The sequence below is a fragment of the Serinus canaria genome, chromosome 4 (genome assembly GCF_022539315.1).
Source record: "Serinus canaria isolate serCan28SL12 chromosome 4, serCan2020, whole genome shotgun sequence".
Taxonomy (NCBI): Eukaryota; Metazoa; Chordata; class Aves; order Passeriformes; family Fringillidae; genus Serinus; species Serinus canaria.
The window spans coordinates 66032816-66175316 of record NC_066317.1 but is presented as its reverse complement, the minus strand read 5'-3'; the positions used below and the strand labels follow the sequence as shown (position 1 = coordinate 66175316).

The following is a 142501-nucleotide window of genomic DNA, read 5'->3' as shown; positions in this document are numbered from 1 at the left end:
CAATGTAGCATTTCAGAGAGGGGCTGCTAGGGGACAGAGAGGGTATTTGGGAGATGCCATTGGGTGGTGGAGTTACTGCTGAGGGTTCAGAATCAAATCAGATCAAACTTCAAAATCAGATACGGGGGCAGCTGAAAGACTGGCACAGGTGAAGCAGACAGGCTAAAACTGCCCATTCAGATGAATATCCTACTTGAGCTTCCAGCCTGAAGGATACTACTGGAATTATAGAAGTTGCACACTTGACATGGCAACTAAAAAAAAGAGATCTATGAACTGACTAGTCTCATGAAGTACAACTCATGAAAAGAAGCATTTCCCCTCTCCCTCCAAAAAAAAAGAAACCACAAAGAAATAAACAAAAAAGCTTAATGGTTGAAAGGAGAGCATCAGAAAGGCAAATAAAAAATTAAAAAATTTTAAAAAATGAATTCAAAAGACTGGTGCATTGTCTGGTAGCCACTGATGAATAGCAGGGCAGAAGAAGAGGAAAAATTGACCCCAAAGCATCTGTGAGAATGCACCCAGTGAGACTGAGGTGCTGCTTACAAATGAGCTGCACTTTAAGGCTCATAACTGCACTGCACAAAGCAGATCCAGGGGGGAATATTCATCCACCTCATCTCCCCATCCTCACGGGCTGAGCCTTGTCACTCCTCTGTCCATGAGGTGTGAGCAAGGCCATGGACAAGAGGCAAAGCCAGGGCTGCTGGGTCCCTCTTCCTCCCAGCACCCTGTGACCCTTCTTTGCTTCTGCCAAAGTTGGGATTAAATCTCGAGACAATATTTCTTGTTTGGACTCAGATGTTTATCAGTTCTTATCTATGTTAGCTTTATCTATTAGTTCCTATCATGGTTCTTATCTATATCACATGTGATGCTGTGGTGTTTGTATGTCTGAGACTCAGCACAGGCCAGACCCCTGCTGTTCATAAGCCCAACAGCTGATGGTTTACTGTGGGATTCACATTCTCTGAACCCGAGAGAAGCAGTGAGGGAAGCTTGTGGTATTTTCAGGGTGCCCCGTGGCAGGAAGGAAATGATGAATCTGACTCCATGTTCTTAGAAGGCTAATTTATTATTTTATGATCTTATATTATATTAAGGAGTACTATACTAAATTATAATAAAGAATAGGGAAAGGATAACTACAGAAGTTTTAACAAGATACTTATTAAAAACTCGTGACTCTTTCCTCAGAGTCTGACACAGCCTGACTGTGACTGGTCATTAAGTTAAAACAATTCACATGTTGGATAAACAACCTCCAAACCACATTCCAAAGCAGCAAAACACAGGAGAAGCAAATCAGATAATTATTGTTTTCCTTTTTCCATGAGGCTTCTCAACTTCCCGGGAGAGAAATCCTGGCAAAGGGATTTTTTAACTTAATGACCAAGCATGGACAGGCTGTGTCAGGACTCTGGAAGGAGTTAGGAGTTTTCATTACCATTCTTTGCAGCCTTCTGTCTGTATCCTTTCTCTATTCTTTAGTACAGTTTTAGTATAGCATTCTTTAATATAATATAAGTACATAAAATAATAAACTAGCCTTCTAAGAACATGGAGTCAGATTCATTCCTTCCTGCTTCGTCCTGGGGACCCAGCAAACACCACACTCATCTCCATGGTGAACACTTTTAACCAGCTGTGCTCAAGATGATTTACAGGTTTCCAAGAGCCAAAGTCAAATCACATCACTGGGTTATTTTTGGATTATTATTCATGAAGCTCATTCAAAGGGCATCTGTACACAGTTGGGGAAGAGCTGGCACCCCCACTATAATAAATGAGTAATTTCTCAGTGGAGAAGGAAAAACTTACCATGTCAGCAGGAAGAATGCACATGGCAGAGCCTTGAGAGAAAAATAAAACGGGGTTAAGGGAATGGAAATACAAGGAAATCTTAGGGGAAACTGAGAGGGCAGAATATACAAGTGGAAAGAGAGTCAGGTGGAGTCATGTAAGAAAAGAATGAGAGAAAATAATTCAGTTTGTAAAACTCCTTTTCACCCCCCTTCCCACCCAGCTTTCTTCTCAAACTGGGTGTCCAGGTGCAGAAGAGGTGCTGCAAGGATTCCCAGAGGGAATCAGCCCCTAAAGACATTGATCCATGAATAAACTTACCAAGTCAGGGCATGATTTTCCAGGATGTGCTTGGCTGAGAGCAGAGTGGATGGCAGGTGAAGGCCAGTTCAACCAGGCTACTACCATTGTTCTCCAAGGAGAGAGCAAGCATCCAGGTAGGAGCATCCGCAGTACAAGGGAAAGCAGACAGAACATTTTCATACTCTTCCTGCACTGTCCATAACAAACTTTTGGTACTTAAGGACAAAATTTTCTCTTGCACTGGGCAATATCAGCCTTTCCTGAGCCATCTGGAACTTCTGCCAGATGTTTTTGTTAGAAAAGTACAAAGTGGCCTTAACTTTGTGTGAGCTGAACCAGAGCTGGGCTGCATCAGTGTCTCTGCAGGGGAATTCAGGGGAGTTTCTGCTCTACAGGGGCTGCCAAATCAGAGCCAGTCCTGACAGCTCCAAGGATGAAGGCTGGTAACCTGCACAGCTGGTTAATTCTCACACAAGGAAAGATTTCTTCCCAGAACAGACCAAATCTTCCTAACCCAGATGCCAAAGGTTCATCTGCCTCTCAGGCAGGGCTCAGCTTCAGGTGGTTCAGTTTCATTAAAATAAAAAAGTGTTAAAACCTCCAAGCCTGTTAGAAATATTTTTGGGCTGACCTGTGTCAACCTTTGCAGCTGCCTCCTTCCCCTCCAGCTGTCCCCAGCCCAGGTGACTCTGCCACCCCTTCCCATGTGATGAGCATACTCTTGGTGAAAGTGTCAGTTCTTTTAATTCACTATGCCTTTCTCCAGAAAATCTCCTGCTGATTTTTCCCCAGGTACTTCTGTGTTTGCTCTGAGGGATTTGCTATTGTCACTTTAAAATGAGTTTCATTAGGAGGCTCCTTGCTCTAGCGTGGCTGGAAAAACCTAAATGATAGATTCACCTCTTGCAGCATCATTTGTATTCATTTCTTTCACCAGTTTTGTGGGGCTGATTCTTTTAATTTGCCTTCCCTGAGCTCTTTTTATTGATGAGTCTTCCACAGAGCTGCCAAAACTACAAAAAAAAAAAAAAAGACCCTGTGCTTTTCCCCTGCAGGGTGTCTGATGCTGCAAAGTCCATCACTCCACGTGGGAAGCAGGAATGTTCCTATCTGGAGCAGGGAGCCCCATGGATCAGCACCTGGCTCCACAAATGAAGCCGTTTTGAATTTAACACTCAGCTCTTTTGCCATGATCATGGTTCTAATCCCTCACAATTACCTCCAAGGGCACTTGCCCCCATTCAAATGAATAATCTCCTGCAGGGACTGCCAGGAACACGTGGAGGGAGGGGGAGAAAATGAGGGATAATGAGAAGGATATAACTAAAAGGAAAGAGAATGCAACAGAACTTCTTCTTTGCCTCCCTCCTTCCCTTAGTGGAAAACTAAGGGAAGAATTATGGCTTAAAAAGTGCAGGTTGTTTACAGAAAATGCTGAAATTGTTGCACCAAGGTGGTGAGGGATGCCAGGAAATGGAGCATGGGATTGCTCCTGTGCTCATGTGATCCCTGTGGATCCCTTCCAGTTCAGGATATTCCAGGAGTGAGGGACCCTTCAGTGCCATGAAGCTGTGGTTCAGGCTACCTTCAACATCAAACTGTTTTGATTTCTTGTCCCTTCTTAAATCTTAATGCCAAACTGGTCTGAAGCCTTTAAATATCTCACTAGTATCTTCCTGAGGTGGGTAGATAAATGGGAAGCCAAAAAATAAAAACAAAATGGAAGCCAAGAAATTCATTGGATGTATTTTCCCACTTTCAGAGTGTTTAGGAAGCAAAACTGATTGTGAAGCAGAAGCACAGCTCTCTTATTAACCATGACAGGCAAGAGCAGTAGGAGTCCTTGCCGTTCCTTTCTTTGGACGGGCCGGGCGGACGGGCCGGGCGGTCCGTGCCTGCCTGGCATGGGGAAGCGTCAGGGACGGGCCTGGAAGGGAAGGCGTTGGCCGGGCTGGACTTTCCTTGGTCCTGTCTGGACTCTTGTCCCTTTCCTTTCCTTCCTTTCCTTTCCTTTCCTTTCTTTCCTTTGCTTTCCTTTCCTTTCCTTTCCTTTCCTTTCCTGTCCTTTCCTTTCCACACAGCTTGAGGATGAGTCACCCCACCTCTAGACCAGGCAATGAGTTTGAAGAAACCAAGCCCAACCACAGTAAATAACTGAAGTGTCCATGTGGACAAAGGGTTTAAAATACCCAGACTCTGCTGGGGTGTTGTAGAATCAGGCTGCAAACAGGAAACTGAAGTGTGGGACTACAGCAGGGACACAAACAAAGAGCAGCTTCACGTTCAAACAGCAAATTTCTGAGAAAATATGCAATTGCCTGCCTTTGTTTGCTGCAGTGACCTCACTGCTGAGCCAGAGGCTTCCTCAGGTCCCTTCCCCATTGCATTATCCTGTGATCCCCCCAGGCTCTCACCTCCTGCCACCTTGGTTGTGAACTTAGCTGGAGTTTCCCCGAGGTGAAGTGTTCAAAGGCTTTGGTCAAAGCCCTTGCAGAACAGCAATCCAGGGGACAAATCACTGTTCTGAATGTTTTGCAGGCACACACCAAACCAAGCAGACATTAGGAGAGAGCCTTGGGATGATCCAACAAGCTCTGCAGGATAGAAATGATTTAACAGGTGCTGGAAGCCAGAGAAACCATCCTGACCATTGAGTGTGACCTCCTGAACACACAGACAAAAGCATTTTAGGCAGTGTTCTGCACCAAACACTTCTTTGCCATGACCACCTTGCCCATAAAAGCAGAAGCATTGCAAACACCTTCAGAACTGAGATACCTGAAGGTCTTAATCCCTTAAGAGGGTGGGAAAGAGGCACTGTAACCCTTTTGCTGGAGCAGGAGCTTATTTATTGACCACAGAAGGAAAGAGGAACCCCCAGCAACAATTTAGGACCTCAGAGAAAAACCTCTTCTTGTCCAGCCATCCTGGTTCCCCCTGCAGGGCTCACAACCTGTGGTCAAAGCTGGGTCTGAAATTCACATCAGACTGAAAATGGGTGCAAGACTCACCCAGGCTCAAATAATATTTTATATATCATCTCTTAAATCTCTTGGTGGTGAAGAGTGACACAACAGACCCTGTAAGTCACAGGCTCAGGAGAAACTTGAAAAGGCTTCCAACACTTTGCCAGTTGAACAGATGAATTAATAGCTGAACCCTTGGACCCATATCACAAAGGACAGACTGCTCTGCCAGCACAGACCTCCTCAACAGCCTCAGAGCACAGAAACACAGATGCTGGTCAGTTTGGACAGACAGGCAGCCTGACAGACACACAAAGAAGGAAGTCAGTTAATGAACATGGAATTTTTCATGTCAAAATTCACACACATCCCTTTTTTTTTTTTTTTTTTTGAGTAATATTAAAATTAAAAACAAGACACATTTTGGCACCCAAATACAGGAACTGGCTGGTTCTCTGAGTCCCAGTGGAGATCACAGGGGCAGGTTGGCAAGCAGCTGATGTCTGTTTGGATGTCTCAGGCTGCCCTCCCTGACATCCATCTGCTCTCCTTTAGCCCATGAATCTTCCACAGGTGCTGTATTGTATTCACAAGCCCCACGTGGAAAATTTGCCAATTTGGCATCTCCATGGGGAAAGTTGAATCCTGTTGGAATGCTGGGTGCTGAGAATTTTAAACTTTCTGTGCTGAAAGGCACAGACCCACAAGAGAGCACTGCATTTGACCTGAGGCTGTGGAGAAGGTTTCCAAAATTGATTGATAGCACTGGGATTACGGGTGTGGAGTTGGTTAGAAGTGTGTAATATCACAGGGTGGAAAACTTAGAGTTTGGGGTTTAGAACATAGAAATAAATCTGAAGCAAAATGGAGGTTTTAGGGTGGAGGCTGGTTGTTCTTCTCTACTGTCTTCTTCCTTCTTCTTCATGGTTTTGGGTGATGTTTTGTAACTGGGCAGAAAAGTCTGCACTGTGGGCTTCCAGGGATCAGTCATTGGGTTAAAAGGGAAAATAATCCAGGTGTCAGTTCTTAATTGGATAGTTTAGTCTCAAAAACCCTTGTACCAAGAGATTGTTGGCCATTTTGTGCCTTCTAATGAAAGGCTGCAGAACTCATGGTTGTGAGGCTGTTTCACTGATAAGAAATAATGAACACCTGAACTACTGTACCTGAACATGAACTACCATCTCAAGTGCTTTCAATCCCGACCTCAAGAATCCACAGAATCCCACTTCTTCATTTGTCAAAACTGAATTTAGGCACCTGAACCTGGAGCTGAACAAAACTATTCTCTTCCCCTTCTGTGCCAGCTGTTCACACCATCACATCTCTCCCCATCTGCTCCATCTCACAGTCTCATAAACCCCCTCTAAGGGATCATTTGCTGGTTTGTAAAGTTTCTAAAGAGGTTTTAGGGTCTTAAGGGAAAAAAAAAATCAATCATTTGATAAGTCATTAATAACTGGGATATCAATATCCTTATTCCTGATGAGCAGGATTTAAACTGTCCCATCTGTGGAAGCAGTGGTTTAATTACAGGTGTGCTTATTTCATATTTTGCATGAGGGGGCCTTGCAGGCCATAGGAAAGAGAGCAGGAGTGGTTTGATGCAGACAGTAGATGCACCAGAGGTCACTGGTGGCTCAAATAATTAATAAAATTTTGTGGCCTCCTGCCATTGCAGAACACTCTGCTACCTGGGATAATTGGCATTTACTAGCTCCTCTTTAGTGCTGCATCTGTGGAGAACAAAATATTCAAATCCTAAGGAATTCACTTGTCCTGTCAGAAAAAATACACACAAAACAAACAAGCGAATAGGATAGAAACATTTCCACATGGAATGCCAGCAATCTGCTACTCCCACCCTCTCTCTAGTCACCTGGCTCATTTAGTGTCATCAAACTGTCTCCCTGGGCAGTGTCCAGGCTGTGCAGCTCTTGAAAAAGCTCCACAAAGCTGAATTCTTGGGCTACTCAGAGCTGGATATTTCAGCCACATGGGAGCAGGGTGTTTTACCCTAGAGTCATGGAATGGTTTGGGTTGAGACATTAAAGATCACCTAATTTCAACCCTCCTGCCATGGGCAAGGACACCTCCCACAAGACCAGGTGACTTCAGGTCTCATCCAGCCTTTTGGTAGGACTTGAGGATCCAGCTGATCTTTAAGGTCCCTTGCAATCCAAACCATTCTCTGGTTCTGTGAGCCAGCTGGAAACCATCTATTGCCACCTTGCAGCCCCCAGACTTGGGGAAGCTCTCTCACATCCACTGCAGAGGTGTGGTCAGGAACAAAACTTCTCCATTTCTTCCTTGTTCAGAACCTCCCTGGAAGCTTTGGCCACGTTGCTTTACAGCTTCAAAGGTGGGAACCTGCTGCCAGGTAGGAAGGGTCCTCAGAATTCCAGCTCTTGAACCTTCTAAAGAATCGTCTCCATGCTGATGCCCTTGCAAAGGTGTCTTGGTTTGAAAAGACAGGTGTGTGCTAAGGAAGGCAGGAGCCTCCACTAAAATGGAAAATGTAAACCCCCTCCCTCCAAATTATTATAATTTTAAAATTAAGGGGCTCTAAGGCAAAGATATGGGAGTAGGAATAACAATTCTTTACCATCAAAATTAAAACTACAAATGCAATAATACAAAAAAATCCCCACTGGAGGATTCAGAGCAGGCCCTGACCCCCTATGTGTCAGGGTGGTGGCACAGTCCCATCCCAGGGGGGCTCAGGGTGGTGGCACAGTCCCATCCCAGGGGGGCTCAGGGTGGTGGCACAGTCCCATCCCAGGGGGGCTCAGGGTGGTGGCACAGTCCCATCCCAGGGGGGCTCAGGGTGGTGGCACAGTCCCATCCCAGGGGGGCTCAGCCCTCCTGCAGTGCCAGCTGTGGCTCTGCTGGAGCAGGGATCCTGCACAAGGGGGGAGTTTTCCTCTGGAGCTCCAGGGCTGCTGGAGATGGGCCTGCTCTCCCTCTGGGAATGCAGGGCAGCAGAAAGCTGCTCCTCTGGGAATGCAGTGGGCAGAGGCTGCTGTGCTGTTCCAAACCTCAGATTGTATCCAGGCAGGAATGCTTGGCTCCTCCCCTGGGCGGAGCATCTCCCCATGGGATGATGGAATTTGATCAGCCATGCAGGGACACTCACTGGCCATGGACAGAAGATAATTAATAATTAATGGCTCATGAACAGCAGAGATCTCCTGGAGGGAGGATTGGCTGTGGAAGAGATAAAGAAAACTGCCCAATGAACAGCAGATAACTGCCCCACCTCTGTCAGATGGCGATAGAATACACAACCCCAGCTACATTTTGTAACCTAAGACAAATGGAAATCCTTCAAAAAGCCTTTATGGCTGCTCTGTCTCCAGAGGATGCAGAGTTCCCCTCATTTCCATTCCTGAGCTCTCAGGCTGCAGGCAGGTCAGGTTTTTCTGCTTTTCTCCACAGCCTTGGGGTACAAGTTCCCAAAGTGTCCCTCCAAATGGAGACACAGCCACTGCCATGGGCTGGCAGCCCCACAGGGACACTTCTGGATTCCAGCCCCTGCAGCTGGGCACCAAAGGAGCAGAATTAAATTACAAGGCACGCAACAAGAACTTGAGAGTTGGCAGCAGGGCTTTTGGTCTAAACTTTAAGATGAGTTCCTCTAATCCAAACCATATTCAGGCTTCTGCATGCCTGGCGTCCAGGAGAGCCTTATAGTCAAGGGGAATGAAACAAACCCCAGCTCATTACAACTATCCCTGGAAAAAAGAAACATAGTTTGAAGCTGTAAATCCCAGCACTCTAACAACATAAAAACAATCTATCCAGCAGAAGATGTTCTCCCCATCCTGCAAGCATTATTCACACATTAAATCAGAACTGACAACGCAATCTTTTCAGCTGAGCTGTTCTCATCCTTCTTTTTTTATCATGATGAAATAATTCCCCTTTTTAACGACTTCCAAATGTTCCCAGGGATGCGTTATTGAAGTGACAATGCAGACTCCGAGAGGATGTGGTTGGGGTTTTTTCAAAGCTCTGAATAGACAGGATGTTAATGAATTGGAGAAGTATTAAAAATTTGTTTTGCAAAAAGAAATGTCTTTAACTCTATAAACTGCGGCAACAACTATTGATTGTATTTCCACCACAACAAGGCAGGCAGGCAGGGGCTGATTTATGACAGCAGCCCACCCTAACTATCTAACCAGATTTAATACAGTTGCCATCCCATGACACAATGATGTATACTTTGGTGGCAATCTAGAAAATAATTTGCAAGGAGTAACAGCTCGTTCTTCAGGCATCAGCCATAAAGCTGTCACGGGAGGGTCCCCAGCCCTGTCTGTGGGACAGTGATGTAGTGAGGATGATTGCAAAGCCTCATGGGCTGCAGGGAGAGTGGAGGATCTCAGATTTATGGATAGGAGCATTTTCAAGAGACTGTGTTTGTTACTGGGTTTATTTAACCATAAACAAAGGTAACAACGTCTCTAGAAGAATATGCAGTGTTTGCCAAAGTCTCACTTTTCACTGTCTGACAAAAAATTCAAATGGGCCCTTACTGTGTCAGCTCACAGTGTGGTGTTTGGTCTGGAGAGAGCTGGAAACAGCTTTCCATCTGGGAAACCAGACAAGGTTAAGGAGAGAAGAGGAGGGTGGAGCTCCTCAAGGAAGAGCTGCTGGGACACCAAACATTGTGCAGGAGATGTCCTGAGATACCTCCATAGCTTTGCAGGTCCAGCCACCTCCCTCACTCTTGGCTGGCAGGGTTAGAAAGAAGCTCCAAATAGATTGGAAACTGGGAAAAATTTCTTCACAGAAAAGGGTGGTCAGGTTAGAACAGGCTGCCCAGGGCAGTGGTGGAATCAGCATCCCTGGAAGTGCTCAGAAGCCTTGTAGATGGGGTGCCTAGGGACATGGCTTAGTGGGGACCTGGCAGTGCTGCGATAACAGCTGGAGTTGATCTTGGAGGCCTTTTCCATCTGTAATGATTCTGTGATTCCCACTGGAGGAGAAGCTTGTTTTCTCATTAAGTGCTTCACACAAGATAATTTCTACCATTTGTCATAAGCAGAGCTAATAAATACCTTGAGAAGCAATTTCTTTTGTGCACTTCAGTGCAGGTTAAATGGTTGAGCAGTAAATACAAAGAAGCCCTTTCCCCTCCATCATTCCCCTGCTGCCTGCTCTCTTCTGCCTCTTGCCTTCCAGCATTCCCATTTGTAGGGTCTGAGGTAATTACTTTCATTTTTGCCATTGCTATATCACCCCCATTTAGGATAGACTGGCTTCCCCTCCAAATCTCAGAATCTGATCCTCAGGATCACTGATACCCCCAGAGGTGCTCCAAGAAAACTTCAAGGTGGAAAGCAAAGAGGACAGGAGGACTGCAGGTGCTTCAGGCTGAGTGACTAGCACCACAGCAGGTTTTCCTAGGAAAATATCCACATTTTAAGCCTCTAAGGATGCCTTATTTGCCAGCAGCAAATTAAAAAAAAAACAAAAAACAAACAACAAAAACCCCTAAAGTTAACCACTGAAGACAGCCCCTGCTGGAAACAAGCTGAGCCTATTTTCTTTAGTTGACTAATTTTTGTTTATTCTTTGAAGGCTGACACTATAAAACAGACAATCCAATTACAATTTCCAGGCTGAAGGGATGGCTTCTAATTATGTTGTTTTCCATCATTGCATGAAAGAGTGGATTACTGCTGTATGATTTCATTCCCTGTACAAAATCAGATCTTGGTGTTCTCAAGTGTTTTATAAAAGACGCATTAAATAAATTATTAACTGTGTTTTTGCAACAGAAATGGGCTGTACCATAAATAGGACAAATTGAAATAAGGATCTGCTGCTGTTTCAATGCATCAGGAATGAGGATGACACGGTGCATACTGAGTAAAATGGCACCAATTTAAAATTGGAAGGAAAGCTCAGGTGACTTTTTGAGGTGTGGGAATGGCAGCTGTACTCCCAACATGACTTTGGGAAAGTCACTGGGCCAAGGGGAGGGAGATTGCAGCTCCAGGCAGAGCCAGCCAAGCTGTCCTGCAAGCAGGTGAGGGTGTCCAGGTTTCTGCTCTGACCAGGAGAGGTCAGTGATCAAACATGCCTGAAACGTCCCCATTTCAGAGGTTCTGCTGTCTTTGCCTCATTTCTTACATGTTCCCCAAGCACTGGATTCTACCACATGTTCAACCTTTGGGATGTGGATATGGATCTTGCCCCAGATTTCATGTTTCAGGGCAGGGCTGAGCCGCAGTCTAGGCTGGCATCTGTGAGCTTGGGTTGGATTTACATCCAAGTCATCTATACTCTGGGGGAGAAAAAATGTAGTGCCTGTCTTGAACAAACATAACAGTTGCCTACAGAAAGATAAATAAAATACACTCTGTTAAATGACTGAAATGATTGGAGGCTCAATCTCCTGCCTATTGCTTCTCCTCCTTGCAGCCAGGGCTCCAGGCAGTAATTGGACTTGCAGTCTGAAAGCAGAAGAGGGAGGAGAGGGTGACCTTGAGCAAGGCACCATCCCTCAGGGTACAAATCCTTCACAGACACTTGTACTTGCACACAGCTGGCTCCATACACACAGCAGCTGTTCCCAGACACAGCTCCTGGCCCACAAGAGCCCTGGCAGCCTCTTCCATGCAAGGGCTGCCACTTCAGACCTCGAATCAGGGAATCACAGAATGGTTTGGGTGTGGTATTTTCAGGGTCCCCCATCATTGAGAGGAATGATGAATCTGACTCCATGTTCTTAAAAAATAATAATTTATTATTTTATTATCTATATTGTATTAAAGAATGCTATACTAAAACTGTACTAAACTATACTAAAGAATAGAGAAAGGATACAGACAGAGGTTTAAAAGATAATAATGAAAACTCGTAACTTCTTCCAAAGTCCTGACAAAGCCTGACTATGGTTGGTCATTAAGTCAAAACAATTCACATGAAACCAATCAGACATCCACCTGTTGGATAAACAATCTCCAAACCACATTCCAAAGCAGTAAACACAGGAGAACCAAATGAGGTAATATTGTTTTCCTTTTTCTCTGAGGCTTCTCAGCTTCCCAGGAGAAAAATCCTGGGCAAGGGGATTTTTGAGAAAATATGACAGTGACAGTTTGGGTTGGAAGGGACCTCAGAAGATCATCCAGTTTCACCCCCATGCCATGGGCAGGGACACCTCCCAGCAGACTGGGTTGGTTCCAACTAAACCCAGCTGGCCCTGAGAGGAGCAGGACAGGTCCCAGCCCTGAGGGCACAGCTGAAACTTTGCCCTGGAGGTTACACAGCCTGGTGGACACAGCAGCACGGAGGATGCTTCTCTTCCAAGGAGCAAACAAGTGAATAAAAGGAAAAAAAGTCAAGTCAGAGTTGGTGAACCCTTGAAGAAACAGTCTGAGCCATTTCTTGCCTGTTTCAAAATGAAGGCAGGTATTTCTCTAAGGCAGGCCCCATTTGACTGCCAGAGCCACACAGTTCAGACAATGTACAGCAAGAAAAACAAGAAGACATTTCCACATCACGACCATTGTGAGAACACCATGAGGAAACCAGGCAGGTTCTTAACACCTCTCTCCAACTCATACAAACAGATATGATCGTAAATCAATCTAACACAGAGAAAGAATAAAGCAGCAATGGTTTGCTTCCATCTTTTATTTCTCCAGCACACTTTCAGCTGAGTTCAGAGCAGGAGCCAAACCCATATTTTGGAGACAAAACCTGCCACCTAGAGAGCAAAACAGCAAATGGAAAGGAGCAGGCTGGGAGGCTGGTGGGGTTTTTTACAGCATCTCATAACGTTACAGATGTGCTGGAAACTATAAATTTGCTGTGCTGCCTTTTACAGCAGCAAAACAGGTTTTAAGAGACCCTCAATTATGTATCTGCACAGCACAGGCATGGTTACAGGATACTGCTCCTGCTCCCAGCACCAACACTGCTCTGTGCTTGCTCATTACAGCACAGAAACACAGGTTTACTCCCAGACCTAGAAACTGATGAGGTTTTGTAAACAGAGAGTCATCTCTTGTCTTTTCTTTTGAGATCATGTAACTGCTGCAGAAATAAAGTCAGATTTATTAAGAGTTTTTGGATGTTCTGAGTGGCAGAGAATTGTCTGGGTCTGAGTCCTGTGAGTGAGCTATGGATGGTCAGCAGGTCCAACAAATGTCATGGGGGACCTGGAACTATCAACACCCCCCCCAAAAAAAAACAAAACAAAACCAAACCAAAAGCATTAAAACCAGCCAAACAAAAAAAAAAAAAAAAAAAAAAAAAAAAAAAAAAAAACACCACCAAAATCCCAAACAAATAAAACAACAAACCAACAAAAAAAACAAACAACAAAAACCCATGTAACAAAAATCCAAACAACACACCACACACAAAAACAAACAAACAAACAAACAAGCAAAACACAACCTTGGTGCATGCAACTCTGAGCAAGTTCCCTGAGGTTTCTAACTTGAGCAAAACTCTTAGATTCCACTTCTAGGGAAATATCATGTTTGTACCTCAAGTTCAAGTGGGACAAGCTGAGAAATTCCTTTAGAAAATTGAAAGAGTTTCAGCATTTCTGTGTCAAGAAAATTTCCAAAACTGCTGCCATTGATTTCAGGTCAATTCAACACGAAACCAAACTCAGAGAGCTACAAGGAGAGGGGACATCCTGAAGTAAGCTCTCCCTAACAATGGTGCAGGTTTTAATTCCTGTATCATAGAATTACTTCCATCACACATTCAGTCACTGGGCTCTGTGGTTCATCATACAGCCCAGGCAGGAAAGGAGGAAGGGGCAGATAATTTCAGGATTGTGCATTATTTATTTACTCTGCATTGTGAAATACCTTACCCCCACCACTCACCTCAGCCAGCCTCTGTGAAGGGTCCTCAGAGCCTTGGGCTGCACAGAGCAAATGTTGGATGCAAATCAAAGAGCAATTCCCAAATATGCTCTTGCCTGTAGCCTTAATTTCAGACTGACTGCACCAGCCCATGCTGGGTATAATCTCTGATTGAGAAATACAGCTTTAACCCCTTATTCAATAATTCAGGAAAAACAATTATTTAACAATATGGCAAATAGCATAAACCTAATTTAATTGCTACTAGAGTGCTGCAAATTGATGGCCAAGAGACTTTTTGGGGGTTTTTTGGTGTAAAAATTTCCATGGAAAGCATCAAACCTGGACTCTTCCCTTGTCACCAGCTATTTCTAGTCATCCCAAAGCTAGAGGCTGTCTCAGCACTCCCAGTCCTGCACAGATGCTCCAGGAGGAGCAGCCCACTGTGAACAACACCCAGAACCTGCTGCTGCCAGGTATCCACAGCAGCACAGCTCCTTCTGCCACCCTCCAAAATCACCTGCAGGCTCCTGTCCTGTATCAGACAGTCCTTCCCAGGAACAGCTGTCATCTAATCCTGACAAGCAGCAGGCAGGGGGAGAGGGAAGGCAAAGGTAAACTGAGCAAATAGTTATGTTGGAGCACAAGATTTAATTCCACACTTTCTGCAAAATTAAGGCTTAGGATACCACAAGTTGGGCATTGCTTTGAAACCACCAGCACAGAAAGCAGTCTGAAGTTCTTATTGAAGTGTATTTCTCATGGCTCAGACCCTGGCATTTTCTGGCCAGTTTGCATTGACACTTGACTGCTACCAGGGAATCCAACCACTAGAAAATGTTAGGGATCATCCAGAACCAAGTATTGTCCAGTAAGAGGAAAAAAAACCCAAGGGGCTTTACATCCTTCTCTCTTTGTTGAAGAAAATCAGGGTGGCAATAAATTTCCCTGACCAAAATGAACTTCCAGAATTCATCTCTCAGAAGTGAAAGTGATTTATGGATTGACATCACTGTCAAGTGTAGATCAAGAAACACAAAAATAACTATTCCACAAAATATGGAAACACCAACATTGGCAGCATTTCTCTTGCACATAAAAACTCCCTGGGTTATACCAGGTTATAGTTATATAGGTTAACTACTAGGTTATAAAGTAGCAACAGCTTTAAGGCTCAACACTAATTTAAGTTTTGCCTTTAAAAAAAGAATAAATAAACAATTTTCCAGATCAGATTACTCAAAATATTTATCCACAAGAACATATGGTACTAAACAGATGTGAACATTTTCCAAAGAGATGCTGTCATTAATTAGCTGATATTTGTCAAGTGCATATTTTTAGGCAGCAAGAAAAAACTGTGCAAACCAAACCTTTCCATCAAAGGTCAGGGTCCTTCTCCATGCTGAGGTGACATCAGTGCCAGGTTAGCACAAACTGCTGCACAGGCTGGAGGAGATCCAGGGTGCTGAGGCACAGCCCTGGACACTGCTGCAGACCTCAGAACCAGGGGTGAATTCCTAAACCCAGCCTCAGATCTCAAGGCAGAAGGAAACACTTTCTCAGGATGCAGCAATCACTGGAGTTAAAAGCTGTCTTCTAAAATAGCTGGTGCCTCTAAAGGAGCTTCCAAGGAGCAATCCCTAGCAGGAAGCTCCCTCCACCTCAGCTGTTAGAGGGATGAAATTCAGGCAGTTCATGACAGAGCACTGCCCATCCCAAAGGGCACCAGCACAGCACTGCCATGAGTTACTCTGCTTACCAGGCTCATAGGAAGATTGGCTGCAGTTCCCTGACACTCACTGCTGAGGAATTGCACTCTTGCACAGACTGAGACAATTTAGCAGTGCTGTCTCTAAAGGGCTCCCATCTTTTTGCTCCAGATTAAAACACCACCACCAGAAAACTGAGCAGATCTGGTAAAAAACCCCTTCTCTGCTGTCACAGGCTTTATCAAATGATTTACTGCTCAATGCTGCCTTCAGCTGTCCAGTGACAGGGTGTCAGGCTCATTTCAGTAAATCATGCCAAGGTGAACAATGCAGCACCTGGTCTCTGTGTCCCAAGGCTGGAGCACCTGGCTGGTGCCAGACCATCCATCAAGTGCATGAACACACCTTTAGCGTGCAGAGATGTGACCTGCCCCTTATGCACTTCATCAGGGCTTAGCTCTAGGAGCTGCAAATGTCAGTAGTGACACACCTGCTTGCTTCAGGAAGAGAAATTCCACAGGGATTTATTTGAGTAGGAAAACCAAGAACAGTTTTAAATAAATGAAGACACAGGTTTTTGTAACAGCACCTTTATGGGACACAAGGTTAGCTTTAAACAAGTGCCAGGTTACATGAACTTTCAGTCCTCTACATAAAGCAATCCGGGGTTTAACCCACCCTGATGAAACTTGCAACATTTATAGGCACAATACTTGGGCTATATCCACAGTAAACAAAAGAGAGGGGTATCCATTACAGTTCTTGGAGTGGTTAACCAGAAAGGTATCTATTATGTTCTTTTCTAGAGAATAATAATTGTTCTCCACTATGTCCCATTGTTCCTTGGATTTCAGAATACAAGCAGTGCAATGCTAGTTAAGATAAAGTGGAAATCAGGGTAAAGTCAGCTAAAGACCAAATCATCTTCATAGTTACAGACAATTTTGAATATATATTTTGCATGTGAAATTATATTAATTTTTATCAGTAGCAATTCCATTTTACACACAACAAACAGAACTCCTTGCCAGTAGAGGACTGCACTGTGCATGGCTAATCAGCCTTGAAGAGAAAGTCTGGACCTCAGGCATATCCAGCTACGTGGATCAACACCAATCCCTCCAGATCCAACAGCTTTGGTTTAATGGACGGAAACTTTGGCCTATTGTTCAAAGGTACTGGCCAGCAACCAACGAGCAGGACTGGACTTCTTAAAAATAAACCAAAGTGTGGTATGTGCATAAAGTCAGTGCCTTGATCCTTAAAAGCAGCTCTACAAGCAGCTTCACCTTAAAAAGGGGCAGTGCTTAAGTTACAAAAGATTTTGTTTATGATGACCGAAGAAACGGCTCTGCCTCAGGAATTCAAAGGATGGATCAGATTTAGTAGTAGATTTATTAATTTGCTGTGATTTACAACAGGGTGACAACGTCTGAAACAAGGAGACACCAAAACAGGTTTAGCCAGGAGGTTTATGGCTTCCCAGTCAAATTCATTGACCAATGTCAAGACATTGGGGCAACTGAAGATTAGCAGACAAAAGAAAAGCGGAGGCCGGGTGCTGCACTGGTGTTTTGGAGAAAGTATTCCAAAGTGTCTTCTCTTACAGCAATTTCCTTTTCTCAAACTCCTGCAAAGAGCACACAGATGTTACCAGCAGGGAAAACAGAAAATGCTTCTATTATTCTTCTGTTCCAAATTACTTTGTATGTATCTTAGGAAATCTGATGTTAAGGATTAAAAATTGGTATTAAAAAATTAAAATATAAAAAGCATGAAGTGTGCAAGTTAGGGGGAAAGGAAACTGAGCATTCTCCCACCTCACATTAACAAGCCAGCTCTGGAAAGCCAGACTGTAGTCACTGCCAGACTGTAATGCTGTCAAGGAACCATTTGCTCCCAGAAACAGCCTAATGGGCTTGAAAAACACCAATTCTGTATCAGAACTGCAGTAGAATCCTTACAGTGAAGGACTCGAGCCAGGGAAGCAACAAAATCAAGATTTTCATTTCAGTAAAGAAAAAGCCCAACAAAAGAAGGGAAGAATCCCACAGCAGCCTGTGGAGATGCTGTACTATACAGTCACCACAGGAAACAAAAAATACCTAACAGAGCTGAATTATGCATCTCCTCTAGCTGTGAAGCAATCCCCTTTTCTGGATATGAATTAAGTAAAATGCAAATAATCCCATTCCACACCTCAGTTTTTCAGCAGCATATATTCAACCATAAATCTGAATTATATGCCAAGGCTCTCCTTCCTCAAATACCCTATTTAGAAATAATGTTCTCATATTTTACATTAATTCAGGCTCTTTGCATCCAGAAAACAATTTCAACAAGTAGCTACACTTGAAACAGAATGTAATCCCTTCTCTATTTTGCTACATTTACTTTTCTATAAAACAATATTAAATAAAACTGTGTGCACATATCTTTCATGTAGTAATTTCAGCTTGTCCAGCCAATAGTTTTTATGTTTAAGCAAGTTCAGGGCAGCAGAGTCTTTGGGTAAGAGATGGACTCCCAGCTCACATTCCCTCACAAGTGGCTTCTTGCTCTAGATGAGCCAATGCCTGAGGAACCAACCTTGTAGATGGTGCTGCCCAGCTGAGCAGGGGACATGCTGACCACAACCCCTGCACTCTGGAGGGCTGCAATCTTCTCCTTGGCTCCCCCCTTTCCCCCAGCAATGATGGCTCCGGCGTGGCCCATCCGCCGGCCAGGAGGAGCTGTCAGGCCAGCTATGAAGGACACCACTGGCTTGGCATTGGGGCCCTGGAAGAGATAAATGTGTTATGTGGAGGAGGGTGAGAGGAAAGGCAGTTCCAGGTGGCAAACTGCTCATTTTGTTCATCTTTATTCTGTTCATTTTTTATTTAAATTGTTCATTTTTTGTTTAAATATCAACTCGCCAGGCAAAGTTATTTAACAGCTCACACAGCACAAAGAAGTGTGGAGTACTTCCTCTCCTGATAATCATCATAAACCAGAAGCAAACAAACTTTAAATCTTTCTACAGACCATGCATACTACAAAAAAAAAAAAAATCACTACAAATATTGTTACAGGAATAAAATTCTAAAGTTGACAATGCTCTCCCCTTCACAGAACCACAGAACATGACTGGAAAGACCTCTAAGATCATCAAGTCCAACCTCGACAACACTCTTAATTTCAACTCTTTTTTTCTTTAAAAAATCCATGACTGTTTGTGGTTTTTGTAAATAGAGATGAGAGACTGAAATGAGTTTTCCTTGATGTGGCAAAAGAAGATGGCTAACTATGAAAGTGTCTGGAAGCAAGGTGTTTTAAGACTTACGGAATTATTTTCTTTCAAAAATGCTGCTGCATCTTCTTCAGCATTTCCTCCAATCTCCCCAATCAATATGATCCCCTCAGTACGAGGATCCTTCAGGAAGACATCAAGGCAGTCAATAAAATTAGTTCCATTGAAGGGATCACCTCCAATACCTACAAAAAATATTAAAACCACAAAAAAAGAGTAATTTAGAATAAAGATATTGCACTTACAATACAAGTTTAGAAGTAAAATTCAGCATGAGGAGTATTCCCACAGGCTCATAAGACAGGCAGCTCTGAAGGCTCTACCCAAGTCAGAGCATGTCAAATTCCTGCTCCAAATACCTCCCCCACAATTGACACAAAGCTTTGATATCTGAGTGTTCACCTTTCAAACCATAAACAAAATGTTATGAACACAGCAGCACCAAGATGCCAGCTCCAGAATTTTGGTGTAAGAAAACTGAATTTACCTAACACACCCAATTAAATGCCTAAGAATGCCCTCATCCTTTATAACTAAATTTCTTGGGACAGTGTGTTTTCAAATTGACATCATATTTGCTGGCAGTTCTCTGTTCAGAGCTGGTTTTAAGGCTTTTATTAACCTGATGTGGAAATGATAACAGAGAAGAGCTGTACTCTTCACAGCACACAGGGATCCCACTTGTTAACACAAATGCCATTCAGCAAATTCTACACTTGCCAAAAGAAATTATTTTGGATTTACACTTGTGAAGGAAAAGCAGATTAGTCTAGGTCCAAGAGGCTGATTCAGAGGGCACCTACCAACACAAAAAGACTGCCCCAACCCAACTTGTGTTGTCTGATGAACAGCTTCGTACGTCAGGGTTCCAGATCTTGACACAATACCTTGAGGAAAGAAAAGAAGATAAACTTACCACTAACACAGCACATAACTAGAGGCAGCTGTTTTTATAGTAATGAAAATCACCTCAGTAAACAACATGAGATTCCAGGTTTTCCAGCTGTCCTTGCCAAAACACTCTGTAAGATTCTTTCTGTACCATTTCTTGGTTTTCATCTTTTTACACTTCACTGTCAATGGACTAAAGCTGCCCAGAAAGTCAGTAATGCTTTTGTCATGCTAAAGCCTTACCGGAAAAGAAAACTGAAAAGCAAATAAAAGAACATACTTCTTATCTTGTATGTGAGTAGCTGATGCTGGACTTGAAACACAGCTGCAGCTCAACAGTTAACAAAAGAATTCTGTGTTAATCACATCCCCAGTATGGCCAGGCACACAAGAGATCTTCCAGAACAGGAAAATGCTGCACAAATGCAAGTTATCACTATTAAGGTATTTGTTGCTTCTCTACAGAACACACCTGGCATTTACATTACAATATCACAAGAGACCCAGTTTTAAATTCAGGACGGAAGGTAGCACAGTGCTTTGAGCAGGGGCAAAATATTTGCCTGGCTTTTTGTTCATTTTTTTCAAGTCGAGTCTTCTGTTAGTACTACAAAAGAAAAGGTTTTCAGGAAAAACAGACACCATCTTCCATTTACTTCAAGTCATGTAACAAGGAATGTAACACATACATTGCATGAACAGATGAGAAAATACACCACTAGACTAAGAACCTTAGTTTTATCAACTATACTGTTGGCCAGCTCAGATGGGTTCTAGCACAGGGCTTTTTCCTTGCTATGTTTGAAAGGGCCTCCCTGTTTACCACTAAGATCAGATTGCCTCAGAGAAGCTACAGATGAAAGTCCAAAGACTGTGGCTATTTTTATACCTTGCATCACAGTATATTCAGATGATTATTGGATGTCTCACAGTAATAGAAAGCTGAAGAGCACATCACCAAAGGTCACACGTTAGCTGAAACTGGGAGGGTGGCAAATCCACATTTTTATTCCTTGATTCTTGGATTACCAATGAAAACATTTCCAGCAAAGGCAGAGCTACTGGATTCAAGATGCTAAATATTCTTTTGCACTTGATGTGCCTTGCATTCAGATTCTAATAACTTGTGGCTCCAACACATTTCTTGTAAATATTTAAAAAATCAGAACAGAACTTGGATTCAGAAGGGAGCTCAGAGCAACACTGGTTGATGTTCCCTTTTACAGTCATAGAGCAATGTCTCAGTGGTTTTTATAAAGGGCATAATTGCAGCCATTTCATTTTTCAATTCCAGGTTTATGGGTACTTGTGAAAGCTGGAGGTGGAACACAAGTGCTAACACATCTTCTTCCAGCATTCCTTCGGTGCAGTCTAGTCTCAAGCCAGAAGTGGTTACATAGCAGAGGGAGCTCCTCATGCTAAAAAAATGCACTGAGTCCCTGTAGTTCAACAGCACTGAACAGGCTTTCCCACTATAAACACATTTTCCATCAAAAAAAAAAGGTAATGCTGCAAAGGGTACCACTGTGCTCAAGTGAAACTGGTTACCTTGCTGACAGGCAATGGCAGCATGAGCTGTTTACAGCAATATTTATGAAGCTCTACCTAAGTACAAGTGGACATTTCAGAGTAAATTTCTCTACAGCTCCTGAACTGCATTATTTGAAAATAAAAAAAATCAAGTTGTTATTTCTATAGTTTACAACAAGGAGCTGACAGAAGTCAGGACAAGAGACTTGCATGTCACAGGGTGTATAGCTCATTACACACAGGGAGTGTGATTAACAGTGAACAAGTCACTGCCTTCCTGCCCTTTACCACACTGCCTGAAAATTGGGTATTTTTGTCTTCCACTTGTGATGGTTTCATAGCTGTCTAAATTATGTTATAAACGTCTCTGCAGTTTCTTCTCTTTGCTGTAGTACTGAGATCACTTGAAGAGTAGGATCCCGGCCCCAAGCAGCCCAGCTGTTGGCAGGAATGGTGTTGGAGAGCTTAGTGCTCTCAAATCCCAAGAAAAATGGAAGTTTCCTCAAAGCTCTCCTTTGAGGATAGCAAGTCAATCACATTACCTACAGGAATTCCCAATTGCTTTGTCTCTACCATCAGCACCCAGTGTCTACTGTGGAAGAATTCCTGATTTGGGCCTTCAGGATTGATAATGCTAAAATTCATGTACAAACTGAGGACAGACAAGCTGTCCCACAGTGTTATCAACTCTCTCCAGGGCAGGATGTGCTTTGCCTCAAGAGGAAAAACACTAGAGCACCAAATTTGTGTTTTAGATGACGCATAAATATTCAAAAACTCACCAATTCTTCCTTTCTTGTGAATGTGACCAGGCATGATACCAATTTTACATTCTCCAGGCTAAGGAAAGAGTGGGAGAAGTCAGATGGAACATTCAAAGCAGCACTAGGAACAGTTCAGCCTTGGAGCAAAGGCAGAGGTCACTTACATTGATGACCCCAGGGCAGTTGGGGCCCACCAGGCGGGTCTTGTTCTGCCGCAGCAGCCGGTGTTTGACGCGCACCATGTCCTGCTGGGGGATGCCCTCGGTGATGCACACCACCAGGGGCATCTCTGCATCGATGGCCTCGTTGATGGCAGCAGCAGCAAACGGGGGAGGGACGTAGATGACAGTGGCTGAAGCACCCGTTTGTTCTTTGGCCTGCAAGGGACGTGAGAAAAAACACATCGCGCGTTTAGCGGGACTGAAGAGAAACTGACAACAAGGCATTTAAAATACATCCATTCTCAGGCATGAATTGAGTATATGTATAAATCAATTCTAATCTAAGCAAGTGTTAAATTCCCTGAAGATGGGGCACAACCAGGGAGCTGAGAACTGACCACTGTCTGGGAAGGATCTCCCCCGTATATTTATGATCCCCATCATAAATACTTTTACATAACGGTTTGCTAAAAATTCATTGTGCACAGCAGAATCAATCAGAAACCAGCTGCATTCATAAAGCAAGTGTACCCAGGCTCTGTGAACTTCACAGTGGAAGCCAAACTGATGCCTGAGCACCCTGAATGCTCCCTCTTTTACAAGGCTTCTGTTTCACTCTGTGCCCAGTGACATCCACAGCTCAAATATTGTGAGCAATGAAATAAGGAGCCCTTCAGCTTTAAACTCTGTGCCCTCCAGTCACTGCTGCAAATTACCTCCTTCACAGAATTAAACACAGGCAGACCTAGATGAGTTTTTCCCCCTTTCCCTGGAGAAATTCCTCCAACTAGATTGGTGCCATAGTCCAATGCCTGCTGGCTGTGAAAGGTGCCCTATGAGAGAGAAAATAAGTAAAGTTAGAAGCTATGTAATAGCAAATAAACTTAACCAAAAAGATTGATGTTATCTATAATTCTGAAGGCAATTTATGTCACTGAAATTTGCAATAAGAAGGGCAGTTTTCACATATATATGTATATTTATAATCAGATATTCTGGCAAGTGCATCCACATGTTTTAAATGCATTTGGAATATGCTAATATGCTCTTTTTTTTTTTCAATCATAGTACTGTAGTTTCATGCTCAAGGGTATTCTGTTGTGTGCTGCTAACACACCTGTAGACAGAGTTTCTCTCCCACATCAGGTTTGGCAGATGACAAACACTACAGTGAAATAGAAACTAGCATGCTCATCCATGACTAGCTCACAGTTTTACAAAAGCAGCCTTCTCTGCCTGCAAATGTGTAAAAGAGTGAATCTGAGAAAATTATTAAATATCCTGAAATAAAATCAGAAATATAGTTCACAGGCATTGATATTGAAACGCATTTGTGAAAGAAGCACTTTGAAAATGGGCAGGTTTTTGCAGTTTTTTTTTTTTTGCAAATAGCCTTTTACAAAGAAAACCTTTCAGCTGTATACAATATGAAAAACAAAAATGAAAAGCACTATAACAGAGATGACTCAAAACCAACTTTTAAGCTTGTCCACGAGTATTTGGGCCAAACAATGTCAACTACAGTCTGAAGGGACCTTCCTGATGGTGAAGGAACTCCAGCTTCCTAACACAGACAAAGGCAGTATATAATCCATTTCATATATAACTATGTTTTCTGAGCAATTAACTTTCTGACTGAAAGGCTGATAGAAAGAATAACTTACAAACATACCTGTTTGCCTGTAAAACCCTGACAGATAACCTTTGTGTTCTTGTTAACATACAGGTTTTTCCTGGATGCTGTGTAGGAGCAGTGTCGGACTCCATTCTGTTGAACTGGAGAGAAAAGAGAAGAGAGCACAAACCATTAATCCACTCCTTTGGTAGACTCTGAGTCAAAAACTGTCCTACCAAGTGAGTGCATATCAATCAATGCTTGTATTAAAAAATCATGAGCAGCTCATGTTTTCAAGAGCAGCTCTGAAGCCTCCTTCAGTGCTTGTCAGGCTAAGACATTAAACACCTGTAGCTCACCCTATTATGCCAATTACTCAATTTACTAGAAATGAGGAGAGGTTTCTCATACTGAGTACTCAATATCAGGATTCCTCCTGACAGACAGAAACAACTTCTTCAGCACTGCTTTCATTTGCAATCAAACACGTTTTTATCTTCTCAGACACTCTGCAAAGTCACAAAGCAGAACTAAAATCCTGATAAAATCCTGAGGCTGTTACAACCCTGGTACTACGTGACACCTCCTGTGAACAGAGCACAGTCCAGAGCAGACAATGAGAGACACTGAGGAGCTTGAGGGTACCTCAGCCCAGGAAAAACCTGATGCTATGTAAGACAGCAAGAGATCTCTTCCCAACAGATTCCTAGCTATGGAATCACTGCTGGACACACATTTGGGCTCGAGAGGAAACACAGCTCTCCAGATACTCCACTAGAGTGATTGTCAATTTAGTTCTCACAACTCTGGTGCTGAGAGAAGAAAACAGCACAGTTGCAGAAAAAGAGCACAGTGTGTGCTGGCAACAAAAAGCCAAGGGGAATGTCTGCATCTGTGCTGAAGGGAAAGGAATGATGACAGCAAATGCACAGAATGTTACCACAGAAGAAAGCCTGAGATGAGAAGAGAGGGCTTCTGGTAGAAATAGGATGCACCCCTACATTTATTGCCATATGCTTTTTCACACACCACAGTTTTGAGGGGATCAGAATCAATTTACTCCCTGCAAGTGTCTGACATAAAAACCTTAATTTATACATAGAGTGACCCTGGGAAGGCACAATCCTAATACAGGATCTCCAATATATACACCAAAATGTTACTATTTACCCCTTTAGCTCTTTTAAAACTTCAGCAACTAAGACTTAAGAAAGTAAATAGTGCAGTTGAAATCAAAATAACAGACCCTGAATCATGGTGCCCAGACTGTTCCATATACATACCCAGACACATCTGAACAAGGGAATATTTTTCCTTTTTCTCTTTTTAGTAAAAGAGTAAAAGCTTTTAAGGAGACAGAAGCAAAAAAGTATCTTTATGATAATGCACAGAATTTGTTAAGATGCATTATTAAATTATTATTGTAACAGAATTTCTATGGGTTAGTAAATCTATGCAGCAACTTTTTAAGATCCACATACACACACATTTCCATCAGAGCTTCACAGTTCTCTCTTGCCAACTAAAGTTTAGTGCTACACTGCTTTTATGCTTCAGTTGTATTCAAAGGAGTGAAGAGAAAAAACAAACCATGCCAGAAGCAGCCTACACACATCAGTGCTACTGCTAAACCTAAAGTGCTTACTCTGTTCTTAGAAAGGCTGGCAAACCCAGGGTTTAACTCCAGCCACCTTCTGCTGATCTCTAAGGAGCTGCAGCAAATCCTCAACTTCCCACAGACACAAAGTAAAACTCCATACAGAAAGGAACAGATTAGGATGCAGCAAACTTGTGAGGAAAGTGGCAAAAGTGCACCTGAGCTTAGTGACCTGCAGGGTGTTAACCTAAATCACCACAAATACTCCTGCAGAACTCCTTATGCCAGGAAATACAAAGCAGTAACAGACAAAATCCACATGAAATCCTTAGGAAAAGCCATAAAAAAGCCAATTGTTTCCTGGGCTGCATACAAAACAGCTTAGGCAGGGTGAGGGAGCGGATTCTGTCCCTCTGCCCCACTCAGGTGAGACCCCCACCTGCAGGGCTGTGTCCAGCTCTGGGGCCCAGCAAAGGAAGGACCTGGAGCTGCTGGAGTGAATCCAGAGGAGGGCAGGAAGCTGATGAGAGGGATGGAGCTATGAGGATGCTATGAGGATAGGCTGAGAGAATTGGGACTGCCCAGCCTAGAAAAGAGAAGCCTTTGGGGTGACTCAATTCCCTCCAGTACCTGAAGGGAACTTACAGGAAAGATGGAACAAGACTATTGACAAGGGCATGTAATGACAGGACAAGGTGGAATGGCTTCAAAGTGAAAGAGCACATTTAAACTGGATATTAGGGGGAAAAAAACTGTACTGTGAGGGTGGTGAGGCCCTGGCACAGGTTGTCCAGAGTTGGGGCTGCCCCATCCCTGGAGTGTTTCAGGCCAGGCTGGATGGGGCTTGGAGCAACCTGGTCTAGTGGAAGGTGGCCCTGCCCATGGTAGGGGGGTGGAACAAGATGATCTTTAAGGTCACCTTCTGAGCCAAAGCATTTTGTGATTCTATGATTTTATGAGAATATGTCTAAGGATGAGATTTAATGAGCAAGGCTTCCAGGCTGGCTGTGGTAGGGGAGAGAGAAGCCACTGCTACAGAGACAGCACAGGATGATCTTTGTCCTAGGCTGAGCACTTGGTCTTCCTAGGCAGGGCTACAAGGCCCTGCACCTGAATCAACTCAAAGACACATCTGGTGAAGAGCAGCCTGCCTCCAGCAAAGGAGAGGCAAAACAAAACCAGGAACAGCTGGAATGCTGGTCAGGAGAGCAGGGAATTATCTGCCTGAGCCCAGCCACTCAGGCAATCCCTCACTGTCACAAGATGTGCCTGGGTGACACCCAACCCTGAGGACAGCAGAGGATGATTCCCCTTGAGAAGGAGCTGTTACAGTCCTTACCCCCAGTGAGGCCTTGGGGAGAACACTCCAGGCTTCCAGGAGAATGGCAATGACTGTTTGAAAATGGGCCTGCAAGGGGAAAGAACAAACAGGCAACAAAAACTGACTCAGATCTAAGTTTTACAGAGCCTGTGCCCAACCACTGACAAATCCACCTGCAAAGTAAGAGAAGGATGCTTGCTGGTCACCTATCTGTCACTGAGCAATTTCAGTACTATGAAGAAAATAAAAATCACAGAATGGGTCAGGCTGCAAGGGATTACAATGGGTCAGCTGGTCCTCCCTGCTCAAGCAGGGTCATCATACAGCACATTGCACAGGATTGTGTCCAGATGGTTCCTCAATATCTCCAGTGAGGGAGACTCCAGAGTCTCTTTGTTGCTGACAAACTGACAAACAGTCACATTTCTCTACACCTTACAGCAATTGTAGACTCCCAGTTCAACTGTTCATTCCAGATCTATTCTCAGATATTTATAACATTGCAGAAAAATGTTTTTGAAAGCTTAAGTTTGCCAATCCTCCATTTTCAGAAAACAGTATTAATATATTTTTCAAGGATAAAAAGCTTTTGATAATTTTCTAAACTATCAAAAAAAAAAACAAATTAGGCACTGATATCTAAACAGCAGCTTAAAATTTAAGCTATGTATGGATTTACCCCTGAAAACCATGTGCTTCTTACATTACTGTATGGCCTTCCTTCAGAGAAAATACAGCTGGTTCAAAAATCCTGGCTATGGATTTGAGCCCTTTGCTGTCTCCAGAGGCAGGCAGCTTAGATGGGCAAATGTCTGGAGAGCAATATATTTTTGAAGCAATTTATGGACAAAAAACCCTCAAAATCACCCTGTAGTCTCTGGGGTGGAAGAGTCTGAGTTTCTGGGGTTTTTCAAATGGCTTGATACAGCTTTGTACTTGTGCTCCTGGCCCTGCCTGCAGCAGCAAGGTTTACCCCAGTTATCAGCAGAGCAGGAGCAGCAGGGCCATGGGTCAGGATGAGCTTTGGCTCCACGTGGCACAAACAGCAAGCCCTGGGTGCAAGCAGCTGGCAATTTCAATAGTTAAGACAGATACAAGATGAGAAGGAAACAGGTGGAAAGTGGAAACGGCATGCCCAAGTTCACAGCAGGTATGAGTCAGAAATAGAAGCCAAGCCTCAATTTCCACCCAGGACCTGCTTCACAACTTCCAAACCCATCCAGACAATAGATTTTACTACAAAAAAAAACTGGGTGCTTAGGTGTAAATGCATGCTGCTTCATGAAGACTGGAGGAAAAAAAAATTAAAAGAAAATGCTCTTCAGCTGTGAACCAGCAAGGCCAAACCCCTTGGTGATGCTATTTTAATGCTCCCATCTAAATTATAGGCCAAAGGTGAAGGCTCCAGATGAAGTCCTAGAGCATAAGGAAAAGTCTTATCAAATCTAACTCTTCCCAAAAGCAGAGGGAAAATGTTACATTTTGTCAAGTCAGAGTTCTAAGATAACATTACCATGTCCAACAAAGGCCTGTAACAGACCTTTAGCAAAGTGTATTAAAAATAAAATAAGAGACTGGACAAGCTTTCCCAGGCACAATGTTAATTTCTGCCCCGCCCTTGTTCAGTTTGTGGTTTAAAAATAAAGTTACACAAATAAAGGATGATTTATTTTGGCTTTTCAATACTTTAACTTCTACTTGGCTCAAAAGTGAAATGTACTGTGGTAAGAGCCTACTTTGGTCCATTGTATAGGAAAACCAGCAGTTATGAAAAGTGCTCAACCTCTGCTTCCAACCCCTGCTGTCTCAGGGGAGATCTGAAAAGCAATATCTAAATTTAGCAGTGGGGCATAAGCCTGTATATGGAACACCAGCTGTTTTAGAGTCAAGAAACCTTATTAGAAACTAAGAGAGAGAGTTCCTCCATCACCACACACTGCTGCTGGCTCCTCTGGCATTTCCAGGCAACGAGGCCCCAGCCAAGAGCAGAACTCACTGCAGTACAAATTACTGGAAAATCCACCTCATTTACCTCTTAGGGGAAAAAATCTCACAATCCCAAGGCTCAAGCAGGACTTAAAGCTCACTTGTGCATTACAGTTAACAAGCCTTTCTAGAAAAAAACAATGCAACTCAAGCTGCATTTCATGGAATCACAGAATGGTTTGGATTGGAAGGGACCTTTAGAGGTCATCTAGTCCAAACCCTTCTCTATTTGGGTTGTGCAAAACAGGTGAGAGCACAGATCCTAAAGGCTGAATCTCTTCTTCATCCAAAATATACAAAGCTCAAAACTTACTATTATCAGGTCTTCTTGTAAGATTTCCTATGGACACAAATCCAATCAAAGTGTCTCCTTCTTACTCACATTTACCCCAAACCAAAAAAATAAGGAAATTTGGAAGCTGAGGTAGCATCTGAGGCTGCTCATAAAAAAAGCCCAGCATTAAGCAAGGTGAAACAGCAGATTCGTCTCCACAATGACCTGAGCTGACACCTACATTGCCAGAAGACTGAAATTGCTCCTTGAAATACCCACAGAACTTGGAGATGGAGGAAGATATTCCCTTTCTTTTCTATTACCTATTTAAGGAAAGAAGAGTAAGTGAAATTCTTCCTCTATTGCTCCTTGAAATAGCCACAGAACTTGGAGATGATGGAGGACAGTCCTTTTCTTTTCTATAACCTATGTAAGGAAAGAAGAAAGCCTTAGAAATCATAGGAGCTCCAATAAAAGTGAGGGAAATGGAGGCCAGTGCAGGGGAAGCTTAGGGAAGAAGAGAAAAGGAAAAAGATGAAAAAAAGGAGGGAGAGAGAAAAGCACTTTCTTTTCCATTGTATGAGGTATGAGGAGTGCTACTTAAAAGGCTGCGTCTTTTTTCCACACACACACACCCCACCCCCCCTCTTTATCTCCCATCAGGTATGGGCCTTCAGCTTGCTCCTCAGAGTTCCTTTCAATGTTTTCCATGTGTTTAATTTACATTTTTATGACCATCTCCTTTCTCCTTCCTCTGCCAACAAATTCAAGGCCTGAGGAGGACACAACAGGAACAGTTCTGGGGAGCTCCTGACAGTGCAGAGGAGCATAACCCCATCCCCAGAGCTCACCCCTGAAGTTATCAGTTACATCAGCAGAAGGTGCTCCTTGATGACAAAAAAGCCTTCATGCTATTGAGGGATTGTTCAAAATATCCTTTGTGTAAGAGGATTGTGCACTCCAGGATTCCTGTTTATCAGTCCCCGGGTTCTCTTCTCTCACCCTCCCCTTGCCAAATTCCTGTTAATGATGGAAACCTAGACCTGTGGCCATGAAATAGGAGTTGAGGAATTAAGTAAATTAATCAGGCTGCAAAGGGCAGATGCAATGTCTCCACTACAGCCATCACATTAAAACAAATCTACAACCAGTGGGAAATGACATCCAGAAAACTTTCAGTTCTTTCAACACATCTCTGTTTTCCAATCAGTCTCTCCTCAGTACAAATCCACTACCTCCTGCAAGCCAAGCTGCTTTTCCCCACGTATCCTCCACCAAGAATGTGAGCAGGTAAAACTTTGTGAGCTTTCCTCCCTCCACACTGTTGATACAAAAACAATTAAGGAATTCTTCAGTTTGGGTTTTTATTTCTGCAGCAATCCTCTGCCAGGGTTACTCACATAATTACTGTAATCTTTTAATCTAAGAGCTCTCCAAAGCCTTCTAACACATCCAGGGCATGGAACCCCTAATGCTGACTCTCCAGTCAGTTCAGATGCCCACAAAAACTCTTCAAGGGTATGGACAAGCACAGGTCTCTCCTGATTCTGTCCATTCACCAGTTGTGCTCTGAGCTGACCTTTGAACAGCACTCACCATTTATTGACAGATTTCATACTCCATTTCCACAGCTTCCTGATCTCAACCTTAAGGATACACACCCTGCATGTTTCCTTCAGCAACACACCAACAAAAACAAGGTTTGCATCTCTTTTGCAACAGAACACACTGGACACTCATGATTTCAAATCATTCACAGAAGCAGATGTTGTTAGTGAAAATGTATGTACAAAGCCCAAATTTAAGGTTTCAGCAGTCTTTAAAGGGTAAAGAATATCAAACCAAAGATTTCCAATGAAGAACTATTTCATCTTGCAGGAGTTTCTGTGAAAGACTTCAGGAACAGCTGTAAAAAGACACTTCTTGAGCCACTTCCTCCTTTCTTTCACTGCTCCCTTTCTACCCCTCAAAATGATTTTAATACCCATTCCCTGAATCTCTTACTGCTACTTGTAAAGGGAACAATATGGGGTTTTAACACATAAAAATGCACTCAAGAGTAGCTTTGCTGGGAGTATAAATTAAAATAAATTGGAAGGTGCTACATTCCCATCTGTTCCCCTCCATCAGAACCAATTCTTATTGCGCCCAGGGGAGCCAATTCAAAAAGCTAAAGTGGCAGATATTAAGAGCCAACAAATACTTTTCTGATCCTGCTTGTGGAGAGCAAGAGGCAGGAATGGATACCCACCTGGGCAGTAAGTGTGCCACAGGAACCACTCAGAACAGCCTGGGGTTGTAAGATCACATTACCTGACCTTCAAGTCACCATCCCACTGAGACAAAAACACTTTGTTTTTGCAGTCAAATGAGGTAGGCTTGAGTTTGTTCATTCATTTCCAGCTGCAAGAACCACACTGATGCACAAATTTCTCTGTTTACATTCCTAGTATCTTCTCTTGTGCCTGGGCATACCCACACTGATCTCACAGAATGGTTTGGGTTGGAAAAGACCTTAAAGACCATCTCAGTCCAACACCCTGCCATAGGAAGGGACACATTCCACTGGACCAGACTGCTCCAAGCCCCATCAACCTGGCCTTGAACATGTCCAGGGATGGGGCAGCCACAGCTTCTCTGGGAAACCTGTTCCAGTTTCCTCACTGTAAAGAATTTCTTCCTAATATCCAATCTAAACTTACTCTCTCTCACCTGGAAGCCACTATCCTTTTTCTATCACTATAAGTCTCCTTTTCAAGAGGATGCAGCCAAAGGAAAAAAAAAAAAGAAAAAAAAACGGAGGGAGAAAAGCACTTTAATTTCCATTGTGATGTTCAGAACAACACATATTAAATGTTTCGAGCTGAACTACCAGTCTCAGACTGCCCCTGCTCTCCAAATAGGGAAGCCTACAACCTTATTCTTGACAACAGAAGGAACTTTAGCACGCTGTGCTGAAACCACAGGGTAATTCAAGGCCCTCCAGTGGCCTCCAGCCGCAGCTCTAGGGGCTCCCTCCGGCCCTTGCCCTTTGGAGCCTTTCCGGGGCTACAACGCCGAGAAAACCTCCCGCGCCCCCACAGTGCGGCCGCCCGCCCTGCACGGGAAACTTCCCATTACATTTACAAACAGCTCCCTCGCAGCCAGGCGTGCCCCTGCCCCCAGCGGGGCGATCCTGCCCCGCTCCCAGCGCCCAGCGAAGCAGGAGCAGCGCCGGGAGCAGCGCGGGTTCCCCGGTGCACAGCCCGGGTCCCGCCCCGGTGCCCGCGGGCCGAGCGCGCCCGGCCGCGCTCCGCCGTGACCTTGCCCGGCCCCTGCCCTGCCCGGCCCGGCCGGGCCCCGGCGCTGCCCGCGGCCCCCGCGGCGGGGCCGGGAGGGCTCGTCCCGGTACTCACGGCGGAGGAAGCGGCCGAGCAGGCGGGCGGCGGCGGGGCTGCAGCGAGACATCGTCCCGTCCGCAATGACGGCGGCGGCGGCCCCGAGCTCGGCCCGCCCCGGCGGCGGAAGCGGCTCCGCGGCGCCTTCTGGGTATTGTAGGCACGGGAGCCATGAGGGTGGGGAAGGGGTCCGGGATCATCGAGTCCAAGCCTCCACCCGGCACCGCTACGGACACAGCAGTCTGTCCTCAAATACCGCCAGGGACAGTGACTGCGGGGAGCTGTGCACTCCGTCAAAGGCAGGAAGGCCCTGCAGAGAGACCTCAACAAATGTGAGGGCTGGGCAATCACCAACCATGTGAGGTTCAACTGGGAAAGTGCCGGATTCTGCACCTGGGATGGAGCAACCCTGGGTGTACGGACAGCCTGGGGAGTGAGGGGCTGGAGAGCAGTGCCAGGGAAAGGGACCTGGGGCTCCTGGGCAGTGGAAAGCTGAAGGTGAGGCAGCAGTGCCCTGGCAGCCAGGAGGGACATCCCTGTGCTGGGGACATCAGGCCCAGCATGGCCAGCCGGGCAAGGGAGGGATTGTTCCGCACTGCTCGGGGCTGGGGCGGCCTCACCTCGAGTGCTGGGGGCAGCTGTGGGTGCCACAAGGTAACAAAACCATTAAACTATCAGAGAGTGCCCAAAGGAGGGCACAGGAATGGTGAAGGGCCTGGAGGGGAAGCCGTGTGAGGAGAGGCTGAGGGCGCTGGGTCTGTTCAGCCTGGAGGGGACAGAGAGGAGACCTCAGTGCAGGTACAAATTCCTCCTGAGGGGAACAGGAGGGACAGACACTGATCTCTGCTCTGTGGTGACAGTGACAGCACTGAGGGAATGGCCTGAAGCTGTGTCAGGGGAGGTTTGTGTTGGATACCAGGAGAAGGTTCTTCCCCCAGAGGGTGGCTGGGCACTGACCAGGCTCCCCAGGGCAGTGGGCACAGCACCAGCCTGGCAGAGCTCAGGGGTGTTTGGACAATGCTCTGGGACACAGGGGGTGACTCTGGGGGATGGTGCTGAGCAGGGCCAGGGGCTGGGCTGGATGATCCTTGGGGGTCCCTTCTAACTCAGCTTGTTCTGTGATTCCGTGACTCCATCACCTCACAGGAGCACAGGAACCACAGTGCATTACCTGATCCAACCCATGCCATCAGCTGCCTCCAGAAAGATTCCTGTAAATATAACCAGTACAAATAATTGTATATTTATGGGGTGTGGAGAGCTGTGGGAGTGGTTGAGAAGACACAAAGTATTGCTTCAGAGCAAAAATAAACAAGCAAAGTCATACTCTGATTTCTTCCTGATTTATTAATTAATTGTGTTCCTAAAACTGAGGCTGGAAGGAGGCTGTAATGAATGAAGCATCCAAATGTCAAGCTTCTCGTGAGGTAGCCCCTTAGGAGGACACACACACACTGATTTTATAAAGAACGTCTTCACTACTAAAAGATTTATACTTGGATCCACTTTCAAATGAATTTTTCCTTGAGGCTTTCACTAAGACTCTTGTGGAGATATAGAATTTGAGTTAGCTGCCAATGCATTGTCATTCTGTATACAGAAACATTTCACATTTTTATTGTTTTTAATAGGATCATGTAAGGTGAGGGTAGGGGGTGTTGGTTGGATGGCTTGGTTTTTTTCCAAACCTCAGTGGCAGAAATATTTCTTCAGTCATTTGCATTCAAAACCTTTCAAAAGCTATTGTGTATAGAGTCTTGATTCTGTAATTAACATTAATGCAAGGCATCATACTCTAACTCTTGAAGTTTCAGGGTATAGAAACAAGCTGTACAATATCTAATTGGCCAGACATACATGGAATTGAAGAAAAATAAACTTCTTTTCAATTTTTTTAGTGCAGTGGTTTAGTTCCTGTCAGAGAACACTCTGTCCCACCATCATTAATTTTGCTGATTTATTCAACCATTCAGCCCAGGGAGAAACAATGCAGCAATTATCAACACTCAGGTAGCAGTGACAGGGGCTGCCTCACAAAGCTCAGGTCAGACCCAGTTCTAGTGGCCAAAGGACTGCTCACTGTCCTAGGACTGCAGCCCCTTATGCCACAAACACTATGGTGAGCTTCCCACCAGGCAGAAATCCTTCAGGCTAATCTTGTTGCCCAAAAAGCTGTGAATTCCCCATCCCTGGAAGTGTTTGAGACCAGACTTCAAGGGGCTCTGAGTAGCCTGGTCTAGTGGGAGGTGTCCCCACCTATGGCAGGGGGTTGGACCTAGGTGGTTTTTAATGTCCCTTCCAACCCAAGCCATTCTGCAACTGTGTGGCAGGAGTCACACGCTTCATCCATACAATAAACTCAGACATATTAAAAAACTTCAGGTTGTCTTTAGCCAGGCATCTGTACAAAATGCACAGTCAGTACAGCCACAAAATGGACTTTGTGGGCAGGTATTTAACAGCATCAAACACACCCCTGATTTCCTATTCAGAATCTGAAGCAGGTTTGTCTCCTGGTGCTGGCCAGAGCTAAAAGACATCCCATTGACAAATGCAGGTTCCAGGAGGGAGGGTTTAGCAGGAAGGCCATCCTTGGAGGGGAAACCTCTATTTAGGAATTGCTAAACCAGGGACAAGTTCTTGAGCTGGTTTAGCCCTTACTCACCTCAGTGATGACTCTGGACCTACATTTCTGGCATCAGCTGATGTCTGATTGCTGTCTGATGTCTGATCTGAGCTGATGTCTGATCCTACCCTCAGAAAAACAACCCAGCAGCCTGAAATTCTTGTGAGTCTTGTTAGCTGTAGTGGCATCATCACCTCCTGTCACTGGAACTTTGGGATGTGCAAACAAAGTGGTCATTCCCCATCTCCCTGGAACCAAGGCAGGAGCCCAAGTGTGAAGCTAAACCTGGCCTCATGTCTATCCAGCTTCCAGCAGCTAAGGGGAGCTGACCCTTCTAAACACAGACAAGTTTGTGGGTTTCTATACTTTAATTTATAGGCTGTATGTAAAAATAATCCCAGCATCTCAGCCCTGGGAAAGTGACTGGGAGGAGCTGGACCACTGCTCTCCTTTCGTTAGAAAAGAGCACAGAGAAATTCAGAGCTGAGGATTCCCTCAAGGGATTAGCCACACTCGTGCTTTAACCTGCTTTATTTTTAACTTGGAGCCTGTGGTTTTCAGTAACAGAGCTATGGCTGAGAGCATCTGCTGAGGAATTAGTTAGAAATTAACTTTGCTGGGACTTGTGTAACTCCAGAAAGGAGAGATAAAAACCAGTGAAAAGTTACGGCAGGGAGAGTGTAGGTGGAGCAAGAAAAGGATCATCCAACTTGCTCTGCTCTGTGCACTCCCCATTAAGCTTTCAGCAAATAAGTTCTATACTTTGCTTCTGAAAAATCCTGCAAACTTCTGTGGTACTATCAGTATAGTTACTTTGGGGGGCTCAGTATTATTAATGCCAAATGAAAATAAAGAAGCACATACACACACTACCCCTGGTCCCCTAGCTGTGCCATGGCTTGGTGTTTCTAAAGAGGCTGACATTTCTACAGTGCTTCACAAACAGGAGATCAGATTTCAGCTTGGCACCAACTGTGATCACAACATCAACATCAGTAGGAAGTCCTAAGGATGGACACCTGCAGCCTGCTGGCCCCAAAATGATCCTTTCAGGTTCATCATGGCTTGGATTCTCCTGGAAGGAATATGCTGCCAAAGACTTGGGGTGATCTTCATCCAAATAGTGGGTTTTTTTCCTTTGCTCTGTGATTTGAACCAAGTCTGGCTCTGTCACATATCAGGGGCTTATCAGAGCTTGCTCATTTTATTCAGTAAATTTTGCCAGAAATGCTTCAGCAGCTCCAGGTCTTAGAGAAAAGCTTGACATTTGATGGGTTTTTGTAGCAGCTCACTGGGCTGCAGCCATACACCTCCCACTGCCTTTGTCCCTGTTGGAGACAGGGCAGCCAAGCACAGTGATCTGGTTTATTGAAAACAGGGGTGTCAGACCTGGGGCTGCCTCACAGAGCTGGGAAAGGTCACATCCTGCAGACCTGCATTTCCAGATCATCAGGTTGCACTGCTGGTAACAAGGAGTGAAGCAGACCTGAAGATGGGAGGGGTTCACAAGGAGAAAACAGCAGATTGGGACAAATTCTCTTCTCAGAGACCCTGCATGGGGTTTTCCTGGTGTTGGAGCAGGATACAGGATCCTGCAAAGCCTCCACCACACAGAGAGAAGCAGGAGTAAAATGGGATGCAAGTTCCTTGAAATGCATATGCCAGCAAATCCTCTGGCCATGGCTTTTCCCCTTGCTGTCAGGAATTGAGTTTGGCTGTTAATTCTTTCATAGAATCATAGAATGGTTTGAGTTGGAAGGGACCTTAAAGACCATTTCATTCCAACCCTAATTCTTTGCCCTGAAAAAGATTCCACTGAATACCAATGTGTAATAAATAAACTCAAGTCTTCTTCCCTGGAGGGCACATTGGTTTTTAAGGTTTCAGGATTGTGGGGTGCATCTCAGCACGAGTTAAGCTGAAAGCTGATAAAACCCTGACATCTAAGGGCCAGAACTGCAGCAGTGGAAATAGGAACATTCCTTTTGACTGCAGCATGCCTGAAATGCTGTGGTTCATGTGTCTCTGTATATTTAGTCATAAAGCAATGAATTTTTTTATTCCTGTGGGGGTTAAGAAAGCCATAATTCTGAACATCATGAGCATCAGAAAATAAGAGAGTGGTGAGGACTGGGAGCACCCAAAATCCACAACCAAGAGGAGGGTCTCAACCTGGCTAAATGTAGCACAGCCTACAACAGATCAGGTCTGGTCTGATCACAGACAGAAGTCACAAACACATGGAACAATGTGTTCACCTTCACCAGGGAGAGCAGTAAATCCAGCTCTTTCCCTTTTGCCCTGTTCCCCATCATTGTCATCAGCTGTTTCATAGGGACATTGGTTGGGCCATTGCAGGACAGCTGGGCTGGGCAGAGCAAGGCTCTGGGGTCCTGCAGCAGGAACTGGTGGCTTTTCTTATCCCCAGGGGACAAACTTGTCCCTCCAGCAGTCTCCTGGGGCTATTCCCTTAGTTCCAGTGATATTCACCCACCTCTCCTGGAGACACACACACAAAGGCACAAAGAGGAGCTTAGTTGCAACTCTTATTTAATTCTGCATCATAGAGCCACAGAATGCTTTGGGTTGGAAGGAACATGTAAAGATCCTCTAGGCAGCTTCCCTGTCATGAGCAGGGACAGCTTGCACTAGACCAAGTTTCTCAGAGCCCTGCCCAATCTGAATATATGTCAACACCTTAAGAAGTGCTGAGCTGATAAATTACACATTTTTATTCCCTTTTATTGGATGCCATCAGCTCATTTTTGGTGGTCAGACAGGACACATGCAGTGTGGAAATCCCAGAGCTGGCCACAGCAGCTTCACAAACACATCCATTGGAATTTTTCTGCACTAAAATTGCTTTTCTTTTCCAGCACTGTGGAATTGATGAAGAGTAGAAGTTCTCTAGAGTCCCCCATTTTTCTGGAGGCTTAATAGCCCCAGATAAAATATGAATATAGGTTTATTCCATGGCAGGATTTGTCTTCACCTAAAGAAAAAAAGAGTTTTGTTCTAATTTGTTGTTACACTGAAGCCAGCTTTGTCCTTGCAAAAGTAACTGACAACATTAAAAAACCCAGATGTTTTCTAAAGAGAAGACTTTTATTTGAGGTTTTTAATTTTGCAGAAATTGCAGAAAATTTGCTGACACAGCAATGTCAGTGTGCAAAGTTCTGCAGGACCAAGTTAATGTTCCACTGAAATCCTTTGCTTCAGGACTAGTGCTTGAATGTCTACAAAATGTATACAAATGTCTAAACTAAATCCACAGGGGCTAATCCTCATTTCACATCCTTGCAGGTAAAGTTGGAGCAGCAGTGGTGAAGGCACTGCAATGGCAGCACTTAAGACCTTAGTGAGATCCCTCTGGCTATTTATCCTTTAAAGCACAAAATCAGTTTTCACTAAGTATACCTATTTTTCATTTTTATTATTATTTGGTATCTATTTTTCACTGGCCAAGAAGCTGTGGCTGCCCCATCCCTGCAATTGTTCGAGGATGAGGCTCTGACCAGCCTGGTTTAGGGAAAGATGTTGCTGCCCTTGGTAGGAGTTAGAACAAGGTGATCTTTAAGGTCCCTTCCAGCCCAAACCATTGCACGATTCCCGGGTTTTTCCGTGCATTGTAACAGCCACAAACACCACTAGATGTCACAGCTGCTTCACTGTTTGACTGCTCCCTCCTGAGCAGCCCCGGCTGAAGAACAGATTTTGCAGGTTTAACTGAGGAGCAAAATACAAAGACAACTAAGCATAACCAAGGTTTTGTTGTCAGGAGGTGCAGGGTACTATAGGACACACTTTTCTTGAGGAAAAAAATAATCATGTGTTTCTCAAATCCTCTGGTTTTGGGCAAAAAAGGCTCTGCAGTTTGTTCAATAGGAAAGAAAATTCGTGTGCAGGACCACCCTGACCTTTGGAACTACTGCAGAAAGCTGTGGAGAAGAAGTTGATGTGGGACACAAACCCTGTGCTGGAGGCACGAAAACAAAGTGACCACAGGATATTATGATATTATTTTTGCCTTTATTCTGATAATTTCAGTGCTGGCAGTGACTTTCCTGCACTTTCCCTGGGTAGCATATGGCATTTGTGTTGTCACTGTGGTTGTTGATGCTTGATGGTCCTGGAACACACAAGCAGCCACCCACCTCCTCCCACTGAAATAGTGAAGAAATAGCAATAACATCAACTGAACTTAATCAGGCCAAACTCGAGGTGTTTTCTGTTGCAGGAGCTAATTTTAGATGCCAAACTGCCACAGAGGCTGGCTCTATCTCTGCCCTATTTTAGCAGCTCGTGGCAGAGAGACAAATGATTGGAAGGTGAAGGAGCAAGCAGAGTTGCTTCAGCCCATGTGAAGGTCAGGGAAGAATATTCTTCCTCTGTTCCCAAGGCAATCTGATTTCTGTCTCTGCTGGTGTCATCCATAGGAACCTGTTCATCCTCAGGTCTTGGCTCTGAGGTTGCCACAAAAGAAAAATACACTGGTTTTGGGGAGTGGTTCAAATTACTTATCTCCCACAGGCTTTTAGAGAATTTTTCTCCCTCCCTTAACACTGTAGTCAGTGCACCAGCCTGTGCAATCATTATGTGCATGAAAATAATAGCAAAGCTGAAGATAATTAATTCATCTATTCACTCTCTCATGACCAGTAATTGCTCCTGTGGATTCCTTTTTCACTCCAGTGACAACAATTATTGCAAACAAAACCAAAACTGAATTCCTGTGAAATTGCTGTTAAAGCATTCCCTGAAGGTGAAAAAACAAAAACCAAAAAAACAGAAACCAGAAAAAAAAAACCCCACCAAACTTAAAACCAATAAAAAAGTACAAAGAAAAAGAAAGCAAAAGTGATTGTCAGAAAAACAGCACCTTACAAGAAGCAGTGAATGTCTTGGTGGGAATGTTCTCACTGTGCTGAATTATGAAAAAACTTCTTTGTGAGGGGAAGAGAAAGAGCAGATCTCTGCTTTGTGCCCAGGGACAGGACCCAAGGAATGGCCTGAAGCTGTGTCAGGGGAGGTTTGTGTTGGATATCAGGAGAAGGTTCTTCCCCCAGAGGGTGGCTGAGCACTGACCAGGCTCCCCAGGGCAGTGGGCACAGCACCAGCCTGGCAGAGCTCAGGGGTGTTGGGACAATGCTCTGGGGCACAGGGGGTGACTCTGGGGGATGGTGCTGAGCAGGGCCACGGGCTGGACTGGATGATCCTTGGGGGTCCCTTCTAACTCAGCTTGTTCTGTGATGAACCTGATTTAACTTCATCCCTAAAATGGACATGAAATGGCAAAGTCCAGTTCAGCTAAATTAGTCATGTCCCAGCTACCCTTCTCTAAAAGCTGAATGCATTTAATGGGAAAACAGATTTAAAACCCCACAGAAAATCAATGGCACTTTTACCTTGGTGAGCCTTGAGTCAGACCTACAGTGGGTTCAAGAGGAGCCCACTGGAGGTGCTCCTGTTTCTCTGGGATATGTTCCATCACAGGGCATTGGAAGCACAGGCAGGAGCCTGCTTTTCCTGAGCAAGGGGCATTTCTCAGCTCAGTGGGGTTTCTGCTTGGCTACACCACTTCAGTGGGTGCCACAGAAGAGTGTTAGCTGTCTGCACTCACACTCCACTGAAACACCCAGGCACATTTACCCTCAAACTGAAATATTTGCAGTGTTTAAATTCACTGGAATTATTGACAGGTTTAGAATGACACAAGCCCAGGTCCTGTAGGAGACCACAGTGAAGCACCACTCATCAAACACACCTGTGTGTGACAAAATATGATTTTGGTTGGATTTACTTGCATAGGACAAGAAGTATTTGAAAGGTGAGGTTTTAAGTGGTTGTGCGTCCTCCACGTTGGGGTGGACTGCAGAGGAGGAGGTGGACAGCAGAGCAGGGGTGGACCATGGGTTAGGACCCACATCTGTCCACTGTAACAGGAACCCAGAGTGGTACAAAGGTGTCTGAACTGCCTCAGGCCTGGGCAGAGAGTTCCCAGCCTCTCTACATTCACCTAATTTGCATGACTTGCCCATCACAAGATTAATTATTACAGTGGCTTTAGTCAAATTCCTCTTCCTCACTTTAAAACAATGCTTTGTCCATCTGACTTCAGATGCAGCCTAAAACCAGCTGAGGCCAATGAGTCTGTTCAAGCTGACAGGCTTTGCTAAATGAGCTTCTCTGCTGGACTCAGTGGTGCTTTCTTTTGAGATGACACCAAATCACAGCTCTCCCAAGCCTGATGCCAACTCCCTTTGTGACTGGAGGGAAGAGAAACTTGGCCCACAATTTACCTGGGAGAAAAGAGGGAAGAAAAGGGAGAAGAGAAATATTTTCAACCACCCCCCCATCCTCAATATGTAACCCAGATTTTTCTAAATCAATCTAACAAATCCTAGATGAAAATATTAATCATAGCTATAGATATAGATATAGATAGATGCAGATATAGATTTAGATGATATAGATATATATAGATGATATAGATTTTATATATATATAGATGATATAGATTTTATATATATATAGATTATATAGATTATATAGATATAGACTACAGATATAGATATAGATATAGATATAGATATAGATATAGATATAGACTATATATTTAGATTTAGATTATATAGATATACATAGATTTAGATATAGATACAGATATAGATTAGGTATAGATATAGATATATGATATAGATATAGCCCCTCCTCTGCCCCATGTCAGCCTGGGAAGCACCCTGTGAGACCCAGGGAGGTTTCCTCCCCGTGGTGAACTTCCCAAACTCTGCCCATTGGACCAGCCCATCCTCAGGGCTTGGAGCAGTATCAGAGATGCCCCAAGGGATCATCCTCAAGACACCAAAGTTTCCTTGTTTGTTTTGCCTTGACTGTTTGGGCTGACCTCCCCAAGCATTGCACATGTTTGTCTGGAGAGGCCTTGCCTGTTTCCAGAAAAACAGGATGGTTCCAAACCATCTGTTTATCAGCAGGGGTGACAGCTACTATTGCCAGGTGAAAACTGAGAGGCTCATCTCTTTTGTCTTCTTGGAACTGTATTGAAAAACAAACGGCCCCATGGCTGGTCAGGTTTGGTCACAACCCAGAGATTCTCTTTAGCAATCTGGCTGCTGGCACCTGAGTGTGTTAAATCAGACCTTTGTGGGTGATGAAAGCAATGACAGGGCTGATGTAGTAGGGAGTGACTGACAGGTCCTTTCCCAGCACAGCCACTGTTGCCATCCCTGTGATGAGGAGATAACACAAATTTGAGTGTTTTGGCTTCATCTCACTCTCCAAAAATCACCTGCCATGTTTCTGCAGTGACCAGACTGGTTACCTGAAAGCATCCCCCACTCCCACACAGGTTCCATGGAATTTTTCAGGACATTAATCTCCATATCCTCCCCCTGATCACCCCTCTGCACAGAACAAGCCCAGTGAATGTGTCCCATCAGGGATCCTCTGTGAAACACCTGAATTTTTAACACTGAATTTCACTCAATCATTCAAAACATTTTTCCTCTCCATCTGGGAATCCATCTGCAGCTGACAATGATTTCTGGTTCATCAGCTCCACCCATTTCACTGGAGCTGTTCGTGCTTGGTGTGGAGGTGAGGAACCCTCACTGTGGGTTGTCATCCTCTGATCAGAAACCTTTAACTAGATCATGTTTTCCTAGCAAGTAAGCAACAGCTTGGGCCAACATGAGGTACTCTGTATGCTTGAGCAGATCTGAAAAAATCTCTCTGCATCCTCCACTGAATATTCTGAATATCTTGTAGCTGTCCTTTCCACTTCTACACATCCCTCCTGGAATCACATTTTCTGCTCTAAGCAATGCAACACTTTGCTCAAGTGTTATTATAGTTCTCTGGTGCTGAGAGACTTGTAGGCAGGAGGGGATGTGGATTACTTTTGTCTGGGGTGGGCTGCCCCAGGAGGTGAGGGGTTCTGCCTAAAATAGATGGGGTGAATCCATTTTGCCCTTTCCATAAGGCTCTAGGTTTGTCCAAGCTCAGGTAGCTTTTGAGTAGGAAGTTATGTGAGATAAATCCTATTACTGATGTGGGAAAACTAGGAATAAGTTGTTCCTGGTCCTGCTCTATCCATCTGTTTGATCAGCAAAATGGGTGCAGAGATGGATCAATAGACAAATAAAAAAATTACAGCAGACAGTATTTGTCTGTGCTTGGCCAGCCATCTGGCTAAACAGCAATATTGATCCTGTAAATAATGACATCCCTGTAATACCTCACTTACTCCTCAAGCAATAAATACAGGCCTTAGGGTGTGAATTTCTCCACTGAATTTTTCTTGGGGAAGGCAGCCAACACAGAAAAACAGCAACATGTGGATTCTCTCTCTCACATTGGTTTTATCTATTTCTCTTAAATTAGTCAAATGAAGACTAGAAAGCATCAGGCTTTTTTTCTGCCTCATTTACTGAATATTTGGTAAAGAAAAAGCACCAGCATTTTTTTCCTGTCACATTTACTGAATATTCAGTTTGTAGCTCTGAGTATTATTTGATCAATAAAAAATTGAGTTTTCTAAGCATTCATTGACCAAGCCAAGCTTATTTTCCCCTTTATAACCAAAATGTTCCCAAACTGGATGACTGAAATAAGCTCCAAGAGCTCACATTAGGCACTCGGTGACTGCACCACTTTTAGGCAGCTGAGTGGAAGAGCTGAGTTAAAGCCCAGAACACCTGCAGGAATGATCCCCCAGGTGAGCTGCCCCCATCAAGGCTTGAGAAAAAAGGAGAAAAAAGGCTCAAGGCCAAGTCAGTCGTGATGGGGAGGGATCGGGAGTCCAGAGGGAGGGTCTCTGTGGGAGGGTGGGATCAGACCAGCCAGGGGCTCGGAGGGGAGAGCAGGGGCTGGCCTGTGCCGGGTGGTTCTGTGGTTGCTGGGGTGTCCCTTTGTGACAGAGTGTCCTTTGTGTCCCTTTGTGACAGAGGCGTGTTCCAGGGCTCTTTGTGACACAGGGGCCCTGCTGTGCCCAGAGGCCACTATGACCTCTGGGGGCTTTTTTGGGCACAAAGGTGCCTCAGAGCACCTTTCTCAGGAGGCAGCAGCTGCCTGAGAACCTCTGCAGGACAGCATGACAGACACACCCAGCGGGGAGAAGGTGAATCCCAAATCCTTGCCCACCCAGGGGCTGCTGAGCCTGAAGAGGTGAAGGACGAGCAGTGGGGCAGGAGGGAGAGGCTGGCGGTGGCACAAGGCCGGGCTGGAGCTGTGCCAAGCCAGCCCCTCCACCCCGCGCCTCCTCTGTCCCGCAGATGGACTCCATGGACTCCAGGCAGGCCCAGGACGAGCAGCACTGCCCAAACGCCCCTCCTGAGGCAGCAGCCCTGGGCGAGCAGGTGTCCTCGGCAGGGGCACAGAGTCATGTCCCACCCCTGCAGAGCCCCTGCTGTCCCCCAGGGCCCTCATCTGCCCAGGACACAGCCCCGACCCTCAGCGGGCCTGGGTCAGGGCTGGAAGCGCCAGAGCCCGGCGAGGGGTCCTGGTCCAGCGAGGAGGAGGAGGAGGAAGTCTGCCATCCCCTCCAGCCGTGCCCAGGGGGAAACTACATGGAACGAGAGCTTTCCCAAGGGGAAGTCAGCAGAACCCCCACCCCGTCCCAGGGGGAAAGCAGCAGCAGCAGAACATCCCCGCAGGAAAACTGGCGGCGGATCACCATCCGGACTGTCTGGGTCAACCCCGACTACCCCGAGCTCCTGCGGAACCGCCTCCAGGAGGGGGCAACTCCTTCTGCCTCCGAAGAGCAGCTGCCAGCAGCAGGGACACGGAGCGCTGGCCCGGCCAGCCCCTGCTGCTCTGCCTGCTCCTCTCGGACCCAGCTGGCAGCCCAGACCCTCGGTGAGCTGCGGACTGTGCACAGGCGGCCCTCCCGGCGGGCTCTGCAGGCTCTGTGCACCCTGCTCTGGTGCTCCTGCATGGAGCTGCGGCAGGATGGTTAGTGCCCGCTGCCTGACTCAAATCAGTTCACCTGGGATACTTCAGTTGTCAATAAACTTTTTTATATTTGCAAAGGGCTCTGGAGAATTGTCATTGTCTGTGGGATTCACGTTCTCTGAGAGAAGCAGTGAGAGAAGCAGAGAAAAGAATGATCAAAACAATTCTTATCTCATGTGCTTGCTCCTGTGTTGTGCCAAAGTAGAATGCAATATGGAAATTGCTTACCCAGAGTGATGGTGTTTTGTTTCTTTGGCCTGTCAGGGTCAAGCACATATGCAGACTGTCAGACAGTCACAAGATTCTGTGCAGTTGAGTTGGGTGCTTGTGCAGATTCAGTTTAGATGTAAGGTAATATAGTAATATAATATAGTACAATAAAGTAATTAATTAGCCTTCTGGTAATATGGAGTCCTCCTCATCATTTCTCCCTGCCATGGGGGCCACCTTGTTTACTATAATTGTCCCTTGTTACTGCACAGAGACTCCAAGCACCCAACACCTTTCCTGCAGGAGGACATACCAATAGAGGATGCTGGTTTGCCAGCAGTGCTCAGTGAGCCACCTTGGGACCCAGATGGGTTCCAGCAGCACCAGAGATTTGAAAATCAGTGTTTTCATGGTTGTTGTGGCCAATCACCACCTCACCCACAAGAGCCTCTCTGGGAACAAGCAGCAAAGCACAGAAGGCATCTCTCCACATTAGCTCCCCGAGATCCTCTTGAACTTGTCATCCACGTGTCTTGGGACTCTCCTGGACCTCTCTTTTCCCAGTTAACATCTGGCCAGTGGAATTGCCCCACAAGGACCAGGGTGGTTGGGTTGGCAGTGTCCTGAGAGTCCTTAAAGAATTATTCCAGTGTGCCATATCCTGGCTGGAACAATAATGAACAATATCCTCTGACTGGTGTCCAGAATTCTGGGCATTTGAAGTGAAGAAATGTCATTTTGAGATAAAGGAGCTTGGATGAAATATTCCCTGCTGACCTGGCATAGGGGAGATGTAATCAACTTTACTTTCAGTTCACTGTCTCTAGAACATCCATGATTTTAAAGGCTCAGGTATTAGATTTTTACTCCAGGGAAAAAAATCCCAGCTAAGTAACCAGATGGGTTTCCTTCTTCACAACTCAACACAGGCCAAGCTCAGATGTGGGGAGGGAACATGGAACTGTGCCTGCCTACCTGAGAGCTTAAAAACATGTCCATCTGATTTTCAGAAACAAACAAACAAAAAAAAAATCCTACCTTTTTTATCCTTTATACATGACCCAAAACTGATTTAGTTGAAAAACAGAAAAGGCAAAAAATTGCCCAGGCAGGATGGATGAAATGCTACTGAACCTCTGAGTAATGTTTTGATGTGATTGTGACTGTCACATGTGGCAAAACCTCCAGCTGTACAATCAAATGAGCAGAGAAGATTTTTCTCTAATGATTCCACAGCTGAGGGTGTTCAATCTGCTACAAGTTTCTTGCTGACTTGCTTTAAAAGGGATAAAAGCTTTTGGCCAGCCTCACTGATGCTGAGGCAATGGTGTTGGTGAGGCAGAGCATCCCAGGAACTGGAAATGAAGCCCATTGGGCATTTTTGGGCATCAGAGATATGAATTACAGCAAAGCAGCTCCTTGAGCAGCTTCCAAGGATCAGATGAGGGAGCAGCAGTGGCCTTGGGCTGCTGGGGAGCCTCTGGAAGGAGGCTGGAAAAGGCTGTTGATAGCCAGGGCTCTCACAGCAGCACATCCAGAGGAAAAACACAGAGCCTGAGCAGGAACCCTCAGTGCAGCCCCCAAAGCCCAGCCAGGGTCAGCATGTGCTGCTTGAGCTCTCAAGTAAGGAGGAAAGAAACATTTCATAAATGATAAACCACAGCCCACAGATGACCTGCAGAGAAACCTGCAAGTGCCCTGTCCAAGAAGTGGTGGTCAGTGGCAAAGAGGCTGAGTTTGCCCAAGGTGCTCATATGCAGTGGATCATACCCCAAAACCCCTCTCAGTGGAAGTCTGATTATCTGCTTGCTCTTCAATTAGACAAGATTTTGGTACATATGAGCTGTTGGATTTGACTCTTCACTGATCTGGTCCAACCCTCACATAGTTACATATAAAAGTCAAGGAAAGAATTATAATCTCCTCTTTAAAAAATAATATTCATTTAAGGGTTAAAGGGAGGCAGGACTTTCTTTTTTTTCCCTGCAATAAATTAAGATTGTAAGAAAAGCATCCCAGTGTATCATCTAGATTTACAGCAGGGTTTTTCAATTTCATTTGTCATTGCCAAATACATTACATTGGGATTAAACTGTACAGGTTATTAAATACTGATTACAAGAAGCCAGCGTGCTGTAGCAGGCAAATAAAACTTGCAAGTTACTGAAATTAAGGCTTTGAAAATGTTTTAAGGGAATTAATGTTTAATTAGAGATTTTGATCTATAAGGCATTCTAGTAATAGCTTCAGCAGGAGATTACACAAACCTGTGAGACATTTATAAGTAGAAAGGATACTTGATGTAGTATTTTCTTTAATTAATCCTGCACTGGAAGACCACCATGAGGGAATTTAGAGTTTGGTGCACAATAAAAAAGATCATTCCAGTCAGCAGGCACTTCAGCTTCTGTGGGGTTTTTTGCATTATCAAATTCATGTGCACATAATTTTAACAATACAGCATGAGATGAACTTTGAATTTAGTGTGATTAAGAATATTTCTAACTCTGCATCCCCAAGGGAACTTGGATATTGACGTGTTGGGAGGTTTACAGATCTGAGCTATTTGGCTTAATTTTTTCTCCTGCTGAATCTCATCTTTCTGTTACTGACTTCCAGAAACAACATAAATCATCAAAAGCATTTTGTTTTCCAGCATGATTGATGATTTTATCTTTCACTCAGACATACTTGTACAAAGTCTTCTGTTTCCACTAAAAAATAGTTTATGTAATTTCCTGTAGTCAAACCCAGTGACTGATCCTTTACTGTTTTGCTCACTACATTTAATGTTGATGGTCTGACAAGACTTTCACAAGGCTGGAAGTGTAATCAAGGAAGTGTAAGAGGTGTTTGTGTTGGTAGGTGTAAAAATACAAACAGAAAAGTCTCATGCTCTGAAAAAAAAAATTCCTGGTCCCAGCTACCAAGGTTATGGAGTTACAGGGATGATAAAACTCCTGTTAAATTTACTGGAAGGGGAAGTAAATAAACTCAACAAATTTTCAGTACAAAAACCCAGCGGTTTTAGGTCTTTAAGTTCATCTTTAATCTGAAATGCATCATCTTTCTGCTGATCTACTCAGTGAAATAAAGCTGCAAAGACATTTTTGAAGATTCAAAAAGCTGGATAAATTGGAAAAATCACTTGAAAATGAGGACATCTTTCCTTTTCCTCCTCCTTTCCAGGTGCAGCCGGACCACAGACAGTGTCATTACACCATTTTTTGTTAAATCCACACAGTTAAAAAATGGATCAGGCCTTCTGTTTAAAAGATATTAATTCATATTACAGCTTACTAATATTCCTCACAGTTAATTTTTATCACTGGTTATGCTATGCTGATTTTCTCCTCATCACTTTAGCTGTAATTGTTTGGTTTAATACCCAGAGCCCACATCCTCTATGCTGCCTGCTTAATTATTTTCACCTCTTTTTGTGTCACATTTCTCAGATCAGTAATTATGTCAGATCATAAACCCCATCCTACACTGACTAAAATAACTTGACAAATAGCAATACTTTCTATATAACATGGAATAAGGTGAGTTGGTTTAACAAAACACATAATTTCTTTCTAGTTAGTTTAATTAGTTTATCTTAATTATTTAACCTATTAACCACAGGTTAATTAAATCAAATCTGATGCACTCTCTTACTATATTTATATTGCTTTTTTTTTTTTTTTTTCTGAATGGGACTAGTGTTTCATTACCTCTGTTGCTCATTAATTTTAGTGCTGCTGTTGCTCTTTCTTGAAACGTTTGTTTCCTCCAGGGCCAAGTTAATCCATAATTGAGAGCTAATGGTAAATCTCCCTGCATTACCCACCATGCACAACCCAAAAGGCAACAGGAGGGGGCTGGATCACATCAGGTAAGAGAACCCACTGCAGGAATGCACCCTAAATAGCCACCCCCAGCCTGCCTTGGGTGTAAAAGGACACCTCCTTCCACCTGCTTTTGATAGCAATTTTTATCCCAGTGCCATCTTCTAAAAATATATCCCTGCTTTTCTTCCCAGGGTGCAAAGGAGCAGGGTGGGAGAGGAGTGGCAGGCCCTTTCTGAAGGCTTCTGAAGGCTCTTTTGAGGAGCACCTTCAAAACCCAAAGCCCAGAGCAAATGCCACAGTGAAACCAGCCAAGGTGGTAAAATCAAATGCAGCAAACTCAGGTCCAGGAGCTCTCAGGAGCAGCTGCACTCTTCTGCCCAAGGAGGTGACAGGGAGCTGCAGTGCCTGCCCTCAGCTGGAGATCCACCACAGCAAACTCATCTATGAACTGTTACCCCTCCAAAAACACATGTAATAATGGTGATAGCCTGGAAAAGCAAGGAGCAGGGACTAGAAACACCTCTGCTGCCTGTACACTTCACTTTCTTCAAACAGACTTGTGGCAAGGCAGCTGAGCATCAGGGTAAGTGGGCTGTGCATCAGTGTAAGGGGGTGACAGGGCAGAGCCAGGGCACAAAGCCACCCCAGGAGGGGATGGACTCCCTGCACCACCCCTGGATGTGCTGGCAGATGAAGATGAGGGTGGTTATGACAGATGAGGGAGCCTGGCAGCCTCCCAGGGAAAGGACCATTCCCAAGAGGCCCTTAAGTTAAACTCCATCTACTGACTCTGCAAATGCCAGCTGGGGGAGCTTGCACAAGGATTCAGACACTGAATTTGCTCCAGTGGTTTTAATTCCACACAGACATTTTAATTCCAGCTGTGTCGTACAGTACCCATAACCCACAGCCCAAGACCCACTCAAAGTCCCACCCCAGCCAGGGAATCTGCTGCAAAAGCCTCCACAGGATCTACCCCAGCACCCAGAGCAGCTCAAGAATCAGACCTGCCCACCTCCAGGCTATGGAGCCCCTGCTAAGCACAAAGCTGAATGAGATCACAGCTGGTCCAGGGCCAGAAAGTAATGGTGCAGTAATGGGTTTATTGGCTTTTTGAGAAGGAGCTGCTTGATTTCAGGCAGAGGAGATTCAACAGCAGCATTCACTCCTGCTAATCTCATTTCCAGCAGCACACTGAGTGAGAAGGCACTTGGGCACAAAGCTGTGCTCGATTGCTCTGTTTATCCAGGATTACATTAGGAGCCCAAGAGCATCTGAAAACAGCCCCTAGCCAGAGCTAGGGCTTTGCAAATGCCTTCTGCAGCACCAGGCTTGTGGGAAAAGAAATCCTAGTGTTTCCAGCAAGCTGCTGGCAGTTTGCTCAGTGCAAGAGCTGGATTTAGATGCACAGGTTTTAGATGTGCAAATTGAAGACAGTGTCTGTTGAGGAAAGTGCTGCAGATAAGAAGTGTTGACCAGATAATTTGGTTCATTTTAAATAATTCATTTACCTTAAGCAAAAAGAAATCAAATGCAGAAGGGTGTATTTGGCCAGGGTGAGGGATTCTTGCAAGGGGGAAGTTAGCAGAAGTTGGTCTGACTGTGATCTGCCCCATTATTCACAAAATAAGTTACTCTGAGAACAGAATTACCACCAAATCTGGTATAAGAGCTCTTTATTTCAGTGTCTAAAACACAAAGAGAGGGCTTGCATTTCGACATCAGAACCATGCAAAGCACCTACACACCAAAAATGAGATACTGAACGAGTGTCTCTCTCCTGCTACACGTGGAGAATTTAGGCAGGGAAGACTCTGTTTTCCTGTGCGTTCTGCTTTATCCTTCCACGAATCAACCAGCTGCGAGGGGTGATAATTAACCTTCATTGCAAACCAGATCATTTGCCACTGAACACTATTCCATGCTGCCCTAAGCTGCTAAAATATGCTCCTGTAAGCTTCATCAAGCACCCAGTTCTGCTCTTGGTCTAAAAGGACTAAGTCCCAAACATCTCCAGCTACAGGACAGACTTCAATCAGAGGTACTGAATTAAATGAGAGCAGAGTTTGGCTCAAAGGATGAATGTCTCCTCCACACAGAAGCCCAGAAAAGGCCCTTGTAAGTTTCCCAGAGAGGGGGATGTAGAGACCACCCCAGGCTCAGAGAATTGTCATGTGCACAGAGGACAACCAGACATCCTGAACTATTAAAAAACAGTGGTATAGAAAAATAAAAGGCATAAAATACTGAACCAAAAAGGTTCCAAATAAGGCATCAGCAGGTCCCAACTGGATGTGCTCCTGTTACATACATCACTCTCCCAGCCAGGATAGTTAGGAACGATGCATTAGGATTGTATTTCTGACCTCCATCATTAAGTGCTATGAGCAACCAGAAGGATTCAAGTTCTCTTTGAAAAAAATAAAAATAAAAAAAAAACAAACCTCCAAACACAAAACCAGGCAGTAATGTTTTTGGTAAGTATTTCTTAGAAAAGAAAATAAAAATGTTAAAGCAATTCGTTGAGACGACCCATTAAAAAAAGACAACATTCCTGTAAAGTAAAAATATATATGTATATATAAATAGAATCTATTTTTTGTTTGTTTGTTTTCCTTAAAAAAAGAGACATTCAGTATCACATCAGCGGATCCTGATGGGCCTTCCCGCGGGTCTCCTGCGACAGCCGCCGCTCCTTAAGGCAAAACGTGGGCTTGGCACGGGCGGGACAGCCGGGTCCCTGGGGCAGGGCCTGTCAGCAGGGCGGCTTCTCCCGCACGCTGACCGAGCCGTCCTCCATCCCAAAGTACACCAGCTGGGCCATGTCGATGAACAGCCCCGTCTCCACCACGCCTGCAGAACGAGAGGTTGCTGGTTACTGCCACAGCCACCACCCCTGCACTCTGTGCAGTGCCTCTGTCATGTACAGCTCCTGCCACAGCCACCACCCCTGCACTCTGTGCAGTGCCTCTGTCATGTACAGCTCCTGCCACAGCCACCACCCCAGCACTCTGTGCCCTGTGCAGTGCCTCTGTCCTGTACAGTTACTGCCACAGCCACCACCCCTGCACTCTGTGCAGTGCCTCTGTCATGTACAGTTACTGCCACAGCCACCACCCCTGCACTCTGTGCAGTGCTTCTGTCCTGTACAGCTCCTGCCACAGCCACCACCCCTGCACTCTGTGCCCTGTGCAGTGCCTCTGTCATGTACAGTTACTGCCACAGCCACCACCCCTGCACTCTGTGCCCTGTGCAGTGCCTCTGTCACGTACAGTTACTGCCACAGCCACCACCCCTGCACCCAGGTATAGTATCTGCAGGGAACCCCCAACCAGGAAGAGGGAATGATGCATCTTGTGGCTGTCATATTTTCTGAAAAATCCTCTTCACCCAGGATTTTTCTCCTGGGAAGCTGAGAAGCCTCAGAAAAGAATGAGAACAATAATTATCTGATTGCTTTGGAGTGTGGTCTGGAGATCGTTTACCAACAGGTGCATGTTTGACTGGTTCCATCTGAATTGTTATAACTTAATGACCAATCACAGCCAGCTGTGCCAGACTCTGAGGAGTCAGTCACAAGTTTTCATTACCATTTTTGTTAAGCCTTCTGATGTATCCTTTCTTTATTTTCTTTAGTATAGCATGATATGACTGATATGATGACTGATATGATGACTGATATGATATGATATGATATGATATGATATGATATGATATGATATGATATGATTGATATATCAACCTTCTGAGAACATGGAGTCAGATTCTTATCTCTTCCCTCGTTCTGGGGACCCTCACAAAGACCACAGCATCTGACTGTATCTAATCAGAAGGCTAATTAATTACATTATTATACTATATTATTCTATATTATATTACCTACATCTAAACTGAATCTGCCAAGCACTCAACTCTGCACCCAACTGCTCTCTTATGACTGTCAGCCCACAGTCCCCACACACACACACACTCTTGGCCCAGATAGGCCAAGGAAACAAAACACCATCATTTGGGTGAACAATCTCCATATTGCCTTCTACTTTGACACAACACAGGCACAGCAAGTAAGAATTGTGTTTTCTTTCTCTGATGTTCAGAGAGTGTGAAACCCAGAAATATTCTTGGGAAGAACTGTGCCTTGCTTTTCTCTGCAAAGAGAAATGTGGTGTCCACTTGTGTCCTCTGCTCTGCCCTCTGTGGTTTGGCTCCTTCAAAAGCACCAGTGCCTCCATCAGAGGTTTGGAGAAGTGTCCAACCTAGATCAGCCACACTGGGAGCTTTCTGGGAAGTGTTTTCCATGCAGCCACTTCCAGCAAAAACTCTCCAGAGACTGAGGAACAACTCCCAAAGCTCCACCCACATTCACACTGCCCCAGCCACCACTGTTGCACCAAAACAACCATGAGAAAAGCATTTTCTGCTGTCTGATGACCCATGGCAGCAAGAGAAAGCTGCACACACCCACAGCACCGGGGATCACTCCCTTTGCCTTTAAACTCACCTGAAAGACTTCCCTGTAAGAGATCACCTGGCTAACATTTGTTCAGATGTTAAAACTCAGCAGCTCCATACTACCTCTGCAATTTGTAGCCCATTTGTAAATGTCCTTTTGATTGCATTTAATTATGGGGTGCTCTGTCACCCTGTTCTCTTAAGTTCTTCTAAGCCTTCTGATGTTTACATTCTTGTAATGGAGTTTCTCACATACTTTTCATGTAAATAATGAATGGTTGACATTCCTTTCTGGAGGAGGAGAGAATTGATGGACTGCTGGTTTGACCAGTGTTGCTGGAGAGGTGGCAATTTCATCCTCCAATCCATGGTCACTCATGAAAGTCTATAAATATTGGAGTTTGGAAATAAACTGCCCTCTTTTCACCTTGGACATCCCAGCTTGTGCGTGTCATTCATTTTGTGTCCTATTGTGAGAGTGCTCCTAACTTCACAGTGATCACTGAGACACAGCCAGAGGCCAGGGAGGTGGATAGACACAGAGACAAGGGCTACCACAAACACAAGGTGGCCAAAACCAAAACCCTTCTCGCAGCACTGCATTTAGGCTTTAACAGCCACACATTTAGGCTCATCCATTTCTGGGGAGGGAAGAAGCTCTTCCCTGAGCAGGAAACAGGTCCCATTATTTACTATTCCTTTCTCAAACAACAAGAAATGCAGGGAAGAAGCTCCTGCTGTGCAGAGCAAGCAGGCACTGTCTGCCTCTTGCACAGACACATCCCTAATGATAGAGAGATTTGTACAGACATGGGCAGCAACTGGATTAGGACATGGAGCACTGCACCAGGGCAGCCCAGACCACCAGAGATCCCTTCCAACCCCAACAACTCTGTGATTCTGTGATAAGCACTACTGAGGGAAGCAAAACCACTGAGCAGAGCCTCTGCCTGGCCTGGGGTTTTGTGGAGCCAGGACAATACATGGCTGCTTTGTGGGGATGTTGGTGCAACAAGATCCCAACCTGTTCCTGCATGTTCTGGCAACACATGAGCAGTCAGTGAAGGCAGCTGTGTGAAAGCAGGACTTGAGGGACAGGCTTTGCCAAGATAACCAGAAAGACATCCAGATGCTGCTTCCCTGAAGTTCAGAGAGTGCCAGTGCCCCTGGGTAGACCTGGATGGTCCAGAGGCAGCTCTTGCCTGGGCAGCAGGTCTCATGCAAGGCAGGAGTCCTTGCAGAGAGCCTGTTTTGTTTGCAAACAGAGCACTCAGCCACTGCTGCTCGAGCCCAGCAAGAGCTTGAGTACACTTCATCCTCACAGCAAGACCAGCAGGGAGGGCTTCCCAATGGGAATGGGATGCAGAGCTGTAAGCAGCTCTTGGAAAATACCACAGCACAGTGCAAACCCTCCCTCCAGAGTGCACTGGTGTTTCCACTAAAGTCCCTCTCTAAATGGGCACAAGGAGAGTAAGAAAGAGGACAGGACTGTTGTGCCTAATGGGAAACAGTGTCAACATCAACCAGCATCACTCCAGGTTTTCACCACCATGTGGGAAAAGCCCCATGGGCACAATTGTACCAATTGGGCTGACTGCTCTCTTGAACAAATGCTTGAAACAAATGCAGGGACCTGCAGGAGGGCAGCAAATACACACACACACATTCCCTCATATCCAGGAGAAAGCTGCCACAGTCCAGATTACTTATCACACACCAAGCCTCAGCCACTTTTGTGGTTTTTAAAAAATCAGACATCACCTGGTATCATTTTGATAGCGGAGTTCACTTCACGCCACTCGTGAACCTTGTCAAACTTCCAGTCCAGGATGAAGTTCCCATTATCTGTCACCACAGGGCCCTGGAAGCAAACCCAGCTGTCATGGCATGAGCCCTGTGTCTCCTGGTCCCAGCCAGGGACTGTCACAGCCCTCACTGGGACCAGCTGTCCCCACTGCAGTGGTTTAGAGTCATCATTCACAAAAACTGGGGCTGTCCTCACAATAAACCTGTCAGTGAAACCATCACCCCCAACTTGAGACTGTCTTTGGCAGCTCAGACTGCCCTGCAGCCCCTCAACACCCCCAGACCCAGGCTGGCAATCCCTCTGCTCCCTGCTCCAGGATGCTTCTTTAGGAGTCACAGCCAGAGAGGCTTTCAATGAGCAGCCTGAACACATAAATACACAATCCAGTAACCAAAGTACAATAAGGAGGAATTACACAAGATGTCACTTGTGGGAGTGAAAGCCCAGATTTCACCAGATGAAGGGCCAGACCTCTGGTCCTCCCTTTGCCAGGTTCAGGTGGGTCCCCAGGGGAAGCAGGGCTGACAGGGACACTCACTGCTTTGTTTACAGCCATCCGCAGCTCCACGACACCGCCAAATTTTTTGGTCAGGGCTTTGGTGACAGGGACATAAGCCATGGGGATGACCTCAATAGGAACTCCCTTCTTCCACTGCTCCCCAAGGCTGTCAGATTTTTTCCTGAGGGCACAGTTTGAGGTGGGATTAGTGCTGGACATTACACTGCTGACACCATTAACAGCACCCCAACCCCTTGGCAAACCCCTCAGGCACAAGGCTCAGTAGGACACAGGTCAGTCCATGTGTGCCCTGGTGCAGCCAGAGCCAGTCTAATGCACAATGCTCCATCCACTCCAAAGCCCTGTTTTGACATGCTTTGGACAAGCACAACAGGAGTTGTTTGTTCCACAGCCCCATGGCTGGAAAATTAATCCCATGCTGACAATCACTGAGCTCAGAGAGCAGAACTGTCACTTGCCCACAAGCTCTGCTGACTCCCAAGCAGGCCTGCTGAGTTGAAAATTAAGAAAAAAAGATAAATTGAATTCCTGAAATACTGGGAGCCAGGCTTATTTCCACCATTCCTGCTCTCCTGTAACCATTGGAATGACAATAATGGTCCAGCACAGCACCATCTGAAACCTCCCATGGAGGAGAAAGGTATTATGGACAGTAATATCTTCACCTGTAGTCAGCAATAACAATGAAGCACTTTGCAAATCCTGCAACTATCTTCTCCTGGGTCAAGCAGCCACTGCAAGGGGGAAAAAATAAAAACAAAACCAGAAAACATTAGACTGCTTCTCACTGTGCCTAATGGCTTTGAAACCCAGTCCCCTCTAATATGTTCTTGCTGGTTTTGGTGCTGCCATTGCCCCACACCTTATCCTCCTGATCCCCACCCCTCACTTTGTTCCTCTTGTCCCTGGCAGCCTTGGCCAGGAGCCATCCCCCAGTGTGGGTGCACACACAGCCCTGCACAGGATCCCCTCCAGCCCAGCCCAGAGACACCCAGAGCCACACAGGGATGTTCAGAGCCCCCACCACCAGCACTGGGACAGACAGACAGACGGACAGCAAGGCTCACCCGCCACCTTTGATAAGGTTGAGGTCACAGTCCACCTCATCTGCTCCATCAATGGCAACATCAAGCTGTGGGGAGAGGAGCAAATGGCTGTGGGAACCCTCCTGTGCAGCTCCAGGGCTGGAGTGTCCCAAGCAGCAGTGACAAATGTCACCAGAGCTGGCACCACCGTGGTGCAGCCTGAGCAGACACAAGTGTCTGATGGCCAAGGACACCCTGAGACCACCCAAGCCCCCCCAACAACCCCAGGCATGTGAGAGGAGGAGAAACCCAAACCAACTGCTGGCCTGCAAGGCACAGCTCCATTGTTTAAGGACCAGCACGCAAGATTTTCCCAAGGAACAGTTCAGCAACATCCCTGTCCCAAGCCTCATCTTGGAAGAGATGCCGAGCACCTGGAGGCAACACAACCCAGCAGCCTTCTTGCCATCTAAAGGGACAAGAACTAAGACAAAACTTGGGGTGAAAAGAAACTAAACCTGTTCAAATCATTAAGGTTAGAAAAGACCTTTAAGATCATTGAGTCCAGCTATTCAACAAACCCTGCAGGTCCCCACTAATCCATGTCCCTAAGCATCAAATCTACATGGTTTTTGAACACTTCCAGGGATGCTGATTCCACCACTGCCCTGGGCAGCCTGCTACAGTGCTTGACCAACTTTTCAGTGCATAATTTTTTCCTGATATCCAATCTGAACCTCCTGTGGCACAACTTGAGGCTGTTTCCTGTTGTCCCAACTCAAGTTCTGCAGTGTGGCTGCCCAAACTCAGCCTCAGGGGAGGACTAAGGAGCCTGGATGCTTCCTGAAGGACCAGGTGAGAGGAAGGTGAGCTGAGGTCTCACCTCTGTGGTCCCACTTACCTCTGGATTTCGGTCCAAGTCACTCAGTGTTAAGCCATTCTGCAGGATCAGCTGACGAGCCTGTGCACCAAGAAGAGAACAAACACCATTTACCAGTGGCAGGAAAAGGAAATCAGACTCTTGGTGTCCTTCCCTGGCTGCAGCAAGGATGGAGCCTCCCTGGGAAAGCTCCACTGCTGCACTCTGAGCTCTTGGAGAGGAACACACAGCAAGGAGCAAATGATGTTTCCTCACCAGAGCAGTTTAATAAAAAAAATCCTGCTGCTGATTTGAACTAAAATGCTCAGGTGGTGCAACAGAACTCCTGGGTTTGGGTGTCTCCATACTAAATAGCAGGAGGCCTCATCAGCTCGGTGGGAATCACTTTTATCTAAGCACTAAAGCAGACAGGGATTTTTTAAATCCTGTGTTGTTTCAGCTTGGACATCATTCTCCCTCACACCCATCCAGCCCTTATCTCCTCTGGCTGAAAAATGGAAGAAAATTAAATATTTACACCCCAGCAACGTGGAACTAACAGAGGAAATATTTTTTGTATTGGAAATAAGCTAAAAGGTAAATAACAAATGCACAACTCGTGGGAAAAGTGTGGGAATCAGCTGGAAGAGCTGCTTGGTGGCTCTGATCTAGGTCCCCTACAGTGGCCATGTGTTTCCCTCTAGTGGCAACACAACACAGGGCACCCAGAGCTGCCCTTGGCTCAGTCCCTCAGCTTGAGCAGGCAATCACAGAATTGTTTAGCCAGGTTTCCTAACACCAAGTGCAGCCCTTAACCCAGCACTGCCCAGGCCACTGCTAAACCACGTCCCCAGGTGTCACATGTAGATGGTTTTTTACATCCCTCCAGGGGTGGTGACTCTGGTTTTTACATCCCTCCAGGGATGGTGACTCCACCACTGCCCTGGGCAGTACTGTTCAGTGCTTGACCACCTTCCCAGTGAAGAAACTTTCCCTACTATCCAATCAAAACCTCACCTGGCACAACTTGGGGCCATTTCCTCTTGTCCTGGTATTTGTCACTTGGGAGAAGAAACCAACCCTGGCTGCCCCCTCCTGTCAGGGGGTTGTGGAGAGTGAGAAGATTCCTTTTCTCCAGCCCTCAGCTGTTCCTCATCACAGCTGTGCTCCAGAGACCTCCCCAGCTCCACTCCCTTCTCTGGACACTCTCCAGCCCCTCAGTGCCTTCCTTGTCATGAGGCACAAAACTGAACACAGAATTTCAGGTGTGGCCTCACCAGTGCCCAGCACAGAGGGACAATCCCTGCCCTGGTCCTGCTGTCACACTATTGCTGACACAGGCCAGGTGCCCCTGGGCACACGATGGCTCATGTTCCCAGCACCCCCAGGACCTTTTCTGCTGGGCCACCTTCCAGCCACTCTGCCCCACAGCCTGGAGCTCTGCAGGAGCTTGTTGTGGCCAAAGTGCAGACCCAGCACCTGGCCACCTGAAGCTCAGACCTTTGCCTTGGTCCAACCATCCATCCTGTCCAGATCCCCTGCAGAGCCTTCCTGCTCTCCAGCAGATCAACACTCCCACCCAACTTAGTGTCATCTCTAAGTGGTTGAACTTTCTATGTCATAAATCATCATTCAAGTGAGATTCCTTCCTTGCACAGACCCTGCTCAGTCCAAACTTGCTACCATGCTGCAGCTAGACCAAGAAACCCCAGTGCAATAGCCTGGATCAGCTGATTCCCCTGAATTCTACCCACTAACACTAACAAAGTGCATCAGTCACAGGTACTGGCATGCCAGAAACATCGGAATTAGCAGGTGGCACTCCTGGCAGTAAGATCTGAATAGTTTATCATGGCATTTCATAGCATGCAGTTTTAACACCCATGGGCTGTGGGGCCCTAAGGACTCACAAAATGACAGGAATAAAAATCAGTGGTTTGGCATTCATCACATGGTGTTCACAAAAGGAGATTTCAGGGATCTGGGAAACTCAAAGCATTGAGAAACACTGTGCTGCACATGCAGGCCAGACCCTGAACAGGCTGAGTCAGCAGTGTGGCAACAAGGTGGCTTGGCTCTCTCCAGGCTCTGCTTGCAAGGCAATGGGAGCAGTGGGAATGAGAAGCAGAGCTCCCATCACTGAGGGAGAGGTGGTGGTAACTGCACAGCACTGGACAGGAGCAGTCCCACTCCGTGCTCCCGGCACACGTCCCGGTGAGAAGAGACAACGCAAGCGCCAGGGACAGATACTTACCCTGCTCTAGCTTTATGGTGGAGGTGGATTAATGCCCTGACAACAGGGAAGGGAGGAGTATAAAAGCCCACTGAAACCAACTCTTCCTTGCCAGTGACCTCAGGCAGCCATCTACACCTGCACAGTGAAAATAAAATGCTGTTTTGCTGACCTGGGAATGCTCCATTTGGAACTGGTTGAGGTCTAAGGGACTGCAAGAGATACAAAACAGCCCCACGTTTGGAATTTTGGCTCCTGCAGGTGTACAGTCTTTCTCTTCCCTTTAACAGCAACTTTTTGTTTTCCTAGCAAGAAACTTGGTGGTGTTAAATGAACTATGACAACATTTCAAGGCAGGACAGGCTCCAGCCCACGCTCACTACAAGAGCTTCATCAATATTTTGTTTAAGAACTAATGACTGAACTCAGAGCACTTCTAAATTCCAAGGGAACATGGCATTTCAGGGTGGGAATCATCTGAGACAGATCAAAGACAGACCCTCACCACAGTCTACATAATCAAAAGAAGTACCAATATAGGGGTTTTTTTGGTTTTTTTTTCACTTTCTGGCCTTTGCAGCACCTTGCACCATACCCCAGTCACCTGCAACAGCTGGGAAGAGAGAGCCCTGTCACCTCCACACCTAAACAACTGCAGGGTAAGAGGATCTTAGGTTTTCCTAAGATTTTGGGATAATTCAGGTTGGTCTCTATCCAACCTCCAGGTCAAAGCAGGGTCAGCTCCCAGGCTGCTCAGAGCTGTATCCACCCAGTCCCTGAACACCTCACAGGACAGGCTCTGCCCTGCCTGCCACACTGCCTGACTGCCCTCACAGTGACAAGAGTGTGACAAAAGTACAGTCCCCAGGACCGTGAGAAGAACACATGCCCAATTCCTTGACTGGGGTATTGCCACCCAGCCTTGAAGACCCTCCAGGTGGTCCCCACTGTGTCACCTCTGCCTGCCCAAAAGGAGGTTCCCACCTCAGGGAGCAGAGGCAAAGAGACCAAAGCCAGCTGCCAAAGGCATGGGAGATGCTCAGAAGCTTTCTCAGCAGATCTGTATTCCACCACCAAGCCAGGTTCTCCCTCTCCCTCCAGCCCTCTAACATCTAGCCTGGTATGAACCAATTCCTGCAAAGGCTGCACAGCCAACAAGAGGTTAAGCCAACTTCTCTTCTGCAATGTATCAAATCCAGCTGATGCATTTGAAGTTCCTGCTGAAAACACAAGAGCTTACTATTATTCTGTCAGGGCTGATACAGACTCAAAGGAGACAAAGTGTCTCCAGTGAGCTCTGCACTGTGAGCCTGGTTCACCACTAAGCAGCATTTTCCTGCAAGTGGGATCCAGAGGAAGCCACACACCAACCCTGACACAACCAGCCTTACCACACTGGCTCCAAATACACCTCCCAGCCCGAGCTCAGGTCAGGGTAATACAGCACCATCACTTTCTTTCTGCAGGCTGCACCACAACTGCTTCCACTGGTGCTTTGGGTTCATTCACACCACTGTGAACCAGAGAGAGGCAAGGTGGCCTCCCACAGCCCAGGGGGAGATGCCCTGGCAGGAAGCAAAGGAGGAAAGCACTCACCTGAAAGGATGTAGGGATGCAGACAATTGTCAGGTTCTCCTCCTTAACTCGCTCAGCTGCAGGCAAAGAGCAGAAGCCTTGGTTTGTTCATTGCACAAGGAAAAAACACAGCAACTTTCTCTTTAAGAAACCCCAGTTCAGTGCAACCCCTCTGATTCACTGCAATTACTTGCTTGGCTTGCAAATAACTCAGTCACGCTCAAAATGCAAACAGGTGCCCCCTCCATAGGCTGAGGCTCAGTTTCAACAGAAATGTCACAACACCCACTCTGGCCCAGCCCAAGCCACCATGAGCCATTAACCTTTATGTCTCCAGCAGCAGAGGAGCCCCATCAGCAAATCCTCACCTGGGAAATCGGCCCCATCCCCTCTCTCACTCCATTAGACAGGTTTTTGCTGCTCTCCATGTAAACACAGAGCTCCAGCAGCTGTCTGAAAGGTTTGCTGGCTTGTTGCCCTGGGGACATCACATTAATTTATTATAGAACATTTAAATATATAGCAGGCAAAGAACTAATAAAGTACAGTATTCCATTAAATGGAAGGAAATATTTCCTCCCCCAGGCTAACCTCAAATGACTAAAATCTATTACTAAGATATCATTATGGATAAAATGTTATTTTAGTAATTACAATACCCAGGCACAAGCCAACAGCCCAAGAGCCAGCAAGAGCTCCTGCACCAGAGCAAGCACATGAGCTACATGCTCCAAGGTAGTGCTGCTGCTGGAAGGATTGAACATGCAGTACATGAGGCTGGATGTTCTTACAAGCCACATCCCAGTTCTAAAGCAATCAGGAGACATGAAAAGCCAGAATTTGCAGCCTGGAACAGCCACTCCTCTTCAAATACAATAGGCATTTATTTAAGAGACTGATTCTGTGCTCAAGGAGGGAGTGGTTGCAGCACTGAGCCAAGCCCAGAAGGCTGAACAGCAGCTCCCAGACAATGAAGTGCAGCACACACAGAGTGGGGACTTTTGGGTGACAAGGGACAGCCCCAGCCCTGCTGTGTCCCTGCACAGTGAAGGGCTGGGCTGTGCTCAGAACTCAGCCTGCTCTGGGCTGCAGGACAGCTCTGCCCAAGGGAGCTGGAGGTCACCAGGGCACTCCCCAGACAGACAGAGCCACCCAGGTGGGACAAACTGAACTGAGCTGCCCAGGGAAGAGGTGGAATCTTCACACCTGGAAGTGTGGATGTAACACTTGGGAGTATGGCTTGGTGCTGAACACAGTGGTGCTGGGTGGGATCTGAGGATCTTGGAGGTGTTTTCCAACCTTAATGATTCTGTGGTTCCCCCACTGTACCCAAGCAAGACCCCCAAGAACAATAGGACTCATCCTGCACTCCCAACCCACCATGGCCCCCACGGCTGCTCTGCTCTGCATCCAAGGACATCCAAAGTTCAGCACCTCCACAAGCAGGGCTGAGACTGCCCTGCAAAGGAACTTTAAACCTCTGCACCCTCTGTAATGAGCCGTGACAGTAATTACCCTCACACTCACTCTGCAAAACTGCATTTGCCTCACTTGAATATTTTGCTGAAATTCTCTGAATCACTCCCTGAGCAAAGCCCTGCACCTGGAGCAAGCAGGTAAACCTGGCTGCAGGGTACATTAATAAAATGCAGCAGGATTTCACGTTCCTCATTTTCATTACACCTCAGCAGGGCCCTCAGCGTGAATCCTGAGGATGTGGGGAGCAAAATGAGCCACAGGCAAACGGGTTAAAGGAAGCAGAGCAGCTGCATGGCCCCGAGCCACACAGCAAGTCAGCACTGGGCAGAGCTGGCAAAGCTGGAACCAGACCAAGGAGTTCAGCTCCAGTTTGTGGTGGGTGCCAGTGGAGAGTTTTTCCAGACTGTCAGGAACAGGTGGCAAATCATTACCTCCTCAGGACTCTCAGGCTATAAATTTGGAGCCCAAGGCCCAGTTTTAACCTTCAGCTTCAAGCAGGACACAGCAGCCAGTGAACAGACCCAAGGCATCGGCTCTAAGTCAGCACACAGGTGATTTTAGGGTGCTTTTCAAGTAGTTGGGACAGATGGAAAAGGGAACTTTTTGTGGTGGGAGGGACAGGAAGGGGAGCATCCTACCTAATCGCTGCACCGCGTGTACAATCGTAGATCCGCTTCCGATCCCAAGAACTTGATTGTTCTGCAAATCAAAGACAGACAGAGGAATGCTGTCACTGGAGGCTCCAGACTCCACTTTCCCAGTAAAACTGGCATCATAAACACATGCAAGAGGAGCTTTGTCCAGGGATGCACGTGGACACAGCATCTCAGCACTCTGCAGGCAAGGGAGGGAACACGCTGTGCCAGCGAGGGCACGGCCGTGGTCTGTGGCCAAGGGATTTTAATCAACTCTGCCTCTCATTAAAGGACATGTGCTTGCTAATTACCAGCACAGTCCAATCTCACGGTGTTCAATGCACACTCACTGGTGGTTGCTGGCATTCCATGAAAGCTCTCCTGCAGGAAAGCTGTGAATTTCAGACAATACCACAGAGGAAGAAGGGGAAACAACCTCAAGATAAAATCTCCCAAGGAAGCCACGGAGTAAAAGGCTGCATTTGCTGCCAACCATATCATTAGTAAACAGCACAGATGCACCAGCAGCCAAAGCAGAGAGCACAGCAGCTGTTCCTGTGAATAATAAAGAATGTTTTCCAAAACAGCGTGCAAAGCTGCCTATAGGAGAGTCCAGCAAAACTTGGAATGTGGATGAGCCTGGCAGCATGTGCTGAAGAGGATGAAATTTTAACCACAGCTCCATCCTGGCCTTTCTGTGTGTATTGCCTGATTTAAGAAGGATCACTGCCCTGTCACCTGTAACACAGATACACTCCTAAAAGGTGCTGCAGGCTGAGGGTGGATGGGTGCACTTGTGGTACTTCTGCAAGACATGTTCTCTGCCACATCAGTCTCTGTTTACCATCAGCTCAGTTTCCCACCCTCTGTAAGTGACCTGCAGCCTTCTGCACTTCCCATTTTCAGTGTACTTCATTTTCTTTGGATGGGATCCAAAGCTTAAATTGACTTAAAGAGGCCCAATATCACCACAGAGACTTCAGATGAGGAACACAGGAAGACAACCAGAGATGCAGGCACAGAGCTGTTGTGCATTATCTCTTGGACATTAGACAGATCTGGAGCTCTTTCCTCATGTGCAGCAAATCCAGAGTTGGGCAGCTGTGGAAAAAGCCACACCTGCAGCACTTCAACCAGCTAAAATCTTGCTGTCACTCAAGTTTACCTGGAGCGGTGAGTTTAAGACAGGTCACACTCCCCTAGGATTAGTCATTTCTCTTGCTTCTGCAAGTTAAAAGCTCAAAGAAAACAGAAGTTCTCCAAAACCAGAGGCTCAGCTTCCATCCCAGCCCTCACTAAACCACTGTGACCCTGCAAAAGCTGGGCACAGCAACAGGTCACTGATGCACACCTGCATGGCCAGCAGACACCCAACAGCTCCTGAGGCTCTCCTATCACCCACCCAGCAGGCAGAGCCAAGCAAGGCCAGCCAAGGAAGGGGCAAGCAAAGCTGTGCAGAGGCTGGCAGGACATGGGCAGTACCAGTGTTCCCAAAAGACTTGTTCTGACCCGGGGAGAGGCAGTTTCTTCTCTTTGCCCTCATTTCTGTAGGGTGGGACAGCTTCTTGGAGCAGCTGGGTACCCTAAAGGGATGGGGAAAGCTTCAGCATGGGCAGCTCCTCTGTAATGAAGCTGGGAAGAGCTCACAAGGGTCCCAGCCCACCCATTTATCAGTGATTAGAGGTGAAGCAGCACTTTTAATCAGCCTAAACTGGTGCTGTCACAGCCCCAGCCTCACCGTGACTCCCACCTCTCCTTCCTCAGCTCCAACCCCAGCCAGACCAAGGGCAAAACCAACCACAAAACATTTTAAAAACAGGGGCAGGGCAAACATTGGTGAGAAGCAGAGCACTGAGGAGCAGCACCTCATGCAAAAAAAAATTACATTTCAAGTTGTTTACCAAAAGCCCACCGAACAAAACCCAGACACTGAGCCCCAGCACAGCTAAGGACCCTTTTGGGTGACATGGGCAGCATTTTCTCAGCCAACCCAAGGGCCTAAAGACACTGCCCAGCACCACAGAAGCCAGCAAGACAACACACATGGAGCAGTACCAGCAGCACACAGGCACTGGCCAGTCCCACCTAAATTTCCAAGGTCAGAGAACAAAGAGTTCCATCAAAAAGCAGTAGATAAATACAGAGCAAAGCCCAAAGTTTGCTCAGTCCTCTCTGGGGCAGTAGGACATAGGGCAGTAGCTGTATTTTCATTTCTAACAGAGGTGCTCACAGGGCCTGCCCTCAGAGGTGTTGTATAAACACAAAGCCAGCTCTCCCCAAGCAGCTTACAGCTCTAAAACCCCAGCCCTGTGCCAGTCCCACTCCCCCAAGCTGTCACAGCCCCACAGCCCATGGCCTCTGAGGCTGGTCACCTCAGTGTCCACTCCAGAGCTGGGGGACTCTGCTCCTGCAGCTGCCCAGGGACAAGCGCTGTGGGTAAACACACAGATCTAGCTCAAAAAAATAAAATAAATAAATAAATAAAACCAGAAAAGTTATCCTCTCCTAATCCCCCCTCCCACACTCAGGTTTACATCTGCCACACAAGGAGCTGCTGTCCTGGCAAGGCAGGGATGGCTGTAAAGGTGGATGGATAGCAAGGGAGGAGCCTCATCCAGTACCAGTCCCAAGCCCTCAGTGCCACAGATTTATGGCACAGTTAAGCAAGAGGGATTTGTCGAGCAGAACCAAACCCTGGTGTCTCCCACACATCCCTGCTGTGTAAGGGAAGCCTCAGCTTTGCTTTCAGAGGTTACACTGCTCCACTCTGAGAACTCTAACAAGCAAACACAAACACATCCATTACAAACAGCAGCTGTCCCCTGCCAGTGCAAACTGACAGCTGAAACCATCCAGCTCCTGGGCAGTGACTCTGAGCTCCTTCTCCATTATTTCCTGAAGCCAACTTGCACAAGCATTGGGGTGTTACCCCACACACTGTCTAATTTACTTAACTGGCATCACAACCTGGACATTGAACTTTAAATTAGCTGGGACACAGCCAGAAACATTATCCTAAATTATCCTGGCCATAAAACAGCACAAAGGCCATCAATTTCACTATTAAAGTCCAAAAGTACTGGTCTTACCCCAAATCAAAGGAGGCCCCGTTTATGATACCTCACAGCAACAGCGGTGTCTTGGCTCCACACCTTGTGAGATGAGCCCTTTCTCCCACAACCCCTCAATGCACAATTTTGGGCTTGCCTTGGGTAAGAAAGGGAATTTTTATGCAACTGCCAGAGCCCCCAAGCTCCCCCATCTCTCAGACTGATCTATTTTGATGGTGTTGGTCTGGCAGGGGCTGGGTCTCACACAGCATGTGGCTGTGCTCTCAGGCAGGTACAGACTGCTCAGAGGAACGGGGCTGCAGAACAAGCAAAACTTTCATAGGATGTAAGATAAGCCAACTGAACCTCAAAAGGCTCAGCAACTGAACCTCAAAACACCACCCAAGTGAGGGGGGAACAGGAAGGAAAAGAGATTTTTTTTTTCCTCTGCTAACTACTAATATCTACATTCTTAGCAGGAACTCCTCACCCCGATTTCAGCACTGCTATTGCGAAAGGGCTGGCACAGAATGCTGCTATCAACCCCTTCGTGACTGGAACCGTTGATGGTTGATGGTTGAGCTTCCCAATCAGGCTGTGCCAAACCTCAGCTCCAGCCCTATCTGACATTCATGGGGCTGACTCAAGCCCCTGGCTGCATTGCCCTCCCTGCAGAGGACAAGACAGAATCCCCTGGTCAGGGACTGTTGCTCCTTGCCTGGGTGCTCAGAAATGGGGTGCAGAAGCAGTGAATCCTGGATTTGGAGAAAGGAGCAGTACTTGGCATTAGCCTCAACTCCCACCACAGCCCAGCTCGCAGGAGGGTGCACAGTGAAAGTTTGGAGGTGCAAGGCATTACCCCAAGTTCGGCATAGACAGTGCTGAGCTGGATCAGTCATGAAGCTGCTGCTAGGGAGGCACACATGGGGGAAGGAAAAGCTGTTTTCACCCTTTGCCTCAGCTAAAGGGAGTGAAGTCCAAAGCAAAGGAGAAAGAGGCTCAGCAGGACCCATCCATGCACCCCAGGGTCCCTTTTTGCACCCAGGACTGTTCATGCTCCAAGCTGGGGGGGTATTCTCAGTGCCCCCCACTGCATCCATGAACCTCGGGGCTGCTCTGTGCACTGCAGGAGTCTGTGCCACCCGAAGCCCATTCATGCCCTGGGAAGTTCAGGACATTCCATGGCCATTCCATACACTGGGGAGTCCCGGTACTCCACAGCCTGTCCCTGCACCTGGAGCAGCCTCACACAGCCCTGGGTCTGGCCGTGCACTGGAACACTCCATGCACTGCTATGTTTTGTGGTCACTGTGTTTTTTGTGGTCCTGGCACCCCAGAGTTGCTCTGTGCACCCCAGGGTCCATCCTTGCACCACAGATTGTGTGTACTCCACGGTCCCTCTGTGCATTGCGGGGTCCCAACACCTGTCCCTGTACCCGGAGCCGCTCCAAGAACCCAGGGCCACCCGTGCTCTGGGAGAGTCCGTGGCTGCTCTGTGCTTTGGGGTGTCCCTGCACCCCAGAATCGCTCTAAGCGTCCGAAGGTCCATCCATGCACCGGGGGACTCTGCACTCCCCGTGGCCGCTTCGTGCTTTGGGGAGTCCCGGCACCCCAGAGCCACTGCGTGTGCTGGGGGATCCGTGCATCCGTGCACTTTATTCCCGCTCCGTGTACTGGGGGGGTCCCGACACCCCACAGCCTGTCCCTGCAATCCAGAGCCGCTCCATGCGCTGCAAAAATTCGAGCACCCCGCGGCCGCTCTGTGCTTTGTGGAGTCCTGACACCCCGGAGCTACTCCGTGCACCGGGGCACTCCGTGAAACTCACGACCCCTTCGAGCATTCAGAGCCCCAGCACCCCAGAGCGTGTCCCTGCGCCCGCAGACCGTCCCTGTCTCTGGAAACGCCGTGCACCATGCGGCCGCTCCGTGCATTAGGGGGTCTCGGCACACCAGAGTTGCTTCGTGCACCCCGAGCTCCTTCCGGGGATCAGGACCGGGTCTCTGCACCCCGGAGTCGCTCCATGCACCCCGAGCTCCGCCCGTGCACTGGGAGCCTCCACGCACCCCGTGGCCACTCGTGCATGGGTGGGTCCCGGCACCCCGGAGCCTTTCCCAGCACTCTGGGATCTCTCAGCGTACTGGGGGCTCCGTGCACTCCAGAGCCTCTCCGTGCGCTGGGAAGCTCCGTGCACCCCATGGCCGCTCAGTGCACTGGGGGGTCCCGCCACACCAGATCCTGTCCTGGCACCCTGGATCCCGTCCCGCCACCCCGGAGCTGCTCCGTGTACTGTGGTTCCCGGCAGCCCAGAGCCTGTCCCGTCACCCTGGAGCTGCTCCGTGCACTCCATGGCCACTGCATGCACTGGGAGACCCCAGCACCCTGCAGCCACTCTGTGCTTAGGGGGGTCCCTGCAGTCCGGAGACCCTCCGTGCACTCCGGGTCCGTCCGTGCTCCCGGAAGCTCCGCGCACCCCGCGGCCGCCCCGCGCTCCGGGCGCTCCGCGGCTGCTCCACGCACCGGGGCACCGAGCCCCCCGCGCCTCGCAGCACCCCGAGCTGCCTCACCTGGACGTGCTTGTCCACGGCGGCGAAGGCGGCCCGTTTCTTGGCCTCCTCTGCCATGGTGCCACCGAGCCGCCCGCGGGAGAAGCCGCGCCGCGCCGCCGCCCGCCCCGTTCGGACCCTCCCTGGCGGCCGGGCAGCCAGGGGCGTGCTCCGGAGCAGGGCGAGCCGGCCGGGGAGCCGCATGCCGGCGCGGCCCGCCCCCGGGGGGCTCTTCCTCACGGGCTGCAGGCCTGGGCCGTGCCGGCTCCTCTCCTCCTCCGCCTCCGCCTCCTCCTCCTCTTTCTCCTCCGCCAGGAGGCTGGGACTTGTAGTGCTGCGAGCGGCGAACTACAGCTCCCACAATGCCCGACAGTCCCCGGAGCCACTTGTTGCATCAATGTGCAAGTACCGAGTACTTGCTAAGTACCGAGAGACCCGGTTTGCCAGGGCTGGAAAGGTTCGGGCATTTCCACAAAGAGCAGAGGGATGCGCGATGTCTCACCGGGAAGTGCTGGGAGAGGAAAGAGGATGGCAGGGGGAGTCCCTGCAGGAGGCCAGGCAATGCACTGACCTCAGGTAGTTACTCGAACTCTGGCCAGTCTTCTACAGATTGTGAGAAAGAGCCTTTCTTGGACTTTCACTCAAAGTTTATCACGCTCTCCCTCCAAACTAGCAACATGGACATGAAAAATGCCAGGGGTCCTCTGGGCACATTGTATCAAGCACTTAGTCCTTACCTCACCCTGCAGGAGGGCCAGGACAAAACCCCACGGAGATCTCCTGTCCTGAAGCACTGAGCCGTTTTTTATTTGCCATAGTTTTTCCCTCTACCCTGGGTTGACCTTTGATGAAGTTGTTTCTGAAACATATTAGAGAGGCACAGCAACCTTGAAGTCCCTCTACAGCAGCATTTTCACTCCTGTGAGCCACATTAGGACCATTCACAAGTACCTCGGTCTCTCTCCAGCTGCAATCCCACAAAGATGGATGAGAATTGCAGGTATTTACCCCTTTACTACTCACTCCAAGGTCAGGCCACAATTCGTAGAGAATAATCTTTTTATTTGCTCAAGAGAAGAGCTGCCGCTGACTTCTCTTTTTTAATTCTGTGTATGACTGGCTTGCTTTTGCTGCCAACCTCTGATTCTGCTGTGATTTTCAAGGACTAGAAACATTTCCTTTTGTTCTCCCTGGGCCGGCACATCAGCCCTTGAACAATAGGGTGGGATTTCAACAAAGACTCTATTATCATTGCCTGGGCTTATCTCATCTCGGTGAGGCCTTACCTTTCTGTACAGAGCAGGTGACTCGATTTTAAGAGCAGCACGTGGTTCTATGCAGTGGTTCAGTGTTTTCTGCCAGCTGGCAACGATTTTTCCTGCAAGTTACTCATTTTAAAGAGTAAATACACACATCTAGTGGGATATATATTCAGAGGGAATCAGACCAAAGCACTGTGCTTTTCCATGATGCAAGAAGGGTAAAACTGAAGGAGCAGCTGACTGAGCTTGGGGAGACATTACAAGAGCAGGTAGTGACAGGACAAGGGGGAATGGCGTTAAACTGAGAGTAGGTTTGGATTAAATATTAGGGAAAATAATTTACTGTGAGGGTGGTGAAGCACTGGAACAGGTTGCCCAGAGAAGCTGTAGCTGCCCCAGTGTTTAAAGCCAGACTGGAAGGAGCTCTGGGCAACTTAGTCTAGTCGAAGGTGTCTTCCCACAGCAGGGGGTTGAAACAAGATGATCTTCTTCTTTTCCAACCCAGGCCACTCCATGATTCTATAATTCAATAATTATTCTGTTCCATAACCTAAGTATTTGACTGAAATGAAGAACAGGTTTTATGTTGACTCAGGAAGCCCGTCCTGGGCTTCCCTCAAATCCCACTGTTGTGGGGAGTGTCAGTGCAGAAGTGTGGGGCGATAAACCTGTTGTACCCTCGCAGCAACGGCTGATAGCTTTGGCTTGAAAACATCTTGCAGTGCCTGGGGAAACACAAACATTTCCACTTCTAGATAATGACCTTTCTGTTAGTAATTTATCTGAATCTGTTGGTGAGTTACAGCTCCAGTGAAAGCAGAAAATCTTTCATTTATGCTGTGCTGAGCCTTCCCTGTGCACTAAAAATTGGTATTGGGCATTTTAGAAACGGATCTTCTGTGAATTTCAGCAACAACCAGCTCTGTTTGCAAACAGCTCAAAGTCCTTTTGTACAAGCCTGGTTTTGTCCCATGTAAAAGCTTCTCCAGGAGCCAACTCTCACCCTGTGTGCTTCAGTGCCAGGAGGTGTTTGAACCTTCTTTGAACAGACGTTCCACCTGTCAAACAGCAACTAGAAGGTGTTAACCCCAACGAAAACCACGCTGAGGAACGCAGCAGCTCAGCCCTTTCAGGCTGTCAGGGCGACTGCGTGACTCCGGGTGCTGAATTCTGCATCTGAGGCTGAAATTACATGGTAGGAAAATTACATGGTAGCTGAGATAACAGCTTGCTGTTGACAAAAAGGGAAGAGCCTGCTCTTCACTGCCTTCAGTCACCATCCACAAGCAGCCTGGGTACAGCTTAGCTGGTGCTGGCATTCCCATCACCCTGTCCTGATTCACATTGCCATCCAGGCAAGAAAAGGCAGTTTCTTCTTGCCAGGTGAGTGAAGTTTAAGTGGGTCAACCAAACTTAATATATATCTCTGAAAGGGAGTTCTGTAAGTGGCTTAAGCTGCCCTAGTCTAAGTCAGAAAGAAAAATAAAAAGGAGCATTCCTGCCTTATGGTCCATCACTTGCCAAGTTTTCATGCTACTTCCATGTGTTGGCAGAGAGCTGATCTTTCTGAAAGGTAAAGCAATGAAAAAAATCAAGATCAGTTTTCCTTGACCTTTCCTGAGGAAGGAAGCAAGATCTATCAGTTGGGAGAGGGAAGGCTGTGGGACCATCTTCCATGGCAGGCTTAACCCAGCCTAAACCAGCTGGAAAGATGCATTCTACCCCGAGTGAAATCCTGGATAAGGCACAGCCTCTCTGGGTGGCAGATGTGTTGATCCAATTAACTACTCCTCTCTCATTGATTAGACATGAAACAACTGAAATCCAAGACCCATGAAAGTAAAACTTTACCAACACACTGGTGAAACCAAGTGGAAGATGGAGATTTCCCAGACAAACTCTCTTTCTGGTTGGCAGCATCACTCCAAGCCCGTCACATCCCTGCAATTTACATTTCTGCAAACTCCAGTTCAGTGACATTTCCTCTTAATAACACCTGCCTCCCTGCTTGTCTCTGGTTTGATCTGTCGGGTGAAGAATTACTTGGTTTTATTCTGCTTGTGAGAAGGCATCAGCAGGGCTGCCGCTATGCTAATTACAATATCCGCAGATTTTGGGAGGTCTGGATTGTCCTGGAAAAGGGAGGCGCTAAGAACGGCCCTGGGCACAGGGCAGCCACGAGGTGGCACGCTGGGCTTTCACTGCCGCGCCTCGCTCTTCCAGGAGCAAGTTATTCGGGAAAAGCAGGCAGATCTTCAGTGGAGTTATGTAAAACACCATTCCTCTTAACGTCCATCCATCCTGCAAGAACAGGCTTTGATTTCCACAGAAGTGGCTAGTCAGATTCAAAGTTATTGTCATATGACTGAAATAGATCTCTTATGTCAGTCAAAACAGAATGGAGGATGTGAGTCATGCTTTGCAAAAAGCAGGAAGTTTGGTTTTGTTGGCAAAAATTTTTAATACAGCGAGAAAATTATAGGGCTGCATTGCCACGTTTGTCATAAGGATTCGAGAATAACGTTGTCCATCCCTCGGAGAAATATTTCCAAAACAAGAAAAAGAAGAGCTTTTGCATTCTGATTATTATTCATTATTCCTCGGTGCCACGGCATCTAGGAGGAGTCTAGAAGGATACTCTGGTGAGAAGTGCCAGATCCTCCCCAAAATTAAAGGCTGCGATTGGGAGGCTGCTGCTCTGGGGCGGGGGTGGGAGGGAACGCGAGAGAATGAGGTCATGCTCATGGGCGTGAGAGGGACACTGACACGGGGTGGCTGTTCTACCTTAAGTGTAATAAACCTTCATGACCCAGCACTAAGGTACAAGTGCAAGTCTAGTCGTGACATATCCCGATATTCTGGAAGTTTCTGGGGTCTATGGTTATGTCTCTGAGTCCCTCAGCTAGTGGAACAAAAGATAAGTTACTGTAAAAAGCATGGCAAGGAATTAGCTTTCCTTGTCTAGGAATATAATGGAGTTTAAAATTTAACTAAATTTACCCTTCAACGTGACTGTTCAAAACATCACCGTGCAAAAAAGAAAATGAATTTAAATGGAGACAGGTGCAGGGGAGGGCAAGTCAGAGCAGAGAGCCAAATGTGTAAGGGAAGAATAAAAGCCTTTGGCTTGGTTTGCCTAGAGAAACAAGGAAATTGATTACTCTTTATAAACATATGAAGGGTAGACACTCAAGAGAGAGGAGTTATCTAAATAAAGAAAATAGTAGCACAAGAACATATGGGTACAGTAATAAAATGTTATTTCAGTTACTAAAAATGACATGTGCCATTTGGCATGTGGCACAGGGTAAATTCTTTTGGACTTTGTTATAATGAGGGAAGTAAAAAAACCCAAACAAAGATCCCTGGATTGCAATTCAGTGGTTGGCTGGGGAGCAGTGTGTGTGACCTGGGTTTGCATACACCTGCTGCTCTAAAAGAGCTGTTTGGAAATGATCTGAAAATAAGAGTGCAAGCAGGAAGAAAAAATTTAGGTGTAAGTCTAAAAATTACATTTATAAGCTCTTTTAAAAGAATTCATTGGGCAGTCAAAGAGCCGCAACTTCAAGAGAGAAAAAAAAAACATTGACAACTCTTGTTTTATTAATGGACTGGAGAGTGTGAGTAAAATTAAAAAAGAAATAGCCAAAATGGAGATGAGAAAAAGTTGGTATAAATAAGAATCTGTGAGAAGCAGAGTAGTTATTGGAAGTGAAGCACATCAAAGGAAATCCATAGCTGGCAAGGCTAAACCCAGAAAACCCTAGAAGTGAATGGTACAGGCCCATTACTAGATGGACATGATTAAAATGTCAATAACAATGCAGAAGTGTTCATTGAACATTTATGATCTATGTTTGTAAAGAAGCAGGAAGATACATGAGTGGGGGGTCACCTGACAGTGATGTGATTCATTTCAGTGCATTAGTGACCAGTGGAGCTCTTGTCTTCCAGGGTTAACTGTGGCCCAGGAGGTTGGAAACAGCTGACTGCAGACACCCCTTGTATGTTGACATTCCTCTCCAGTGAGCCTTGACTGACCAGGGCAATTCTAGGAGGCTAAAAAAGGCACCAGGTTGGTGCCTGTCTTCAGGAAAGGAGGCTGCATGACATGGAGGAAATGTAGATTTAATAACATCAGATCTATGGCTAATGTTCTGGATAAACACCAAAAAAGGGTGTTATGTCACTCATTAAAGAATTAGTAATGCCAGTCAGAGGTCTAATAGAAATCTCATTTCATGCTTCTAAAAGACAACAAATAATTCAATTTCCTCCAAAAGGAAGGAAAGCTGTAATAAACTTTTAAAAGCATTTTTACTTACAACTGCACAATATTTTAATTAAACAGGGTAGTAAAGCATCAGTGAAGAATACATTAAACACTGGTCACAGAGATTATTTTTTTATAAGTGGTTATAAATCACTATTGAATAAGGTTCCATCTAATAGGACCCTCCAGGATCACATGTGCTGTTCTACACACATACGTAATCAATATTTTCATTAGTCATTTGGAAGTAAATACAAAATCGGCCCTAATCCAATTTGCAGATGACATCCTCATCAGTTGGGTGGTACCATCAAGATGGCAAAGGACTGTTCTTCAAGATATGGTAAACTGGGTCTGGAAAAAAACTGGGGGAAAACTAACCCTGAAGGGAGCAATTATATCAAGTATATTTATATCAAGTATACCATTAACAGAATGACTCGGGTTGGAAGGGACCTCAAAGGCCATCTCGTTCCTATCAGGGACACCTTCCACTAGCCCAGGTTCCTCTGAGTCCCATCCAGCCTAGCCTGGAACACTTCTAGGGATGGGCCATTCACAATTTCCCAGGACAGATCTGTGAACACATGGAGAGAACACGACTTTAAGGTACCACAGGGGCTTTCTGGGGCTGCTGCCACACCTGGCCAAACTGCCGGGGCTGCCGGTCCTGGGGCTGTGTTTGCCAGGTTGGGGGGCACAGAAAGCCCTCAGAAATGTGGGGTCACCTGGGGTGAGGTCACCTGGGGTCAGCACAGGGCCCGTTTCGGTACCAAGGCTAGGGTTACCTGTACCGCCCAAACAGCCGGATTGGGGCACCATCGAATGACAGAATCAATTCGGCTGGACAAGACCTCCGAGCTGACCGAGTCCCACCTCTTTCCAAATAGCCCCAGGGCACCCAGCACCGTGTCCGCCCCGGGCGCTCCCTCCCTCACAGCCCAGTTCCCGCCCGACGGCTCCATTCCGCTTCGGCCTGGGGGGTGGGGGGAGGCCAGAAAGTGCCTCCCCCCACCCGCGCCGGGTGGTGCGCGCCGCTGGCCCCGCCCTGCCGGCGCCGAGGAACAGCCACGTCTCCAGCCCGGCCGAGGAAGGGGCGGGGCCGCACCACCCGCGCGCCAGCCGGCAGCCAATCGGCGAGCGGGCCGGTGAATCATGCGCTCGGCAATTGGCCGGCGCGGCGGTAGAGGAGGGGGAGAGAGCGGCGTGACTCCGATTGGCCCGGCGGGCTCTGTTGACAAACACCCAACTCCTCCCCGCCCTCCGCCGCCGGGCGCGCCAATCAGAAGGAAGCGGCGGGCTGAGCGGCGTAGCGGTCGACCAATGGGGTGCGTGTCCGCCTCGCAGGGGCGGATGCGCGCGGGGTGCCGGTACGTGGCGGGCGGGCGTGGCGCGGCGGGCAGGGCTGCGCGCGCGGCGGGCGCCCATTCTGTGGCGGCGACAGCGGCGACAGCGACAGCGGCGTTCATGTCCTAACGGGTGGTGGCGGCGGGCGAGCCGGGCCCCTCCATGCGGGGGCCGCGGGGCCGCAGCGCTCTGGCCGCCTTCGCGTTGCTGGTGCTGCTCGGGGTAGCGGCGGGCGGCCCGGAGCCGCCGCCGAGCGATGCCGCGGCTGTGGAGGCCGCGTTCGGGCTGGGGGCGGCCGCCGCTCCCGCCGCTCTGCCCGCTGGTTCCGCGGACGTGACAGTGGAGGACGATGAGGGCGGTGTGGCCCCTGCAGGGCCCGGAGAGCCGGACGCTGAGGGCAGCGGAGAGGCCCGGGCCGGCAGCAGGTGAGCGGGGGAGGGCGATGACTGGGGTGGGGAGCAGTGCCTGGGGCTGAAGGGGGCGTTCAGTGCCCGGGTGAGAGTGCGGGCTCGGTGTCTATGGTGAGGGTCATGCCTGGGGCTGGCTGGGGAGAGTGTCGGTGCCTGGGATGGCTGTCGGGGGCTGGGGTTCCTCAGGGGGGTCGGTGGCTGGATGGGGGTTAGTGACTGGATGGGGGTCGGTGTGGGGCGGCTGGGGTGGGGTCAGTGCCTGGGGAGGCTGAGGAGAGCCGGGCATCAGTGTCTGGGTTTGGTTACGGGGAGTATCAGTGATTGGGATGGGGGTCAGTGTCGGGACTGTTGAAGGGTGTCTGCGACTGGGGTGGGGGTCAGTGGTCCCAGCGAGGAGGTGCTGGGGAGGGGGCTCTGCTCCGGTGTGGGGGTGCTGGGCGGGGGTCAGCGCCTCTGGAGAGAAGGGTGCCGTGTCCAGGGGTGCGCGGGGGACACGATTGTGTTCAGGCTAGGAATCAGCAGCTGGGGGTGTCGGGGAGGGGGCAGTGCGTGGGAAAGGGCTGCAGTGTCGCGGGGGTCGTGTATGGGGAAGGGCCCGTGCAGGAGTAGCCTTGGACGGGAACAGCGCTGGGATGGGTCGGGAGCGTTGGAGCGGGAAGGGGGGAGGAGGCAGAGTTGCGCTGTAGGGTTATCGTAGATGGAATCGTGCTTGGGAAAGCGATGAAATAAGGGTGTCGCAGGCTGGTGCGTGGGGCTGGACTGTGGGACACGCAGGGAAGTGTCCCAGGGCCGGAGGAGAGGTGCAGGGAGAAGGGGTGGAAGGGATAAGTCCCGTGCTGGGGCTGGAGTAGCGCTACAGGGATGGACAGGCTGGACCGAGGGCGAGGCAGCGACAGTGAGGAAAAGGAACTTCGGCACCTCACCAGCGCTGAAGTGCTTGTTCTTTACACCGCTGTTAGCAAGGAGAAAGGGTGTCTTAGTTGTTAGACAAACAAGCTGCCGGATGTCACGCTATGTGACATCTGGCCCGTCTGCTTACCCTGGTAATACCACGTCTCGATCCCTTCCTTGCCTTGCTCCCAGTTCTGTGCCTGCGGGAAGGAGACCCTAAAGCATCTGGAAGCTAAACTCTTCCCAATACCCTCAGCTCACAGTTGCTCAGAGCACGCTGTCCTTTTCTGTCATCGTTTTGTTTTAAAGAAAATGCAGTTCCCCCTGAGTACTTAGTTGTCTGTTCAGCGCAGCCACTGGGGTGTGCCTGAGGGAAAGCCAAACATGCTAGGCAAATTGATGAACAAGTTTCAGAACATAAGAAGGGGAAATAAAATTCTTAATAACTGCGTGTGGCAAGAAGCTCCAGCAAAAGAAAGACTTCGATGAATTACTCAAGTGCAGAATTGTTAGAGAGCCGATTCCAGTCTGTTTCTGAATTGGCTGTTAACGAAGAGATGATAAGCCACAGCCAGAGTTTAAAGGAAGAACTGCATGACTAAATGCCTGCTGTATTTGAAAACATGAAAATGAATAGCCCAAAGCTTGTTCTTAGTATGCCCAAGCATTCACTTAAAACAAGAAACCAGCTGATAACTTGGCACCCTGTTTTCTTGGAGGAGAGTCTCACCAGTTAGCAACAGGATCATTCTTTTGTGTATCAGGTGATCAAAATACCACCTGGTTTATTGCAATTCTGCTGTATTCAGTTTTTGATAGGGCCCTTGTTTGTTTAGCCTAGGAAATTTTTAAAAATATATTTTCTGTTTGCCTTCTAGAGCTAAGAAGAATACACTAAAGATGTTCAGTGTAGTAAATTAAGCCTGAGATTAAATGTAGCTGCTCTGTAATTGATTAGTATGTAGGAACAGATTTGCTGTCATCAAATAAAAATAGAATGGCTGCCTGACCATAGTGTTTGTGTGCATTTATTTTTTTAATCTGTGCTTCTGAGATTTCCAGTCATCTCAGCTAATTGTTCTTCAGCAATACACAGGTAATATAGAGGTCAATATAATCTGGAAAAAAATAACAAAACCAAACCCCTACTGTCTTTGCTGCAGGCCAATGAATATCATCATCTTGGTTTGAAGATTTCTTTTGTTTTTCTAAAAGAAAACAGGAGGATTAGTGATTTACTGTGCTCGTTTTGCTGGTGGAATAGCTGCCTAGAGTGCAAGTTTAACAAACACCCATACTTACAATGTCCCAATGGACTTTTGAGGGTTTGATGATTCTTTTAAACTGAAACAGGAACAGTGGTAAATGTACCACGATGACACTGAGTTCTGCTTTGTGTTTCTAACAAAAACAACTTACTTGAATAAATGCAAAGTTCGGTGCAGTGAAAGGGTGTGGGTAAACTAAAGAATTGTTCCTCCTCTGTCCTGTTTACAACTTCCCTTGCTATCTTAGCCCTTTTGCTTGTGGGTAAATCATACCTTCACTTTAAGGTAGAACACCTCTGTGCCTTTTGATCTCCCACAGTGGGCTGTGATCACTGTGGGGCACTAACAAAGGTTTCAAGGCCCAGGAGTGGCCTTTTGTCAGTGTGTGTGGAAGTTTGCAGTAGATATTTTGTATCATTTAATGGGGGGGACATTATCACTTCCCTGGAATAACAAGTTCCTGTCTGTGAGCAAAAAAGGATAAGAACTGGTAAGAAAACATGTTCATTCCGCCACAGAGGATGGCTGGGGTCAGAGAAATGTGTCCAGATGTGCTTTCATAGTAACAAAGTGCAAATAAAATCTGACTGCACAGCATTGGCTTGTTCTCTGCCAGCTGCTCTGATTACTGCTTTCTCTGTATGCTGCATGAACTGGCCACTTGCTTTAGTCCTGCTGTTGGCCATCTGTAAGGGCACAGAAGGGATTTTCTACTCCTCCATCACAAAACATTCTGGACCAGCAGCTCAAGGCCAGAAGTGCAGGTCTTCATTTTCCTGATTTATTTTTCAGGTGAGGGATCCCGGGATTTAAGTGACTGCCTCATTTTGAGTAATATCTTTTTGTATCTTTTTTGTTCTGGTCCAGGCTTGTGGAGATTATTGAAATATAATTTTGCGGTATTGGTCATTGGTTTTTTGGGTTTTTTCCTTTTCTTTTGTATCCCTGTGATGTGATTCACTCTCTGGTATAGTCTGTGATTTACTGTCAACAAATATTGACACAGGCTTGATGCTGTTTGTCTCTATCGTCTTCACTTCCTTGGTGTTAAAATTGTGACATTTGACCTTAAGCTGGATAATATTTTGAGTTTTCCCTTCTCAGAAGGGAACCTGGTTTGGTAGTGTTCTCAGAAAACCTGTGTGTTCCTGCAAGATGGCATCTTTGGTCAAGGCTGTCTTTCAGCTTTACCCCAGTCAGGAAGTGATGTAAATGAAGCCAGCAATAAGGTGCTGTTTTTCAGAGAATAAAAGAGTTTATCAGGCCTAACCAAAATAGAAACTGAGTCAGGAATTCCTTTTGCTTTCAGTTTGTCAATCAGTTGGCCCAAAGACACATCAAAAATACACTTTTTCAGTTTAATGTAATGGAATTACAGGAATTGCAGCCCTGATATCTTGAGCCAGCAAAGGCTGGCAAACAGGTGGCTGAAAGGACTCTGTTCTGGAACTGTGGCTGGATTCTTCTTGTGTTTCTAAGATTTGGATGTAAGAATTGCCAAAATACACTGCAGTAAGCCCGTAGTGGCACTGTGGGGTGACAGAAAGCAAGTCACCTGCCTTTTTGTTTTTAAGCTCTGAAATATTTTCTTGAAGTAGTTGCCTAAATTGCTTTTATCACAATGTGTTAATTTAGTGCTTGACTGGACGACCTGAGCAACAGAAAGATCTCTTGTCACCACTTCATGCTCCCAGTACACAAAGCTGCAAGCACTGGAATCCCACAGAGAAAGGGAAGGGAAAATCTGACAGTGAGAAAGTGCAACACTAGAGAGGATCTTGGGCACAAATTTCAGCTCTTACACCAATCAGAGTTCAAGTGATGAGGTTTTAACTTACTGGAGTCCATCAGAGAAGAGGAGAACAGGTACTGAGATTTTAACTCAGACAAATAGAGTAAGGAATGAAGGGTTTTATCAGAAGAGTAAGAAGTTTTAGCTCTTTTTTCCTGGTATGTGGTATTGCTGAAGAGCAAGATGAAGCTGGAACCAGAAATGTGGCTATTTAGTTAAAAATGAATCAGTTATTTAAAAAGCAGAGAGAAATGGATGTTTTTCTTGCACCTAGTTCCAGTTCTAAAGGTAGCCACACCTAAGCCTTAGCTATAGCTGGGCTGTTTCTGTTCCTCTGTCTCATGGAAGCGTGTCCTCTGTAGGTGAAACAAAGTCCATTCTCCAGCTGGGGACTAACCCTGAGTGCCACTGCACCCAAGAAAAGCCAGCATTGTTACAGTGTGCAGAAGTGGTTGGTTAAACCAGTTCCTCCAAGTGAGTGCTGCTGGCACAAAGGTTCCCCACACTCCCCTCTTTCCTAATCAGCTAAACTTAAAACTGAAGTGTGGTTACAGCACCCTTTGGGTGGTTGGAGGTCAGGGTGCAGGTACAGATTCCAAAACCTCTGTCTTGAGTGGTGGTGGAGAGGCTTAAATAGTGAGGTAACTCCTAGGGAAGGCTGAGGTTTGCATCTGGTGGGGAAAGATAATACAGAAATGTGAGATACAAAGGCATGAAGCATTTGTTACTTGAGGGAGAAGTCAAAGAGGAAGAATTAGATAAAGGAAAACAATGGGAGCACACAGGAAGAAAACATTTCACAGTGTGATTTTAGGATTTGTTTTCTCTGCAGTATGGCTGCCAAAATTCCCTTCATTCTAGCTGCATTTCTACCTCTTTTTATAACCTAGTTGTCAGGAGGATCAACATAAAATTTAAGTAGACCCACTTGGAATAATATTTTCTTATGCAATGCTAGAGGGTTTCAGATAAATTGCTTTACCATAAAACAAACAGATTGTGTTAAATATGTGTCCAAGGCCTTTAGTGTGTGAGCACTTGTTTACAGTACTTGAAAATAGTCAATCTCTTGCAATCTGGTTTATTATTAACCCAGTCTACGTTTCTATGCAGTTGGAAAAAGCGTTTGTAATCAGCTTATAAAAACTTATGTCTTCTACTGTGCAAATATTTGCACAATTGGTATTTTTCTTACAGTGTCTTAAACATACCTTTTGGAGGAACGTGATTCTTGGTCACCTTCAGAATTAGGAGCTGCTATGGCATTTTTGGAAAAGGTTAAAGATACCTTTATTTTTCTCTTAATTAGTAGTGTAGTGGTGTAAGCATTATAAAATCCTATAAATTGTGTGGTTTGCTTTAACATGTAAAATGGCCATGTTTTACATGACCTTTGTTGGAGGTGATGTCATGAGCCACTCTCCCTGAACACATTTTTAGATCACGATTTCAGCTTTTTCCTTCTTAAAGCCAACTAATAACCCCCATCATTTCTTCCCTAAATTCCATGTTACTACACCATTAACTTTGGACAAGTGAATATATTTGGCCAGAGCTCGACACAATAATTTATTGTCCCCTATTGTTTAAAGTAAAGATTAATACACATGTCTGTGTGTGCACTACCAGCCCCCTGGCCTTTCACCCTCACCTGAAACTGGTTAATCTTCCCATCCCTTTATTTGCACAGTTTCTTATTCTCATTGAAATCAGTGACTATAAAGGTCCTTCTGGGTCACTAGATCCAGCCCCCCTCAGTGCAAGCAGCCTGTAAAGTGATCAAATTCTACTCCCTCTGCCTTTGAAGATCGGTGAGCTGCTGCAAGCCAAACTGACAACACAATCTCAGCTTTTTCAGGTCAGAGAGAAACAATCTTCAAGGAAAAAAAAAAAAAAGCCCTTCTGAAATGCCTTGTCAGTGCTTTGTCTCTGATGTGTTGTTTATTTTGTTTGTTTGTTTATTTTAATGCTGGAGCTTGAGCCCAACCAGAAATGCTTATTCTAATTGTACAGCTCTGTAAGAAACAAGATTTACTGAAACTGAGGAGCTCCAGGCACTGTAAAATCAGCAGCCAGCCTGCCATGGCCCTTTATCCCCAGACATCAGGCTACTTAAAGCCCAAGCTGCAAAACCCAGTTTCATTTCTTCATGGTCTGTAGGTGTTGGAGGTTGTTTGAAGTGCCCTGTGTGTGCCTTTGGAGGGACTTGTTTTACTCAGAGACTTACAAAATATCCCAGAAATTTGATGTTTAATCCAAAATCATTGAAAACTTCACTGCAACTTAATATTTCTTACATACTGGTTGTTTTTTTTTTTTGATTAATAGTTTTGGGTTTAGGTTGCTTTGAAAGGATGTATTAAAGCTAAGTTTGGAAGGGACTGGAAGAAGTGGGATCCATACTGTTTGTATAAATATATCCAAAAAGATGATCTCATTCAGTATTGTAGTGGTAACATCTGCATGCAAAAGCAAAAAGTCAACTGCCTTCCCCTGAATCTGAACTCTGAAAGTGTCTTACAACATGGAAATTAGTTTCTGACATCCAGCCAGAGACTTCATTGTTGGTCTGGGTAGAGCTACCCAGTTGAATTGCCTTTCTGCAGAATATAGAGACTTAACTTAAGGGTTGGAGTTGGATTTTTCTGAGCATAAAAGGCAGCTAATAGGGGAAGTCCATCCTGCTGCAGTTCTGACTGTGAATGTTTCCATCTTGCAGATCTCTAGTAATTATCAGCACTTTGGATGGACGGATTGCTGCACTGGATCCAGAAAACAGTGGGAGAAAACAGTGGGATCTAGATGTGGGATCGGGTTCTCTTTTGTCATCCAGCCTCAGTAAACCAGAGGTAAGGCTTCAATTCTTTCCTGACTAAACATTTAAAAATGGAGTTGTCTGTAATGAAAGGAATGCAGCTTCCTCCCTGCTTGGTAGATGTTAAATAATGGAGCAAACACTTATAAAACTTTGTCAGTACTATTCTCAAACTTTTTTTTTTTGAGTGCTTACATCATGTTGCCATTTCAAACTGGAGTGTGTCAGCATTTCAGCCTTGGGATTGATGTATTTGATAACTAACAAACTAGATGATGTAACTGAGTTGGGGAATTGTGTGTAATTGCTGAATGAAAACAAGTTACTTGAAATTTCAAGCAAATGAAAAGATCATCTGCATTGTATTACTAGGCTATGTCTTGGCAAGTACTGGCTTTTTTTTCCCTCAAGAAAAGCAAAAGTCCTTGTGACTTAATAAATGAACAAAGGATTGTTTTGGGTGTTTTATGCTAGATAAGCAGGCTGCTTGTGAAATAGAATGTGTTAGCAATTAAACAGAGTGCTGAAGGTCACCCTGAAGTACTGAGTGGTAGAGGGTTGCATCACTTCTTGCAGATGAACTGTAAGAAGAAAATCTAGAGTTCACTTTCTTGTTTGGTGCTATTGGCCCCCATCAGTTTCAATGAACTAAGCTAAAAATTAGAATGACTTTTTTTTCATTTTTTTTTTTTTTTTTTTTTTTTCCTTTTCCTGCACTGGGGAGATCTCTGATCATTCTGCCCTAGAATTAGGAGGAATAAAAACCCCAACAAAGAGGTAATTTGGGATGACAACACACCACAGAAGGACACAGTCCTTCCCTGTCAGGGATGGTTGGATTTGATGACCAGTCCTGTATCGTCCTTTGCACAATGAGCATCAGAGAATGAAAGTTGAGTTCAGGATTATTCAGACTGCATGACTTTCCTGCTTGTGGTTCTTTGTTGCTCTCTGTGGCCATGCCCTCTGTTTTGGTGTACAGAAGGCAAAGGAAAGATGTGGTCTGTTGCTGTGGTATTGGGAGAGCTGCTAATGAGTATCTCAGGTTGCAGAAGTAATGTGAATGTTTACTCTCATTCCCTCGTTTCTGAGAATTTTATTTATGGATGCAGCTTTGTGAGATTTGTTCAGGTGTATTTTTGTGGTTTAGAAAAAACACTGTAGGAAATAAGAACTTTCCCCCCAAAACATGTTTAAGAGCATTGAATAGTTTAAGAGAATTGAAAATAATACAGGAGAATTGTAAAGAGCTCTGTGAGGTGGAAGGTGTCAGTGATTGTGTGATCCTTCACAAATATTCTAAGCAGTAGATACATAAAATACAGGTCTGTTACCTGTTGCTGCAAATAGTTTCTGATGACCACATGAAAATAGAACCAGTGGTTATGAAAAGCACACATTTGAAATCTGTGCAAATATAACTTTGGTTTTTTCACTGCAAGTTAAGTCACGAGCCCAGGTTTTTAAAGATTTTGGGAGTGCAAGCATTTCTAAGGATAGAAGTGTTTTTGCAAGTATAGATTTTGTCACTCAAGTGTCTGTCCAGGGTTTTGATATTTTTCCAATATGGTGTGATATGACTGCAGAAATGAAAGGTTGGGGTTTAGACAACAAAAATTGTAGTTTGTCCATGTGGTGTTTAATTGCCTTCTGTAATTACAAGTCAGTAGGTTGTGGCAGTCATAAAAATACATTTTTTAAAGAGCTTTTGTTATGGATAGAGGAAGTTGGACTTTCAGATGGGCTTTCAGATAGTTTCATTTCTACAGCTGTGGCCAAAGACACTGAGGGATTTTGGCAGTTAAGATGCAGAGCCTATGAGATAACTAATTTTGGAAGGAAAAGGTCATTTTGGCCTTCTAGAAGCTGTTAAGTGTTATGAATATGGGCCTTTTTAGACTTCTTACTGTCATGTAAACAAATGCTGTTAAGACAGAATTTAACAAGAAACATGATGAAAAGTGATGGATACTCTGAATAAGCTGCATTTAAATATTTAAATGTTTAATCTGCTGTCAGTAATCAGCTGAAAGACTTCATGCAGTGAATCTAGATACTGACTTTTAAGTGAGTAATGCACCTCATTAAAATTGCTGGGAAAATTCTGGTTTGGGTCAAAATACTGATGTGGACATGTGACCTGCTGAGTTTTAGTCTCTCAAACTGGATCTTGAGGCTTTTCCTTCCTCTTCCAGCATTTTTGAAGTAGCAAAGGTTTCTGTGCTAGCAACCACAGTATTCATCATAAAGCATTAACATTATGTAAGCTGTTGAATTACATCTTCTTGCAAGAAATGGCAGATGAGAAACTCTGTGTTGCACTTGCAGAGACAAAGATTTGTGATCTTTCAGAGCAAGGAAAGTGTGTGCTGCTGGCTCTTAACTGTTTTGATGAGGGTTTTTTAACTATCTCAAGTGTGACTATATTGAACTGTAGTTCCAAGTCCTGGTGCAAAAGCATGAATTTTATTCCCAAGTGCCTTTTAAGAATAGACCTTAGATCTTCAAACTTTCAGTGTTTAACAGAACTGTAGTTAACTTCCTTTACCTAACTGTAAAATGTCAACCTGGCTGTCTGGAGCTTGTGTGTTAATTAGGAAAGTGAGGCAGTGAAATTTCAAATGTTCCAGCAGCTCTGTCAAACACTTCAGATCTTGAAACTACTGCTTAAGACACTGACAAGTGAGATGTTCATCATTTGTCATGTGAACCAGATCAATTAGAAAGGAAAGGCTGCTAAGTATTAATTGTGTGTCTGGGTAACTAAAATGCTAAAATTCTTTCCTTGGCTCTAAGCTCCAACATAAACAAATCATGGTCAGGGTGCCAGTGCTGAAAAGTTGACTCTGCAGTTCAGGCTTGTGTGTGAGAATTTAAAAATTCATTGTTTTAAAATGGAAAACCTTTCTCTATATAAAAGCCTGGTTACAAGTCTAAGTTTTCTGTTACCTGCACATAAAGATTGCCTGATGAAATTCACAGTAAAGTCATTGAATCACAACTTTTCTAAAAGGGAGCTTAATTTTAATAAAAACACTTTGCTCTTTAGGATTTGGGTTTGTAATTAATACTCTGTCCATACTTAGACAAGAATACTTTTGGGAGAAGCAGTGTGTTGAAATAATGAAGGTTAATTATAGTGAAAGGGAGAACTGCTTCAGAAGCAGTGGGAAAGGTTCACAGCACATGGTTTGTTGATGAGGATGATTAATTCTTTTACCTGCAAGCTTTAGACTAAATTACTTAATGGCACCAATCAGAGTTGTTTCAGTGCTCTGGGCAGAGGCTACACTGCGATGGACTCAATAAAAGTACCTGGTAGGCTTGGCTGTTACAGACTAATCCCTAAGTAAGCATCTTATTTCCTTATTTGAGACATTGAAGATCATGGGACAAAATCAGTTTCAGCTCACAAGGCTGACATTTATAGCAGAGTAAACATACCACTGTATCCTGGAAAAATGGAATAATTTGATTATGCCATGTCACCAAGTCTGTCAACATCCTTATTCCAATAAAGACTCTCATGACCTTTGTATTTCATTATGTGTGTGCATGTATATAGAGATATATAAACATAAATATATCTTTTTACTGTGATAGCCACATAAAATCAACTTTTCTACAAACTTAGACATTTGTGTCATCTTTCTTTGACATACAAGTGGCATATTTTTTGTGGAGTAGCCTAGTATTAGGGTTTTTTCTCCAGAGAAATATGGAGAGGTGAAGAAGTTTTATACTGAAGTCATCTGAAAACTCACTGCATTGTTGATGAAGTAAACCCATAGAGACTTTGTGCGGATTGTTCCTTTATTGCTTAGAGCAGTGAGTTGGAAAAGGATTTTGAAATCTCAAAAAACTTCAGTTGTGACTGCATTTTATGCACAGTATGTGTGTATCTTCTTTCTTTTCCCTTCCCTTTATCTGCATCATTAACCCTTCCAAATTTTCAGTGCTTTGCTTTCCCAAAAGAAGTACAGAATTCTGCTGTGAGGTGTCCAGACACCTGGGACTCACTTTCAGGTACTGACTTGTCTGCACATTGCTGCACTTTGGATAAGGCAACCTCTGTGCACAGACAAGGCAGAGAAGAGCCCAGATCTGTCTTGGGTTGCTTTGGGAGCACAGGAGGAAACTCAGCAATTCCCATCCTTTGACCTCTTGCACTCTGGAATAGAAGAAAATGCAAAATCCACATTGAAATGGATCAGGGCAAGGCAAGAGGTCAAAATGCCCTTTGAGGGGCTTGAATTGTGAATTCTGTTATGTGCCCTCCCAGAGGTTCAGGGAGAGTAAATAATTTCATAGTGTCTTTGAAAGAATTAGGAAATTTTCACCACCTACTTATGGCAGTATTTTATTAGTTTGAATAAAACTTATGTGTTTGTTTGGCTCATGGCTTTCTATTAGTTTTTGGTTGAGTCACTGTCTGTAAATACCATCCAAGGAAAAGCTGATAGTGTTTGTCTTGGATATGGGTGGGGAACACTTAAGACTGTCAGACACTTGAGTGTTTTCACTGAAGAGGTTATTATAGCAGCTGTTAAATGCAGTGATGAATATTAGGAATTTATATTAATCCTGCATAAAATTGTTCTGACTCTGCTAACATTCACTGGCCAAACAAAAAGGAGATGCTTTTCAAACCAGACAGACATTCTGAGAAAATGGTCTTTTTTCTGAATTCTGCTTAAACATGAATGCCTCTGTCCAGTTCACTGTTAGTAAATTTTAACTCTTAATCTTGGGTGCATCTTAAAACATCTGGAATGGGACACGCCAGCAACAGAAACAATCTTTCCTGTAGCACTTGGAACAGTCTCCGTGCACCATCCAGGCAGCTCGCAGGAGAGTCAAGACTTTCATATACATAGAAGAGCAAGTTGGTTCTCTGAGGTGTTTGAGTGGGTACAAAAGGTTTTTAAAGGATAGTTTTACTCCAGAAAGAATAAAATTTTTAAAATATATATTCGTTCTGTAAAATTTCTTTCCAACTGTAATTCCTTCTGAGCAGATTAAAGCACTGAATTGCCACTCTTCTCAAGCAGGCAGAGTGTAAATCAGTGGTCTGGTTATTGAGGTGACTAAACCGGGGAAAATATGTTTCCTTGTAGGTAAACTGGTATAATTTTAGTTGTCTGGAAGAGTATTCTAGTGTCCTGTAGTGACCTTTATTTTTATCTACTACTGAGACCTGTAGAACCACCAGATGCTTACATAGTCGGAGGTGTCATTCCTGCAGAGGAAGACTGGCACATCAGCTGGCTCTCAGTCTTAGAGATTTTCTATAACAGACATGAAATTAAACAGTGCTAAATGAAATACAAGATGTGGGGATTGATAACAGTCGTTGTGTTGTTGAAGGTTGGAGGGGACCAGTTTAAACCTGAGAAAACTGTGTACGAAGATATCCCGTGACAGGGAATCAGCTGCCATCTCCATTCCACTGCAGGGGAAGGAAATGTGATTCCACATTGCCTGCGGGTAGAGAGAGACAGATTAGTGTCTTAAATGGTCCTGGAAAAGCTCATAATGAATAAGAAGTGAGTGTCTAGAATTGTACTTTAAAGGAAGATAAATTTTAATTCCAATTGAGGCATTAGGCTCAAAGGCATATTAGGGCCATCAAGAGGAATGGAGCCTGTGTTTTCCAGGAAGAGAATGGATGTGACCACTCTTCTGCATGGATGTTTTAGCATTCCTGATGGCATGAGTGGTTCTCTTCAGTTCTGTTGCTGGAAACACACACATGTGTGCATGAAGAGGTGGCAGTGGCAGGTTTGGGAAACTTCACTAGAGAGACCTGTGCATTTCTGACTAGAGATTTTTGTTACTTTCTTGATGAAACTAAAACATAATTTATAATTCTCCTGAAAATAAACGTCTAATGTTGTTTAGTGGATAGAAAATCACTGCAAAAGACTTAATTGTTTTAAAGCACCCTGATAGCTGAAAGCTGTGCTTTTATAGGAAACACAACCAACATATTTTAGTAGGAAATGGTAAACTTAAGGGTAAGGGTAATTGCTGACAGCTGCCTGAGGTGAGCTGGTGGTCAGTGTGGTGCAGCACCATCACACAATTATCACAAATAGGGCTGTTGCTTAGGGAAGTGATGTTATCTATTTATCCAAACTGCACATCTTCAGTCCTCTTTGTTTGGTGTCCTGCTCAATTAAAAAACCCAAAAGCTGTAGCTGCAGCTTGGTGGCTGCCTTACTGAAACTTGGAGTTAGCAGGACAAAGCCCTGAGGAAGTGCTGACATGTGTCCTTCCACTGCTCTAAGGACACTTTGGAGGATGACAGCTTCTGTAAGGGGACACAAGAGCATCTACAGAGCAGGATGTTGGGGCCTGTGTGATACCAAAGCTCTGAGAGCAGTCCTCAGGTGATGCTCTGCCTTGAGCAAAGCCAGGAAAGTTTCTCAGAGTTGCACTGTATATGACCAGCTTTCATCTCATGCTCACAACCAAAGTCTTAATGCTCCAAGTATTGGAAAGTCTTTTTACCATCCCCATTGTCTCTGGTTTTTTATTCTCTTCATAGCAGAAAAACAGAATGGTTTAGGTTGGGATGCACCTCTAAGATTACAGAATTACAGAGTCCAAGTGTTAACCCTGCAATGCTGAGGTCACCACTAAACCACATCCTTGAGTGGCACATCCACAAGGCTTTTACATCTCCCCAGGGATGGTGACTCCACCATTGCCCTGGGCAGTCTATTCCAATGCTTGATGATCCCTTCAGTGAAGAAAGTTTTCCTTACAGCCAATCTAAACCTTCCCTGATGGAACTTGAGCCCATTCCTTCTTGTCCTATTACTCCTTTCTTGGAAAAAAAGATTGCCTCCTCTCACCTGGCTAAAACTTCCATTCAGGGAGTTGTAGGGAGCAATAAGGTCTTCCCTGAACCTCCCTTTTTCTTCCAACCACAGCTCCCTCAATCATTTCTTGCAAATCTTGTGCTCTGGACCCTTCCCCTCCTGGGTCTAGATAAGGGCAGGAAGAGAACTTGTAATTTAATTGTATATGGCCCACTGCATGTTTTTTACTGTCTGTTACCAGTTCTGGTGTTTACAGATACTAAAATGGATCAACTCTAGTATCTAGACAAATATCAGTTTCAGGTGATGGATAACTTAGTTGGAATTCAGCTGCCCAATACACAAAAAAGTAATTTATTCTGCCCTAGAGCCTATTTTAATTTTTAGGCTTTATCTTTATCTATATAAAGAAGGGCCCATTTCGAGGGTTAAGTGATTTAGACAGTTTAGCAAATCATTCCTCTTAGCAGCACAGCCACTGACATCTCATTTCCTAATTTCTTCTGGACTTTGTGCTCCATAAGGAGGTAACTATTAATCTTTGTCAGACTCGCTGCATGTTTCGTGCACTCTTTCTTTGCATCCTTGAAAGAGGAGACTGGGATTTGCCATGTTCTCTTCTCCTCCTGTGTCAGGCTGTTTTCCTGTAGGAGTTCCTCTCTGACTTAGTTTCTCACATGGTCTCTGTGTCCTTATCTGCAAAACCATCCTATCCAAGTAGGGCCAGGGGAAGAAACACACAGGGTCCAGCAGAGATCAGTTTGAATCCTGGTCTCCTTAACTTCCACAAGAAGCTTCTGCTATTGCCCCTGCATGGATGCCAGGTGCCCACCAAAGCCACTCTGTCACATCCCTCCTCAGCTGGACAGGGGAAAGAAAAATCTGTTGAAAAGGCTCATGGCTCAAGATAAGGGCAGGGAGAGATCATTCACCAGGCACCATCATGGACAAAGCAAACTTGACGCAGGGAAACCAGTTTTATTACCAATAAAACCAGAGTAGGATAAGGAGAAATAAAACCAAATTGGAAGAACACCTTCCCCCACCTCTCCCTTCTTCCCAGGCTTAACTTCACCCTGATTTTCTCTCCCTCCACCCCAGAGTGGTGCAGGGGGATGGGGTGTGGAGCCTGCTCCAAGTTCATCACACCTCATCTCTGCCACTTCCTCCTCCTCAGGGGAGGACCCCTCACACTTCTCCCCTGCTCCTCTGTGGGGTTCTTCCTACCCCTGTAGCCCCCACTACCAAAGCCTTGCCTTGCAAGCCAAATATAAGTACCAGTTTTGCCATGGTGGCTGATGGACAGTGTAGGGCCTGTTTCTGAAAAGGCAAGGCTTTGGATAATGTTTTTTTGCACTAATCCACTCCCTGAGGTGCTGTTAATTTCAAGGAGCTCAGTGATGGTCTCGGTAGCAGCAGCACCAGTTTCTCAGTGTCTCAGAAAGCACTGCTCTTAACTTTCAGAAGACTTGCAGTCTTATTAATAAAACTTGCCATGTAAAAGAGGGGGATGGAATAATGTCAAAATATAAAGTCTTTCTTAAAGCACTGTGCAGTTGGGTTTTTTTATTATTATTAAGGAGAACAGTTTTTAAAAGTCTGTTACCATGGCAGCAGAGCAGGCTGGCATCTCTGTATCTCAAAACCCCAAGTCTTGTTTGACTGTGATTAAAGTAACTGTGGTATTTCAGTTTGCTTGTCTTCAGAGGAAGGGTCTGTGTGATTGCACAGCAAACAGTATTGGGTTCCTGATCTCTTTTGAAGCTGGGGTGGTCTAGTTAGCACACTGCAGTTCCTCAGATTTCCTGTGTGGCCCTTCAGGGGAGGGCAGAGCAGGAATAATTCTTTTAAGGGCAAACTCAAGCTGAACAAGGTAGCATGCCCCAGACATTGGAAAGGAGAGTATAAGTCTCAAGCTGCTGTGCTGCTGTCATCTGTTGCTTTTTACTCTGTGTAAAAGACAGTTTTGTTGGGACCCTGGTGCTTACACCTGATCAGATTTTAAGATCTGAAGTGTAGAATCATGACAGAGATACCAGCTCTAGTCTTTTGTTAAAGTTATAGGGAGGATGTTGCAGGTGTTGCTTTGAAGAGAGAGAAGAAAGGAGTTTTGAAATGAGTTTTCTAGTACTCATCCAGGCACAGGGTTACAGCATCACTTCACACACTCACCATCCAGAAAATACAGGCCCACAAAAGTTGAATTTAGTACTCTTTTCCATGTATTCATGAAAAATGAAATAGAAACTACCAGTCTGTGGAGTGTGGGGAATGATGGAAGGAGAAGAAAGACAGTAATAGATATAAACTTATGTCATAAGGTACACTTAATGCAGGCAGGAGTCAGAGACCTGCTCTGGTTGCTTGATAGATGCTGTGAACTGTTGCTGGGTGAGCTGTACAGCCTGATGGTTAAAATCAGCCTGAGCTGTGAGAAACATCTCTGCTCACTGTTGCTGTGCAGACCTGGTGTGCTCTTTCAGGCTGTCACAGCCCAGCTGAGATGAAACCTGTTTCCCTGGCTTCTCTGATGTGCCGCCCTGCCACTGGCTGGCTCCCAGCTCTGCAGGGGAGGAAGGCCACCTAACCCCACCTCTGTAAACAGTTCAATAAAATACTGATTATCTGATGTCCAGGTGCAGCCTTTCTCACAGTCCTGAGCTCAGAGATGGTTTGGGCATGTTCAGTGCTTAACAAGCACAGGAGGTGGTCAGGACAGGTATGCCCTTCATAAACAAGGGCTGAGAATCAGAAGCAATGGTATTCACAAGAAAAAAAAATTCTCTTAGACAAACAACAACCAGTTGGTATTTCCTGCCTCACCTTCCTCATTGCCCTTGAACATGTCTTAGGTTGTTTTACTGATCTAAATCATGGACTTCCTTTCACAGTCAGTTTTATTTTTCCTGCCTGGTTGCACAGTCCATATTTTGAAGAATACTTTGCTCTTTTACCAGTGCTTTAGGCAGTGGAATAGCTCAGCTTTTTCAAAAGATTGTGCTTGTGTCTGGGTCTTTGTTCTCTTAAGGAAGTGGGGATGTTGTGGGCCTTTGAGAAGTTGGAAGACTCTGGTTGGCCCCTTCATCCCTGTGTGCTGCTGTTTGATTAGGCTTTCTCTGTTAGTAAGAGAACACTGTCATCCTTACCGTGCCCTGTGCTTCAGGATTTCTGCAGGTAGCTGGAGGCAAAACAGATGAATCAGCGTCCTGAAATCTAAGGTGAAGATGAGAAATAACCTCTTCTGTTGGAAGGAAGTTGTAAGCCCATGGCTCTGTGCTGATAACCTTCCTACATGCATAGCAAATAAAGAGCACACAATAAATCAGTTCCAGACATCTCAAAAATGTTGTGTGTGTATGTATATCTGTATATATCTATATCACCTGAAAAATCTGTAAACAATTACAGTAATACCTCTGTTACTGTCTATGGGTTTGTGTTTTTGTTTGTTTTTTTTTAATGTGGAGCATACCAGCTTGCTTTCACTTTCCCAGATTTCTTTGTGCAGACTCTTCTGAATAAAGCTGCCATATGTGACTTGTAATATGTTGCCTAGATTAATTTTAAAGAGGCTTAAAAGACATAGTTCTCAGTGAGAAGTAGTTTTCTTAAGACCATGCTTGATGCTGGCTTTGATCCTGTTTGTTACAGTGATCCTATTGTAGGGATAATCATAGAGAGGAGAAAACCTGGTAGCTTTATCACTTAAGATCATGTAGGTTGATCTTAGTTAATTAGTGATTGGAATGGAGCTCTTGCAGCTTATAGTAACAGCAAGATTTGAAAACTACAAGCAGAAGTGTTAGAAAAACATAAAGACATCAAATCCTATTTTAAGGAAAATATTTCACTTGTGCGTGGTTATTTCCTTGGAGTTAGTAGATAGTCCAGCCCATCTGTAAACAATAATATTGACTGTTTTGGCACCAGACTTGGCTCAGATGTGTCTGCACGTGAGCAGGCTTGATTTTTGTTTCAGACGATAAAGAGCGTTAGGAAGGGGGTAGAATGTCACGCTTGCTGTTAAACAGCTCCTGGAAGCTTTAGTACTTCAGCTTGTTTTGATCTCTGTTTACACAATTTTCCCTTTTCTTTCTTTTTCTCTTCTCTGCGCCGCTGTAAATCAGCGGCTTCCTGCACCGACCAACCTGCCGTGGCACCTGGCGTACGGTGCCCTCCTTTCCAGTAAAGAGTCTAGACAGCAAATTCCCTGGAAGCGTGTGCCACTCCGGATCGTTATGGCTTTTTGCTTTTTTGTGGAAGCTTTTTAGAAACTGCATTACCTCACCCGTCGGCCTGGAGATTGCGCAGCCCGCGCCGCTGATAGGGCTGCAGAGCCCCGCGCAGAGCCAATGGAGAACTTGGGCTGCAAACTCTTAATGAGCAAAAGAGCAGCGGCTCGTTTAGGGCTCCGTAGTTAATGTGGGGGCTTTTTTTAAGTGTTACTTCTGAAAGACGAGCCACTTAACAATTATGTGCCATATTGCTGACCAGTGAAGCTGAACAAATAGCTATTTACATTGACAGATCAGAGGAATGTGTAAGTGCATCGTGGTAACCTACATTTTCTGTGCCAAGAGATTTGCAGCTGACTGCCTGGGTGACTCACTCCTTGGATTAGGAGATGAGGTAATGCTTTTGAGATACAGGGTGATGTCATTCCTTTACCTGAGCTGCATGCCGATGCTAGTTGCTAGTACTTTCAAGGAAAGTCCCTTTTCTGCTTCTCATGTACTAGAGAATGAGCTGCATAATTCAGACAGTTGTTGTTATTAATGTCCTTCCAAAGCCTCTGGCTGAACTGCTCTTTTGAAAACGGATGTCACCACAAGTGGCCACAAATGCCTTTTGTTACACATGTATGTGGGCACCTGCAAGTGGCACATTTGCATGCCTGTCCCATTCTTCAAATAAAGCTATTTTGTGAAAAGAAGACCTTTATGGTAATCAGGTGCTACTTCTTGTCAGCACTGTGTCACATAATCCATTTATAAATAAAGTCATCTTAAAAGAAGGTGATTTATTTTTTTTCTCCCGTTCTGGTTCTGTAGTGAAATAGCTCATTTGTGATGGTAAGTAACCCAAATGTCTCACTTGCACTTAGGGTCACATTAACCTTATCCACTCCTGCTGTAGCACTGTCCTTCACTGCAACAGCTCTTCCTGCTGCCCCTGCTCCTTTTGCTGATATGTTCATGGACAGCAGCTGTGATTTTTCTCAGCTTTTCCCTCCCAATGTCACCCAGGACATGCTGCTCCTGTGGGCACCCTCAAGGTTGGGAGCATGGACAGGTGATCAGCAGAGCTGCCCAGCAGTGTCAGCTGTCCTCTGCAGTTTATGGGGACCGAGGTTTCAACACTGCAGCAGGCAGAGAGCCACTGTCAGGGAATTTCAAAGCCATAACCTGATTTGATCCATATTTTGGGAGTATACAGGTGTGTGCTGCTGAGTCAGCTTCATGCATCTTGGAAATTCGGGTGTGGTTCCTAGAAATAGCCAATGTGTGTATGTTGTTTGCTGGGGAAAATTTCCTACTCGAGCCCTGGAGTGAGAGCTTTGGGACAGGGCAGGCACTTAAGGTGACATGTGTCAGTCACACTGTCCCCAGAGCTTGCCCACAGAGAGTCTTCCTTGCTCAGCAGCAATTCCTGGGCAGTTTACAGCACTGTCTCCATTCTTCACAAATGGTCTCCAGCCCCTGGAGCAGCGTATCTCATACTGGTTGGGCTTTCAGACTACTTGCATGTGTATGGATCATGTGCAGATCCATTCAGAAGATTTGTTAATGCAAAGTAACAGCTGCACAGGCTAAAAGTTGTCATCAGAATTATTATGGGCTTCTGAAAGAATATATTACAGAAACATTTTGTGGCATTACTCCTCTGTGTTGAATGTTTTAACAAGGTACTTCCAGCATGGTTACAGCTGCAATTTTGGCACTGGCATTTTGGGTTTAAAAATGTGTTTTCCATATCTTCTCAATCTCTTGTTTCTCAAGACCACAAGATTGCTCTTGAATATGAATGTTTATACAAACCTTATTTGCTTTATTTGTCCACCAGTCAGGTGATCTCTACAAATGACATGCCCCACTCCCCACCATAATATTTCCTTTTTGTTGGTTTATTTCTGTGTGCGTGTGTATAGGGCTGTGTGTGTTTATTTTTCTTCCCCAATAGTAGGACATAATGCAACATTTGTGTGTCACATGCAGTGTCTTTTCCAGGATGTTTGGCCTTTATTGCCATAAGGTAAATATCTGAGAGGGAAAGAACACACCTAGTTTTGCTTTGTGAGAGCTTCACAGCTAATCTCAGGAGCTTATTTTTATCATCTCTCCAATTACACATTGTGCTCCTGAGAGGAGTTTTTATTTCAATTGTCTCTCATCATGAGGCTTTTCAAAGCTGGAAAGCATTGGTGTTGGATCCTTTAGGGACCTTAAATACCAGCAGTGTGGGGTAACTCACCTGAATCTTCTCTGTAAATGAGGTGTGTTGAACAGTGTGTGAGGAGATACTAGTCATGACATGCACACATCTACAACATCTGTCTTTCCCTCCCCATTCAGGTGAATCCCAACTTTGCTTAATGCTGTTTGCTTGACTCTGACCCAGTTAGAGGAATAAAAATTCCATGTTACATGGAATTTGAATCATGCAGAAGATGTGGTTTCAGATCCTCACAGTAGCTCCAGAAATAATAACAAGAAGAAACCTTCCTGCATCTTTTGCACCACTTTGTAATACGCATCTGTGTCTTGGAGTCTGAGCAGGAACTTTTTTTTCCAGGAGACTAATACACATGTACCAGAAGCAGTCTTTAATCCCTAATGTGTCAAGTATCCGAATTTAATGTAATTATGTTGTAGGATATTGCCCAAATGGACAGAGGTTCTGAAAAAGCAGTAAAATCTCCCATGTTAATCCATATCCTCAGAAGCTAAGATTATGTGGATTACAGTTTCTCAGTGTTCTTGATGGGCACAGCCACTGTGGCTCCTCAGCATTAGTTATGGTCCATCATGCTGATAATGAGTTTCTTAATAAGTCCCTCAGTACTCACTGATAATGACTCATACTTCTGAGCTAGGATCTCCTACAAAATCTCTGTGTAATGGGTGAAATATTGTATCCCAGTGAAGATTTTTTTTCCTTACTTGTGTGTTTAGGGAAAAGCCAGGCTATTTTTAAAGGAACAGTGTGCTTAAAGATAGGAAATTTCGAGGAGAAGTCAGATTTAATTGTCTGGAGAGGCAAAGGTAAAATGTGAGCTCTGATCTCAGTGATAATTGCTCTCTCTGCTTTACAGAGGGTTGGATATTCTGAAATAGACGTTAATCATGAAAACAGCCTCAGTTGTGCTTTCAAAATTACTCTATTTTGAAACTATCCCAAATAATCTGCAAAACTTTGCACTTTAACCAGTGCCTGTCTCTTGGAGAATGCTTCAACCCACATCATATTTTCTGCAGTTTTGGATGAAACCTGTCAACTTATCGAGCTTTCAAATGTTTTGAAGAAGTGTCACACACTGAACTGTTTTTAAACTAAGAATAGAGAAACATGGGTTTGATTTGAATGCCTGAAAGTTTTCTGTCTTCAGTATAACTTTGAAAAATAGGATGCTGAGATATGAAACCCAGTAGGACATACAAAACCATTGGGACACTGGAGCATAACACACTAGCCTTGCTTATACAGCATTTCTGTTGCCATTCGTGGTCTGTGTGCTTTTAAGTTATGGTTATAAATAATTAAAATTATGGTTAAATCATAGCTAACAGTTGCTATAGGACACGAAATAAAACAACGTTGACACACAACTTTTTAAGGTGAAAAAGAGGGTGTTTAATTTCTGACTCTAATATTCATAGATTTTTGAAAGTGACAGTGGATTGGAGGATGACAGTGCTACTTCTCCAATGACACTGGATGGACAAACCAACAGTTCATCAAATCTTTCTTCTTCTATAAATAAAATACAAACCAATAAGTTATTTACATAAAGTGCATAAGAAAGTTCGTTATAAGAATGTAAACATCAGAAGACTTAGAAAAACTTAAAAAAACAAAGCAACAGCTAACCTTGAATTCAATTACTTTAGGTGTTTGGAAACAAGATCATTATCCCTTCCTTGGATGGGGACCTCTTCCAGTGGGATCGGGATCGGGGGAGCATGGAGGCCGTTCCTTTCACGGTTGAGTCTCTGCTCGAGTCATCCTACAAATTCGGCGAGGACGTTGTCTTGGTTGGGGGAAAGTCTTTGACCACCTACGGGCTGAGCTCCTATTCAGGGAAGGTAAGAGCCTGAAAAGGTGTTCTGTGGCTGTGTGTTTTGAGCTCTGCCTTGCAAACAGGTAACTCCTGAGATGTGAACCGTGGTGCACCTCAGGGGTTTAAATGCAGGGCACAGAAAGGCAGAACCTGAGCCTAGTGAGCTGCAGTAGGTGGCATGGCACTGCAATCTCCTCCTGCATGGGAGCTCCTGCTCTGCCCCTGTGCTGGCTTTAACCCTTGTCTCACCATTTGCTAACCCAGCAGAGCACTGTTCACTTTTACTAGGTTAGTTTTGTGCTGGGTTAGCTGTAGCAGGGGATCAAGGAATGCCAGAGCTAGCACAAGGGAAGGGACAGGAGCTTTGTCACCACAGCATAGTGAGAGGATAAGAGGGACGACCCCTTTCTGCGGGAGGAGTTCAGCTGTATCATGTGACTCTGTTTGAAGGAGACTTTGCAGTTCAGCTCACTGTGTATCAATTAATACTTTAGGTGACACCTTTTTTAAAACTAATTTCAGATTTTCAGATCTACTTAGAACAGAAAAAAATCAACATAGGCAAAAGTTAAGGATTTTAGTCGTTGTTAGTGTGCTTAGTATCAGAAGAAGTTCTCCTTATATTTTAAAGTCGTATTTAAAAGTTAAATGTCAGATGTCATTGAAGTGCTTGTAAATACTTTATATAGTGAAGAACAGACATTTGATAATTCAGAAACATGGCATTTTAAAACTAGTTAAAAATAGATGCAGTTAAAAAAAAGTAAAGTTCCCAGTGTTTGTTTTCAACAAAAGCAAGGTGGTTTTTTGTTGGTTTTTTTTCATTTTCACTGTACATTTTAATGTGGAACAGTTCTGTGGTGTGGTGTGGAATCATCACTGATGGTAAAGAGCCCAGACTCCAAACCAGAGTTCATTCATTCCTTTTGGTTTCCTCAGTGGTCAGAGGGCTCTGTGCACCAACAGGCTCCTTCCTCCTCCAGTGCCAGAAGAGGAAATTTTCATTTCTCTTTTGATTCCTGGTTTATGCTCACAGTAGCAAAGCTGCCTCTTAGAGGAAATAGTGCCTGACTCTTCCTTCCTAAGAGTTTGGGCAGTTTCATTTCTCTGGCATTGCCTATATAATGCAAGTTCTGTTTGAGGTTGGGACTGTTGGAAACTGTGACTGTGTGAATTAATTAAGGTTTTCTTTGCCTTTTGATAACTGACAAGGCAAAGGGGGAAGGCTTTGTGGTATTTTATATAAATCAGTAGTACTTCATTTGAAGCTGATAGAGTTATGCTGAGATAAATATGACATGAAAGCAGAATTATGCTGTGGGTCTTGCAGGAATGTTCTTTTGATGTCCATAGAAACAGTGGAGAAAGAGAGAGCTCAGATTTCTTTTTGTTAGAAGTACATGCAAAATACAGTCAACTGGTAGTCAAAATACCACAGACTGTAAACTTTCTAGAATCCTTTGAAAGTTTTTGTTCTGAAAAGCCGTTATCTCTTAAACCAGGCTTTTCAACATCCCTCCAGCCAAACATCTAAAGTCACGGAGTTCCAAATTGCCTGCCAGCCAGGAGCAGGCTGTAAGGATTGCTAGCTTTGAATGCTGCTGTTGATGATGTTTGTTTTGAAGTCTCACATGTGAGCCTGCCTTGTCCCTCAGGTGAAGTACATCTGCTCAGCCGTGGGCTGCCGCCGCTGGGACGACGAGGAGAGCGAGCAGGAGGAGACGCTGCTGCTGCACCGCACCCAGAAAACCGTCCGGGCTGTGGGGCCACGCAGTGGCAACGAGAAGTGAGTGTGACCTGCTCAGGGACAGTCCTGTGGAGGTGGTGAGGCAGATAAGATGGGAATCAGATCACATTGCTTCCCTCGTCCTTGCTCACCTTGGTTGCAAATACAACACCAGATGAGCGACACTCACGCTCTGAGATGTTTAAGGCAAAAAAGAGCGCGTTTGGTTTTCAACTCTGATATTTATAGAATTCCAAAGGTGACCATGGGTTGGAGAATGAAATTGCCACCTCTCCAACCACACTGGTCAAACCAGCAGTCCATCAATTCTCTCTTCCTCCAGAAAGGAATACAAAACAATCATTATTTACATGAAAAGTGTGTGAGAAGCTCCATTACAAACATGTAAACATCAGAAGGCTCAGAAGAACTTTAGAATAAAGAACAGGGCGACACACCTCAGAAAAGTTTGTCACTGCTGTATTGCACGGGGCAAATGTCACTATGTTTGTTCTAACTGCTGCTTTTGTACAAGAGGAGACAATTTGAAAGCCTTGTTATAATCTACTCGCTTTAAGGTTCTTTTTGTACAAATGGTAGCTGTCTTTGAGGAGGGAGGTTATACATGATGTCTCAAGTTTTCATTTTAAGTTGGTATTTTAAACCATTTCTGAGCTGTAGAAACTGATTCAATCTGTGATTTTTCTAACGCTGTCATATGGAAGTTTTAATACATCAAGATTTCTGTAAAATTACAGACACATATTTTCTGGAAAAAAAACCCAAACCCACTTCATAAAACAGACTTAAAAAGATGGGTTCTGTACATAGATACAAGTAACTGCCCAGCAACATAGTGGAGAATCAGTCATTCCCTGTTCCCCTGCTCCCTCTTCTGTTTGCAGCAGGATGTGACAAGTTGTGAATTTGTAGCCTAGCAGAGAGAACCTAATGAGAACTCAGTAACAGATCAGATGTCTGAGAGGATAAATCTTGGTTTCTGTGTTTCTTGGAGACCGATATTAGGCAGGAGAGGTATGTCAAAACCATAGTATCTAGTCTTGAGTCCCAGAATGCTCTTCTTTGTGGTGAGAAACAGGAGTGATTTCCTGGTGACACCGAAGGGGTAGGAGACATCTGGGGTTTTAATGCAGAGGAAAAAAAGTTTTGTCTTTAATAAATCAACTGAGTGTATAAAATATGACTTTTACCATAAGGGTGTAAATTCTTTAAAGAGCCAGTTAGGGCTCCTGGTGGTTGCCAGACTGATAAGAACTTTTAGGCACTGAAATATACTGTTCAAGAAATATTTACACCTTCATGCTGTCCAAACATGCCACACTTTTCCTGTCTCTATCTTTGTAGGTTCATAAGAATTTAAGAGGTTTTTGCTGTGCAAGAAAACTGTGCTTCTTACACATTTCATTATACATTTTGTCTTTTTTTTTTGGTGTTAACCTATGGGACATGAGCAGTCCTGGTTTCATGAGGTACCTGTCAAGGGACCTGTGTTAGGGTGTATGTGGGGTTAAACAAAAAAATCATAGTCCCTTCCCCAGTTTGAAAAATCTTACATTTCCAGTTAAATCCACCTAATTAGTGAAGAGAAAACTGGCTTGTTAGAATGCTGCTTCCTAACAGCTTTGTACTTGCTGCTTTCATCAGCTACAGAATGTTTTCTTACTAGGCAGACCCAGCTCTAGTACTTGCTGATTTTAATTTTCCCCTTGATACACTAAACCTTAAGTGCCACTGGCCCTACTTTGCCAGTTTTTTTCTCAGTTCATCCATCACGTTGGACAACATTTCTCAGCTTGTTTGATTTGTGTTCTGGATTAGCACTTCCCTCCTGGTACAGTTTTGTTCATTTGACAATCTGAGAGTTTACAGTGAAAATATGGGCCAAATTCAGGTAATACAGTTTAGAAAACTTCTGCACAGAGGACCTGGGGCTTCCTTGGAATATAAAAGCTGTTTCTACAAAGGTTTTCTCTTTTTCTTTGAGGTGGAATTTCAGTGTTGGTCACTTTGAGCTGCGCTATGTCCCAGATATTGAAACTAGAGCAGGATACATTGAGAGCGATTTTAAATCAACTACGAACAAAGAAGAAACAAAAATTATTTCAGAGGTGGATGAGCAGGAAGCTATGATGAAAGACACAGTGATAAAGGTCTCTGTGGCTGACTGGAAGGTGATGGCTTTTAACAGACGAGGAGGACATCTGGAATGGGAATACCAGGTAGGGGGAAAGACAGAATATTAAATATCACAAGAGTGGATGTTTTGAAGATGTCTTTCATCTTTGGTTTCAGGCACTGTCTTTGTAAAGGAGCACACATCTGCTTGTAATTTTTTAACTGAAGTTCTGACTTTGAGCTGCTGCATCTGTTACAAAAATTTAAACAAGAAATTTAAGCACTTTGTTTTTTATTCTTATTTAATAGCTCATTAATACAACATTGATTTTCCAATTACCTCTCTCCTCTTCAGTTTTGCACTCCAATTGCTTCTGCATGGCTGCTTAAGGATGGCAAAGTAATTCCAATCAGTCTGTTTGATGACACAACTTACACAGCAAATAACGAGGTACCGGAGGATGAAGAAGATCTTGTGGAAGCTGCCAGAGGGGCCACAGAATCCAGTGTCTATTTGGGTGAGACACCAACTGCAGCATTTTCTGTAGTAAACATTATTCATTTCTCTGTTGAGGTTGTAGTAAAGCAAATCTTTTTGTACTGGTAAATTTCAAACCCATAAATCTTTTCCATCTTGATTCTGAAATGTTCTTTGCTTTGTAGTTTCAGTACATTGGAGGTGACTAAAAGTCTTGAAACTTTATAAGACAGGTTGGCAGCTAAAAAAGCAGCCTTATTGCCCATTAATTTGTACACTGATTGCAGAAACATACTGTGAGGAAAATTCAGGTAAGAATTTACATGGCTTAGTTTTCATCCAGCTGTCAGGATCCGTTGGATGTGGTTTGTGACAATTTGAAATAGAGTGGCTGGAGATCCTCCTCCTCAGCTGTCTGTCTCTGGGAGGTAAATGTGCTTCAGTTTCCTAAGACTTGGTTTGCCTTAAGCCTTTTTCTCTAAGTCTTTGCACCTTGTAGCTTTCCAGTTAATGGTTAGAATAACAGATGAAGAATAAGACTAGGAAGAAGACAGATTGTTGCAGCCTTCCTGGTAATGGCTGTTTTGTGCAGCATTAACAACGGTAGAAATTTTGAAGGAGGTCTTACTTCTGCAAATCCCAAACTCCTTTATAGCTCTTAAAAATTGCTGGCATTTTCCTGTAGCACCAGCTTTGGAGCAGTAAAAATGAGATGTTCTGAACTCTTGCTTTCCTAGAACAGAGGGATGATATTACTTGAATTCATCCAGCTTAGCAATCAGAGTCAGTATCTCAGGTTCTCAGAATAAGAAGGAATATTTTCAGAAATGTTGTTAACCATGTGTTTTGACTAGACAGTTTTATTCCAGGGGTGAAGAGAACCAAATCTAAAGAGTAATACACTTCCTTGTTTATTACTTAGGTATGTTCAGGGGCCAGTTGTATCTTCAATCATCAGTCAGAATTTATGAGAAATTCCCAAACAACCCAAAGGCTCTGGAATCCAGGAATGATAATGCAATTATTCCTCTTCCCAAAATCAAATGGAAACCTTTAATCCGTAAGTAACAATCCAGAGTTTAATTTATTACCTTAGCTCAGAAAAGACAGGGCATCTTTCTGGTTTCCAGTATGTTTCAAACTAGTGTGATGTTTCCAACTGTAAACTACTTCAGAAATATCTCTGTGCTTTAATAAGTGTTAATTTTTTTCTAATCAAATATTTAATATCTGTTTTCTTTTGCTATGGATTTGACAGTCTTTGTTAGTAATTAAGTGTTGGGTCTTCTTAATCAAATTTTTCAACAAAAAGAGGAGGAAGTTTTTTGCAGTGATGTGAATATGAGTGAATTGACTTGTCAAGGGAGAAATGTTTAAGTAACTGTTACCTTATAGTGCCTTTCTTAATGTTTCCTTCTATGAAATTTACTTCTCATTACCTTATTCAAGAGGCATTTCGTAAGATTATGCAATTGGAGCTCTCTTTAAATTAATGTGAGAACAGAATTTTACAAACAATTGACATTTTATATACTCTGCAGAATAAGCAGTCTGTACTTAAAATAGAATTCAGAGAATTTTGTCTTTTCTGTGCTTAGAGTCTCCTTCCAGGACTCCAGTGTTGGTGGGCTCTGATGAGTTTGATAAGTGTCTCAGCAATGACAAGTATTCTCATGAGGAATACAGCAATGGAGCACTGTCAGTTCTGCAGTACCCATATGGTAGGTGAAGTTCCAGACTTTAAAGTGTTTCAACTACCCAGCTTTTATTATCTGGGAACTTCAATAAATGACCATTTGCTAGACCTTAAATACGGGTATTTTTAAAAATATTTATTGAATTAGGAAATTATTGCCCAAAGTAGGATTTCCAGATTGCAATGTAGGTACAATTAGTGCCACATAAAGCACAACAGAGTACCAGGAATTGCCTCTGAAGAGCTGTTGTGTGTGCTGCTGTTGCCACTGAGAGTTGTTTGGAGTGGAAAAATCTTGGGAAATTCTTTTTCCAGCATTTACTGACAGTGTTGGAGACTCAGGGTGGTTGTCACAAATTTTCCATATGGAAGATATTCTGGTTCAAAGCTAGGGAGACCTGGTTGCTGTCCACAACCTTAATTAACTGAATTTGCTTTTGTGCTGGAAATAAAAACACCCCATGTCATATCTGTTGAGGAGACCTATTAATGAGAAGCCAAAGTTGTTTTGTGAGTACCTCCAAGTAAATCTATGTTCTCTTTGTGTGTTTCATACACAGATAATGGTTATTACTTACCCTACTACAAGAGGGAGAGAAACAAGCGTAGCAACCAGATCACAGTTCGATTTTTTGACGACACAAATTACAAGAACATTCGCAAAAAGGATCCTGTTCTTCTGCTCCATTGGTGGAAGGAGATTGTTGGCACCATTTTGTTCTGTATCGTGGCCACCACCTTCATTGTGCGCAAACTCTTCCACCCCCACCCTTACAGCAGAGTAAGTGTTCTCAGAATCAGAGTAATTTTCAGAATCAGAGTAATTTTTTCAGAATCCCAAATACAGAAGGAATTATTTTAGTTGTTTCTTTCAATTTGGGCTCTGTACTGAGTAATATTAATAAGTTAATAACTAATGAGATAACAAAATCAAAAGCCTAAATTTATTGTTTAATCTGTGTGTGAAGGCTGCCAGCTGCCACATACAATTTGCTTAACTGCTTCAGCAAGCAGATTAGACTGCTTCTGACGTGTCTGGAGATATTTGTTTAATGCCATATCTAGGGTACAAACCAGGCTCAGGCACTCAAGGACTTGATTTTGTTTGTTTGTTTGTTTTGTTCTTGTTTTGGAAATCCTTGTTAGCTGCGGAAGGAGTCTGAAACACAGTGTCAGACTGATTGTAAGTATGAGCCCACTTGTGGAGACATTAAAGACAACAGCTGGAGTGATGCCAAGAACTCTGGATATGTGTCAAGGTGAGGTCTGTTCAACACAACATAAACAGGGTGTTTAATCAGTGTGGCTATTAATGCTGTCTGGAGATAGAAAGAGTAGGTGTTCACCTGTTCTTACCTAGGAACTCCCAGTCCTCTGACTTCCTGGGAGAATCAGCAACTGGCACAAAGGACTCTGTGACCCCATTACTCTTGGGAGATTGCAGTTATGATTAGTCTCAGAAATTCCAGAGAGTCAACAGGTTACATGTGATCAGAAGTATTGCTCTCATAGTTCTTGCTGATAAGCAAAATGGGAGATTGATCTGTGTAGTTCCTAATCGGTGTTTACTCCATCTGTTCCTGTGTTTATGGTGTAAGGAAGAGAAAGACAGTTGCAGATGGAAGCAGATGACATCTTATATACTCTGCAGAATAAACAGTCTAAACTTGAAATACAACATTTATTGGTTTTACAAAGGAGTTGGTTAAGACAGAAGGCTTAATAGGGGCATGCCATTATGCTCCAGAGCAAATGTGACCATTTCCTGTACATTTGTAACTCAATGGAAGGAAGAACTGGAGTGTTTAAAATGAGGAAGAGTAAGAAAAGTAGTGATACGTAAGAACAGTGATGTTTTGGATGGGATGTTGTGCTAGTTTTGCATTAACTGATTTGTGGTGAGGAGGGAAAAATGTCAGGGCTAGAAGGTCTAGTTGCAGAAACAGTTATTTGGGGTAGGGTTAAAGGCAAATCATGATTTAGAAAATACTCAGCTGTAGAAACATGGGCTATATACTCAGGATCCAGTAGGCATGCAACCTGGTGTTCTGAAAAACCTCTCCAGTTTTCCAGTGCATGCAGAATGGACCCTGCTAGCCTGTGATAGGCTCAATATAAATACACATTTAGCAACTGTCCATTTCATAGATAGGGAATTGCTCACAGTGGGTGAGCAGGGAAAAAAAAATGCTGCACATGTTTTGCCTGTACAAAACGACCTCAGTCATGGTCATAAATGACTTTATTTTTCTGTCTATACTAATGCATTTTTCTCCTCTATCCTCCCTCCCTTCTGCTATCCCTTCCTCACACCCCTCTCTTCCCAGATATCTGACAGATTTTGAACCAATCCAGTGTCTGGGTCGTGGAGGTTTTGGAGTGGTTTTTGAAGCCAGAAATAAAGTAGATGACTGCAACTATGCCATCAAGAGGATCCGATTGCCCAACAGGTACTGAATGGATTTGTTGGGACACAGAATCATGAATGAATGATGGGATTCCATCCTACACAGAGCCATCTGCTCCTGAGCTGATTTCCCAGCTATTTCATTAGGGTGAATGACATACTTTTAAAGGGGGCTATCTCACGGTTGGCACAGAGAATTTGGCATATGCAGGCCCAGCAGAGCTGACCTGCTTGGCTCAAACACTTCATCACAGATCCCTTTGTGGGGATGCTGCTCCTCAGGGATTTCCTTGCTGAATGGAGCCTTTGCTAACAGGAGCAGTTATTGTAGTGCTGTTAATGTGCTTCTCTCCTTCCTCTCCTTACCTTTCCTACTCCACATCCTTTTTCTTTTCTCTCTCCCTCACCTCCTTTCTTGACTCCATTTGCCCATTTGTTTCATTTTCTGGTCCCACAACCCCTACCTTTTCTCTCAGTCATAGGTGGCCAAGCCCTGCTGCTGGATTACCCTACCCAGAGCTTGCAGCACTTCTTTTAGTGGGAGATGGGAGACACTGCTGCTGAAAATCTCAAGTTAGAACAGCAAGAGGGAGGGGGTAAAGCTATGAAATCTAGAATTGCTATTTTTTTGAATGTGTTAAATAAGCATAACTATTTAAGATTAAAGGATTTGTTCCGAAATTTAAGGTAGCCTAAATTCTTCTTTTCCAAGCATATTTTAAACTTTTAAATAAAATCATCAGACTTTATTTGATCCAGTTACAGTCTTATGAAGAGAGATAAATTCCTTCAGTAAGATAGGAGGCTGCCTGCTTTCGTGTCCACAGAACAGAAATAGTCCTTATGCAACCTCCTTACCTATTGCCAGTTAAAAAACAAATACTAAGGTATTGCTGTCTGTCTTGTGTGTCAGTGTCTTCTACATCCCTGTAGGATATTTCTCTTTAAAATCTTTTCTTCGATCCTTGAGAACAGTTAAGAGGAAGATTAATTTCTTCTTGTTTTTGCTGCCTGTAATTATATGAAAAGGGAAGACTAAATATTGAGCTATTATGAGCACATTCTGCTCCTCCACACTTCTAAGCTAAAGGAGTTACTCTGGGGATTCAAGACATATTTTTGTTTTGATGTGAAAAGCAATGCTGTTGGCCTGGTGTACACTGGGGCAGCTTTGATTAAATTCCTTTGCAGAAATTTTTGTGCTGTGCTGTTGCTTTTTTTGACCATGTCTCTTCTCACCCCAAACCACAGGGAGCTGGCTCGTGAGAAGGTGATGAGGGAAGTCAAGGCTCTGGCTAAGCTCGAGCATCCAGGGATTGTTCGGTATTTCAATGCATGGCTGGAAGCTCCCCCTGAGAGATGGCAGGAAAAGATGGATGAGCAGTGGCTAAAAGATGAAAGGTAACTCATGGGGCTCTTCTTTAAAATTCAATTTGAGATTGTGTGTCAAGAGAACTAGAAAACTGGTAGAGGATCCAGGAAGATGGAGACACTATCTAGGAGAGAGATGGTTGTTAACTTAGCCTGCCAACTTTTCAAATGAACAGATACAAATATATCACCCTTCTGCATAAAGTTCTTGATTTATGTGTCCTCTCTTGTGTTAAGGTCCTTCTTTCAGCTTAGGAAACATTATGTGGTTTTTAATTGAACTTGTGTAGCTGAGCCTTTTGGTGGTTGGAAGGTTGGAGCATTGCTGCTGTGATTCACTTGCAAACTTTGGCATCTCTGCCTTCTTTGTTCCTTTCTACTGCTTTCTTCCTCTTCATTGTCTTCAGTTAGATGGACCTGATACAGTACTCCAAGAATTAAATAAATGTATTTCACTAGAAATACATGAGGGATAATCAGACTGAGGATTTGTGAAGCTTGGTAGAAGTAGGTTAAAAATGGAAAATTAGGTAAAGGAGGTAGAGAATGTGAAGAGAGAGGAAAAAGTGGGTGTGTGCTGGCATTTACAGAACGAGGCCTAATACAAGACTGCTGGGTGGTTTCATAATAACATCTTAACATGCCTCACAGTTTTTAGAATACAGCGACCTTTATATTTCAGGCATCAAATTAACATTTCACAGCTGTAATTCTTTTAAGGCACTTTAAATAGTCCTTGCAGTGCCTGTTCCAAAGGGCTGGATTTTTTCAAACTGAAGATGAGCCTGATTGCACATTAGGAATCCAGGCAGTGGAGCTTGTTAAATATTCCTTTATCAACACTTTTGCCTCAATGAGAAAACGTTATCCTTGCTAAGACACAGATGCTGGTTATTGGTGATTCCCACACTTGGGTAGTCACTCCTTGTTGCAGTATGATGCAGGTGTCAGGGGTGGCAGTTGTTAAAATCTGGGTTTTCAGAAGTGCATTTCTAGTGAAATGATTGGAATCTACTACAATTTCTCTAGTATTGATCTCTCAACTTTGTCCTTCAGCACTGATTGGCCACTCAGTTCTCCCAGCCCAATGGATGTCCCATCATTTAAGATCACTACAGAGCCATTTTCAGCAAAGGAACACATTGAAGTTACTGCAGATTCATCAGAGAGGGTGAGGTCTGTGGGGATACCCTGTGGTCAGTCAGATTCATCTGGAAGCCAGTTTTCCCCTCTGGAATTTTCTGACACGGACAACAGGGACTTGCAGCGCTCAGAAGATCCACTATTAAACCTTCAGGACAGTGTCCTTACAGGCTGTGATGTAGAAGACAGTACTATCAACAGTAATGAGCTGGGACACTCCTTGGAAATCTGTTCTTCAGCTGTTCCTGTTGTACATCTGAAGGAAGGGACCTCCTCCTCTATTGTGTTTGAGGATTCTGGCTGTGGAAATGCCTCCAGTAAGGAAGATAAAGTTGATGTTTCACATAATGAGAGTCCTTTTGAGGATAAAGGGAAAAGTACAAAGGAATCTGATAACAAGAAATCTGCTTCAGGAAGTCCCCTCTCTGTTTCTCCTCCAAGGCCAACGAGTTTAAGCCTGGACCTTTCTAAAAACACTGCAGAAAAAGTGAAGCCCACCTCTCCAAAGGTGTATCTGTACATCCAGATGCAGCTCTGCCGGAAAGAGAACCTCAAAGACTGGATGAGCAGAAGATGCACCATAGAGGAGAGGGAAAGGACAGAGTGTCTGCAGATCTTTCTGCAGATTGCTGAAGCTGTTGACTTTCTGCACAGCAAAGGATTAATGCACAGGGATCTCAAGGTTTGTATCCATAGGTTGCTGTATGTGGGATGAATGTGGCACTGCAGACAAAGCCTGCCAAAATAGCTGACTCCTCTCAGTGACCTCAGCATGGGTGTTAAAAAAGCTGAATTAATGTCTGTACAATAATCTGGAGGTGCAGTGCTCCAGGAAATAAATATTCATCACTTGTTACTGCAATTAAAGTCTTTCTTACAGCAAGACTTCTTGTACCTGGCACAGATCAGTGGCATTTGTCCTGTGGTATTTTTAATTCATGTTCTTTGTACAGGGTTGTTCAGTGCTGAGCTGTATGACAAAGCTATTTTGGATCCTGTTCTACTATTTCAAGTGAAGCAGATAATTGGCAGTGTGGAGCTTGTAGTTGGACTTGATCTTAAAAGTCTTTTCCAACCTAAATTATTCTGTGATTCTAATTCTGGTATTTTCCTTCTTTCTATAGCAATATAGCCCAAAAGGAGCAGTGTTACTCTTGGTTAGAGAAAGTAAATATTAAGCAGTACTTCTCTGGAATTGAAAAGTAAAGTGCCCTGGAGCAGAATTGTGAGCCACTGCCAGCTATCACAGTGAAGCTTTCTGAAGGATTCACAGTATTTTTTATGTCTCATAGCATCCAGACAGGGAGGACTGGGAAAGGTGGTTTGCACCTCTGGTGTTTAGTGTAACTGAAGTCAGGAGTAACTTGTCCCTTTTCTTTCATTTTGTTCATGATCCTTCTATGCTAGTGCCTGATCTTGCTCTCACTTAAAGCACTGGAAGTGTCAGTATGTGTTACCAAATAAATAAATTTAATTGAAGAGCCCAACTAGAGTTGGTTTTATTAGGCCTAGCTCTGAGAAATTGATCCCTTTTGCCAAATGTAGACAGTTCTGTTTCTCTCTTCTTGTTTGAGGAGGCATTAGTAGCCTACCTCAGTGGAGTAATTACTGAAATGATTGTGGCTTCTCAGATGGTAATTTGGCATCAGCAGAAGCAAAAGGTAAAAAATACCATGTCAGATGTGCCAGTAAAAGGAGGTTCAAATTAAATAATCCTCAAAGGATATGTCAGAGTTAGAAAAACTCTTAACAGCCCTTCCAAGTATTTTCTTTTCCCATCAGCATTAGGCAATTACCTTGAACCAGTTATCTGACAAATCTTTAGTGCTTGAGAAACTGACCATAAAAGTAATTAAATCCCTGTACTAATTCATTGCTAGACATGTTAATTAATAACCTTTCTTAACAGTACTGTCAGGTGTAGCCCTCTGCAGTCTTCACTGAGCTCACTGTTCAGTAAACCTTATTTAGATCTCTTAAAACTTTATTTGTCTTAATCAGGTGTGGAGCGTTTTGTTGGAACATCTTAAAAGTTCAGTCCTGGCAGCAGTTTGAACAAGAGATTTAATTTTGTTTACTTGGTATAACCAACTTGGAAACAACCTCTCTGGATGAACACCTTCCTCCTTCAGGAAACTTTCAATGCTTGTATAGATGTTATTCTTGGATCCCAAAGTTTATTTGTCTGTTATGTGTTAATTTGGTCAAAATAACAGCCAGTTTATTTAATTCTTTTCTATACTTTCTGATTCAGAAGCTCCTGGGAAGAGATCTCATCTAATTTTGGAATTTGTCCAAGAGGTTGGTCATGCAGCCCTGAGTTGGTGCCAGGACCAACAACTGAATAACCTGCAAATTTGCTTTGGCTTGGCTGCAGGCAGAGCTCAGTGATAGCAGAGGCCAGTTCTTGCTCCCATTGGCACCAACAAAAGCTGGTAGAGCTGTGTGAAAATAAATTTCTGTAAGGGCATATTAAAAGATCCAAGAAGTAATCTAAATATTTAAATTAACAGTGCACATTAAAATGCATTAATTAGGCTCCTGCTAATCAGGGATACTGCAATGACAAGATGGCAGGAATTTATGTGGGCAAGTGAAGAGGTCACAGTTCAGATTCTTTTGAAGAAAATGAAGTGCAGAAACAAAAGTCTGCCTGTCAAGTGAATTTACTGTTATTCCTAGGATAAGCTGTCGGTCATGCTTGGCAGCTCAAAGGAAATTATCAGTTTCACAGAACTGCAAGAACAGTCTTGGATACATTTTGCAGCATTAATTGAATTAAACAGAGTATTCCAGATGTATGAGAAGCTTATTCATGTGAAAAAATGAGAAGTCTTATTCTGACTGAAGAATATGGAGAGAAATTTCTTTGTGCAGGTGGCAAGGTAACTAAACTAGAGGGTGGTTGTATTTGATTGTACTCTGCTGAGTATTTAAATAAAGGTGCTTCTGCCTTAGGCTTTTTTATTCTCCTAAATGTGATCTTGATGGTTTATTTTTGCTGGTATTTTGCAATAGCAGAGAGTCCATTCCCCTTATTTGTAGAAACTATGTGCCAGCCTGTTCAAAGACAGTCAGTGTGCAGCCAGAGAAGTATTAAAATAAACTTTCTGTTAGGAGGAGTTTTTCCCCAGGAAGAAGACAAATCTTGCCTTGTATGTTTGTAGGAGGAGAATGGAGATCAAGGCAATAGGATACAAACTCCTCATGAAGATTTTATTCCTTGAGCATTAAAATTCTGATATCAAAACTTCTAACCACGCTGTGGGTGTGCACTGGGGGTTGGTGTTCTGTAGATGCTTCAGCCAGAGCCTGGAAACACTGTGGGTTTACTGAGCAGTGGCTTTTGTGCCCTGAATGCACTGTGACTCCAGAGGGCTGGACATTCATTACAGGGAAATACAGTGGGGCTTAAAACTTGCTCAGAAAGCAGAGGCAGGATGTGGGCACTGTGGAACTGTTTCTCTAGTGCTTCCCTGAGAGCGTCCCTCAGAAAAGAGTCCTTTTCTCTGTCTTGTTTCTTGTGCACACAAAGGTTTGTCTTTAACTGAGGAAGTCAGATGGACTTTGTAATATGGTCCTTTATCTTCTGGAAAACTATTGCCTTCTGTCTGTCTGCCTGCTCCTGCTGCAGGGATGGTGTCAGCAAAGCATAGCCCACGTTCTCCCAGCCTTGAGGGCCAGGAGCTCTGTGAGGACCTTGCCCAGCACCACCTGTCTCTTCACAGCTTGGCCCTGTGCAGCATCCTGCTGCTTCCTTCCCCTTGCAGGATCCATCTGTTCTTCTTCCCTTCTGTGTCTGTATTTGTAACCCAGCTGGAGTGGTTATATTTCAAGGGGATAATCATTCTTTTGGTGGGTGCTGTTCTATCAGCCAGGAAGCAAATTTCTTGAAAAACTGTCTTGGATGTGCACCACTGGCCAAGGGAGAGCTCTGTTCCAGTCTCTTTTATCAGTAGGCTAAGCCAAGGATGGAGGAGTGTGGCAAACAAGCTAAAGGAGAGTTAAGCCAGATCATCACTGTTGCTGCCTCTATGAATTGCAAAGTTCTTAAGCTTCTATCAAAAATAAACTTTTAATTCTGTTATGCAAACAGCAGTTCCCATGCTAAACTGCTCAGTTACAATGAAAAGCAGACCTTGTTCCCCTTGTATCTATAACACTGAGATGATGTGCTGTGGTTAGTAATACAGCAAACTACTGGTTAGTAATACAGCAAACTACTTTAGCACTTAATGATTAAAATACAGAAGGCCAGGAGATAGAACTGCAGCATGTGGTGTGAAAGTGTCATGTGGGCTGGATCACTTACCTGTGCTGTTCCCAGCAGTGTTGACTCTGTGCTCCTCAGCAGAGCTGTGTGCTGCTGGTAAACCTTTGCTGAATGACAAGAAATGAGCAGTCTGAGCTTCAGGAAGAGACAATGGTTAATGCAGGAGAAATTCCTTTTTCATGAATAGTTAAAATTCTTAACTGCTGTTCTTCAGCACTTTAATGAGTGTTTTTAACCTTGACAGCTTTGAGTTAGAACCAAGTGTTACAAGCACTGAAACACAGACACTTGTTTGTTAATTACTTTTTCCTTTTTACCTCTCTGTTTTCTCAGCCTTCCAATATATTTTTCACAATGGATGACATAGTAAAGGTTGGGGATTTTGGACTGGTGACTGCTATGGACCAAGATGAGGAGGAGGAATCAGTTCTGACCCCAATGCCAGCTTATGCCAGGCACACAGGACAAGTAGGGACCAAACTCTACATGAGCCCGGAACAGGTTTGTGCTCTCTTCTCTCAAGCTGTGCTTGGCAGTGCTCAGAAGAGCCCTGAATTTTTGGGATCTCAAAGATCAGGCATTCCTAGTAAACCATTGCAATCAAGGCACTTAAATTCTTTCTCATCAAAATAAGAGTTTTGAGCTAAATTGAATTCCAAAATGAATATTTAAATGTATATATTTGTTACAACAAAAACAGTGGCTGATTATTTCAGACTGAATGCATTCATTTTTCTTGCTTTTAAAGCAGTATAGGAAGGTAACTGTAAAAGATTCCACTTAATTGAGGAAGGGCACACTCTTGTACATGAGGTTAAGCAAGGTGAAATATTTTGCTTTGCAGCACAGAGGAGCTGAGGATCAGAACTTTGCTCCCTGGTGCTCATTGCTGAAGTTCACCAACGTTCCTGTGCTGCAGCCTCCAGCTCTGCACAGGGCTGGTGGCTTGCACAGGTGAACTTGCAAGGGTGATGTTTACTTTGTAGATAATTGCATGCAGTACCTTGATTACCCTGACCCTGACTTTGCCTTCTCAGATCTGTGGCAACACCTATTCACACAAGGTGGATATCTTTTCTCTGGGACTGATTCTCTTTGAGCTGCTCTACCCCTTCAGCACACAGATGGAGAGGGTCAAGGTATGTGTGGTGTTGGGTTATCTTCAGTTGGAGCATTTGTGTAAAACAGCTATTTGCTTGGTGAAATGCTGGCAAGAGGTTCCTGTCCTGTTTTCTTTGGAGAAGAGCCTTGCAGCTAGGAGCACAGCTTCTTTATCAGCCTTGTACAGACCCCCTGAATCACTGAAAATAAAGTGCAGTCTTCCTAATGTCTGTGGTTGAATTGAGGCTTTAATTTCTTTACAAAGCTCCTCTGTTCTGAAGCCAGGTAAGAGAAACTATTGAACTACAGTATCCAAGAACTCAAGCAATAAATATAGCTTGTGACTTTAGGCCTGCCAGCTTGGTTTACATTCAAGAATTGGAGCCATGCTGTGCATTTTGATTATTTCTTCCTTGATTTGCATTTGCATTTCTTCCTTCATTTGCATCTGCATCTGAAAAATGGCTGTTCCTTTTCCGATAGTGAGTCTGAGCTGAGAGTGTAGCTCAGCTTCAAGCACAGTCTTCCCATAACTGCTGCCTTTCATTGCAGCAGATGTGAATTTGGGGTGTTTAATGGTGCATTACAGCTCCTGCTTGCTCTTAAAATGTGAGATCCATCTTGCTCAGGAGCAAGTTCATGGAGAACAGGGGCTACGGCCAGAAAGGTCTCTCCTCTGTGACAACCAGTGACCTGTTTGGGAAAGAAAGGGTCATTAAAACTTGTATTTATCATTTGAATGTGCTTGGGGGCATTACATTCTCAGGTGAAGATGGAGTAGGTTTAGCAGAGAGCTAAAAAACAACTTGAACAGCAGCCTGACCAAGTGCTTCATCTGTTGCATTCTCTTGATTAAGATGCTCTGGCTTTTAATGGCACAAAGAGTACAGTCCAGAGGAGGAATTTGTGTTTAATTTGAACCTCTGGCTCTGAAATCAGTTTCAGTTTCTCTAAATCAGTTTTACTGAAACAAAATACCTGGGAAAGAGCCATCCTGGATTCTCAGTTCTCTTGCAGCAGTGATTACAGGCTTTGCCCTTCCAGTTTCTCTCCTGAGAATAGAAGCAAAGCAAGTGATCAGAATTAAACCTAAATTCCATCTAATTTGAATTTTTTACTTGAAGAGAGTGTTAAAAGAGTGCCCTGACTTTCCAGGATTTTTGCTGTCATTTCACTCTTTTTGCTAAAAAGAAACCCCTGCCCTTTCATTGCTGGGTTCTGGAGTTTGGCTGCCTCAGTAGCTGTTTCTGAGTTGTTACACTGAGGTTTTCATTGGCATCAGCCAAGCATTATTAGCACTGCTTGCTGAAGCAAAACATGCTCTGCCTGACCAAGTAACCCAGCAAATTCTAGGAATTTGTGACAACTGGCTGGAAAAATCCCCAGAGGTGGAGCGTGAGAGCTGCCTCTGTCTCAAGCTGTGAGCAGTTAGTCAGTAGCAGTGCAATTTATTTCCAAGTGACATGCTGGAAAAAAGATCACTAAATGCAGACTGAACTGACAGAAAAGGAGAAAAGTTTTCTGAAGCATTCTAATGTCATCAAACTCAGTTCTCTTGAACAGGAGTTTGGCTGTTGCACTATTAACAGGTCACTTTATATTTCCAATAGAGTAATAGTGAAATTAATTTTGATTTAACTTTAGAACTCTGGTATTTTGTGCTCAAACTTTTGTAAAAGGAGATCCTTCAAAAACAATTGAAGTGTTAAATACTGTACTTCTGGCTGAACGTGGGAAAAACACTGTCACTAGATGGAGCCAGTGGCCTTTGTATGAAAGGAGCACAGAAATACCTAACACAACTGCTTTTCAAACTGCTGATAAATCTTCTCATTCCTCCTTAAATATTAAACAAAGACTGGTGCTTACATTGATAATGCAGAGACAATCATTTCGTGTTTCTTAATACTGGTGTAGGCCATCCTGGAGTTATGGGTGGTGCACAGTTTGTTGATTTTGTTCAGCTAAAGTGAGAAAGTTCAAGTTCATGTATCTGATTGATTTAAAACTGCAGAGATGACAATTCTTGTAGCACAACTCCTCCTGTTGCAGGCTCAATACCTAGGGAAGCAGCAGCTCACCTGTTCAACTAGGTTGTGATTTTTAACCACTGAAGCAACGCTTTAAAACAAAGGATTTTCTTTCAAGCAGGCTTATTTCTTTGCATAATTTGCATATTTTTGAAGGGCAGGGTAATATTATTAAGGAATTATATTTTGGAAAAGTTACATGTCATTCTTCATATTTTTGCAGACCTTAAGTGATGTTCGAAATTTGAATTTTCCACCATTGTTCACTCAGAAATATGCACAAGAGGTAGGTACAGCTGATGCTATTAATTACAGCCTTTTCATTAATAATTGTAGTTTTTTTCTTTTTACTTTCCAGTTGCTTTGTAAGTGAAAATGGAGAAAGCAGGTCGCTTTCATGTTACTAAGATGCATTTCCCTATCCCAGTACTTTTCTACATTTCATAGCTATAATGTTGCAATAGTGGGCACAGTGACACTTCTGTCACAGTGTTCCTCCAGGAATACATTTTTACTTGGCTTCCCTTTGTCACTTACAGTCATTGATTTCACATACATCCTGTCATGATTTCCTGCAACAAATCCATATTCCCAAAGAGAAGGTGCAAAGCTTCAGGCAGGTAAAGGAGAGGCTCATGGTAGCACCATGGCTGTATGGGATCCCCTCCAAAACTGGACCTCCCAAGAGGGAAATCACATGAGCCTATTGTGCTGTGTTCTCATTAGTTAGCTCTGTAAAGTGATGTGGTGGCAGGGAAAGAGGAGGTGATGTCCAAAACCTCCCCAGTAAAAAGCTGAGGTGCTTTCAGGTGTTCAGGGTATCTTCAGACCAGTGGCCAAATGAGACCAGCCTTTCCTGCTCTACAGCTGAAGGCTGCCTGGGAGAAGGGGCTGTGCTGTGCTCAGCTGGAGCAGGACACTAATTCTGATTAAATTTGAAACAAATATTCAGACTACTTGTATATTTAAAGGAAAAATTTGTATTTGCCATGAGAGAAATTCATGGCTAAATATGTGATGGCTAAACATGAATCTAAAAATTACATAAAAATTATGTATCATATATTTAATTTTGATTGCAAACAATGTGAAGTTTTTTATAACTCTATTAAACCTTCAGTCCAATGACAGTAAAGACACTTTAGGAGATGCACAGTGATACATTTTAAAATATTTAGTGCATGTCTAACACCTGAGCCAAATAACACCCAAATAACTCAGCAAGGAGCTGGGGGTATTTTCCACTAGTTCACAGAGCCACAGCTGACACCAGGACATGAAGTGAGGAAGAGTTCATGGATTGGTTCATGTAATATGTGTCATGTTTTCTTTCAGTACACCATGGTGAAGGACATGCTGTCTCCAAGTCCCACTGAACGACCAGAGGCTGCAGCAATCATAGAAAATCCTGTCTTTGAAGACTTGGAGCTCCCCCCCAAGCCCGTGCTCAGGCAGAGGTCACGGACAATGAGCCTATCAGGAAATAAACATTCCAGACAACCAAGCAAATAACTATCCTCAGGATCACTTCTTCCACTCGGCAGGTTTCACAGGGATTGTTCAGCAGAAGGATCCTATGATGCAGAATGTTTATCTTGGGAATAGTTTACTTCAGCTTTTTTTGCCATGTTTAATGTCTAAGACGTGTTGGACAGAATTTTGTTTACTTTGACAGCCAAGGAAGCCCAGTAACCAAACCTTTCACATTCCATTCTCCTTACCTTTGCTCTCCTAAGCGGACGGGTCCAGCTGCTGTGCTTGCCAATATTGTGCTCCATTATCCTTTTTTTGGGGGGGTTTCATGGGTTTTTTTTGAAGCTTGTAAATGTCAGCTTGCTGGGTGAGTGAGAGATCTGTAACATGTAAATAGAATTAAAATACTGTATTTTTATAGAGCAAATTACAGTCTCTAAACCTAGTGAGTGTCTATCCGGGTCACTTGCTCTTTGGTGAAATGAAAGTGATTTTGAAATTAACTTTGACTCCATTTTTGTCCCTGGTGGGTAAACTGGGAATCTGCACTATTTTTAAAGCAAAAAAGTACCACAGTTGTACATATTGTCACTGTCCATAGCCTGTCATTAGAGGAAATAATTTCATACTTCTGCACTACAGTAGATCTTAGGGAATGCATCTTACTCGGATGAAGCTGTAGAGAAGAAAAAGGAGCTTTTTGCCATTAAATGGGGGGTTTTATAGGCAGTGGTTGGAAGAGCCATAGTCAAAATTATGTACAAAAATGTTGTGATTCTGAAAATTTAAACCTAATGAAGTCATACATGTCGTATGTAATCTTGTAGATTTGTACTTTTTAAAAAAAATCAACTGGTAGGCATTTGTGTAATCTGCTAATTTAATTGCCTAATGCCATGCTTTTATTTCTCACTGTAAATATGTTAATTTTTATTTATAAAATACAGAATCAATCCATTTGGGTTGGTGGTGTACAGGATGCACTTGCTGTAATTGTTGAGTGCATTGATTATTGTGACTTCTTTCAAGTCTAAATGATTTAATAAACTTTTTTTATTTATAAGACAAAATAGTAGTTGCTTCTGTTGGAAGCCTGCATCCGTGTGTGCTGCAGATGGCAGCCCTGTGCAGTGGGAACAGGATGGGCTCTGCATTCCTGAAACTTCCTTTGCCTCCCTGTCTCACACTGGCCACAGCGTGTGTGATGACGCAAAACCCCATGTGCTGCTTGGAAGGGAAACAGGATCTGGAGAAAGGAGGGAATTGAGCTCTTAACTGGGTGGATTATAGATGCAATTGCTCACCAGAGAGGGGAGACGGGATAATTCTTATGCTGTTACAGCTGTTCTTGTCCAGTTTTATTTTTCTCTTTTACAGACTTAAATTTGTTAAATTGTCTGAGATCAGTTTCCTAAAAAGATACTGGACTCAAATCCTTCTGGGGATTACTCTGCTGTGGTGTGACACTGTGACAGCAATCAAACCAGCTGACACCCTGCAGCTTTGTGATAAGGCAGAAATAGATTACAGTGATTGTCTTCCATGTCCTCGTGGATAACTCTCCCAGATACTGGCTCGTCCAGGTGAAACCAGAATGCTGCAGTGAGTGTCTGATCAGGAACAGAATTTGTGTTTAGCTGGGTTAAAGCAGGAGAGTTGTGTCCCCTTCCCCTGGATGTCCCTGTTTGCATCAGCTGCATAGTGAAATGGCCACGTGTGGAGCCTCTTTGCCTTCCCTGCCAGCTCAGTGATTACAGGTGGAGCACAGGAAATGAGGATTAAGGTATTTTTCACTTTCTGTGTATCTGGATGTGGGTAACTGCCTATTCCAAGGGCCCTGCAGCATTTCAGTACCAGAACTGGCATGTGTGTTCATGCCAGGTGTGTCTGCATATTCTGGGATGTTACATTTGCCCTCAAAGGGGTGGATGAGTCCTTCCCTGTGGGGTCCCTGCCCAGCCACAAAAGCAGCTGGCCATGCTCAGCTCTGATCTGCCTGGTCAGTCTTTGCTTCTCTCAGCACTGGAGGGTGTGGTCCCTGTCTTTGTCCCTTACTGCTGCAGGGTTTGACAGAGAAAGGCTCTTCTCTAATCTGGGAGGTTTTCCTCTGAATGATGTGTACTTCCCTGCCAGCTGTGTTTTGTGGAAGAACACCCCAGCTGGGATAGCTCTGAGCTCACAGCCCTGCAAAAGGGGCTTTGGCCTGGGGTTCTGCTGCGCTGTCCCATTCTTTCACAGGATAATGCCATCCCTCAGCACCTTTCCTCCCCCATAGCTCTTGGGAATGAAACCCCATTCCTTGTCCTGTTTTAATAAAATGACCTGGGTGGCAGCAGCAAGATTTCTGCCCTGTCCACCTTTGTGCCCACAGGATGCTTCCCCCAGAAGAAGGTGTTGGTATTTACCACTTCCATGTTGTTTTTGGAGTTGCAGGGTCTGGAGCACCTCATCCTCTCCATGGAGAGTCATTTCACAGGAGAACTACTGTTGAACTCCAGGTCAGGGCTGTTTTTTCTACCAGGCTCTTGAGACAGAACTCCTGACCCTTGTGCTGGTATCTTCAGTAGCTCTGCTGCTCTGGGCAGGTCCTACTGCATTTTGCTACCTCTGAGGACAGTCCCCTGCTAGCTTTTCAGAGTAACCCTTCAGTGAGGCACTTGTGCCTTTCCTGCAGGAGACAGTGCTGTTGGAACTCCAGACAATCACTTGGGAGTAGTAAAAATATAATTTCCATTTATCATGATTTTTTAACGTCTCTGTGGTAGATACCACAGTGTACACAATAATTCCTGTTCACATCCATCTTCAGCCACCTGTAGCTTTGAAACTGCAGTGCTCCTGCTGTTACAGCAAGTCTTTGTCATCTCCTGGAGTCTGCCACAGGGAATGTCCCCTTCCAGAATTAACAAGGAACCCACAGATATTTCACAGAAGGCCATGGAAAGTTCTGAATATCCAGGTGTTGCAGAAGCCAATGAGCTGAACCCTAAGCAGCAGCCCAGGCTGCAGAGTGGTACCTCTTTAGGAAGTGAGCACATCCCTCCTCTAATTCCCATACACAGACTGGCACATGTGGAGTTACTAAAGCTGGTCAAATCTGTGATGAAACTTCGAGATGAAGAGCTACAGTGGCTTGATAAGAAACACTGTCCCACCTGACATAAATCACCAGATGTGCACAAATGTAAGATCACATTGTACCATACTGGCTTTTTTACCCAACATGAAGGTTGAATTTGTCTTAGAAAATGCTCATTAGAAAAATAATTATCCAGGAATTAATTAGTTCCATTAATACGTAACAAATTGCCCCTAAAATATCCGAGTTCCTCACTGCTGAAACTGTGGAAGGTGAAGAAATGCATCTTTGTTGTGTTGTCCCCAGCTGTAATATTCCAGCCCCTCCTTCCCCTATTTTCCTACCCTTTGTTTTTCCACTGGGACGTGCTCCAGCACTTTCTGTATCACCACCTCCAGCGGCTGCACCCCTATGACTTGGGTTTGCCCTTGGGGGCGCCATTGGGCACCGCCGTGCTGTATTCCAGCTCTGGAGCGGTCTTGGAAAACGTGGCTATGGAAACCATGTCTTCCCCAACCTCCACCTGAGACCTGCGCCTGCACAGGAGCAGCTTCTTGAGGGCGTGCTGGAAGTCCCTGTTGAGGAAGGCGTAGAGCAAGGGGTTGATGGTGGAGTTGCAGTAGCCCAGCCAGGTGATGATCTTGAAGGTGCCGAGCAGCACGGTGCTGGTGGAGTCGCTGCCTCTGGCCGCCAGCCAGACGTTCAGCACGAAGTAGGGCAGCCAGCACAGCACGAACACGGAGATGATGATGCTGATGGTCCTCGTGGCCTTGTTCTCCAGCTGCAGGTGGTTCTGCCTCTTGCTGTTGGGGTGGTAGTGGATCTCCAGCGTCTGGGACATGATGCGGGTGGCCTTGAGGCGGGAGGCTCGGTAGATGAAGAAGTACATGCTGCACATGACCGTGAAGGGGAGGAAAAAGGCCAGGGCGGAAGCCACGATGGCAAAAACCCAGTTGGTGACAAAGATGCATTCCCTGCCTGCATCAAAGTCCACCCCAGGGATCTCATTCCAGCCTTGCATGACAGGAAGGAAGGAAATGAGGGAAGAATATACCCAGACCGTGCAGGTCATCACGATGCATCTGCAAAAGAGATGCAGAAGGGAGGGAGGGTCTGAGTAATTTTGGGCTGAGAACATCCAGTACATTTCAATCCCCATGGTAACCTGTGTGGGATATCGCTGCTGAGCAGTCCAGCAGGGCGTGGAGAAGGGAAAAAGCTGGACTATAACAAGTCCAGACTTGCATATCTCTAACTATTGGGTAATTGGTCTGTAGTCGACAGGATTGGGGTCAGCTCAAGGAGTGCTCAGAGCTGGCTGAGAAAAGATGAGGTAAGGTTTACAGAAGATGTTTGTTAGTATTTGAAACAACAGCATGTAGATATTTTTGCTTTCAGCTTTAGTATCTGGTCATTATCTCACCCTCTGGGGCCTGATGAGGATGGAGCTGATGGACACCAGATGGCAGAATCTGCAAGGGGGGCCACAGAGCCCCCTCCTCTCTTTGCCTGTGACCCACAAATCACACACAGCAAGAGTGACAGTGGGGAAAACATGCCTGAACCCACCCTGTAAACACTGCTGCAGTGTCCTCTCTGCCCACCCTCAGATGATTTTCCCCACCCTGCAGTGCTTATTTCAGCCTTTCACGTTAAACTCTCATGGAAACTCAGAAATTCTCCTTGTTTTCCCTGAATATCACTTCAGGAAAGATGATGAGTTAAAGAGAGGGAGGACTACTGCTACATGCATCTTCCTGGGTCTCCTTTCACCTAGTCCTTAGAAGTTCTTCAAAGTCCTTCCCCATCCCCCTGAAAATATTTAAGGCCAAGGCTTGAGCAACCTGGTCTAGTGGAAGGTGTCCCTGCTCACAGCAGGGGGATGGAACAAGGTCATCTTTAAGGTCCCTTCCAACCCAAGCCATTCTGGGATCCTATGAAATTCCTGTGAAATGACTGCACAGGGAAAAACCTGTAGGCCCATCTCAGCCCGTGTCACTGGTTTCTACCCCACTTTGCAACCCTTCCTTAGCTCAAAAAATATTCTCCCAGGAGCACCATGCACCCCTCAGCTGCATCCTCCTTGTCCTCTCCTGCACCACATTAAGCATTTTCTGCAGTTTTAAATGGTGAAAGTTCCTTTCCCCACATCACTCTGCTTCTGGGCAGCACCTGAATGATCTGAGCTCATCCAGCCTCAGATCAAGGTAGGCCATTGTGGTATTTTCATGGTCCCCCAGAAGGAGGAGAAATTGGGAATCTGACTCCATGTTCATAGAAAGTTAATGTGATATGATATATGATATGATGTGATATGATGTGGTATGATAATATTATATTAAAGAATGGTATACTAAAACTATACTAAGGAATAGAGAAAGGACACAGACAGAAGGTTAAAAAATAATAATGAGAAACTCGTGGCTCTCTCTAGAGTCCTGACACAGCCTGGCTGTGATTGGTCATTGAGTCAAAACAATTCACATGAAACCAATCAAATAATCACCTGTTGGATAAACAATCTCCAAACCACATTCCAAAGCAGCAAACACAGGAGAACCAAATCAGATAATATTGTTTTCATTTTCTCTGAGGCTTCTCAGCTTCCCAGGAGAAGAAATCCTGGCGAAAGGATTTTTTAGAAAATATGGCAGTGACAGGCCATGGCCAAGTGACAGCCTGGAGGGAGCCAAAAGGAGGAGCAGCTGCACTCACCTGCCCCGGGACATCCTCCTGGAGTAGTGGTAAGGGGTGACCACGGAGCAGTACCTGTCCAGGCTGATGAAGCACAGCGTGACAATGGATGCAGTGCAGAACATGACATCGAAGGAGATCCAGACTTTGCAGAACAGCTTCCCAAAGAGCCACATCCCTGTCACCTCGTAAATGATGCTGGGAGAGAAAACAGGTGGAAATCAGAGCTGGAGGGGCTCTTTGTGCACTCCCTGCAGTTGTATGAGGCCAGGCTAGGTGAGCAACCTGGTCTAGAGAGAGATGCTCCTGCTCAGGGCTGGATCAAGATGATGTCTAAAGTTCCTTCCAACCCAAACCATTCTGTTTCTATTTCTTTGTGACTGAGGTAATGCTGTATTTCATCACACAGGTACTAAAGGTGGGCAGCTCAGACAGCAGGGATTCCTCCTCCAAGCGCAACCCAAAAAAGGAGCACCTGTGGTATTTTCAGGGTGCCCAGGATGAAGGAGGGATTGAGAATCTGATTCCATGTTCTTAGAAGGCTAATTTATTATTATATTATTATTAATAATAAATACCATATCATATATCATAATATTATATTATATTATATTATATTATATTATATTATATTATATTATATTATATTATATTATATTATATTATATTATATTATATTATATTATATTATATTATATTATATTATATCTATACTAAAGATTAAAGAAAGGATACAGACAGAAGGCTACAAAGAATGAAAATAAAAACTTGTGACTCTCTCTCCACAGTCTGACACAGCCTGACAGTGATTGGTCATTAAGTCAAAACAATTCACATGGAACCAATCAAACAACCACCTGTTGGATAGACAATCTCCAAACCACATTCCAAAGAAGCAAAACAGGGAGAAGCAATCAGATAATATTGTTTTCCTTTTTCTCTGCAGCTTCTCAGCTTCCCAGGAGAAAAATCCTGGGCAAGGGGATTTTTCCAGAAAATATGACAGTGACGGCACCCCCACATCTAGGGCATGACTGAACAAGAGCAAACCTGTGCTTCTTGCAGCCTAAGTGCCTTGAGAGAGGTGCTTTGCCCCACAAAGCTCCCCAAATTTATCTGCACTGCTTTGTTTATCACAGCATTTTCCCAGTGCCTGGCACACCACAGTCTTTTATGATTTCTCCCCAGTTCCTGGGGCATGGGACATCTCCAAGAAACTCACTTCACACCCAATCAAATGCTTCAAAACCAGGAAGGATTTCCACTCTTGGTTAAAAAAAATGCAAAACAACAACATCCTAGGAGGAAGCTCGTGCAGCTTGTACCTTATGTGGCTCATAAAAGCCTCAGCAAGGTAAACACACCAGCAAAAACAGACACAGTACCAAAAATATTTCTGACAAAGTCAAGAGGGGCTGTGAGAAGTGAGCAGTGAAGGAAGGAACATATGGCAGCTGTAGGAAGGCTGATGCATGTTTCTGTAGCATTCACTGAGATGCCGTTTGCTTCTGTCTTTCTCCAGCTTTCTGCAGCTCCCGAGGTGCTGCTGAAATCACCATTGTGAGTGAGTTTGATGAGTAACTCCCTAGTCCTGCAAAGCTTTAATTATCCTGTAACTTCCCAGCTTGCTGGTAAAATACAGCGAGCCCAGGGCTGCTGAGCTGCAGTGCTCAGGTGTCCAGCAAGGGGGAAAGATTCAACCTGATGGCAGAAAACAATGCCTGATCTACATCTCATCACACCAGTTCACTAAATCGACTTGTGAAGGCTGTTCCAGAGCACAGCAACTGCTGTAGGTGGGGGCAGTGCTGCTGAAGGCTCCCAGCCCTCAGCAGCTCTTTATCATGTGGGATTCCATGCAGAAATCCAAGCAAGCTACAGCAGAGCCTGTCCCTCCACCATGGGCAGCATGGAGGATCCCACAGCACACTCATGGAAAGGTTTCATGGCTCTTTCACAGAGGGAAATGAGGCATTAGAATTGGAGCACGGGTTCAGCACTGCACTTGGGGGCTGTTCTGCCATTCCTCAGAGCCCTCCTTACCCCCAGAGATGCTGCAGAGCCTGTGGTGTGCCCTGGCCTCCCAGAGGGAGATATGCTGCTGTGGGGACAGCCTTGCACGCAGATCCCAGGTGAGCAGGTGCCCAGTTCTCACCTGCACACACCTGGCCTGCAGACATCCTCACAGCATGGGGTGATGGACACCTGACCCCTCTTCTCCGAGATAAAAAGTCTCTGCAGCTTGGAAATGCTGCTGGAGAAGAAGGAGTTGTAAAAGCCAAAAAAACCCACACAGTGAAGTCACCCCTGCCTTGCCCTTCTGCTTGCAGAGGAAAAGAATAGCTGGAACTATTCAGCCTGGAAATGACACACTGGCTGGAGTACTCAGACAACAAGCTAAGCTCACCCCTGCAAACCAGTCAAGGCAGGAACAAAAGAAAAATCTTACTCTTATGAAATTAAGACACCAAGGAGAAATTTGTTTTTCCCTTCTGCCACATTTTCCTGAGCCAAACTGCCTCCTAAGATCATTCCTTTTCCTTCCCTTTGGCACACAATAACCTGCCAACTGAGGAGCAAACTGGAATCCAGAAGAGCAGCACAGATGGGAAGCCAAAGCAGTGGGGAAGTGTGGAACAGCAGCCATGGTGCTGGCAGGGCTGGACAAGGCTGAGGGAGCCAGCAGGGCCCATTCCTCAGCCCACAGGGGCTGGCAGGGCTGGACAAGGCTGAGGGAGCCAGCCGGGCCCATTCCTGAGCCCACAGGGGCTGGCAGGGCTGGACAAGGCTGAGGGAGCCAGCAGAGCCCATTCCTCAGCCCACAGGGGCTGGCAGGGCTGGACAAGGCTGAGGGAGCCAGCAGAGCCCATTCCTCAGCCCACAGGGGCTGGCAGGGCTCCCCACCAGGCAGCACCAGGACGTGCAGGAGGGGCACAAAGCACCAGCCATGCTCTCATCTTTGCTTCCCTTTGTATTTCTGTTGTTTAAGTAAAACATCACTAAAAGTAGATTTAAAATAGATGGGAGGAAGAGACTTCTTACAGTGAGGATGCCCAGAGGAGCTGTGGCTGCCCCATCCCTTGAAGTGCTCAAAGCCAGGGTGGATGGAGCTCTGAAATATCTGGTCCAGTTGCCTCTGTCCCTGCTCAGTGCAGGGGTTGGGTCAGATGAGCCCTAAGGGTCCCTGCCAACCCAAACCGCACTATGGCTCTATAATTCCAGAACCTGAACTTTAAATTCATCAAGCATAAAATTTAAGTTAGCAGTAATATTTTATAAAAGAACATCATTAACTGCATTTTTGTCATTTTTAACTCAGTTTATAATTGCTTGCTGGGACAATGTTTTTCAGTGCCAAATTCAAAGGAGTAGGCAGCCCCATGAGAGCTCAAGCATAGAAAATGGAATTAATTCAGCTTCCTCACGCTGCCCCAAGAACTCAAAACAGGGTGCAGCTCCCTGATTTTCACAAACCCCTGGCTGCTTTGTAGAACAAGACTGCCAGGACCACAAGCCAGCTGCTTTCTGCATTTGTTTCACTGTTTTAGCCAGGTTAGTGAAGCTCCCATAAATATAAACCTCATGCAGGGACACCTGCCCTCTCCAGTGCCTCTTCCTCAGTGAAATGTAGGGGAAGCCTGAATTACCCTGCTTGTACTGAATAAATTCCTTACATTCCATATGCAGGGCTGGTCCTGGAAGAGGGACCAACAACGGGAGCTCCACATAAAAAGCTGGAAATCAAGTTCAGATCAGCAGCCAGGGTCCAGCAGGAAAAAGACCCTTGGGAATTGTGTCTGCATGCATGATAAGGGATTATAGCATAGAGCAGAGACAGGGAAGCACCTACAGCCACCAGCCCACAGTTCAGCCCTTTGGAGAGCCCAGCCCTGAGCCCTGCAGGTGAATCCCAGCCCTGCTCTGTGGTGCTTGTGAGGGTCTCCAGGATGAGGGAAGAGAGGAATCTGACTCCATGTTCTCAGAAGGATGATATGATATGATATCATATATCATATCATATCAATCATATCAATCATATCATATCAATAATATCATATCATATCTTATATTATATTATATTACGTTGTTATGTTATATTATGTTGTATTGTATTATATTATATTACATTGCATTATATTATATTGTTATTATAATATGCATTATATATTATATATTATTTATTATATATATTATATATATATTATATAATTAGATTGTATATGACATTATATTATGTTATTTTATATTATATTACATCATTTACTATATATGTTATACTATGTATTATATTATATTATATTATATTATATTATATTATATTATATTATATTATATTATATTTATTATATTATATTATATTATATTATCTTATATTATATCATATTCTATCATATTATATATTATAATTACATTACATTATGCTGTACTAAAACTATACTAAAGAGAAAGGATACATCAGAAGGCTTAACAAGAATGAATAATAAAAACCCGTGACTCCTTTCAGAGTCCAACACAGCTGGCTGGGATTGGTCATTAGTTAAAAACAATTCCCATGGAACCAATCAAACATTCACCTGTTGGTAAACAATGTCCAAGCCACATTCCAAAGCAGCAAACACAGGAGCAGCAATCAGATAATTATTGTCTTCATTCCCCTCTGAGACTTCTCAGCTTCCCAGGAGAAAATCCTGGGCTAAGAGGGTTTTTCAGAAAACACCACGGTGACAATTGCTCCAAGAGCAAGGAGAAAGGACATTTGTCCCCCTCTGCTCCCAGGCACTCCTCACCTGAAGGGCATCACCAGGCAGGCCACCAGGAAGTCAGCCGTGGCCAGGGACATGATGAACATGTAGGTGACAGTGCGCAGCCTCTTCTCCACCACGGGGCACAGGAACACCACGGTGTTTCCCAGCAGTGTCACCACGTCAATGAGGGTGAGGACAAGCCCCACCAGCACCTCCTGGAGCCCCACCCCTCCCCTCGCAAAGGAGGAGGCAGCAGAGGAGAAATTGGAGAGCCAGGATCCATTCCTGTCTGTCAGCATCTTCCCCCTAAAACCTGAACAAGACGAAAGGGGAGAAGCAGAATTCCCTCAGTGATGATCTGTAGGTGTGGGAAAGGGAGGATGGAAATAATATTTATGCTTCATTTGCTCCAGGAAAAATCCACACCCCCTGCCATGCCTGTGTCCTGGCTTAGCAGCCCATTAGAAGTGTCTGAAATCCTGAGGGTGAGGATAAATGTGAAGCATTGACTGAAGTCCTTCACAGCAATTAAAAGCCCTCCTGTAAATGAAAATGCATCATCAGATGAAGCATGAGACCAGAAAAAAAAAAAAATAGAAATGTACTGAGAGCAGAGAGAGGAAAAGAAAACAACTGAAATCAAAAATGAAAGCAGCTGGGCTAAATCCCACTGAACAGCATGCTAAGTCCACATAATGTGGGGGCTGGAACTAGATGGTCTTTCAGGTCCTTTTCAACCTAAACCATTCTGTGGCTCTCTGTTACCATCTTTGCCACCCCCAGAGCAGCTGGGGCTGCTTGCCCAACCTGGCTGCTCCACAGCCCCCCTGTTCAGTCTGTGCCATGCCCTGGCTTGTCCTGGTGCTTTTTCAGACTCTGAAGTTTAGGGGGTTTTTACTACCACGGTGGGCAGCTCCATCCTCCAGCTGGAATGGCCAAGCAGGGCTGCCAGCAGCTCCACAGGGAGCAGAATTGTGGAATCACAGAATGATTTGGGCTGGGGAATGATCACATTGAGGTGTGTCAGGTGCAGCCCTGACCCCAGAGTCATGTTCCCTCTGTGCTCAGATAGGAGGTGGTGCTCCCAACTCCTTAACTGGGGATTTTTCTGTTGGGGAAAGCCACATGCTTGTGTCCACAGGTCAGTTCCCAGACTTTACAAAGTGTGCCACAGGTAGGTGGGAAGGTGGGAATGATGCCCTGCAAAAACTCCAGCAGTTCAAAGCTCACTGGTGTAGCTGAGGGAACACAAAGACAAAACTTCTGGGGAAAAGAGAGTTATAGAAATATTTCCTGATGAAAAATTGTTATGTTTAAATATCATCACTTCTCCTGTGACCAGGACCTGCTTCCACATCCACAATCCCACATCTCCAGGGCGTCCTTCTGAGAGCAGTGTGAGGGTGGGCCTGGATAACATCCCTGTAGCCCAACTTGCCTCATCTCACAGGGGCCAAGCTTTGTCTTAGGATAGGTGTAAGAACAAGGCAGCAAAATGTTCCCAACATCTCTTTGTCCTTCCTGCAGCCTATGGTCCAGAATTACCTCTTTCAATGATTTCTGAATTGTGAAATTGTCCTGCTTCCCCTCTGGTCCAGCAAACTTTTAGCATCCATCACCTCCTATGGCAACAACTTCCATAGCTCAGCTCTGCACCCTGCAAGGAACACCTCTTTGTGTGGGAATCCACAAAATCAGAGGGTTTTGGGAAAGCTGCAAAAGGCAGCCTCAGAGACAGCAGAACTGGGATTGGAGCTAAGCAGTAGCCATGAGATTGGTCAGCAGAAAAATTATGTAAGAAGTAGAAAAGTAAGGACAAGTAGAACAATGGTCTGTGCATTAATGCTTGGCTAGAATAACTCCCTAAGCTGCAGAAAAGTTTATCTAGTGAGATATTAGGAAGTTCTAAGCTTGATAATGGAGCTCTGTGTGTTGTGTTTTAAGGCTCACAAGCAGGTTTTGTATTTGAAATAAGCAAGCATTGTTTAACCAAAGGTATGTGTGCTTATAGTGGTTGGATGGAACCACTGTCAGTGTGCTTTTGCTTTGTGTGATTGGTCATAAAACATTTAAAGTGAGTTGTAACATTAAGTTCTTGGTCTGCTGCCTGGGATGTGAGCTGATGACACCTTCCCATTGTCATAACCATGAGAAGGATGAGACTGATACTGGATAATAATAATGAGACTGATGCTGGAAAATCAAACAGCTCAAGGCACATTCCAGCAGTCCTGTCCCGTTTGTGATTTGTACAGAGCCCCTGGCTGGTGACACTTTGTGCTTGTTCTGAGCCTGCCACCAGCTTCACTGGGTGCCTCTGGTCCTTTCCTTGCAAGAGACATCACACAGCCCATCCCCACCCACCCCCTCAGTGCCACTCTGGGCTCTTCAGCCTCTGTCACACCCCACCAGCTCCCTCCTCACCTGCCAACCTGCTCATTCCTCACAGGGAAGCAGCAGAGGATTCCTGCCCACCCCTCCTGCTCCTCTGCTCCTCTGAGCCGGACCAGAACTCCAAACAAGCTCCAAGGAGTAAATGCCATGTGGGTTTACCTAAGGGAATGATCTCTGCCTTGTCCTGCTCCCCTTTCACCACCATCCTGACATGATTTGCTGATTTGAGTGGCACTGAGCTGCCCTTTCCACTGGGCTGTGGCCATCCAAAGGTCTTGTTCCTGCTCAGAGTCCACTGCTTTAGATGGGAAAATAGCAGGAAATGAGGAAATTAAGTTCTTTCTGTCTTTTCAAAACCCCAGCACTTCACAGTTGAATTCTTTCTTCCACTGTAATGCTCAATGAGTCTCATAAAAACTTTTTCTCTCTTCATTAAGTCAGACATTATCCTTCATGCCCTGGTTTAACTTTCTTTAGCCTGTAAATATCACCATTTCACGATTCACCATCTCTTGAACCCCACCTATCCCAGCCCCTATCCCTGTAAAGAGCATCCCTGACCTCTCTGTGAAAAATGCATATTTTATGATTGGCTTTTCACAAATATTAAAATGAATATTCTATGTGTCATGTTAGAAAGTGATGCTGTATTAATTCTCTTAAGTGGTGTGTTAAATATAGTTTTAGGTTATAACAAAATGTTAAAATAGAAACTGTGCTATGTAAGATACTGTTTTTAAGAGAGGACTCACACTGTGATAGCAGCCACAGGACACCTGAATCTTTCAGAGAAAAAGAATTTATTGCTCCAATATCAGAAGAAAGGAACTTCTTCCTGCCTCGCTCAGCCCTGAAGATTCTGCCAGGATTCAGAGGAAGAAGCTGACACTGCCCAGACAGAATCCTGTGTTTGAATGGAATTTTTGCATCATGGATGAGGTGTATGAATATGCAACAGGCTGTTGCTTTTAAGGTTTCAGCCTCTGTTAATGTGGGTCCTTTTTTGGGCTTATTTTGCTCAGAAAAAGGTACCTGGACTGTCTGTAACTCTTTGTTCTTATTGTCTCATATTGTCCTAATCCAAATTGTCCAAATTATTATTACTCTAATTCTAATACTATTTTTATAACCATTTTATTACTTTTAAACTTTTAAAAACAAGTGATTGGTGTTTTTCACACTCACCATGCACTTACCCCTCCTGCATGTCACCTTTCAGACAAGTAATTTAATGTGGGAAATGGATTTGTAGATCTCTAAAAACCCATTTCCAACATTTTTTCACACAGGGAGCTTCCTTCTTAACCCAAGACTATTACATTTCCTTAGCAGCCCCCACCATGAAGGACCACATTGAAAACCTTCCAGAATTCCAAGCAGCCTACACCAGCCAGGTGTTTCTTTTCCACCTGCTGACTTCTTCCAAGCATTCCTACACAACTGTGAGGCTGGGCTGCAATTTCTGAAAGCAATAGTGCCCTTGTCCTTGGATGTAATCATGAGCTCACGCACCTTCTCATCCTTCAAACTCCTCAGCTCCATCCCCTGAGTTCTGTTTATTTGCTGGATTTAGTGGTTTCCTTTCTTTCAAATAAAAAATAAAAAAAAAAAAAAAAAAGAGAAGCAAAATTAAGAGAAGACTCAAGCTGTCGAGAAAAGAAAAAATAAAGTAGGAAAGGTCTTCCTCACTGGAGCTGGGAGCCACTGGCTGAGACCTGAAGCTCTCCTGCTCCTCCAGCACTAAGAACAAGCAAGTTTTTTGGACATCCTCTCAGGCAGCCCCCTGGGCCAGCACTGCTGAAAGTCTGCAGGGTGTCTTAAGTACCTCAGTCCTAATGAAAATGTTCCCTGGACAACATTCCACATCCTGGTAACACCCCATAAAAAATAAAAATAAAAATTCCAGTCTCCAGCCTCTCCCATAATTGCCAGGAAAGAGGATAATCTGTGCCATTCTTTCTAACAGCTCCACTGAGGGTGTCATCAGGCTGGATGAGCTCCTGTGGAACAGTTGGGCTCCAATGCAGCCACTTTTCCTGGCAGAAGGAATTGTTCAGGCTGTTCTCCTTCCTGGGTGTTCCACACAGACAGCTTGGGGACAGAGGGATGGGGAATCCACAGGGACATGGATGGGGAATCCACAGGGACAGGGGTAGGAGATGCACATGGACAGGGATGGGAAATCCACAGGGACGGAGAATGGACAGGGGTGGGAAATCCACATGGATACAGGTGGGAAATCCACAGGGACATGGGTGGGAAATCCACAGGGACAGGGATGGGATCTCTACATGGACAGGGGTGGGAAATCCACATGGATACAGGTGGGAAATCCACAGGGACATGGGTGGGAAATCCACAGGGACAGGGATGGGATCTCTACATGGACAGGGGTGGGAAATCCACATGGACAGAGCTGGGAAAATCCACAGGGACAGGGGTGGGAAATCCACAGGGACAAGGGTGGGAAATCTTCAGGGAAATGGTGGGAAATCCACAGGGACAGAGGTGGGAAATCCACAGGGACAGGGGTGGGAAATCCACAGGGACAGGGGTGGGAACTCTACATGGACAGAGCGCGTGGCCACACGGGAGCCAGGCTCCAGAACCTGCCTCTGCAGGGACCATTCCCTGCTCCACAACCATCCTCTTTCTCATCTCCCACACCTGCTGGTGTCCTCACACCTCTGGTACCTCGACAAGATCTGGAAAATGCCCTCTGACCCCACCTCGAGCTGACCCCTAACCCCTAACCCTTAAATACTTGAGCACCACCCAGTGAGCCCCAGGTTCTCCCAGGAGAGCATGCAGCATTAGGTCAAGCTCCTAAGATATGAACAGCAAAAAATCAGGTTTGATGAAAAATCAATGTTTAAAAAAAACTCAAAAAATCTATGTTGAAAATTAAAGTTTAAAACATTTGGTCTTCAGGTTTTTAAAAATCACTATCCAATTTTTGTTCATGGCTAGATGAGAATGATAGATAATTCCGGATTAATTATTTGGGGTTTTTTAGATGTAACACTGAGACAAGAAGGTTTTGAAGTCACACCTTCCTGCAAAGAATGGCTGTTCCCACACAGTCATTAAGTTTGTACCAGCCTCAGAACGACTCTAATTAAAGCAGATCATTACTCACACTGCTCTGTGAACACACAGCACTCTCAAACTTTGAGCAGAATTAGGACATGGTTATTAGAACTCCTCTTTGCCAGCTCTTTGTGCTCCTCAAGTACCATCTCAGCCACCAGCCTGGGTTCAAAGGTCTTCTCCAGTGAAAACTCCCAGCAGCATTATCCTTAATGCAGGACACATCCAGGAGTATGGCAGTGCACAAAACCAGACAGGTGTGCCCACACTCACAAAAAACCAGAGAAACACTCTTGTGTCATAATTTTTTTTTTCCTTTTATCAACACAAAGGCTGAGGGACTGGAATTAAGGCTGTCTTTATTTGACATCCATTTCTCCAGCAAGAAAAACAAGGGATGATGGATCCTTGAAACTTCAGGTTTGAACTTTGAACTCTAATTCAGGGTGCAGACAACAAGATCCTGGTGCTCCTGATCCCTTTTAAAAACCCCCAGACAGAGTCCCTGGAATCTCATCCACTGTCCCTGTCAGAGCCAAGCAGCCCAAGGTGGATGTCTGGATCCTTTTGCCTCCGACTGAGAAGTCAACCTTTATTAAGTGTGCTAAATTAAATAAGTTAACTAAGAAGTGCTGCTCTCAAACTGCCTGGAGAATTGTCAACACAGGGAAGGAGGGGATGATACCATCTTAACCTCTCTGTGGAAATTAATGGGACAAATCAGGAAATGCCATCTTTCCCAGGGATGCACTTCCTCAGCTGAAAATACTGGAGCTTTGAAATACTCCTGTGAGCTGCAGCAGCCCATGTGGTTACACTGCTGAGATAGCCCCATCTTTCTACATCAGTCACTCAGTCTTTCCTGTAAAGACCCCTCTTAAACCAAAGGGGTAAATGCCCAGTTGTACCATGATGTGGGATCTTCCCAGGTTTCCTGGGGATCTCAGATGCTTTAGGGTTTGCACTGGTTTTTTGTCGTTTTTTTTATTTTTTTTTTTAATATTATGGTTTTACCTCCTTTCAAAAAAATTATGGGTTGGATTCTGCTCTGAGGCTGCCTTAGCAAAGCAACTCCACCATTTCTGTTCCACTTCAATATCCAGAAAGTTTGACCTAATTTATTCAGCAGACAAATCCCAAGCAAAAGGTTAATTTCATCAGTAAAAGGCATATTTTGATGGCAAGGGGGGGGGGGGGAAGCTCTGCAATCTCAAGCCTGGCTGCACTTTAAAATCTTAGAGGAATGATGAAAACTGGAAATATATTCCTGGGAATTATTTGCTGCCAGGCTCTGCTGAATCAGGCACAAACCAGCAGGGAACAACGCCTGCCCCAGGACCTCGCACACCTTTCCCTCCTCCTCCCCATGGGAAAACTGCAGCAGCTCGGTGATAGTGCGAGCGATTTGTCCGACTGTGGAAGGCTGTGGGTGGTGATAAAGGAGGGGGAGAGTGCCTGGGGATGCTTCCACCACTACAACACAGCGATTGAGCCTCTGCACTGACTCTTCTTCCCTCTCTCCAACTTTCCCGTTGGAAGGACAGCATTTCCCAGGGCACGATTTCTTTCCACCCCCAAACCTGCGCTCCTACAGCCTCTCGGAGAGCCGCAGGGTTGGGAACACAATAAACCCCAACATCCTTACCTTGGGAAGTGTCGGCTGAAAAAGCCTAGCAGTGTCCCCAACCCGGAGCGTGCTGTCCCAGCTGCGGGGTACCCGGGGCTGGGGCCAGCCCGGATCGCTCCCCACGGAGCTCTCCCAGCCTGGCTGCGTGGGGATGGTGGTTCCTGCCCCGAAGCCGGACAAAATCCTCATCCACAACCGGCACAGCGTTTGGGATCACCCTCCGGCAGACGGGAACGCTCCTGCACAGCCACAGCAGGTCTGGCATCCACTGCCTGCCCCGGGAGAGAAGAGAGACCGGGGCGACATCGCAGCAATAAAACTCAAGGCGAGGTCAAACCCGCGCTGCAAACAGGGGGATGCTCACTGGCACCGGGAACTGAGCCGGGGTGCCAAACCCCAAATCCTGGGGAGGCAAAACCCAAACCCTGGGGAGGCAAAACCCAAACCCTCTAGGGAGCAAAACCCCCAACCCCCGGGGTGCAAAACCCCCAAACCCTGAGTACATAGACACTACCCCCGGGGTGCCAAATCCACAGCCCCGGGGTGCCAAATCCACCCTTCCTGGGCTCAAACCCGCCAAACCTCTTGGAGCAAAACCCCCAAGCCCCAGGGCAGTGAAACCCCCGGCCCCAGGTAGGGCAAAACACCGAGGATGTTTTGCCCTACCTGGGCAAAACACCCAGCCCGGAGCGGGGGGGTCGGCCCGGGGAGGAGCTGGGGTCTTCCCGCGGAGGGGATCTGTCGTGGAGGTAGGGAAGAAGAGGGGGGAACCCTTCCCGAGGGGGAGACCGTGTTTGAAGGGGGTGTCCTTTGGGCAGAGGGCTCAGGACGTGCCTGGGGTAACCTGCAATAGAGGGTGTCCCACCCGGAGCGGAGAGCAGCATCGGCAGCCCTGGCCGGGGAAGGGCTGTCAGGATCTGCCCGGGGATGAGGATGAGGATGAGGATTCCGCCGGCAGCACTTACCGAGGCAGGCGGAGGAGCCGCCCCCTCCCTCCTCCGCCCCGCAGATCCCGCTCCTCCCGCTCCAGCCGAGAATCCTTCCTTCCTTCCTTCTCTCCCTCCGGGAGTCCGGGCTCCGCGTGGAAACGCTGCTCTCTGCTCTCCTGCTTCCAAACCAGCCCTTCCCACTACCCCTCGCCAGCCGCGGGTGACCCGGTGCATGAAAACAATAATAAAAAAGAAGAGGCGTTCCGTGGGCTTGGCTCCCCTGTTGCCAAACAGGGTGGTTTGTTCATAAACTAAACGGGAAAAATCCGAAAAATCCCGGGCTGGAAAAAGAACCTCTGGCATGAGGTTGGTGAGACGTCACCTGGCCAGCTCTGCTGTGCCTTGTTCCCGAGTATGGGAGGGCTGGGATGGATTTTGGGAGGGCTGGGATGGATTTTGGGAGGGCTGGGATGGTGGGTGCTGGATTTTGGGAACTGGGCAGAGAGTTCTTTAAGCTGAGCTGTCCTGGGCAGGACCGGTCCCAGTCCCGGTCTGGGCTCAGAGAGCCCCCGGCGCCTCTCGGGCTCCTCGGGGGCTTCAGGGGCAGAAAATGAGAACAGGTGTAAAAACCGGGTTCTTTGAGTGCTGGGGTGAATGTCACACACAAAGGAGTGCGGGTGTGACCCTCGGCCATGGCTCCTGTCCGAAAACACCCTCCAAATCCCACTCAAAGGCATCGGCTCTTCACTCTGAATTGCTGCCATTGGCATGTTCGGCTCCTTTTCCATTTGTTTTCCAAAGACTGCTGCAAAGGTTTTGAAATCTGGCTTCACCACCACCAAAAATGACACTGAAGAATTTTTTCAATGGATTTTTTTCAATGTATTTCCTTTTTTCTAAAGGAAATCCCTTGATCGGGGTTGGTGGAAAATAAAGAAACTCAGATTTATTGTCCTTTCCTTGGAATAGTTCAGCTCCTAGCTGGCAATTGGCCTCTCAGGTTTCAGGCTTGTGTCTGACATCAACACCCAAACTGTGATGGAAGAGCATGTTTGAGTCATTTTGTGTCATATTTATTGCTTCAGAAATAGCAGATTGCCCTTTAAATATAGAAAATCTTGATTTTAAAATAATTTTAATTATGGGTTTTCAAGAAAGGAAAGAGAGGGAAGGAAGGAAGGAAGGAAGGAAGGAAGGAAGGAAGGAAGGAAGGAAGGAAGGAAGGAAGGAAGGAAGGAAGGAAGGAAGGAAGGAAGGAAGGAAGGAAGGAAGGAAGGAGGAAGGAAGGAAGGAAGGAAGGAAGGAAGGAAGGAAGGAAGGAAGGAAGGAAGGAAGGAAGGAAGGAAGGAAGGAAGGAAGGAAGGAAGGAAGGATTATATCACAGCCAAACATACCCTCATCCTCATCCTTGTATTTTCCTTTAATAAGAACAGAATATTTTCTATAAAGCAGGAGAAATAAGTAATGTGTGCACCAGAGTTTTCTGTGCAGTTAGATTGATTCCATTACTTTAGTCAAAATAAGCTTCCATGTGTTTCTGAAAAAAACAGCTTTGACAACTTTGATGTAAATATTTTAAATTATTGTGTTTAAAGTTGTCTTCTAATTTACATTTAATTTTTAGAAGTTTTAATAAAACTTGAAATTTGAGCAAGATATTTTATTTCTGATCAAAAAAAACAATTTTCAAACCTGAAGTAAAGGCTCACCAGCCTCTTTGAAAGCTGAGCTCTTGAAGCCACCTTTTGATCTCCTTCCTCACTCCACTAATGCCACTGAACCAAACAGGAGCACCTGACCAGGGAAGATAAGCAAAGGGGTAGAAGTTTTACTTAAAAGCTTGTACCAAGGTCTTTTATTTCTCCATTTGCTGACAAACAAACATCAACAAATAGAAATAAATTATATATATTATATACACATTTTATATCAATTATATTTTGTATCATATTAATACATGAAGAGCATATTAAATATATTAAATTGCAGAAACAAGAAAAAACTTGTGATTTTTAATAGCATCTAGTTTATGGTGGGTTTGGGTTTTTGTTTTTGTTTTTTTTGACAGAACCTTCCTAAAACCTACTTTTTCATAGACCCATAGGATCACAGAATGGACCTTTCAAGGTCATGTAGTTCCAATCCCCCTGTGGTGGACAGGGACCCCAAATCCTTTTTGTCAGGGCTGCTCCCAGTTTGTTCATCCCCCAGCCTGGACTGACAATGGGTTTGCATCCACCCAGGTGCAGCACCAGCACCTGGCCTTGCCAAAATCCCCTTTCTCCTCCCCTATTTCCCTTGAATTCAGAGTAAAAACCAGTCCAAAACTCCCAAAGGAAGATGCCTCTTTCCCTAATTATCCTTAATTACCCATTCCTGGGGGCTGGGAGGGGTCTGTGCCACTGTCTGTGGTCCCAGAGGGTGGCACAGCAGGATTCCTGGCTTTCCTTTGGCTGAGCCCTGCTTTGTCCTCCTGGATTCCAGGCAGGCTGTCAGGCTCCAGTAATTGAGTTTTTATAGAGTAGAGAATAATAGCAAAGAACTGCAGCTCTTCCAAAGCACCAATCTCAAAAGAAATGACAAAGGAGAGAGAAAACAGCAAGAAGAAGTGGTCTGGAGAAAGTGCTGCAAATGCTGTGTCAGCCACTCATATCAATGTGATCAATTCACCTGTCAGCACGTCCCAAACCATCAGAAAAAAACATGACAAAATTTTACATTTACTGCAAATTCAAGGATATTGTCAAGCAGGGTTTCCTGGGATGTTGTCTCATGGGTTGTTGTGGTTCAGGTTTTACATTATATTTTCATTATATTTACATTATATTTTCAATGCTACCCAGAAAAGGAGGAATGAGGGGAAATTGAGTTTATTCAGCTTTCTGACCTTTACAACAAGGAGGGTAATAGGAAATGCACATTTTGGATCCTTTTGCACGTCAAAAGCAGCTTGATCTTAAAACATTTGAGAAGTAGTAGAGTTGTTTATGCAGACACTGGGGGTAGAGTATTCCATCACCCTCTGTCAGAGGTGGGGCAGTTATCTTCTGTTCATTGGGCAGTTTTCTTTATCCCTTCCACAGCCAATCCTCCCTGCAGGAGATCTCTGCTGTTCATGGGCCATTAATTATTAATTATCTTCTGTCCATGGCCAGTGAGTGTCCCTGCATGGCTGATCAAATTCCATCATCCCATGGGGAGATGCTCCACCCAGGGGAGGAGCCAAGCATTCCTACCTGGATACAATCTGAGCTTTGGAACAGCACAGCAGCTTTTGCCCACTGCATTCCCAGAGGAGCAGCTTTCTGCTGCCCTGCATTCCCAGAGGGAGAGCAGGCCCATCTCCAGCAGCCCTGGAGCTGCAGAGGAAAACTCCCCCCTTGTGCAGGATCCCTGTTCCAGCAGAACCACAGCTGGCACTGCAGGAGGGCTGAGCCCCCCTGGGATGGGACTGTGCCACCACCCTGAGCCCCCCTGGGATGGGACTGTGCCACCACCCTGAGCCCCCCTGGGATGGGACAGTGCCACCACCCTGAGCCCCCCGGGATGGGACTGTGCCACCACCCTGACACACAGGGGGCAGGGCCTGCTCTGACTCTGGCAGTGGTTTGTTTTCTGTTTTTTGGGGTTTTTTTGTAGTATTACATTTGTATTTTTTAATTTTCCTAGTAAAGAACTGTTATTCCTACTCCCATACCTTTGCCTGAGAGCCCCTTAATTTCAGGATTATAATAATTCAGAGGGAGGGGGTTTGCATTTTCCACTTCACGGGATGCTCCTGCCTTCCTTAGCAGACACCTGGCTTTCAAACCAAGACATGCAGTCACTGAGGTACAGCTCCTAAACTGGCAAATGAGGTGGTGCAGGGAATACTCAGGAATGGTTTGAGGCTTCATTCACTCTGTGGCCACTTGGACAGCATTGTTAAATCCCTTGGGAAGGAGCTCAGGCCAACGTGTTGTGTTGCCAAGTAGAAGGACACAAGGAAACCTGGTGGGATTCAGACCTCATGGTTCAGCAGTGGAGATGCTGCTGTGGCAGGTGATAACCCCACCATGCACAGAGGTTTACAAAATTACAGAGAATGATGGATAAAATAGACCTGTAAATCACATGGCATTGGGCAAATAACCCCATAAGGGTGGCAGCTTTGGTGTCCTCTTGAGGGGGAACCTGTCCTGATGGCTTCAAACTGTCCTGACAGCACCGCCCCTTCTCCAGCCCCTCCTTAAGGCAGCAGCATGAGAAGAAGGAGGAAGAAAGGAGCATTTGCTTGATTTAGCCAGATGTGGAACTGTACAAACAGCTGTCTGGACTGTTCCACAGCTCTTTCCCAACGCTGCTGACTGGCAGGGTTTCTGAGCAGAAGCCTCTGGAGGTGCCTGCTGACCACTTGTGTGGCAGCCCCAGGGCCCAGAGGCAGCTGCCTGGGGCTGTGCTCTGTGCCAGGCTGCTCTGGCACTCTGCACTCAGGGTGTTCCCTGTGCCAGGCTGCTCTGGCACTCTCACTTCATCCCTCTGGAAGTGCTTGGGTCACCAGCCAGGCAGGGAAGCTCCTTGGACACACCATCCCTGCTGTTCTCCCTGGTTGTGCTTTGTCAATATCTTATGTGCTGCAGTGTCTGAGGCACTCCTTGTGCTTGATGAATTCTACCTGACAAATTCTCTCTCCCTCCTCCTTCATCAGGCCCCATATATTTTCATATATTTATATTTTCATTTTCAGGTGGGATTTGTAATCTTCTATGACACAATCACTCCAAAATGATTGCTCCTGCTGTCTGTGGCAGGCTCAGCTGTTCTGTGCTGCTTCCACTTGCCCCAAAAGTGGATTCTTTTCTTTCCAATGAATATGTAGGGGGTATACACTCCTAATTTTTTCTGTCTTAACAGTATGCAATTTATATTTTAGAAATACATAATACAGGTATTCCCACTACCTTCCAGCAAAGTTTATGCTGATACACTTTTAACCCTGCAAATACCTTCATGTCTCTGGGTGTGCCTCAGCTGAACAGCAGCCTGTGTGACACTGCTGAAAAATCAGGATCCTCCCCACTATCAAGGGAATTAGAGATATTCAAAACATTCTTGGTGAAATCCATGGGAATTACTGGAGCCTGAGAGAGTTTATTAGGCATTTATTATCATCACACCCATTAGTTAAAGGCAGTAAAATGGATATGCAGTTATAGAATTACAGAAAAAAATAAAAGAAAAACAATCCTCAAAAAATAACCTGGCTCATGAGAGCTGGTGTTTGTACATATCAGGAATTTTGTATGGATATGCTCCATGGTTCTGGTCTTAAGGGCAATTTGAGGTCATTGGACCAATCCCACTAGGAGAGGAAGGAGAGCAATCACACTTTAAACCTTCAGAACCCAAACCCTAAAACGCTGTGGGCATCTCCCAGCCCAGTGTGGATCCAGCCCAGTCCCTCCTGGTGCTCAGGATGCAGAGGTGACTCTGGCACAGAGCAGGGCAGTGCAGAGGGCTGCTCTGCAGGGCAGGGCCCTGCTGAGAACTGCCTGTGACTCCTTTGAAGCTGCTTGATTATAGCTTCAAGGTGACCTCCAGCCAGGGAATAACATGCAATGGCTCAATGATTCAGAAGGCTGAACAAATGCTTTATGAACCTATACTACATTACACCAATACTATATTAAACTATATTATACTGATACTAAACTA

General features: G+C 45.1%; 4 protein-coding genes across 4 annotated transcripts; 1 reads left to right on the top strand and 3 right to left on the bottom strand.

The window, feature by feature from the left end:
• Nucleotides 1-17006: 17006 nt before the first annotated feature.
• SUCLG1 (succinate-CoA ligase GDP/ADP-forming subunit alpha) lies at nt 17007-32558 on the bottom strand. Its single transcript, XM_050973896.1, has 9 exons — nt 32454-32558; nt 23938-24041; nt 22982-23098; nt 22269-22481; nt 22123-22180; nt 19723-19806; nt 18953-19104; nt 18220-18408; nt 17007-17260 (listed from the first exon to the last, which is right to left on the bottom strand). Exons 1-9 carry the CDS (start codon nt 32503-32505, stop codon nt 17234-17236), a joined length of 996 nt encoding a protein of 331 aa, XP_050829853.1. The 5' UTR covers nt 32506-32558; the 3' UTR covers nt 17007-17233.
• Nucleotides 32559-50732: 18174 nt separating this feature from the next.
• Nucleotides 50733-69542, bottom strand: RPIA (ribose 5-phosphate isomerase A). Its single transcript, XM_009098540.4, has 9 exons — nt 69274-69542; nt 63662-63722; nt 61566-61621; nt 57779-57838; nt 56920-56984; nt 56518-56586; nt 55871-56012; nt 55287-55386; nt 50733-51926 (listed from the first exon to the last, which is right to left on the bottom strand). The coding sequence occupies exons 1-9, from the start codon at nt 69454-69456 to the stop codon at nt 51829-51831; spliced, it is 834 nt and encodes a 277-aa protein (XP_009096788.3). The 5' UTR covers nt 69457-69542; the 3' UTR covers nt 50733-51828.
• A 6641-nt stretch (nt 69543-76183) lies between these two features.
• Nucleotides 76184-118752, top strand: EIF2AK3 (eukaryotic translation initiation factor 2 alpha kinase 3). The gene is made up of 17 exons (XM_009098551.4): nt 76184-76559; nt 83215-83344; nt 98246-98440; nt 100071-100201; nt 102147-102381; nt 102633-102795; nt 103678-103815; nt 104354-104476; nt 105012-105232; nt 105598-105710; nt 106779-106901; nt 108110-108259; nt 109286-110054; nt 113979-114146; nt 114683-114784; nt 117000-117062; nt 118112-118752. Exons 1-17 carry the CDS (start codon nt 76297-76299, stop codon nt 118286-118288), a joined length of 3264 nt encoding a protein of 1087 aa, XP_009096799.2. The 5' UTR covers nt 76184-76296; the 3' UTR covers nt 118289-118752.
• Nucleotides 118753-120665: 1913 nt separating this feature from the next.
• Nucleotides 120666-129066, bottom strand: LOC103826101 (probable G-protein coupled receptor No9). Its single transcript, XM_018923542.3, has 3 exons — nt 128810-129066; nt 124044-124220; nt 120666-122410 (listed from the first exon to the last, which is right to left on the bottom strand). The coding sequence occupies exons 1-3, from the start codon at nt 129064-129066 to the stop codon at nt 121738-121740; spliced, it is 1107 nt and encodes a 368-aa protein (XP_018779087.1). The 3' UTR covers nt 120666-121737.
• Between the last annotated feature and the right edge of the window lie 13435 nt (nt 129067-142501).

Excerpts from the sequence above, each read along its gene's own strand:
- SUCLG1 (XM_050973896.1), bottom strand. The coding sequence starts at position 32,505 with ATGTCTCGCTGCAGCCCCGCCGCCGCCCGCCTGCTCGGCCGCTTCCTC. Across the intron at positions 23,099-23,937 it reads AGGGTTTTACAGGCAAACAG|GGCACCTTTCACAGCCAGCA; the intron begins GTATGTTTGTAA and ends TCTCTCTCATAG. Across the intron at positions 22,181-22,268 it reads ACTGCCCTGGGGTCATCAAT|CCTGGAGAATGTAAAATTGG; the intron begins GTAAGTGACCTC and ends CTCTTTCCTTAG.
- LOC103826101 (XM_018923542.3), bottom strand. The coding sequence starts at position 129,066 with ATGCTGACAGACAGGAATGGATCCTGGCTCTCCAATTTCTCCTCTGCT. Across the intron at positions 124,221-128,809 it reads TGCCTGGTGATGCCCTTCAG|CATCATTTACGAGGTGACAG; the intron begins GTGAGGAGTGCC and ends TTTCTCTCCCAG. Across the intron at positions 122,411-124,043 it reads AGGAGGATGTCCCGGGGCAG|ATGCATCGTGATGACCTGCA; the intron begins GTGAGTGCAGCT and ends TCTCTTTTGCAG.
- RPIA (XM_009098540.4), bottom strand. The coding sequence starts at position 69,456 with ATGCGGCTCCCCGGCCGGCTCGCCCTGCTCCGGAGCACGCCCCTGGCT. Across the intron at positions 61,622-63,661 it reads ACACGCGGTGCAGCGATTAG|CTGAGCGAGTTAAGGAGGAG; the intron begins GTAGGATGCTCC and ends CTTTGCCTGCAG. Across the intron at positions 55,387-55,870 it reads GGATGGCTGTAAACAAAGCA|GGCCCTGTGGTGACAGATAA; the intron begins GTGAGTGTCCCT and ends GTTTGCTTCCAG.
- EIF2AK3 (XM_009098551.4), top strand. The coding sequence starts at position 76,297 with ATGCGGGGGCCGCGGGGCCGCAGCGCTCTGGCCGCCTTCGCGTTGCTG. Across the intron at positions 103,816-104,353 it reads CAAATGGAAACCTTTAATCC|AGTCTCCTTCCAGGACTCCA; the intron begins GTAAGTAACAAT and ends TTCTGTGCTTAG. Across the intron at positions 104,477-105,011 it reads AGTTCTGCAGTACCCATATG|ATAATGGTTATTACTTACCC; the intron begins GTAGGTGAAGTT and ends TTTCATACACAG.